This window comes from Dromiciops gliroides, chromosome 6 (assembly GCF_019393635.1).
Source record: "Dromiciops gliroides isolate mDroGli1 chromosome 6, mDroGli1.pri, whole genome shotgun sequence".
NCBI classification, from domain to species: Eukaryota; Metazoa; Chordata; class Mammalia; order Microbiotheria; family Microbiotheriidae; genus Dromiciops; species Dromiciops gliroides.
Genome location: NC_057866.1, coordinates 99,352,137 through 99,496,315, shown reverse-complemented (window position 1 = coordinate 99,496,315; position 144,179 = coordinate 99,352,137). Strand labels below are relative to the sequence as shown.

The 144,179-nt window shown below is 39.9% G+C and overlaps 3 protein-coding genes across 3 annotated transcripts in view; all 3 read right to left on the bottom strand.

The window, feature by feature from the left end:
- Window positions 1-66,310: 66,310 nt before the first annotated feature.
- On the bottom strand, window positions 66,311-103,719 carry RNF212 (ring finger protein 212). Its single transcript, XM_043969510.1, has 12 exons — window positions 103,586-103,719; window positions 99,862-99,925; window positions 97,923-97,997; window positions 88,241-88,297; window positions 80,945-81,003; window positions 78,577-78,641; window positions 78,410-78,479; window positions 77,450-77,495; window positions 73,991-74,054; window positions 69,416-69,479; window positions 67,091-67,272; window positions 66,311-66,348 (listed from the first exon to the last, which is right to left on the bottom strand). Exons 1-12 carry the CDS (start codon window positions 103,717-103,719, stop codon window positions 66,311-66,313), a joined length of 918 nt encoding a protein of 305 aa, XP_043825445.1.
- Window positions 103,720-110,505: 6,786 nt separating this feature from the next.
- LOC122732737 (transmembrane emp24 domain-containing protein 11-like) lies at window positions 110,506-136,418 on the bottom strand. The gene is made up of 5 exons (XM_043973098.1): window positions 136,270-136,418; window positions 118,087-118,187; window positions 113,962-114,087; window positions 111,816-111,962; window positions 110,506-110,678 (listed from the first exon to the last, which is right to left on the bottom strand). Exons 1-5 carry the CDS (start codon window positions 136,397-136,399, stop codon window positions 110,529-110,531), a joined length of 654 nt encoding a protein of 217 aa, XP_043829033.1. The 5' UTR covers window positions 136,400-136,418; the 3' UTR covers window positions 110,506-110,528.
- Window positions 136,419-138,763: 2,345 nt separating this feature from the next.
- SPON2 (spondin 2) overlaps window positions 138,764-144,179 on the bottom strand; it is a 12,100-nt gene continuing 6,684 nt past the window's right edge. The window contains exon 6 of the mRNA XM_043971618.1: window positions 138,764-140,420. Coding sequence (XP_043827553.1) covers window positions 140,242-140,420 — 179 coding nt within the window. The 3' untranslated portion in view covers window positions 138,764-140,241. The remainder of the gene's footprint in view (window positions 140,421-144,179) is intronic.

The following is a 144,179-nucleotide window of genomic DNA, read 5'->3' as shown; positions in this document are numbered from 1 at the left end:
TAAGTTAAAACCTCATGCGGGTAGGGCAGTCCATACAGTAATTACTGGATTTGGAATCAGGAAGATTTGAGTTTGAATCCTATCTCAGACCCACAATGCCCAGGCCTGGAGTCAAGAAGACTCATCTTCCTGAGTTCAAAACTGGCCTCAAACATTTCCTAGCTGTGTGACCCTGGGAAAGTCACTTAACCCTGTTTGCCTCAGTTTCCTCATCTGTAAAATGAGCTGGAGAAAGAAATGGCAAACCACTCCAGGATCTTTGCCAAGAAAACCCTAAATGGGATCACAGAGAGTTGGACACGACTGAAAAACAAAAATCGTTTGCAAACTGCTTTGTGTATACATTATCTAGTTTGACCCTCTCAACAAACCTCAACCCCATACTCTAGCATTCAGTTCTACACAATCATAGAAGGCCAGAGATAGAAGAGACCTTTGAAATCAAGCCCAATCCTTTCTCTTTACATATGGAGAAACTGAGGCCTGGAGAGGCAATAATGATTTAACCAAAGAATGAAAGTTCCAGGTCTGCTTTAACATTTGGTTCAAAGTTATCTATCAAAGCCCGGGGATAAAGGTAGACAATGGCTTTAATGAAAATCTCTACCACCTTAAGGCAAAAGTAATAACCCACAATGTGGAAAACACCATCCTAAGAAAGTAAAAGTAGGTAAAAGCCACTGGCAAGGAAACTGAGAGATTCCCTGAGGCCTCGCAAACACCTCCCCCAAGTCCTAAAATGGTTTTTACATCCTCCTTATCCAAAGGGCTCCCACTTGATTCCTAAATTAATTCCCCTAGGGGCAAAATTAACTCAAACTACCTCAGGTCTTCAAAGTATCTCGGCTCACAAGAGCCCTGGTCCGTGTTGTGGGAAGATTGGAGCTAACTCAATCCACTTTGGCCCCTCTAGTGTCCTGGCCCACAACACAGAGGCACAGCTAGAATCCAGGTCCCCTTCCTGCAGTCCCATGCTTTCTCTAATGTTATCATTTGCTTGCTCCTCACTCGTTTGGAATAATTGGTGACGCTGAGCAAAACGTGTGCCTTAGGAAGATTATTTTGGTGGCTGTGAGGAGGATGGATTGGAATGGAGCAAGAATAGAAAATGAGAGACCAGTTAAGAAGTTACTGCAGCAGACCAGGAAAGTGGTCAACTCCTTGAGATGGGGTAGTGGCTATGAGTAGAGAGAAGGGGATGTAGGTGAGATGCTGGGCATCTAATATCAAAGAACCTGACCACTGGTTGAACATGGTGGGGATGGGGAAGGAGAATGAAGAACCCAGATGTCTCTCAGGTTACAAATCGGACTGCCTGGGAGGATGGTAATGCACTCAACAGAACTCAGGAAGTTCGGCAGAGAAATGGGTTTAGGTTTAAGAAGAACTCTGCTCTGGATAATTTGAGTTTGAGGTGCCAGTGGAGCATCCAGGGGATGTCTAGCAAGACTAAAGATCAGGTCAGGAAGGAGGGCGGATGATGTAGATTAAGAGTCACCTACTTTGGAACATAAAGTTGTTTTTTTTTAAAGTGATGTCAAAATTTGCTTGTACATGTAATTTGGAAAATAAAAGTCTAAGATAAAAAATTAAAATAATAAAAGAATGAAGGACCAAAAAAAGTCACGTACTTAGAGATGATCATCAAACCCATGAGAGCTGATGAGATCAACCAAGGAAGAGAGTATAGAGTAGCGGTTCTTAACCTTTTTTTAAGTCATGAATCCCTCTGCCAATCTGCAGGGAAAGACAGTTCCTACCCTCAAGGAGCTTACATACTAATGGGGGGGGGGTGTTGAGAGAGACAATACATAAAAGGAAACTTGAAAGCAGGAAAGAGGAGAAAGGACTCACTTGTCCAAATAATTAGATAATGAAATTCAGTTAAATTAAATCAGAATAATTTAAATAATTGGAAGAAATGTTAACTTTCATTCAGAGGTAAGTAAAAATAAAGGTGTATTTTTTCCCATTCAAATCCACAGACACCTCCCTTCCCCCAGGTTAATAACCCCTGGTACTGAGGGAGAAGAGAATAGTTCTGACCTGAGGTGACTGAGCAAAGGCATCTGAAAAGGAAAAGGCAGCTATGTAGGAAGAGAATCAGAAGAGAGCAAAGTCGGTACCTCTGCCCAGGGCTGTGCCTCTCCCAACAGGAATGCACTCACTCCCTCCTCCCCTCCCCCTGTCAGAATCCCCACAGAATCCTTCAAAGATCAGTTTTTCATTGACACCTCCTTCATGAAGCTAGTCCTGTCAACGGTGTTAAAACTTTGCAGAAAGGTCAAACAGGATGAGGACTGAGGCAAGGGCATTGAATTTAGTAGCTAAGATACTGTTGGCAACCTTGGAGAGAGCGGTTGAAGTGGTCGGAGGGGAATGTCAGAAACCCAGTGGTGGGGTAGGGAGAGAAGTGAGTGAATGGCGAAGGTCAAGACAGCAAGAGGAGAAAGCTCTTCCTAAGAACAAGGTAGTCAAAGGGAGAAGCGACCCAAGACACCAGCTTGAGAGGTTATCACAGACAAGTGAAGGGTGTTTGCTTGTTCATTTTTTTAAGACAGGGAGACCAGCACAGACTTGCAGGCTTCATTTCTCTCTGGTTTCCATTCCTGGCTCTCCAGATTTACCCCTCTTGCTTTTCAACTTCCTTTATGCCCCCCCCCCCCTTTAGAATACAAACTCCTTGGGGGCAGGGACCATTGTTTTCTGCTTGTGTTTGTTTTCCCAGTAAACACTTTATAAATATTTGTTGACTTTGTAGTCAACAGGGAAGGAGCCATATAAAAGGAGGGACTGAACCTGAGAGAGTGATCAAGAATGACCAAGGCAGGTTCCCAGAGGAGTTCAGAGAGGATGGGATCAAAGGCACAAGTGGAGGGTTTATTCCTGAAGAAGAGGAGAGGGACACTTCTTCCTCTTGGTCTAAAGCAAAAGAAAAGAGAAAGGTGAAGATGTCTGAGTCACAGAGTAGGGGAGATGAGGGAACTCATGTCAGATGACTTCATAAAATAAGTAAGATCAGCATTGGCTGAATCGGGGAAAAGATGGAGAAGATCTGGGGGCTTCAGGAAAGAAGGAAGGTTTGGAAAAGAGGCTTTGGGGAATATAAAAGATTCAATCAAGGGTCAGAGTATAGAATCATCAGCTGAGAGTCTTCTGGCAAGACGGCAGTTTCAATGGTCAGAACTAAGTCCAGCTACTCTGTGCCACTTCAAAACAATGACAAATGTACCAGAGAAAGCAAGAGAAAGGGGGAAAATCCCTCAAATGAAAAGCCTTTCAGGAAAACTAATGGAAAACCCAAATAAAATAGCAAGCAAAAATACAATAAACAATACAACAAAAATACTCATTCTTTCAAGGAGCATCTATTTCATGTCTACCATATGTCCTCCCCCTGATAATTCAAATGCCATTGGGGTAAAATTAAGAAGAAATCTTTAGAAGGAAAAAACAAGACCACCACAAAAACAATTCTTATAGAAGAGAGAATGGACATATTGCACAAACCTCCAGAGTGGCTTAGAATCACAGAGAGAGCCTGCTTGCTCTCTCCAAAGTCAACAGTGATGTCTTAAGTGCCACATCAAATGGCTTTTTCTCAAGTATTATACTTCTGACCCCTTTGCAGCACCTGCCACTGGTAGGCACCCTCTCCTCCTGGACATTTTCTCCTCTCTGGGTTTTCTCTCTTGGTAATCCTCCTATCTGCCTGACCCCTCGTCCTCGGTCTTCTTTTTTGGATCATCTATCATCCCCATTCAAACATTCTTCCTTTCCAGGAAGGGAATAAAATTTGGCCAGCCTGGGCCCTTCCACAATAGAGATCCCACAAGAGGAATTCACCCATAGAAGGGAGCCAGCCTGGCGGAAGGATATCCTGGGGTAAGAAGACTGAAGAGATGATTGTATGTTCCAGGATGAAGCCCCAGGTGCTGTTCTAGGATGAAACAGCAGGTAAGGCATGTTTTGAACTCCAGAAAGTCAGACGCAGAGCTGGGAGAAAAATCTCATCCCCCTTACTCCACCTGTCTTCCCAGATGGAATAAAAAAAATGTAGAGATGCACAATAAACAAAAACAAATTAACAAGAACAAAAAATATCTATAAAACTAGAAGACTTCTGATTTCTACAAACCAAAGCAACAGAAATAGAAGACAGAGCTTGGTGATCCCTCAGAAACAAGGAGTCTAAACGCCATATTCTGGGAAAACATATAAGAAACCTGCACACACATATTAGAAGCAGAGGACAGATAGAAATTGGAGCACATTGACTGAGAGCATCAGGTTATCAGTCAAGGTGCTGAACCCAAATACCAAAAATATCACTAAGTCCCAAAGCTTCAAGAGGAAAGCTTGGCAGCCAAAAGAGGGTAATGATAGATCCATAGATGATAGATAGATAGATAGATAGATAGATAGATAGATAGATAGATAGATAGATGATAGGTAAGTGGGTAGATGATCGATAGGTAGGTAGATAGATAGATAATAGGTAGGTAGATGATAGATAGATAATAGATGGATGGATGGATAGATAGATAGATAGATAGATAGATAGATAGATAGATAGATAGATAGATAGATAGATAGACAGGCAGACATTTATTAAGCATCTGTTATGTGCCATGCACAGGATTGGGTGTTAGGAATGCAAATGTAAAGATGATATGGTCTCGGGGCGGCTAGGTGGCGCAGTGGATAAAGCACTGGCCTTGGATTCAGGAGGACCTGAGTTCAAATCCAGCCTCAGACACTTGACACTTACTAGCTGTGTGACCTTGGGCAAGTCACTTAACCCTCATTGCCCTACAAAAAAAAAAAAAAAAGATGATATGGTCTCTGCCCTCAAGGAGCTTAAATTCTGACGGGGAAGACAACATACATAGGGGACTGGACACCAGGCAAGGGTATTTGGATTTGGGAAGCTAACGGTGTATGGAGCTATAGAAGAGTTGATTGACATGCCCTTTCTGGTAACAATGACAGTACTCATGTTATTATGCTACCCAAAAAAAGGAGTGTCAAGAATAGCAGGGATGGGGAGTGGGACAATTGGTGTGTGTCCACATGACCACATGAGTGTGTGTTCGTGTACTCACCAATCAGGACAGCTTAAATCACAGAGAATCTCCAGAGCTGAGTAAATTAAGTCCCTCCAGGGGATTTTGAACTCAACATGAACTCAACCACATTATATAGACAAAAACAATCATCAAATCATTGGCTAAATCCTGTGGATTTGTTTATAGAAACAGATGTGTTTATGATAGAAGTAGAAGACCAAGTCATTACTACCAAAAATTACAGAAAGGTCATCCTTCAGAAGCACAGACTTATCAATCAATGCCAATTTAACAAGGAAATGTAGAAACTGTATCACCGCAAACTGCCATCATTTAGCACCCGCTGAACACCTAGAAAGACATGAGTATGCACCAGAAACTCACTATCCTTCATAAATCAATACAAATACAAAGCCAAAGCATCTTTGTGAGTTTAATTAATCATAATAGAATGGGAGCATCAACATAGACAAACTGTTAGTCACAGTTGCCTGGATGTGAATCTAGCTCATTAAAATGTAATAGATTTTTAAATAATGGATATCACAATCTGCAAAATTTAGTGCGTCTAGTCTACGTAGAACGAACAGTTCTCAAAACAGAGTGAGGTATATATTATCTCTTGCCCTGTGTGCTTTCAGAAAGCCTATGGAAGATAAACTGCTCCAGGCTAGGCCTAATTTAGGATATTCCAAAGCTTCAGGTTTGGGATTGGAAGGAGATGTAATACTAGTAGACCATTCAACAATTAATAAAAGAAGGTTAACTTAGCAATGGTGCGCAAAGGATACTCAAAAGCCTATAGGACCAGTTCAGGTAGATGTAGTCCTTGCCCCCTCTCCTTTCTTCAAGCAGAAACACATCTGATCAGAAAAGATGTGTTCATTCACATGGCTGTGGGACATCTATCAAGTTTGATGGGTATTAATTCCTTGTAGGCTGGCTTTTTTTTTTGGTCTTAGGTGACTAGGAAGCTTACGAGTCAGGATACTAAATTCTCTTACCCACATAAATCAGTACCCATAACGGGAACAGAGGGAGAGAGGCCATGAAGACCTTAAATAAAATGACAGGCTATAGAAATTCAGACTAGAAATAAATGATAAATGAAGATGTTTTAAAATTAAGTACGGGAATCAGAAAGAGACAGGCGTGGAAAAGGCCAAATTTGTCCCCAGATTCACGTTATGATGTGTAAACCCCCAAAACACACTTCCACTGAAAAAGGTAGCCACCTCAGGGGTTGGTTTAGGACCCCAAGAACTCCAAATTAGGATAAACTCTCCCCTGTACCTCCCTAAGGTGGAGATTATTATAATGAGACTGATAATCAATTTATCCATACTATAAATATAATTGTCTTTTCTTTCCCTATTTGAGAGTTACCTTTACACTGTTCTGGTTCTCTCCCCATGGTCACCCACAGTATTGCAATAAAACTTGGGAAACTGAGTCACTAAGTCTTGTAATTCTTTTGGGACAACTCTCAATCAATTTGACCCTTCATTCCAGCCCACATCACATATACATATACATATACATATACATATACATATACATGTATATGTTATGTTATGTTATGTTATGTTATGTTATGTTATGTTATGTTATGTTATGTTATGTTATATGATCCTTACAGCAACCCTGTCAGATAGGTGCTATGATTTTCTCTATTTTATACATGAGGAAGCTGAGTCTAAGGAAGGTCTAGTGATTTTTGCAGGGTCACACACAACTATGAAGTGTGTGAGACTATAGTTCAGGGGTAGTTAGGTGGCGCAGTGGATAAAGCACAGGAAGACCTGAGTTCAAATCCAGCCTCAGACACTTGACACTTACTAGCTGTGTAATTTAAGATTCTAAATGTGGATTCTAATGTGTTCCCCCAGTTTGGGGGAAACTGACTAAAAATCACTGATAAAACAAGTTTAGGTTTTTAAGGGTTTATTGGAAAATAGAAAGAAAAAGATTGAGAACAGAATTCTAACAGCCTGGCATTCCTATCTTTCCTCAAATTTCCTGTGAAGTCCTCTCCCGCCACCACCATCAAGTCTGGAAGCCAAAAAGGCCAGCCCTCTCTGCGCAGGCTCCCTTTCCTCCTTCCTGTCTCCTCCCAGACCATAGGAGGCTCCTCCAGTTGATTGGCTGGTAGACTTGATAGACAGCACCCATGAGCAAATGTCATTTCCTGATGCCAAGGAAAAGCCACAATGCCTCTGAGGCATTTTCCTCATGGTGGAGCTCTCCACAGCAAGTCTCCAGTAGGTGGCGTCATTCCAATCATTACAGTCCCCCCTGTTGTTCCTCAAGAAACAAAATGTTTCCTTGACGGAACAGTAAAAAGAATATAATAACTATTGCTAACTAATAATATGTGAACAATAATATAGAAAAGGAAGAGAGGAAAGTTTTGTCCAGAGGGGCGATTTTTTTTTTTTTTTTGTCCTCATGAACCGACGCTTTGACATTAGTCTTGCAAAGGGAGGGCCTCTGCAGAGGGTACATGTTACAAATGATGTATATTATAACAGAAAGGAGATAGTAAAAACTAACAAAGCAAAACAGTTCATATAAAGTCTCTGAGTTCTCTTGTCTTCTTGAAGTGGTAAGATGTCATCAGGAGGAAACTGGATTCTGGTCTGGAAAACTGGATTCTGGACTCTGGTCTGGAAAGCTGGATTCTCTTCTTGAACTGTTTGAATTGCTGTATTTTTACTAAACCTTAGCATAGCATTGTCAATGATCAAATTAATAAATTCCATTACATTCCTTCCTTTATATGGTTAGACTTGTAATAGAGGGTTGAGGTAGTTATGCAATGTGTAACACTTTTTACCACCATGTGTCTGGATCAAAGCCAAATTTAGTATGTGTTCATGACACCTGAAAATGTTATGGAAAGGTTATCATACCATATCTCATGGTTCCGAGACAGCCAGTGATTGTGCTAGACCACAGGTGAGTTCAACTGAGTGAGATAAAAAGATAATTAAGTTCAGTTAAATTAGGAGGGAGAGAGGATGAATACTGGACTGTGCCTAGTAATTGTGCTCTACATAGTCACCATCATAAGCAAACCATGGACTTACATATACCTGTCTCTCCTTTTGTTGCACATATATTCTCTCCAGGGCCTGCATCAGAGTTCACAGCAAATTAGTCTCTGAAATGATAAGTTTCCATACTTCCAAAATCTCATTAATTTCACCAAAGACAGTATGATGGTAAAAATGCGTGCTATGCTGCATAACTGAGAATATATTAGTGATATATACAATAATTCCAAACCATACCCAGAGTATAATGACATATAAATAATAAACGAATGTAAATAGCTGATTACATTAGACATTATCACATAATCTTCTTTTAGCAAGTAAACCACATCATCTTATACATGAATTCTCTAGTATAACAGTAGCAGATACTTAAAGTGGTGATTAATTTTTCAAAAAGAAATAAGATTTCAATATTCAGTGTTTTCAGTGAGGTATCAAGCAATAGGGTTCAATAACCCTTTCTGGTCTTTTTTAGTTAAACAGAACAACATAAAAGAGAAAGGAGAAAAAATAAATAAATAAAACAAAACTCATTAGAACTCATGGTTCTCTCAAAAAGAAAGAGTAAAAAAAAAAGAATTCTGGTAGCTTCTGAGGCCCGATAGCCTCACCCACAGCATATACTTAAAATGTCTTTGAATAATCACTTAGTTTATAAAATTTAGTTTTAAAGAAAAGCAAAAGAAACAAAAGTCAAGAAACAAAGCAAAACCAAAAATAAAAATAAAAAACAAAAGATTCGCTAAGCACCCTTTTGTGCTCTTAAAGAACTTAAAGGTGTGGTGAATTCCAGGTTTTTTTAGTGCCTTTCAAAAGTCAAAACAAAAGAATTTTTAAAAAAATAGTTGAGGTGGGCCAGAAAACTAGGCCATGTGCTTCAGTGCTTTTGCCTGTAGAAGGAAATGCTTGTTAAATTATAAGGTATTTAAGCTGCTAGAGTTTGGGGTATGCCACATTGTTTTAACTGGTTCCCCAATTCTCTGCAAGCCAAAGTGGCAGGGGTTTCTGAATTGTCATTGATCTTTCTAATGCTGTCATAATGTTCTTTATGGTAGAAAATGTGGAGTTCTCTAGCATCAGTTTTTTAGCTTTTTAGCGTCTACCTCAGGTCTATCTGAAATCTCTTCACCTATGAATGGTGCAGGCTTTACATGAGAGCAATGAATCCATGAGTCTTTTTCACCAACTTTAATGGCAGTAGGAGTTGTCAATAATACCTGAAAAGGTCCTTCCCAGGCAGGTTGGGTTCCACTGGTTCTCTGAAAATTCTTTACATATATTTTATCTCCTGGGTTGAAGTTATGCAATGAAAAGTCTAATGGGCCTGCCTGGACCACAACTCCTGCCTCATGGAGTTCATGTAGCCTGGTCTGTAATTCCTGTATATAGGAGGCAACAGAAGTATCACCTCCCACCAGTGATGTATAAACTGGGGAAAAAGTTTTAGCTTGGATAGGAGGGTGACCAAAAAGCATTTCATAAGGAGATATATGAAGTTCTCCCCTTGGTCTACTTCGTAGATAGAATAATGCCAATGGTAGAACATCAGGCCATTTCAAATGGGTTTCAGTACATAATTTGCCAATCATGCTCTTAAGCTCTTTATTCATACGTTCAACTTGGCCTGAACTTTGTGGATGGTAGGGCGTGTGGAATTTTGGAGTCACTCCCAAGAAAGAGTAGATTTGGGATAAAATCGAATCAGTGAAATGTGTGCCTTTGTCAGAATCAATGCGGGCTGGTGGGCCAAAATGAGGTACTATCTCTTTAAGAAGAATTTTGGCAACAAAGGCAGCTGTGGCTCGGGGGCTGGGAAAGGCCTCCACCCACTGAGTGAGCTGATCAACTATAACAAGGCAAAATTTATAATGTCCTGCTTTTGGCATAGTAATATAATCAATTTGTAAGTGCTCAAAAGGTGTATATGCTAGGGGACGCCCTCCATAAGCTTTGGCCTTAAAAGCATACTGATTATAAGACTGACATGTGGAACAGCCCGAGCAGATTCGAGATGCTGTATTAGTCACACCTGGTGCTATCCAGGTTCTCTTAATAGAGTCTACAATGCCTTGTGTACCAAAATGGACTTTTCTGTGAATAGAGAGGCATACCTGGTGGTAGAATTTCCGGGGAAGAAATGGCTTACCTTCCGGAGACACCCAGATGCCATTGATCTGTTTCGCCTTAAATTTCTTTTTCCACTTTTCTACTTCAGAATCGTCATAGGTTAGGTTGGAAGGAATATCCTCAGAAGGTGAAAGGTTAAATACATGTTCAGGAGCTTCTAATGCAGCAAGCTTGGCTGCAGAATCGGCTCGTGCATTTCCCTTTGAAACAGGATCACTATTCTCTGTGTGGGCAGGGCAATGTACAACAGCTAGGGAAGAAGGCAGTTTCAGGGCATCTAAGAGGTCCTTGATAAGGTCCCCATTGGCAATAGCCTTGCCCGAGGATGTTAGAAAGCCTCGTTGACGCCAAATCATACCAATAAAGTGGCATATGCCAAAGCCATATTTCGAGTCAGTAAAAATAGTGGCACTCTTACCTTTGGCTATATTACAGGCCTGTGTAAGAGCCACAAGTTCAGCAGCCTGTGCACTAAAATGGCAAGGCAGAGAAGCTGCCCAGAGGGTGTCATAATCAGAAACTACAGCAGCTCCAGTAAAACGGGTTCCCTCTCTCATAAATGAGGAACCATCTGTATAGAGGACAAGATCAGGATTTTCTAAAGGTGTATCAAAAAGATCATCACGGGGTTTTTCAGCCATATCAACTAAAGAAGCACAGTCATGCAACGGTTCCCCCGAGAATGGTAAATTAGGGAGTAGTGTTGCTGGATTAAGAACTGTGCAGCGTTTTAAAGTGATATTCTCATTACCTAACAGGGTTATTTCATACTTAGCCAGCCTTTGATCTGAAAAGGCTTGTGTCCTGTGATGTAGTAAGAGAGCCTCCACTTCGTGAGGGCATTGCACAGTTAGAGGGTTACCTAGGACCAAATCAGAGGCTTTTTCTACCAAAAGGGCTGTGGCCGCCACTGCTCTAAGGCAAGGTGGCGCTCCAGCCGCTACAGGGTCCAGCTGAATTGAATAGTAGGCTATAGGGCGTTGGTTAGGCCCCAGTGACTGAGTCAGGACTCCAGAAGCCACCCCCCTTTGTTCATACACAAAGAGAGTGAAAGGCTTACTATAATCTGGTAGTCCTAGGGCAGGTGCTGATAACAAGGCCCGTTTTAATTCTTTTATGGCTGAGAGATGCTGGGGATCCAACTGTAAAATGTCTGGAACAGAACTTTTTGTAAGAGCTATGAGAGGTTTAGTAATTTCACCAAAAGAGGGTATCCATTGTCTACAGTACCCAGCTGTTCCCAGAATGGCTCTTAATTGCTTCTTAGTAGAGGGGGCAGAAAGTTGTTGAATGGCCTGGACTCTCTTAGAAGAGACAGAGCGAGTTCCAGCAGCCAAAATAAATCCTAAATATTCTACCTGGGGCAAACACCATTGTACCTTTGTCTTGGAAACCTTGTGTCCTCTCTTGTGCAGCTCCAGCAGTAAGTGACGGCTATCTTCCTGACAAATTTCAGCATTAGGAGAGGCCAAAAGTAAGTCATCTACATATTGTACTAGTGTGGAGCCTTTAAAGGTAATAGAGGCCAGATCCTGCTGTAAAATTTGGGAAAATAATGTGGGACTGTCTACAAATCCCTGTGGGAGTCTAGTCCAGGTCCACTGTCTATTTTTCCAAGTAAAAGCAAATAAATATCGGAAGTCCTCATGTACTGGTATGGAGAAAAAGGCAGAGCAGAGGTCTACCACTATGAAACATGTAGATTCATAGGGAATTGATGAAATTATCGTAGCCGGGTTTGGAACTATAGAATGTCTAGGAATAACATAATTATTAATCGCTCTAAGATCTTGCACAAAGCGATAAACAGGTTTACCATCTGGCCCAGGCTTGGGTTTTTTAACTGGCAAAATGGGAGTATTGCATGGAGAGTGATGACATGGAATAATAATACCCTGGCTTTTCAAAGCCTCAATTATAGGGGTGATCCCTTCTATTGCTTCCCTAGACAATGGATACTGTGGAATGGAGGGGGGTGGTCCCCCCTTAACTTTAAAGGTAACAGGTATGGCAGACTTAAGGAGCCCCACCTCATTAGGGGATGAGGCCCATAAAGACTCAGGAATGTCAGAGGGGATTTTGGATACCTCCCCTGCTGTTCCTTGAGCTTCTGTAAGTAAAATTGGTAATAAATGAACAGTATCCTCTGGCAATTGTAGGGAGACAGCCCCATCTGGAGCACAAGATATGGTTGCTCTAAGCTTACAAAGGAGATCACGACCTAATAAATTTACAGGGGCATCAGGCATGAGTAAAAATGAATGTTCTACTGTTAAGGGCCCCATAGATACCATGCGAGGATTCAATTTTGCCACTCTCTGGCTCTTTCCTGAGACTCCTACTGCATTCAAAAATCCTACAGGTCTACACCCAGCATCTGGTTTGCTTATTAATACTGATTTAGAAGCTCCTGTGTCTAGTAAACAGTCATAATACGTGTCCCCTACTTTGAGGGTCACATGAGGTTCATTACTCTGGGGAGGTGAATGAACTGGCACAAGTGCATTCAAAAAATCCAGATCTGGGAATATGTTGCTTTCATTATCTTTGTTCCATTCCTCCCCTTCCTCTTGTCAATCCTGTGCCCCCCTTTGAGGGAGTCCATGGTTACCCTGATTCTGGTTCTGTCCTTCTGTTCCTCCCTGATAGGGTCTACGGTTATCCTGATACTCTCTCTTTGTATCCCCCTGAAAAGATTTATATCCATTTTGATTCTGCCTGTAATAAGGGTTATAATTACTCCGGTTGTTTCCTTTCTGATAAAAGTTTCCAAAATTATTTCGATTTCCCCCAAAGAATTCCTCAAGGCTCTCGGTCATTGTCCTCTTAAGGTCTTGTTTTCTAGTTCTACATTCCCTCAAGAAGTGTCCTTGTTTTTTGCAGTACTCACAAAATTTAGGGGGTTGATAACGATTTTCAATTCTCCAGTTTCTCTGCCCTGTTGTTTCCTGTACTGGAGCTAAAACGTCCTGTCTGTTCCTTTCTTCTCTCTCATTTCCTTCGTAAATATATGTTGCTATTTCTTTAAGTCTGTCAGGACTCAAACTATTCCACCCAGGACATTGCTTTTTAAAATATTTCCGAATTTCTGGTAATGACTGGTTTACAAAATGAGAGCAGATAATATGGGCGTCTCTACTGTCTAATGGGTCTAGTCTAGCATATTGCCTGGCATACTTACACAGCCTGTCATAAAATCTATTAGGTCTCTCATCAGGTCCCTGAACTATATCTATAAATTTTTGCCAGTTATCAGTCTTTCTAATACAGGATTCCATTGCCTTCAGCAATGTTTCCCTTGCATCTTTCAACATATCAAAATGCTCAGGGTTATTGGGGTCCCAGTCAGGGTCTTGAATATGCCACCCAATATCAACCTTTCCCGTGGCTTCCAGGCTGTTTGCTGCAGCTACTATATCTGCTCTTTCTCCTGGGGACAATATTATTTCCATAAGGTCAGTAACATCATTCCAAGTGGGCTGATATGCTCTAAAAATTGCTCTAAACTGCCTGATAACTGCTGTGGGATCTTCATCAAATTTAGGAGTGCTTTGTCCCCATAAAGCCAAATCCTTGGGTGTAAAAGGTGTGTATTGTCTGAGCTTACGTATAGTACCTTTTTTACCATGGGCGAGGATCTCTTGAAGGGGGAAAATTTTTTCTTTCTCTGTCTCCTCTACAGGGGAATCATTTCTTTCTTTCTTTCTTTCTTTGTTTGGCATGGAGGAAGTAGAGGGTGAGGGAATAAGAGTTGGGTCATTTGGAATTTCAGTCTGAATGGCCTTGGATTTAGTTGTTCTATTGGGCGTTTCGGTTTGGCAGGCCATGTCTGTCTGCCAGTCTATCGTTTCAGTTTGGGTGGCAGACTCAGATGTAAACTGGGGCCTGGATTTTCCTCGTTTTATATTTTTAGTATGATAATTTTCACTTGCTCTGGCCCAGATTTTCCAATAATGTAAATGTTCAGGTGGACATCTACTTAGGGTTCTTTGCAAATGCCTCAATGTTTGGGGATCAAATGACCCATATTTGGGCCATTCTTCCTGTAATTCCTCATGCCACATAAAACACAGTCTGATAAGCTCTCCTCTGGTCATGGTTGTATTTAGTCTAAGTTTTCCCTCATTCTAATTCATAAGTAGCTTTCCTAATGGGGAATCCCAGGGAATCATCTTTATTCTAACATTATCTAGGGCATGCCAAATTCTCCATACCACACCACAAAGCCCCACAAAACCACAAAGAGTAATAAAAATATATTCAAATTCAAGCTGGCCAACATCTTTGATTAGTGAAGGTAAAGGGTACTTAGGGTGTTTAAAAGATCCATTTGAAATTTAAAATAGCCTATACTTGGTAGTTCTTTCCAATTTAAGGGGACAAGGGAGGGGAAATCTTACCCAATCAGAAGATCAGAAGATGAACGTTCAGTTTTCCTCTTCGTGGTCAGCCAAACTGTGTAATTTAAGATTCTAAATGTGGATTCTAATGTGTTCCCCCAGTTTGGGGGAAACTGACTAAAAATCACTGATAAAACGAGTTTAGGTTTTTAAGGGTTTATTGGAAAATAGAAAGAAAAAGATTGAGAACAGAATTCTAACAGCCTGGCATTCCTATCTTTCCTCAAATTTCCTGTGAAGTCCTCTCCCACCACCACCATCAAGTCTGGAAGCCAAAAAGGCCAGCCCTCTCTGCGCAGGCTCCCTTTCCTCCTTCCTGTCTCCTCCCAGACCATAGGAGGCTCCTCCAGTTGATTGGCTGGTAGACTTGATAGACAGCACCCATGAGCAAATGTCATTTCCTGACGCCAAGGAAAAGCCACAATGCCTCTGAGGCATTTTCCTCATGGTGGAGCTCTCCACAGCAAGTCTCCAGTAGGTGGCGTCATTCCAATCATTACATAGCTGTGTGACCCTGCACAAGTCACTTAACCCTCATTGTCCTGCCCAAGAGAGAGAGAGAGAGAGAGAGAGAGAGAGAGAGAGAGAGAGTATAGTTCAATCTAGTGCTCTAGCCAAGAAGATTATTCGAGAACAACAGAAACAAAAACAAAGACTAGACTGACAGGGATAGAGACACAGAAAGAGACGTGAGAGACAGAGAGATCTCCAAAGTGGCCCATCCCACAATACCATTCCATCATGAAGAAATATGGTTCTTCATTAAGGTCAAGAAAGTTTAATTCTTTCTTAATGAGAATTCCAAAACAGGGCAGGACTTTCACATACACATTAACCAAGCTGCTGAAACTTAAACAACTGAATCTAGAATTGAGCAAATAAGAAGTAAAGAATGACTCAGTAACACTGAGGTGATTAGTCCATTGAGTTTTAAGGTCACAGCTAGATAAACATTATTTAAAAAACAAAAGTATGGGGACACATAAAATTAGATTCTCTCAAGGACCAAAAAGGGAATGGGTTGGGTTGGCAGGGAGAGAAATTAAATTAAACACTATTTCTTGAAATATTGGTATTGCGGGGTGAAATCTGGTATTTCAGAGGAAGACTAACTGAGCAAAGAAGTGGAGGATTCGAGAGAATAATTCCTAATTCATATGCTTATTTAGGAAAGAGTTTTTAAAAGGGGAGGTGGTATATCAGTAAAAGTGGAATCTTCTGATATGACTTGTAGCCAGGAAGAGTGTGTGTAATTAAAATCAGATTTGTCCAAAGGGAGATAAGCTTTATCTATGTTTGTTGTTGCAGGAGGTGGTTATGGTTGTGTGTTAGTATTGAGAGCTTTGGTTCAGTGGATAGAGTGATGGACCAGGCTGGAGCCCAGAAGACCTGGGATTCAATCCTGCCTCAGACACTTTTAAGCTATGTGATGCTGGGAAAATCCCTTAACCTCAATAGGCTTCATTTCATTATGTATAAAATTAGGAGGCTGGGCTTGATGAACTCTTAAAGTCTCTTCCACTTCAAAAAGGAAGCAAATTATAGGATGGATTTAAAAAACTTGTTGTTTGGGGCAGCTAGGTGGTGCAGTGGATAGAGCACCGGCCCTGGAGTCAGGAGTACCTGAGTTCAAATCCGGCCTCAGACACTTAACACTAGCTGTGTGACCCTGGGCAAGTCACTTAACCCCAATTGCCTCACTAAAAAAAAAAACAAAAACAAAAAACAAACAAACAAAAAACTTGTTGTTTAAAAGTAACACATACAACATAGAAGGATTTAAATAAATAGATTTAAAGTGAAGAGCCTGAATAAAAATCTGTTATCGAAGCATAATTCCAAAAAACAGAAGCTGCATCCATGATTTCAGATTTAAAAGAGACTAGGGGCAGCTAAGTGGTGCAGTGGATAAAGCACCGGCCCTGGATTCAGGAGTACCTGAGTTCAAATCCAGCCTCAGACACTTGACACTTACTAGCTGTGTGACCCAGGGCAAGTCACTTAACCCTCATTGCCCCAAAAAGAGAGAGAGAGAGAGAGAGAACCAGGAAATGATAGTATGATCAAAGTCACCTTAGATAATGAAACAATATCAACATATGTGTTAAATGAAATAGCAACCAATTTCTTAAAGAAAATTTAAAAGGCTTAGATAGCAATACAATTCAAAAATCCGAAAATGAACAAAATATGAAATAGAAAACCAAAACAAACAATTTGATCTCCAAAAACAAAACTGAGCAAGCCTTAAATGAACTCTCTTAGAAAAACTCCAGATCCGGATAAATTTAAATGTGAGTTCTATTAAATATTTAAAGAACAAATAATTCCTATGCATATAAACTGTTTTCCAAAATAGAAAAAGAAAACACTCTGCTAAATTGTTTATATGAAACAAACTTGATCCTGATTCCCAACCTATGGAGAGATAAAGTAGAGAAAGAGAAGTATAGACCAGTATCATAAATGAACATTGATGCAGAAATGTTAAATAACATACTGTCAAAAGGATTATAGAACTATATTTTAAAATTAATTGACCACATCATATTTATTAATAATATAATAATGCTTCACCATTAGGAAAATAATTAGCATGATAAATGATATTCATAACAAAAACCACATGATTGTATCAATAGATTTAGACAAAACTTCAATAAGATGTAACATTTATTTTAGGAAAAAAAAACATGAATAAACATAGGAATAAGAAGGAAAACTTTGTAACATAATTAAAAACATTTATCCAAAACCAAGCAATAGCATTATATATAATGGAGAAATATGAAGTTTTCAAAATAAAATTAGAAGTTAAAGCACACCCAATGTCACCATTACTACCTGACACCTTTAGAAGTACAAGCCAGATAGTATGGCAGAAATTAGGCATAGACCAACATCTTACACCTTATACTAAAATAAGGTCAAAATGGATACATGATTTAGACATAAGAGGTGATACCACAGGTAAATTAGGAGAGAAAGGAATAGTATACCTTTCAGATCTCTGGAAAAGAAAACAGTTTATGACCAAACAAGAGATAGAGTATATTATAAAATGTAAAATGGATTATTTTGATTACATTAAATTAAAACATTTTTGTACAAACAAAAGCAATGCATCCAAAATTAGAAGGGAGGCAGAAAGCTGGGAAACAATTTTTGAGGCCAGTACTTCTGATAAAGGCCTCATCTCTAAAATATATAGGGAACTAAATCAAATTTATAAGAACCCAAGTCATTCCCCAATTGATAAATGGTCAAAGGATATGAACAGGCAGTTTTCTGATGAAGAAACCAAAGCTATCTATTCCCATATGAAAAAAATGCTCTAAATCACTATTGATTAGAGAGATGCAAATTAAAACAACTCTGAGGTACCACCTGACACCTATCAGATTGGCTAAAATGACAAAAAAGAAAAATAATAAATGTTGGAGAAGCTGTGGAAAAATTGGAACACTAATGCATTGTTGGTGGAGCTGTGAACTGACCCAACCATTCTGGAGAGCATTTTGGAATTATGCCCAAAGGGCTATAAAGCTGTGCATACCCTTTAACCCAGCAATACTACTTTTGGGTCTTTTGCCCAAAGAAATCATGGAAAGGGGAAAGGGACCCACACGTACAAAAATATTTATAGCTGCTCTTTATGTGGTGGCAAGGAATTGGAAGTTGAGGGCATGCCCATCAATTGGGGGAATGGCTGGACAAGTTGTGGTATATGAATACAATGGAATACTATTGTGCTATAAGAAACGATGAGCAGGAAGAGTTCAGAGAAACCTGGAGGGTCTTGTGTGGACTGATGATGAGTGAGATGAGCAGAACCAGAAGAACATTGTACACAGTATTATCAACATTGAGTATTGATCTACTGTGATGGACTATATTCTTCTCACCAATGCAATGGTACAGAAGAGTTCCAGGGAACTCATGATAGAAGAGGATCTCCAAATCCAGGAAAAAAAAAAAAAGAACTGTGGAGTAGATGCTGAATGAACCATACTATTTCTTTTGGTTTTGGTGCTGATGTTTTTCTATTTTGAGGTTTTTCGTCATTGCTCTGATTTTTCTCTTAAAACATGACTAATGCAGAAATATGTTTAATGTTATTATGTGTGTATATATATATATATATATATATATATATATATATATAAAACCTATATCAGATTACCTGCTGTCTAGGTGAGGGGGGAGGGAGGGGAGGGAAGGAGGGAGAAAAATCTGAAATTGGAAAGCTTGTATAAACAAAAGTTGAGAACTATCTTTACATGTAACGGGAAAAAAATAAAATACTTTATTAATTAAAAAAAATAAAGAGAAGTAAAGAAATACAAGCCAGAACAGTAAAAGTAACCTGCCCTGCCCCCATGCAAACAAAATAAGGATATAAATATTTGGTAAATAAAAAAACAAAATTGTGCTTATATTTGGGTGATATGTTTTATTAGGAAACCCTAGAAAATCAATAAAAATTGTTTCAGAAATAAGAAGCATGATACAAAATTATCAACATTTCTCTACATTACTAAAAAGAGCAGGAAGAAGGGCTAGGAAGAGAAATTCTACATACAATAGAATTGTTAGGTGTGTAGGAGTTCATTTATCTAGACATTCATATATAAATAAAATAATTTTCACAGAAATAAAATCAGACATAAATAAGTGGAGAGATAGTCAATAGCCATGAATAGGCCACATCAATATAGTAAAAAATTGATTCTATGCAACTTAATATCATGCCAATCAAAATGATTCCTTGTAGTATTTGACAATATAAAATTCCTAAGGTGGGGGGGAGAGTCAAGAATACCTAGGAAAATAATTTTTTAAATGATTGGAATGAAAGGAGTTTGGCATCATCAGATCACAAATTATACTATAAAGCAATAATTACCCAGACTACCCAAGAATGGACATTCCAATTCAGCAAGCATTTTTTAAGCACCTGCTGTGAAAGAGGCTCATCTAAGTGCTGGGTATTCAAAGACAGGGCCGATAAGTGTCATAGTGGATAGAGTGCCAGGCCTAGAGGCAGGAAGTTCAAATCTAGCCTCAGACACTTCCTAGCTGTGTGACCCTAGGCAAGTCACTTAGCCCTCTTTGCCTCAGTTTCCTCATCTGTAAAGCGGGCTGGAGAAGGAAATGGCAAACCACTCCAAATATCTTTGCCAAGAAAACCCCAAATGGGGTCAGAAGAGTCAGACTTGACTAAAGCAATAAACAACAACAGCAAAAATACAGACAAAAGCAGAATAGTCCCTGCTTTCAAGGAGCTTATATAATTCATTCTGCTTGTGGGAAACATATAAGCAGATTATTAAATATATTCTTTTTTAAAAATCAAATCAACCAATCCTTTATCTATTTTATTGTGTGTGTGTTTTTTTTCATAAAACCAGCTCCTAGTCTTATTTATTAGTTCAATTTCAATTTTTAAAATCTCTCCTTTGAATTTCAGGATTTCCAATTTAGTATTTAATTGGGCATTTAAAATGTGTTCTTTTTCTAGTTTTTTTACTTGCATGACCAATTCATTGATCTGTGCTTTCTATATTTTATCGATGTATTTAAAGATATGAATTTGCCCCTAAATACTGCTTTGACTGGATCCCATAAATTTTGGTATATTGTCTCATTGTTGTCATTCTCTTTAATGAAATTAATGATTCTTTCTATGATTTGTTCTTTGACCCACTCATTCTTCAGGACTAGATTATTTAGTTTCCAATTAATTTTTAATCTATCTTTCCATAGCCCTTTATTAAATGTAATTTTTATTGCATCATGATCTAAAAATGATGCACTTAATATTTCTGCCTTTCTGTATTTGATTGTGACATTTTATGCCCTAACATATGGTCAGTTTATGTGTAGGTGCCATGTACTGCTGAGAAAAAGGTATATTCATTTCTATCACCAATCAATTGTCTCCACGGGTCTATCATAGCTAACTTTTTTACTATTCTGTTCACCTCCTTACCTTCTTCCTTGTTTATTTTGTGGTTAGAGTTATCTATTTTGACAGAAGAAATCTGAGGTCCCTCACTAGTATACTTTTACTATTTCCTCTCATAACTCATTTACCTTCTTTAAAAATTTGGATATAGTACCATTTGGTACATATATGTTTAGTATTGATATTACTTCATTGTCTATGTACATTTTAGCAAGATGTAGTTTCCTTCCTTGTCTCTTTTAATAGATCTAATCTTGCTTTTGCTTTGTCTGAGATTATGATTGCTAACCATGGGTTTTTGTTTTTGCTTTTTTTTTTTTACATCAGCTGAAGCATTTTACCTTTACTCTGTGTGTCTTTCTGCTTCAAACATTTCTGGTTTTTAATCTACTCTATCTGCCTCCATTTTATCCTTGAGCTCATCCCATTCACTTTCACAGTTATAATTACTGTATATTTCTCTCCATCTTGTTTTTCCACTCTTTATCCTTCTCTTTCTTTTTCCTTTCACCCCTTTCCTCCTTACTCGTGTTTTGGTCACACATAATTAGATATACAAAATCCACCTCATCACCTAGCTATCCCTCCATAGGTTTAGGTGTTACTAAAAGGACCAGTGTAGACTTAGCTACCCTTTCAGCATTGCATTTACATATATATCTCAGCTGGGGTGTTAGGTGAGAAGATGGTAAAAAAAAGCTTCTATTTTGAGTTCCTGGATTTGGATAAATTCTATCTCAGGATATTGAAAGAACTGGTGAGTGTGACTCTTGAATGACTTTCTCTGATCTTTGAAGTATGGGGAACTGATATATACATAGATACACATATATATTCAATCTATAACCATGTTATAGATACATATTATAGTCTATATTGCACATATATGCACAATGTACATTTTCTTTTTTGGATTAGACCCATAATTTCATTGGTATGGGTAGTTACCAGTGATGAAACTCCCTCATCAATGCAAAACCAGCTCTGTTAGTGTTAATCTTAGGGAGTTGGCTAGGGACACTGAGATATTAAGCAACTTATCCAAGGTCATGTAGCCAGTACTGTGTCAGTGACAAAGCTTGGACCAAGAGACCTCATTCAGAAACCTGGAAGCAAGTGACCTTGGACTTTTGCAAGCTAAATCAATGGAAGACCATTTCTGGCAGAGTCCTAACAAACTGGGACAACTGGGCCCAGCCATGGATCAGGCACCTGTCATCAAGGGATGCTAGCCCAGAAAATGTGGAGACACTCATCAGCACAAAGTGGGCCCCATGGGGGCCTCAGCTGAAACCACCACAGTTCATGATTAAGCCATTGAAAATCTGCCATCTTCCCAGTGGAGGGAAGAAGTGCCCACACCAGTGGTGGCAGGGATCCTTAAAGTATACAAATACACATATTCACACATGCAGTTGTGCAATGCATGAATCTGCTGGGTGGCACAGAAGATAGAAGACCCAAGCTTGAATCTTTCTTCGGATACTTAGCCATGTCACTCTGAGCAGTCACTTAAACCCTCTCAATATCATTTTCCTCTCCTGTAAAATGGGGACAATGATACCTTACAAGACTGTCTGAGGATCAAATAAAATAATTTGCAAAGCACTTTGCAAACCATAAGTGCATGTTATTATTATAAGAGGCTAAAATCCAAGCTACAACCTCCCTCTCCTGTCAACTAGAGCCTCAGGCTCTGGTTAATGATAATCTCTGTCTCTGGAGCAAGACTTTAGCAGTTTGGGAAAAGTTAGTACTTTGGTGAGTTTAGGCTGAATGAGGTGTGGGAGGCAACTTGGTAACAGATATGCTCTTCACTGTGGTCACATCTGCTTCCAACTTCAGGCTAAGAGTTAAAAGTTAGCAGCGTGCACGGAGCCCAGAATTCAGGTAGATTTGGGCAGTCGGTTTCAATTTTCAAGGGAAGTCTTGGATGCAACAAGTGAATTGAGCTTCTGGGGCTCACAAGCAATAGTATTTTGGAGGCAAATACACTCGCTTTCCTGGCGTGAGTAAGACAGAGGTCAAGGCCCTCAAAGTATCTCTTTGTGTTTTAGCGAGTGCCATCTATTTTTAAATCATCATAATCTTTATTTGAAAAATGCTTTCAAAAAGAGAGGCCGGTCTGTTCCTCATTAATGCAGTGCAATCCTGATGCAAAGTGACAGGATTATTTGTTTAGCAGATACTCGGTCTGTTTGTAGTTTTTGGCAAATGTATTTGGACTTAACAATGTTGAATTCAGACATTGCATGTAGCTTTCATGTTAAATTAGGCAGGGCTAACACGGTGCCAAGATGAAGCCGAAACAGAGTGTTCTTTTTTGTGAAGCAGGCACCTGGGACCAATTGCAATTCAGTAGTCTCGGACAGCCTTGTGGTGGGTTCCACGTTTCCTGTAATCACAGTCGCATGCTAGCGGGTTTTGGAGTGGTACTGACAAAATGAACGGTGGAAGATCAACCGTAAGGCAGGTGCTTGGGAACTATAGGAAAAGATTTCCACTTCTGGTGGGGTGTAGGAGAGAGCGCTTTCATCAGGCTCAGGAATCAGGTTGTAGAAAGCGAGCTATTGTCTCTAGGTCGTGTCGGCACTTGATAACAACCCTAGATTCTGAAATCAAAACACACGACAAGGTTTTGAAATGTCTGTGACTGCAGCCGTTTTCGTCTTACTGCTAGGTTTCTACCAGCCTGTCTTCATCTATTCTAAACATTGTGACTTTGTCCCCATGCAGTGTGGCCTGGATTTGCAGTCCGGGGACCCTGGTTCAGTTCCTGACTCTACCACTTACTAGATGTGGGACCTTGGGCAAGCCCCTTCCTTTTGGTTTCCTCATTTAAATAGATTAACTGTCCTTAACCCGGAGGCACATGAACTTAAAAAAAAATTTTTTGTTGTTGTTCAATCAGCAAAAATCTGCCCTTCCCACCCCCCACTCCACTTCCTCCCTCTAATTAAGAAAGAAAGAAAACAAAACCCATTGCAAACATGATAGTCAAGCAAAATAGATTTCTGCCTTGGCCATGTCCAAAAAAACCATGTCTCACTCTGCATTCTGAGTCCTTCACCTTTCTAGGATGAGTGGGTAGCATGTTTCATCATGAGTCCTCTGAAATTGTGGTCGTTCAATCCCCTAATCGGAGTTCTAAGTATTTTGAAGTTGTCTTTACACATATTGTCATGGTAAAACTTGCTTTCCTTGTCTTCTTCCCTTCTGCATTAGTTCATACAAATCTTTCCAGGTTTTTCTGAAACTACCCCCTATCATCATTTCTTATGGAACAATAGTTTTCCATTCCATTTCCATTTCCATTCCATTCCATTCCCATAACTTGTTCACCTTTTCCCCAGTTGATGGACACCCTGTTCAGTTACCAATTTTTTGCCATAGCAAAAAGAAGTGTTATAAATGTTTTTGTACATATTCAGAGTTTGTTTTGCTTAGAACTAATGTCTCCTTAATCTAATCTTCCTCTTATTCCCTTCTCCTTTCTCTCCTTTTCCTCCTGTTTCCCTGTTTAGTGAAGTATATTTCTGTGCCCAACTGTGTGTATTCTTCCCTTTTTTGACCAGTTCTGATGAGTCTGAGATTCAAGTATCACCTGCTCCCATCACCTGTTCCTCCTTGTTTGTCCAAGTCACATAGCTGCTGTTTGTTTCTGAACTTGTTCTTTGCTCAGTATACAGCCTAGAGCTTATAACTGCAGATACTCTTCACCTCAGAATGCCAGGACCCCTCCTCAGTCTGTCCTGAATTTCGGATCTTCAGCTGGGTAGAGAGCAACAGCACCTGTTCCTGTACCCAATACAAGTACCCCTCTATGCTGGATCTGGGACCACTTCTTTTCCTGGTACGTAGCCTCTCCTAGGGTTGGAATTTGGGCATGTCCCTGGCCAGACCTCCAACCCTAATATATGCAGACCTCTTTCTCTTTTCCTATGCTGACCTGGAGTGGAAAAACACTGTCCTTTGAAAATTTCCTGATCAAGATTTGATCTGTTGCATTTTCTAGATCTGTAAGGGTGAGGGGATCTCACTGAATTTCTGCCTGCTACTCTGCCATCTTGGTACCCAAACTTATACATATACATATAGATGTGTTTATATATGTATGTTTGTGAGTTTTCACGTATGTGCATGTGTATATGTATATAGAAATATACATGTATACATACCAATTATGTTGAAGTAACAAACATATGTGTACAAATGTTTCTATATACATGTACGTGTGTATATACAATCATATTGAAGTAACACATTTTAAAAATAAATACAATATATAGTTGCTACTTCGATGTAATTTGTTTCTTTCATAATTCTATGTATTTAAGTGCATTATTCGAAGAAGGAGTTCACAGGCTCCCCCAGACTGATTGTCCGAGGACGCCGGGACACAGAAAACCTTTAGATTTCCTCTACGAGATGGCCTCTAAGCTCCTTTCCAACTCTATTAATAAATATTCTAGAACTTAGTCCATTCTTTCCCAATGTTCCCTACATCATGTGACTAAAGAAGTATAAGCATTTGCCTATAGATGGTTTATTTGTAATTCTTCTATAAACATGGGTTCCCATTAAAACCAAGTGAAAAAAGGAGAGTAGATTCCTATTTGTCAATGTTTTCAAACAAGCTACCAGGGTCTGGCCTCAGGCACCCTTAGCTTCCCCAGGCAGTCAAGAGGTGGCCCTACCATGGAAACCAGTGGAAATTTGTTACCAGTTCAAGCCCGAGTTGGGTACCACGCCAATGGCCAATGGGGGAAAGTAGCAGCTTAACATATTTATTCAACTGAACTGAATTGGACAAAACAGGCCACACCATGTTCAGGTCATGGGGTAGGAAGGCAAGAAAGACAAGATGTGTCCTCTTTGTGCTTGCTCCTTTGAGTTCCAGAGACAAGGTCTGGGCTAGAGTGAAAGCCCCCAGCCCTGAACCACATCTTGGTGAACTGCATATTCTCTTACTCTCTCCTGATTTATCTTGGATATGAACCCTTTCTAGTGATACTTGCTTCTTTCAATGGCAGCTAGGTGATGCAGTAGATAAAACACCAGCCCTGGATTAAGGAGGACCTGAGTCCAAATCCCACCTCAGACACTTGATACTTACTAGCTGTGTGACCCTAGGCAAGTCACTTAACCCTCATTGCCCTGCAAAAACAAAACAAAACAAAACAAACAAACAAAAAAAGAATACCAAAAAAAGGGCAATGATCCTTCTCCTTAGTAGAGAAAACAGATGCAAAATAAGATATCTTTTCTATTCAATCATCACTTCCTAAGTGCCTGCTGTGAACTGTGTTAGACAGTAGGAAGAAAAAGAAAAAATGGAAAAAAAATCACCACCCTCAAGATGTTTATCATCTGGGGTGAGAGGATGAGGAGAACATGGGCTAAGAGAAATCTGTTCCTTAAAGTAGAAGGGGAACTACAGTCACAGATAAGTATATACAAAACACACAGAGAGTAAGTACAAAGTAATTTGAGGGTGCTGGGGGCAAGATGCCAATGACGTCTTCCTCTGTTTGCCTCATCATGGCATGGTGGTGACCGTGGGCTCTCAAAGGCCATACATGCCAAATTATAAAGGCTTTGGACTGTGTATCTCTCATCTGAGCACCAGCCTACAAGAAACTGAATAAATGGGAGTCCATTGCCCATTCATGAAGTACCCATTATGTTGCTCATAAGGTCATGGATTTAGAGCTAGAAAAGACTTTAGAAGCCATAGTTTATGGATGCGGAAACTGAGGCACAGAGAGGTCAATTGACTTGCCCAGGATCATAGCTACTAAGTATCTGAGGTAAGATCTGAACTCAGGTTTTCCTGACTCCAAGACCAGAGCTCTATCTACTGAACCACCTAGCTGCCACTTCATGGTAGTGGGCTAGATTTCTTCTCACCCCTATACTTCCAAAGATCTGTGTTTTAATTGGTCCTCCTTTTTGGTGAAACAGAACAGTTTGTAGCCCCGAACTGGTTTAGTAGATCAGTGGTCTTCATAAATTGTACTGGTAAAAAATAAAATGAAAAAAAAAACCCATCCCCTCTGTCATCTAATCCCACAACAATGAGCATCTGAGAACTCAGGTAGGCTGGTGCCTTAGGGAGTTTACATTCTAAAGGTCAGTCAGTCAATAAGTATTTATTAAGCCCCTACTCCTTTTTAAAAATAATAATAATAAACATTTTCATTTAAATTTTTGAGTTACAAATTCTATCCCTCCTTCCCTCCTTCCCCTCTCCCCTCCCTGAGGTGGTAAGCAGATATAGGTTATACACGTGCAGTTATGTAAAACATGACCATATTAGTCATTTTGTACAAGAAAACTTGAATAAAATTTAAAAATGAAAGAAAGTGAAAAATAGCATGTTTCAATCTATGTTTGATCAACATCAGTTCTTTCTTTGGAGGTGAATAGTATGCTTCATGGTTAGTCCTTTGGAATTGTCTTGGATCCTTATATTGTTGAGAATAGTTGTCATTCACAGTTCTTCATCAAACAATATTGCTGTCTCTGTGCACAAGGTTCTCTTGGTTCTGCTCACTTCACTATACATCAGTTCATACAAGTCTTTCCAGGCCTTTCTGAAATCATCCTGCTTGTCATTTCTTATAGCACAATAATATTCCATCACCATCATATACCACAGCTTGTTTAGCCATTTCCTAATGGATGGGCATCCCTTTGATCTCCAATTCTTAGCGACCACAAAAAGAGCTGCTAGAAATAGTTTTGTACAAATAGGTCTTTAAAAAAAAAAAACCCAAACCTAAAACAAATAGGTATTTTTCTCCTTTTGGGCATGTCTTTGATAAGTCCCTATTTTTAAGGAGCTCACAGTTCCATAGGAGAGACACCATGAAAACATCTAGGCACAAACAAGATATAAACAGCATGACTTGGGGGTAATTGCAGGGGGAAGGCACTAAGCTGAAAGGGAATTGGGTAAGGCTTCTTGTAAAAGGTGAAGTAGTTGGGACTCAAACCCAGATTTTCTGGTAACTGGTCTCTGCTGCCCCTCACAACTTTCTTCATATCATGATGCTAAAGAAGACTGGACCTTCACCAGATTTTGCCTTGGTTACTTTGGAAAGTTTTCCCATCAGTATTCTAAAAATCATACCTCTTGTGCCTCAATTGTAATTTATAGTTGCAATGTGGCCCTGCCTTTATTTGTTGAGTAAAAGGTCAGCGGAGGTTTGAGTTCAGGGCAGATGGAAAGAAAGATGAATTGGGAGGCTGATGACCTGGGTTCTAATTGTGCTCTACCTACACGACATTAGGTAGGACATTTCCCCTGCTTCCCATCTCTCGACCTCAGTTGGACTCTGACCTCTGAGATCCTTGCCCATCTCTCTTCCTGTGATCTTGTTGCCTCATGATGAAGTACCACACACTTGGTGATACTCCCATTAACTCCAAATGACAAGAAAGACACACCCTGAATGAGATGCGCCCTGGAAGGCTCTTCTCAGTGGGTCTGCTAAGGCCAAGGGGAGGAGTGAGGGCTTTCATTGGGCTCTTTGTTACATGACCTTCCAAAGATCCAGGGATGTCTGTGGGTGTCCTGGGAAGAGACCCGAGGCTTCCAGCCACTGCCTCCCCCTGGCTCGGGAGGAGTTTAAATCTAGGTCTGTGTAACACCAAACCCCAAGACAGAAAATGAAAATTCCAGCCAAACTGGAGGATGTCTCCTAATAGACATATGTTTGGCATTGTGTGGACAGAACATCTGGGTGATTAACTGAGTTTTTTACTTTCCATCTGGATCTTTTGGCATTGTTCATACAGAGCCCAAAACAAACTGTTGTGTTTTTTTTCTTGGTTGTAAGTCCTCGCCCCTCACAGTTACAGAAATGGGCTTATCAAAATGAGAGACAGAGTGGTAGAGTGGAAAGAACACTCAGCCTCCTTGGGCCTCAGTTTCCTCAACTGTAAATGAAAGGAGTTGGACTATATAGCCTCTGATACCTCCTTTTCTCCCCTGACACTGCCACCATCTTCATGCAAGCCCTCATTGACTCACACTTGGATTACTGCAGTAGCCTGATGGTTGGTCTCCTTACCCCAAATCTCTCCCCCCTCTCTAGTCCTATTCTCTATTCAGGTGTCAACGTGATCTTCCTAAATTTCTTTCCTCATTTCCCACTAGATGCACTGCTTTTGGACTTCTCCATCAGATGCCTCACCCCTACCCTGCCCCTTTTCAGCTTCCTCTTGTATATGATCTTCCCCCCTTTAGATTGTAAGTCCCTCGAGGGCAGGGACTATGTTTCTTTTTATTTTTATCCCCAGGTCTCACACATGTTATTGTTCAGTTGTTTCTGTCATGTCTGACTCTTTGTGACCCCATTTGGGGTTTTCTTGGCAAAGATACTGGAGTGGTTTGCCATTTCCGTCTCCAGCTCATTTTACAGATTGGTAAACTGAGGCAAACAGAGGGTCACACATCTGCTAAGTGTCTGGGGTGGGATTTGAACTCATGGAGATGAGTTCCTGACTCCAGGCCTGGTGCTCTATAAATATTTATTGACTGACCAACTACAGGTCTGATGAAGTCATGTGCCTCTTTAATCATCTCTAGTGGCTCCCTGTTATTTCTAGGATCAAATATAAAATTCTCTGTTTTGCTTTTAAAGTCCTGCATAATTGAGTGCTGTCCCACCTTTCCAGTGTTCTCATACCTTCCTCCCTCTCTCACCCTCCTGCAGCACTCTGTGACTCAGCGCCCCTCGCCTGCCTCCTCCTGTTTCTTACAGAAGACCTTCTATCTCTGGACTCCAGGTGCTGTCATTGGCTGTCCCCACCCATGCCTGGAATACTCTCCCTCCTTATCTCCAGACCTCCTGGCTTCCTTCAAGTCTCAGCTAATATTCCACCTTCTACAAAAAACCTTTCCAGATCCCCCTTAATGCTAGTGAGACGATTCCCAGATTACCTTGTCTATATCTTTGTACATAGTTGTTTGCCTTGCGTCTATACCCATATAAGGGAAAGGCTTCGGGAGTTAACCCTGAGGAAAAATCAGGAGTCAGAGTCCCTTAGGCAGTTGGATGTTGGGCATCACATCCCTCTGGCAACTCCTGCGGTGGCACTGGTGCCAAACTGCATTGGCTCTGCCTCTCCTTTGGATCCACCAAAGTTTCAGAGAGGGAAAACCTGCTGCATGGGCAACAGCTTGTTTTCCATATTGATCCGCCCAGGCCAGCTCCCTGGAGAGGATACTCCAGCTACTCCTTATGGGGTAGATAACAACAGGCAGTTACCGGTTATAAGTCACTCAGGAGCTGCAGCTCCCACATCGGACTGCACAGCCACACTGTGGCCTGTGGCTCTTCAAGGTGATGATCCATGGTCGTCAGAGACTGGTGGAGGCATACTACTACTAGTTGTTTGCCTACTGTCTCCCCCATTAGACTGTAAGCTTCTTGAGGGCAGGAAATGGTTTTTGCCTTTCTGCATATTTCCAGTGCTTGGCACACAGCAGGTGCTTAATAAATACTTCTTGATTGACTTGACTCTGAGGCTTTTTCTACCTCTAGATTTATAATCCTGTGACCTTCCTGGATGTCTATGGAAGCCAGTAGCTAAGTAAAGGTAGGGGTTTAACCTCTCAAAGGCAGGAGCTTTACAACTATAATTTTTGGATAAGGGGATACATCTAGCCCGCAGTTCTGTGTCCGCTGTGCCGGAATGGAGAAGAGTCCTAAAGATGGGCCATTTCAATTCTGCTACTAAATATGTATAAATACCCCAAATGCAATCATCATTCAAAACATATCTTTAAAAATTTAGCATAATGATTTTTATTAATCCTTGACATTCCGGCAGCTAGGTGATGCAATAGATAAAGCACCAGTCCTGGATTCAGGAGGACCTGAGTTCAAATCCAGCCTCAGATACTTAACACTTATTAGCTGTGTGACCCTGGGCAAGTCACTTAATCCTCATTGCCCAGAAAAACAAAACAAAATCCTCAACATGCTACCTCTTGGTCTAACAAGGAAGCCACAGGTAGAGGGACTTTCGGAGATTTGGAAAGAAGGTAGGACCAAGGAGATTAACTCCAAGCATGATTCAGATAATTCTCAGTTCAAGACTCTGTTTGACTCTGTTTTATCTCACCCATATTGATGATGAAGATGATGACGATGATAGCTCCCACTCCATAGCACTTTGTCCATACAGCTCCTTGCCCAAGTCACATGAGGTAGGTGATGGATGTTTCATGATCCCCATTTTGTAAAGGAAGACACTGAAGCTCAGTGAGACTAAGTGACTTGCCAGAATAATAGCCACAAACACCAAGGGTCTCTGAGTCACAGCTTGGGGTGAGAAACCAAAGGTCACAGCTAAGACTTAGTGTCAAGGATTTATCCTAAGCACATACAGATCTTACAACTCATCAGGGGGCATAGAGCTAGTAAGTGTCAGAGTCAGGACTTGAATCAAAATCTTCCTAACTCTAAGTCCTGCGCTCCATTCACTAGGACAAGCTTGTACAGGATAACAGTGAGCCAATATATGCTGAAATGAGAAAAATAATAACAACTAACATTTATATTGCACCTACTAGGGACTAGGTGGCACAGGGGATATAGTGTCAGACCTGGAGTCAGAAAAACTTATCTTCATGAGTTCAAATCTGGCCTCAGACACTTACTAGTTGTGTGACCTTGGGCAAGTCATTTCATACTGTTTGCCTCAGTTTCCTCCTTCATAAAAGGAGCTGGAGAAGGAAGGAAATGTCAACCCACTCCAGTTTCTCTGGATATCACCGCGCTAAGAACTTTACATATATTTGCATTTGATCCTCACAACAACCCTAGGATATGGATGCTATTATTATCCTTACTTCATAGATGAGGAAACTGAGGTAAACAGAGTCTAAAGTCAATTTTTCCTGACTCCTGGCCAGGCACTCTTTCCCCTGTACCACCTTTGGATCTCTAAAAAAGAATTCTAAAGCTCTGTCAAAGCAATTAACAAAGTCTCATGCTGTTATTTGGAAAGGAAGAGAAAAAGGGATAAGATGATGGTAGAATTATGTGCATTTGGAACTGGGTCAATGGCTAGAACCAAAGAGTTTGATGTCAGCTTGGAAGAAAGTCTCCAGTGGAATGCCCTGAGGATCTGAACTCTTTAATATTTTTATCAATGACTTGGAAAAAGGCATAATTAGCATGTTGATATTTGTTGATGACACAAAGATGGGTGGGATAGAGAACACATTGGATAATGAGTTAGGATTCAGAAAAGATCCCAAGAGGCTAGAACATTGGGACACTTCAGATAAGATTATTCAATACACATTTGTTAGGGGCCGACTCTGTGTATAATTCTGTGCAAAATAAAAAGATGAGTAAGATATGATCTCTGCCCTTAGCTTAGACGGCAGAAGGAGAGAGAAGATAGATACAAAGCTAACAATGGCAGAAAAAAGTGATAAGCCTTAGAATTAAGTCCCTTTTTTGGGGGGTGGAGGAGGAGCTCTGGAGCAGACTTTGAAGGAAACAAGGTCTCTAAGAGTCAGGAATGTATTGCAGGCTCCCTGGAGAAAGGAACATGTATGCGCATTGCATTTTAAGGCTGGGTGGGAATTCAACATGAAGAAGGAAGACAGTTCAATTCGGAACATGTTGAATTTTAAATGGCGGTGAGGAATCCTGGTTGGACAGAGATTCCTGTGGACAGTTAGGGGGCACAGTGGATAGAGTTCTAGTGCTGGAGTCAGGAAGACTCATCTTCCTGAGTTCAAATCCAGCCTCATACACTTCCTAACTGTATGATCCTGGGCAAGTCATTTCACCCTGTTTGCCTCTGTTTCTTCATCTGTAAAATGAACTAGAGGTGGAAATGGCAAACCACTCCAGGATCTCTGCCAAGAAAACCCCAAATGAGGTCACAAAAAGTCAGACACAACTGAAACAAATAAACAACAAAAAATATTTGTTTATATGAGCCAAGAACCTAGAAGGGATCAGGACTCAGGTTAGAGATGTAAGTGTCAGCTGCCTACGAACAGTAGTTGAAGCTGTGGACGTCTATGAGATTGCCAAGAGACAGAATGTAGAGAGAGAAGAGGGCTACTCACTCACTTTTAGGAGTTGGACAGAAGATTAAGCCAAGGAGACAAAAGGAGTGGTCAGAGAGGTAGGAAAAGAACCAAGGGAATATAACATCTTTCACTGAAGTCAAAGAAGGAGATGGATTCAAGAGAAGAATTTCAGAGCTCTGCATCTTGTAAGTAGAACGAGGGTCAGGTGATGATGAGGTCTGAGCTGTGTGACCTTAGTTCTCATGTGTGACTGAGGTACAGCAGGGGTAGAGGTGATTGATGGGGTGTCAACGAATTGAGAAACCAGTATGTAAAAAGAGTCATCAATATGAATATTGGAACATTGAGTATGACAGAAGCAGCCGAACTAGAAAAGAAGCGGTGTCCCATGTGCCAAAGGCATGAGAACAGTGAAAGAGTGTCCCAGGATCTGATAGATGGTAGGGAAGGGTGACATAATTGGATTGAGTGATCTTCAAAGGAGAAGGGATTATTGAGTGATGGCAGCAGTGCCTGTGTCTGACTGGGGATTGCTCCCCCATCCCTCCTGGCAATGGAGAAGATTCACAAGGGCGGCTACATAGCAAACGAAAGCCAAGGACAGAATTTTGGAGAATGCTTTCATTTAAGGGGTGGGAGAAAGAAGAGAAACCAGCAAGAAAAACAATGACCTCCAAAAACTCCTCCCAACCCTTCAAGTCTATGATTATATGTTACAAAGGACTGATGTACAAATGTCTTAATGAAACCGACTTCAATGAATCCATTTTTGTCTTTTGCCATTGCTCCATTCCTTTCCTTGTATGCCAAGAGGCTTCTTAAAAATAAAATGTTCTTGAATGTGCGTGTGGTTAGAAAACAAATTGGATAAAGAAACAAACATGAAAAAAATCTGATGTTATGGAATTGCATTGTTGTCTGACATGTGAGGAAAAAAACAGATCCTGTTTGACTGATTTTTCTAAACAAAAGAACGAGTGGGGCAGATGTCCCCATTTTAGTTCAGGGCCAGTACTTCACCAAGAGGTTGTTCCCTCGGTACTTTTCCAAATTAGCAGCATGCTGCAAAGCTTATGTGGTAGTAGGGATTGTTTGAGCACCCAATCAATGACTAATGCTACACCTGAGAAATTTAGCAACAAGGAATAGAAATCCTAAGAGATTAACATGAGAAATTAAATTCCAATGCTGACTTAAAAAAATACTGCATGCATTTCCCCCAGAGGGAAAGAGTGTCTATTATCTGCAGAAACACAGGAGGGGATGGAAAAAATTCAGTTGTTAGAATCAGTAAGTCATTAAAAGTCTCAAATAAATCCATTTGTAGGATGTATGTTTTCTCACCTCATATGAGAAATTGGAAATCTGGCTCTGGGACTGATTAATGAGGAGTAGGAACAATATCTTTGGAAAATAAATTCTCAAGACCTCTACTAGAGTTTGCTTTGATTTCTCATTGATGTACCCAGGTAAACGGTTTTGTTTGTTTTTCTTTTAAAGACTGGGTCTACTTTTCTACCCTGGCTGGAAGTTCAGTGGCCACTTATACTTGACTCCACTACTGACTGGTGAAAGAACTTTGACTCATTCTCTTTCTTTCCTTCTTTCCTTCTTTCCTTCCTTCCTTCCTTCCTTCCTTCCTTCCTTCCTTCCTTCCTTCCTTCCTTCCTTTCTTCCTTCCTTTCTTCCTTCCTTCCTTCCTTCCTTCCTTCCTTCCTTCCTTCCTTCCTTCCTTCCTTCCTTCCTTCCTTCCTTCCTTCCTTCCTTCCTTCCTTCCTTCCTTCCTTCTTTCTTTCTTTCTTTCTTTCTTTCTTTCTTTCTTTCTTTCTTTCTTTCTTTCTTGGTGAGGCAATTGGGGTTAAGTGACTTGCCCAGGGTCACACAGCTAGTAAGTGTCAAGTGTCTGAGGCCAGATTTGAACTCAGGTCCTCCTGACTCCATGGCTGGTGCTCTATCCACTGCTCCACCTAGCTGTCCCTTACCCCTGACCCATTCTGTTTCCAACCTGTTACCCCCTTCCCCCCCCCCACACCCCTCCACCAACAGCCTTCTAAGTTCAAAGGATGTCTGGATTTGTCTGTCTGTCCCTCTCCCACTCTCTCTGTTTGTCTTTCTCTGTATCTCTCTGTCAATGTTTCAGACTCAGTTTCCCTCCTTCCGTCCCTTTCTCCCTCCCCCCTCCCTTTCACATCATACCATTATCAGATAATGGGCATGGTCTTCTCAATGGAAATACATAAAAGATGCTACATTACTATGTGCTTTGTTGTTGCACCTTAAGGACCATGAGCTCTTTCTAACTGACTTACACCTAAAAATTCCTAGATGTGTTGTCTCCCCCATTAGATTCCATCACATCTCTTTCTGGAGGTGAAAAGCATTTTTATTATAAGTCCTTCAGAATTTTCTTGGATCATTTTATTGATCCAAATAGCTAAGTCAACCACAGTTGATCATTGTACAATACTGCTATTGTGTATAAAGTTCTCCTGGTTCCGCTCACTTCATTTTGCATCAATTCATGTAAGTTTCCCCAGGTTTTTCAGAAACCATCCTGTTTGTCATTTCTTACAGCACAATAGTATTTCACCACAATCATATCCCATAATTTGTTCAGCCATTTCCCAGCTAGCAGGTATCCCCCCAATTTCCAATTCTTGCCACCACAAAAAGAGCTGCTATAAACATTCTGTTTGTTTGTTTTTGTTTTTTTGTTACACATAGGTCCTTTTCCTTTTTCTCTGATTTCTTTGAGGTACAGACATAGTTGCTGGGCCAAAGGGTATGCAAAGTTTTATACCCCTTTGGGCAGAGTTCCAAATTGTTCTCCAGAATGGTTGGACCAGTTCATAACTCCACCAACAGTGCATTAGTGTCCTAATTTTTCCATGTCCCCTCCAACATTTGTCATTTTTTTTTCTGTCATGTTAGCCAATCTGATGGGTATGAGGTGGTACCTCAGAATCATTTTAATTTGCAATTCTCTAATCAATAATGATTTAGAACATTTTGTAGGATTATATATGTGTGTGTGTGTGTGTGTGTGTGTGTGTATTTTTTATTTCTTCTGAAAATCTCCTGGTCATATCCTCTGAACATTTATAAATTGGGGAATAAATTGTATTTTTATAAATTTGACTCAGTTCCCTAAATATTTGAGAAATGTGGCCTTTATAAGAGATATTTGCTATACCCCCGCCCCAAGTTTCCTGCTTTGCTTTTAATCTTGGCCACATTAGTTGTATTTGAGCAAAACTTTTAAAATTTAATGTAATCAAAATTATCCATTTTGCTTTGTGGAGGGCTTTAGATGCCAAACTAAGGAGTTGTATTTTATGTCGGAGATAATAGGGAATCGTGGAATATTTTTGAGCTGGGGAAGAAACCTGGTCAAATCTGTGTCTTAGGGAGATTGTCTTAGCATCTGTGTGAAGGATGGACTGGAGACAAAAGGAACTAAAAGCAAGAAGATGAATTAGGATCCTGTTGCATTAAAACAAGAGCCCGAACAATGTAGAGGATGTTGTGGATAGAGACAAAGGGATGGATGTGGAGGTTGGGAGATAATGTAGAGCTAGAATCAGTAAGACTTGAAAATTGTTTGAATTAAGGACATTGAAGAAGAGGAATGTGTCAAAGATGGTAATGAGGAAGTAAACTAGGGTGATTAGGAATCTGGTGAGCTTCCTCCTTTCTTGTAGGGGCAAGAAAGATTATATGTAACAAACCAATCCCTTTGTAGTTGCTTAGGATTGAATGTATTACCCTTCCCGGGGCCATGTATAAGAGAGGACATCTAAGAGAAGATGATTCTTAATTCCAAAGGATGCCACAGATTCTCAAATTGAAAGGGACGGGAAGATCCAGTTGAGGTCACCTATATGAGAACAAGAATCCCACTCCACAATATCCCTAACGGGGGTTGGACTTGATATTCTCAAAGGTCTTTTCCAGGTTTAAATATCTAGGATTGTATGATCCTGAGTGGTCATTCAACTCTTGCTCAAAGATCTTTTATGAGAAGGAGGTTGCTACTTCCTGAAAATCAAAGGAGTGAATCACGCTTAGTAGAACTTCAGGCATCAGTGAAAATGATCTTTTGGGTTAATCATGGAAAATATATGACTGCTTGCCTCTTAGCCTGAGCTGATACCCTTTTCAGCTCTTTAATGCTTCTGAGATTGTCTTGCTGTTTCATTTTAAAGATGGCTCCAAGGAGACATTGCTGGCAATTTTCAGAAGATGGAAGAAATGTTAAGAAACATGGCAGAGGAGTTTTAGGGGGTTTTTTTTGTTTAATTTTGTCTCTAATTATATTAGACCTTTTTAATAGGACTAAATTAGCATCGATATAAGTGAGCTCCTACGAGTTACACGTCATAGCATGACTCAGTATCTAATTTGTGTCTTTCTATTATCACAAGAGAATAAACTTCCATATACCCACTTCCCCTCTCCCACACACCAATCCAAAACTAGGGACCCAGGTAACCCTCACACCCCAGCTGTGAAATGTTTCATTCTCGGGTTTTCATTCTGCCTTTGCTACGCACCCCATCAACACACTCCCCGTTGGGGGGCGGGGAAGAAAGAAAGAAATTTTAGCGAAAGAATTTATGCAAAACAGGACCCAAATTAGCATTTTCCAGAAGAGCCTTAAAGCATGTTATTGAAACTTAGCTTTATTCATGATCTAAATTAAACTTTTTGGAACTGGGTTGTTCCTATGAATTTGGAAGCCTAAATGAAACTCAGCAGGGACTCCAGTTTATTGCCTAGCCAAAACTATGACTCTTGAAACACTTCTGACAGGCCCTACAATAAGTCTTGTAAAAGCTATTTCCTCTCTCCACTCCCCCCTCCCCCACCGCTCTCACATTCAGTTGCCATTTTAATAACCAATTTAGAAATCTTGGCGCTACCTCAACAGCATATTTTAAAGCTGATTTATTTTTAACTACGGGATTTTTCTTGGGCTCACTTTCAAGACAATGTTTGCTATGTAAGAGATCATTTCAGTGGGCTGCAACTTTCCATCGAAATCTAATTTCCCCAGATAGAGAGTCCTGTAACTCCCATTGACATCAGTGGGATTTGGACCAGAGTGACTGAGAGGAGAATGTAACTCTAATTAGTTTTGATACTGTAATTTATAAGAATTCAGGGACAGCATTTAAAGAAGTCTTTAAATACACTATCTTTTGCTTTGGTAGTATTTTGAAAGCAAGGTGTTTTAGAAAAGAAAATTGAAACTAATAAAAGGTGGCTGGGTTATAATTAATTTTGAGTTCGGAAATCATCCGATGGTTTGGATTTGGGGGGAGAAATGGAGGGGCATAATCTAGGCTGTGTTATTCCTTTGGTCTAGTAGCTCTTTTAGTTTGAACTTAATATCCTGGCTGATGACAAGCTACTTTTTAAAGTCTGTGCCATGCAGATGAAACATCTTTTGTCTCTGGCCTATTTCATTTTGTATGGAAAATTGCTCCCATCACTTCACCTCATGCAGAGCTTATTATAAGAATTCATATTCCTATTTCTCAATAGCTTTTATTTTTAAAATTATAATTGCTACTGAGATGCAATATCAAGGGGTGTGTATGTGTTTAGTTGAAGATAATCTCCTTTTTGGAAGCCATTCCAAAAAAAAAAAAAGCATTTAAAATGAGAGAATCCTCTTTACCAATGAAATGCCAGCAATTACAGATGATGTCACATACATGTCGAGAGGGGCCTGAAGAGGGACCAGTGGAATTCTGATAGCATGAAATTCTCCAGTGTTGATATTTGGCACAGCATTTAGCATCCCTCCATCTTCTAGCTGAGGCTGATGCTGGGAGCTTCGTGTAACCTCTATTTATCAAATGAGATAACATATAGAAAACATTTTGCAAACTTTAAGGTACTATAGAAATATTAACTCTTAATATTATGCATATATTATTATCAACAAGAGCTAACGCTCACCCCCAAAAAGATGAGTCAGGTCCTTTTCTATATTAGTCTTTCTCAGGTAATGAATAAAATAGTTCACAGTTATATAATATCGAAGGGTCATAAAGCATATTATACACATTATTTCATTTGCTTCTGTCAACAACCCTGAGAAGTAAGTAGCATTTGCTGATCAGTTGTCTCAGTTGTGTCTGATTCTCTGTGACCCCATTTGGGCTTTTCTTGGCAAAGATACTGGAGTGCTTTGCCATTTCCTTCTCCAGCTTATTTTACAGATGAGGAAACTGAGGGTTAAGTGACTCGCCCCTGGTCATACAGCTAGTAAATGTTTGAGGTTGGATTTGAACTCAGGTCTTCCTGATGCCAACTCTAGGGCTCTATCCACTCACTGTACTTCCTACTTGCCCCAAGGATTTTAGTGGACCATAATCTCATTAGGAAGAAACAGTATGATAATAGCAGCTTAGAGAGCTCATACAATCTTGGGTTGCATTAGGAGGCATAGTGTCCAGGAATAAGGAGATAATAATACCATTTTCCTCTGCCCTGGCCCGACCACCAGCGTCACACTTTAGGAAGGGCACAAATAAGCTAGAGAGTGTCCAAGAAGGCAGTTAGGAAGATGAAAGACTTTGAGTTTGTGCCATGGATGAGGATCAGTGGAAAGAACTGGAAATACTCAGCTTAGAGAACAGAAGATGTGGGGGGAACATGATGGAGCTATCTTCACATATTGGAAGGCCTGTCACCTGGAAGAAGGATTAGATTTATTCTGCTTGGCCCCAGAGAGGAGAACTAGGAACAATTAAGGATAAGTCACAAGGAATTGAGGGAAGGAAAAAAAAAATCTCCCAACAATTAGAGCTATTCAAAAAATGGAATAGAATGACTCTGGGGGTAATGGGTTCCTTCTCATTCGAGAGTCCTTAATAGACATGTAGCAATTGGTGGGGACTGCAGGAGTATTAGCAACCTCACCTGTCTTGTTGCCCTGCTTTCTGCAACCTGCAGAAAAGCAGGCTATTGTATAATCAATTATTTAGCTAACTAGGGGAGTATAATATATCATTTGATCACGGGGCGGTACTACTCTAAAGTTCACCAGTTAAGGGACTTTGTCAGAGAGCACCTTGTACATCTTTAGGCTTTCTCAAAGGTGGCCTACAAACTCTTGCCCTATTCAGCCTCCCATCGCCCTGAGTCCTTTGTAAGCCCATGATGTAGTGCTGTCCCCAGGTTCGATATAGGTCTAGGGGTATGATATAGACTACACAAAAATTATTATTGTTCTCAGATTCCGATCTGTAATTCAAGGGTCTCCCCTTTCTCATTCAAAAACAGGCACTCCATACCATAGGCACATCTAATCACACACACACACACACACACACACACGAATAGGATTTGTAAAAGCTACTCTGTGCTCAGTTTGACAGATTCTTCTGAGACTCATGACCTTCTTCATGACCAGCTTCTAGGGGTACGAGGAGAAGTTCCAAACACTCTCCGCACCTTAAGGTCATGGGAAGATTAAAAAGAGAAGTTATGCCTCTAGGCCCCATGTAGTAGAACTTCCCCCAACCCACCTCCCCAAGGGAAAATGCAGGAGAGAAAATAGCTCTCTCTGTCTTAGCCTCCACTGAGATGTTTGCAAATTGCCAGTTAAGTTCACTCTCCATCACATCTTTGCCCCTGATGGTGAATCCATCTTTATCCTCAAAACCTTGGATCCTTCTCTGCTAAGTATCTCTGCCAAAGTCTCTGCAACTCTTCAAGACTTATCTCAGCTCACCCAACATTCAGGCTGCATCCATAGCAAGTGCCCTGCAGTATGCCCGTCACACCAGGAGCAAGACAAGGACAGTGGACCAGCTGTCTGAATAAGAAGCATGGCCCAGAAGTCTTTTTCAAGAGCAAAACCAGTTTCAGGCCAAAAGCTAGAGGGGTAAGCTTGCTTTTCTCATGCAAAATATCATCCCCCTCCTTGCCTTCTGCATGAGCTCCCCTGAGCTCAGGCTTGGGTGATTGTTATAGATTCTGCCACACACTAGATGATCATATTTCAGGTAAGTTGTAGAGGGAAGTTTTGTTCAGTTAGCAATTGGATTGGATGACCACTGAAGTCCCTCTGAAATTCTGATTCTTCAGTAGACAAAACACTTGAAGGGAAGAGGACCTGGGTTTAAATTCTGGGTCTGCAACTTGATACCAATGTTTCCTTGGGCTAGTCATTCAACCTAATTTGTAAAATGGAGATTTGCTACATGATCTCCAAGTTTTCTTCTGGCTTTATATCCCATGATCCCACAACTATACTATATTGTTAAGAATGTACATTTTTAGGGGCAGGAGATGGCGCAGTAGATAAAGCACTGGCCCTGGATTCAGGAGTACCTGAGTTCAAATCTGGCCTCAGGCACTTGACATTTACTAGCTGTGTGACCCTGGGCTAGTCACTTAACCCCCATTGCCCCGCAAGAGAGAGAGAGAGAGAGAGGGAGAGAGAGAGAAAGAGAATGTACATTTTTACCATTTAGAGATTTTTAGTGACCAGTTGACTTAAATTGGTAAGAGGTTGTCAGTGAAGCTAAATTCAATGGTTTTTTTCTCAAGGTTCGACCTCTGCTATGTTTAAAATTGTTGACTAACCCACCTACCCCTACTACCTACTCCTCACTTTGCTTCCATGATTTTTCTCTCTCTTCATTCTCCTAATTATCTGGCCATTCCTTCTCATTTATCTTTGTTTCCCTCACACCCTAAATGCTTAAATCCACTAAGTGGATTAACTTTTATCTTTTCTCCTTTGGTTTTCTCATCATTTCCCTTTCAGTTCAATTTTTACCTCTATGCAAATAGATTCAAAATTTATGTCTTGAACAGCACTCTCCCTGGAGTTCTGGACCCATATCTTCAACTGTCTGCTGGGGAACCACAACTAGATATCCCACAATCATCTCAAATTAACATGTCCTGAATTTAATTTATCATCTTCTCCACTTCCCCTCCCCTCTTCCCTATTCTTATTGCTTGTTGTAACATCTGTTTATTTCTATAGAAAGTACAGACATGATAAATGTACTGTTGACTCAAAAGTATCCGGACGTACAAGAGCAATGGTAAAGGTAAAGGTTCTAGGTTCGGAGGAATGTGGCAATCTTGTTCCTCCTGGTCTTTGTGACAAGATTTGCAAGAAAAAGGTAAAAAGGAAGTACATTTCCTTATTGGAAGGTGTTTGAATATTTATGAATTAAGGATACTAACCTATTTTAGCCACATTCCCATATTTTCATAGCCTATGGACATCATGGATTCCTATTAATGGGCTGTTTTGTGGCAAAATCCCACATTCAACCTTAAAAATGAGGTGAGGCCCGCGGGGCTGGAAAGTTTTCCCAGGCAATCCTGAGGTGACGCCATTACTAAATCTGTTGATTAATGTTTATGAGCAAACTAGCCACTAAACCACATTTTCCCCCCTTTTTCCCCCCCTCAGCAAAATGGTGAGACCAATTTCTACCATATGGAAACATTTCAAGGCTGCAAGTTATTCTCAAAGAAAAAAAAACACCCACTCATGATTTTCCAATGTTATCAAATGGAATATGCAATTCCAAAAGCTATTGCGATGACCAAAAACATCCTTTGATGTTAGAGATTCCTTGTAAACATTTAAAAAAATCTTTCATGAGCTTGAGTGAAAAAAGGACCCTGAAGAGGAAAATGCAAATAGCTCTTCCCCCCACCAAAGGGGGCTTGATTGTTGTCTTTGATTATGCAAAGGACTGTCACTAAGAAGAAGAGGAAGGAGACCCTCTGAGCTCAACCCCAGAGAGCAGAACTAGAAACAATAAGGGGAAATTGCCTTAAAAGAATTCAGCTCCTTGTAAGAAGAAGAACAAAACGTAACAATTAAAGCAACCTCCAAGCGGTGGTATGGTTTGAAAGAAGTGGCGATGTTTAGTCTGAAAAAGAGACAACTTTGAAGGGAGCCTTGTCACTGTTTTCTGGAGACTATGTGGTCCAGAGGACAGGCACTGGATTTAACATCAGAGAAAGTGCATTCAGATCCTGATTTTGCCTCGTGCTGTTTGTGTGACCTTGGGCAACTGACTTAACCTCTCTGGCCCTCAGTTTGATAATAATGTCCTCCCTGCCCCTAAATTTTTGAATCCTATAACAAAATCTTTTAAGGCTTGTTGTGAGAAAGATGGGAGAGGCTTGTTTTGCTTGGATGCAAAGGAAAGGACCAGGGAGCAATGGGAAGATGTTAGAGATAGGGGGCTATCCAAAAGTGGGGTGGCTTTATTGTCACTGAAGGTTTTCAAGCCAAGGCAGGTTGACCATCTATTAGGAATGGTGTAAAGGGGATTCCTGCTCATGTACAACTTGACTTACATGCCCCTTGAGGTCTTCTCTAATGTTGAGATTCTTTGAGTCTATGATCTTGCCTTTGTTGGGCAGTTACTCTTGTAAGAGGAGTCAAATGAGAAGTTCCCTGTTGCCTAAAGTGCCACACGACAAATACATGATCACCTGATCAAGAACTACTTTTCCCGTGACTCCCCAGCCCCAAGAGTCAAGAACAAAGACTTCAGATTCCCATGGGATGATGTACCCCCAGTAAGGGAATGGTGGTTGTTACAGTAAGTAGACAGAAGGAGCAGGAAGTAGAATTGAGCAGACCTGGGGCTGAAGAATAAAAGGGCAAGAAGGCTGCTGGCTGAGTTATGAGGTGGTGAGCTGGCTAAGCCTCAAAAGCATTTAGGGTCTGCCTGGGGTGTGCAGATACTAGGAAGAGTGGCAGGCTAAGAGCTAAGAGCAGCAGGTGCTTGAGTTTGCCAGGATGTTATATGGTTTTTCCCAGTTGTCGGGCAGCATGCTGGGATAGGGTGTGGGGAGGGGGAAGCTTCTTCAGATTACATCGACATTTGGAGAATGGTTACAGAGAGTACTTCTCATGCTATTTGTTAAAAATTCCTTTTCTGTTACAATGAAATGCATGGTTGCCATTTCTAGCCTGTTGTTTGCTTAGGGGTCTGTAAGTACACCCATAACTGAATATCTAGAACTCAGTTTTGGGATCCCCAATTTCTTACTAAACTGGGAGCTCAAGCTATATTTGGTAAACTTCCCAAGAACATGAACCGAAGTCCACAACTGCGTGGTATTAGCTGGCAAATTGGTGATGTTGCCCTGGATCTTTATAAATTAATTATGGACTATTAATTGATCATTTATGGATGTGTATAGAATACCAGATCAACCTAAGACTCACTTCTCCAGTATTGCAGGGTTCTACTTGTTTTATTTTTTATTGTCATTTTAAAAGCCTTGGTACATTAACATTTGGAACTTACACTATGGTAATTGAAAGAAAAACAAACATGGGTCTAGGCTGCTAGTTTTGGAAGCAGCTTACTCCATGAAACCCTTGATGATGATCCAGGCAAGTTTGAGTCTTCTTCATGTTACACATACCGATAAAGATTAAACTCTTATTGCACAATCTCAGTCCCTTGTTACATATGCTATATGCGCAGAAGTGTGTGTTGAAGCACCATTGGACACTTATGTTCTGGGATGAAAAGACACCATGATCACCGAAGTATTGGGAGAACTGGTGCTTAAGGGTGGAACAAGAGCTTCATTAGGAAGTACTGATATTGGGTGAGGCTAACAAAAGGATCTAAAGCCCCATTTTGGAGTCTTTGAGGGCAGGTAAAACAGAAAACCATGCTAGACGTAAGATAATGTTATCACTGCACTGTGTGAACTGTCTCAAAATCACAAAGAGAAAACTTGGGGGTTGGGAAGACTTGGAAATTCATTACTAACCTCTCCACTCTTGACCAAGAGGTGGAGAGAAACCTTGAAGCCCTCCTGGTGAGAACAGGGTGGACTAAGGGTAAAGTAAAAGACCTTCCCAGTAGAGTCCAATTTCCAACAGCCCATGATCCAGCATCATCACCTCCCTCTTTAAGAAGTCATTCACTACTAGGGGCAGCTAGGTGGAGCAGTGGATAGAGCACTAGCCCTGGAGTCAGGAGGACCTGAGTTCAAATCCAGCCTCAGACACTTGACACTTACTAGCTGTGTGACCTTGGGCAAGTCACTTAACCCCAATTGCCTCACACACACACACACACACACACACACACACACACACACACACAAAGAAGAAGTCATTCACTAGCAATATGGGCTTTGGCTCAGACCATGGGACTTCAAGAAGTATAGCTAGGAGAGTTGGCAAGGGGATTCTCAAGTCTATCTGATCCTTGGTTATAAAAGAATTCCACGATTATATTGGATACTTAGACCAAGAGAAAATTCTGGAGGTAGAGCTGAACATGTTCTACCCAAGTAAGATGGCAGTAGATGGGTTAGAGAGTTCCCACATTGACTCAATGAGCTTACAAGTAGGGATCCTTCGTATGGGGTTTTTTAAAACATCTTCCTGTGGATGATGCAGACATGTCCAAGACGTGTCCAACAGTACCTTGTTGAGAGGACTAAAGGCATCCCTTGATTAAATATCAGTGACTGAGGCTGATCCCAAAGATAAATTCGTTATATTGGAACTGCCCTATGGTGCCTCCTGGTTTAATTGATGGGGTACCCATAAAATGAATTGATTGGCTATCATAGTTGTGGGATGCATTATTTGGGGAAGGGTAAGAGCTTTGCACTAGCCTATAAAACAGAGAATATAGACACCATTTGGCATCTCTTTCCTCCCCTTTCCCTGACCTCCATGGAGAGCCTGGTAGTATAGTATGAATACCACTTGTCCCACTCCCCTGGGAGCCATTAACTGCAGCTTTGGGAAAAGGCATATGGTAAGTTGTATGACTTGAGAGTAGAAGTTTTGTATCTTAAATTCCTGGCTTTTTTGCCTTTTTTTTTTTTCTCTTTCTGAAAATGTTGGGTTGAGAGTTTACTAAATCAGCTCAAAGGGATAGCAGAAGCTAGGGTAGAAACAGACCATCAAGAGACTCTGAAGAGACATATGGCAGGGATGCATATTTCTCATCCATGTGGCCCAAGAGGAGGATTCCTGGACCCTAATTCCTCACTTGCTTTTTGCCTTCTCTTTTTTGCTGCACAGTCCAGAGCCCAGAAACTTGAGCAGAGTTCTGTGGTTCAAGAGCTGGCAACAGCCAGGACAGTGGTAGATTTCCCAAAGGTACCTAAGGGTTGCTTCTTTAGAAGCCCCAGGTTCAAGAGTCCAGAATCTACACTTCTTGTGAGGGATGGGAAATTTCCTAGACAACACGATCCTGGAATCCAGATTCCTAACCAAAGAGGGGAATGTCTTTGTAGGTCTCAGGATTTGCCTTATGTCTTAGCCCCAAGTTCGAGATTTCATGGATCCAACTTTACATTGTGAGAGAACTTCCCGGATGCTGTGCTTCTAGAGGCCAGAAGAGGATAACACAAGTGACTCTTTGTGCTGGGAGGAGCATCAACAAGGGACTAAAGCCATGACATGGAAGAGCAAGGAATTTGTACCTTGCTGTCTGCTACTACTCTTAGTCATTTGGGTAGTTTTTTGTTTTGTTTTGTTTTGTTTTGTTTTGTTTTTTTGGTGAGGCAATTGGGGTTAAGTGATTTGCCCAGGGTCACACAGATAGTAATTGTTAAGTGTCTGAGGCTGGATTTGAACTCAGGTCCTCCTGAATCCAGGGCCAGTGCTGTATCCACTGCGCCACCTAACTGCCCCCATTTGGGTAGTTTTAATCCAATTGCCAATGGAATTGCTTATCCTGAAGCCCCAAGTGCCAGGTTGGGTAAAGTTTTCAAAGCTATATAGAGGAATTCACATCTTATCCTATATATAATAGGAAGCCACTGGAATTGGTTGAACAGGGAAGTCAGGTCTGTACTTAAGGAAAATACTTTGGTAGCAATATATAGGATGGATGGGAGCGAGGAAAAAGACTTAAGGAAGGGAGATCAATTGGAAGGGTGTTGCAATTATCTAGGCAAGAGGAAATAATGATCTGAACCACTCACATAGTGGGGAGAAGGGGTTGGATAACAGAGATGTGGCTATTTTGAGAGCAAGCTTCTCAAAGCACTGCTAGTCTTTCCAGGAATCAAGAAATCTTAGCATTTTCAAGGAGCCCAACTGATTGAACATTTTAGCTATGCGTTGATGAATATGCTAGGGCCCCTGAAGCATGAGCAGTAGGCTCAACGGAGTCCACATATGGCCTGCCCAGGCCATTCATGTCATGCCACCAGGTATGATGGCACAGGCTTTGTCCCATGCCTGGTTGAGAGTTAGACAAGAGTCAAGGCTACCTGTTGATCTGGGCTTTGCAGTCTTGGAAGATGGAGATGTAGAAATGCCAGACTAGTGTATAGTTTAATTTGAAAGATAAGTTAGGGGGCAGCTAGGTAGCACAGTGGATAAAGCACTGGCCCTGGATTCAGGAGGACCTGAGTTCAAATCCAGCCTCAGACACTTGACACTAACTGAGTGACCCTGGGCAAGTCACTTAACCCTCATTGCAAACAACAAAACAAAACAAAAAAAGAAAAGAAATATAAATTAAAGGAGACCTACCATCTAATCGTAACATTAGCTTAGAAGAGTTCAGAAAGAAGAGTGTAATAGAAGGTTTGTTTTCAAGAACTCCAGCCAGGGGTTAGAGTCCTGTGAAAAAATCTTGATATCCAGGGAAAACATTCGAGTTGTAGATAGACAGTTGGCGCCAGATGATGGCCCACATGGAGCTTGGGTTGGTACCCTCTTAAGGATTGTGTAAGTCTTCCAAGATAGCCCCAACCTAAGAGGGAGCATGGCCTAGGCAGGGTGAGGCCTGGATCTCTGCTGCTTCATTCCCCAACCCCTTCCCCAGAGACCACCTATACTGCTTGACTCATTGGGAGCTGGAGACAAGGTCAGTTGGCCTGGGACATCTATAGGTCAAAATTGGAATTCTTGGTATCTGAGAATAATGACCCAACCCCAAATGAGGATGAAGAAATGACAAGGAAACCACAGAAATGACAAGACTCTCAGGCTAGTGCCCGAGTAGACAAGGGATGCCCCCGTTCCCCATAATGGGGGCCTGAGATTAACTGTGCCCAAGAGGACAAAATCAAAGGCCTGCTGGCAGGCTTGTGCTGCGGAGGGAGGTGGGGCTGAATTTTAAAATAAACTGATAATAGGAGCATAGGTTCCCCTGTCCCTAGCTCAAGCATCCCAGGAAATCAGGAAGGAAAAAAATCCCAAGAAACCAATGTAGGGGAGAGAGTACTCCCTTCTGATCCACACCCTAGTCACTCTAAATGAGAGATTTTTAACTATGACTCCACAGACCTCCAAGAGATCAGCAGATAGACTCTAGGGGGTCCTTTAACTCGGATGGGAAGGAAAATCCAGTCTTTGTTTTTATTAACGTTTAGCTGAAATTTAGCATTTCCTTCGATTATGAATGCAGGTCACAAACATTACTCTGGGAAGGGGTCCCTAGACCTCCCCACATGGACAAAGGGAGCTGGAATTCAAAATTAAGTCCAGAACTCTTGCTGAAAAGGACTTTATCTGTTTTATCTTCTGGGTTAATTTAAGTCTGGGGTGTTATCAGAGCCTTCCTCATCCCCCACCTGGGGGTGGGGTGGGGTGGGGTGGGGTAGGGGAGAAATCTCTCCACCTGCTAGACCAAGTGCCTGAATTACCATAAGTAAGGGAAAGTGCTCATTCCACAATTAGGGAGGAAAGTTTTAAAATGTAAATACCAGACCCAGGTAACACTTAAGTGAGAATGAGCTTCAATCAGGCCTAAGAAAAACAACAATGGTCAATCAATGGATGCAAATAACCAGGGTGGGGGAGGTTAAACTGACGAGACAGCTCAGGGGAATGAGAAGTGACTACACATTCAAGTCTTCCTTTCTTACTCTATGGTTTGGAGACTGTCACAGAATCTTGGATTTAGAAGGGCCCTCCGAGGCTATCCAGGCCAACCCCTGTCCAAGATCCCTCTATGGCGTCTCCATCAAGTACTCATCTGGATTTTGCTTGAAGGGAGGGAGAACCCACTCCCTTTCGAGAAAGCCTATTCTGTCTTGAACTGAAGAAATGAGGAGATACATCCTTATCTCAAGCTTTGGCAACCTCTGCCCAGCACACAATGTTAGTCCTTCTTCCACAAGCTAGCCCTTTCGTTATTCGAGGATAGCTGTTGCCTCAGCTCTATCCTTATTAGCTGAGTGGTCCTGGGCAAGTCACTACTCTTTTCTGATTTTCCACTTCTGAATCTGTCAAATGAGGCAAACGTGGTCTTGGAGTCACTGAGTTGCAGTTTACTATCTGTGAATTCCAGCACTTGGCACGGTACCAGGCACATAGTAGGCAGCTAATCAATGTTTATTGATTGATTAATCTATTTAACCTCAGATAAGTCCCACTGCATTTTCCCTCCCAAAAGTGGAAATGCCATGTCTCTGAGAAAACTGTTCCTTGGCTACAGATCATCCTCCTAAACTTGGATGGTAATTCTGAAAGATTCACATCTTGGGTCACAGTCACAATCATAATTTATTAAGCCCCTATTAGGATGCAGCTAACCGGACAGATAGGTGGCCCAATGGATAGAGCACTGAGCCTAGAGTCAGGAAGACTCATCACCCTGAGTTCAAATCTGGCTTCAGAAACTTAGTTGTGTGACCCCAGGCAAGTCACTTAACCCCGTTTGCCTCAGTTTCCTCATCTGTCAAATGAGCTGGAGAAGGAAGGAGCAAACCACTCCAGTAACAGCCAAGAAAACCCCAAATGGGGTCATGAAGAATTGGACACGACTGAAAAACGACTCAACACCACTATGATGCCAGGCACTGTACTAAGTGCTACCGATGCAAAGAAAGGATTCAGAAAACAATTCCCCACCCTTGAGGAGCTAATGGTCTAATGGGGGAGACAACTCAAAAGCAATGATCTACAGGACAGGGGGATAATTCAAAGAGAGAAGGCACTAGAATTAAAAGAGATTGGGAAAGGCTTCCTGGAGAAGTGGGACTTTGGTTGGGACCTGAAGGGGGCTGGGGAAGCCTAGAGGCAGAGATGAGCGGGACAGTCCGAGGAAATGCCAGGAGCCAAGAGGTGGAGAATCTTGTTTGTGAAACAAAGCAGGGAGTCAAGGGGAAGAAGACTGGAAAGGTAGGAGGGGGGTGGCTTACGATGAGGTTGGCGTGCCACACGGGATTTTGTATTTGATCCTAGAGGAGTTTATTGAGTAGAAGGTGGACACAGACCTGCATTTTAGGAAAATCACTTTGACGGCTGAATGGAGAATGGTTTGGAGAGGTGAGAGAATTGAGAGAGGCAGACCTTCCCGCAAACTATTGCAGGAGTCCAGGCATGAACTGATGAGGGAATGGACCATAGTGGTGGCACTAGTGATCAGAGGAGAGAAGGGAGAATATGTGAGAGACGTTGCAATGGTGAAGTTGGCAACAGATTGATTGGGGAGTTGGAGCTGGGGATGGGAGGGGAAATAGTGGGGAGTCCGGGATGACTACTAGACTGTGAGCCTGGGGGAATGGGAGGCTGGTGGTGCCCTCCGCAATGATATGGAAGTTTGGAAAGAGGGAGGGTTTGGGAGGAAAGATAATGAGTTCAGTTTGGATATGTTGAGTTCAAATGGCTACCGCATAACTGGTTGGAGATGTCTGAAAGGCAGTTGGAGATGTGAGACTGGAGAGCAGCAGTTTGGGGAAGGATAGGTAGATTTGAGCAACATCAGCACAGACATCACAAAGAATGATCATACATCATTCATTCACACACACACACACACACACAATCCCATTGATTATGAATCAGTAAAGCCACCTTTGTGTATAGACTTCTTGTTGGTTTTTTTAAACCTGTACAGTCCCCTACTGGCCCGAGTGAATTAATGCACCTTCTCAAACACCTTCCCTACTGAGAAAGGACTACAATCCTGAGGAAAGGAACATTCTTTTGCAGGACTAGCACAATGCCTTGCAGACAGCAGGTGCTTAATGGGTGTTTGCTGAATTTAATTGAAAACGTATGGCTTTTTAAAGTTCACAAAAGACTTTTCACACACTCTCATCTGTGCCTTACAACAACCCTAGGACACAGATGGTTCAAATATTTACTCCATTTTACAGATGATGAAACAAAGGCTTGGCATTTAGCACAGCGTAGCATAGGGCAGATTTTTTAAAAATGCTTTTACGGCCATATATTTAGCAGGACCAGAAAGCTGATCCTTTGCCACAGGAGAGTCAATAAGAATAGCAATAATAGCAAGCGAGGTATAAGGAGGAGACTGATCATAGCATAAACTCAGCTTTGGGAGGGGAAGCTTAATACAATCCTTCTATTTAACAGACGACACCGAGTGAGGCCCAAAGAGATGAAAGGATTTGCCCAAAGTTACAGAGGTCTTCTGACTGAATCTAGTGCTATTTCCATGATGCCAAACTGCCTCCCTAAGCACCTTTCCATGAGCTGGCATGCTTAGAGGAAGATGTGCCTGAATGAATGAATGAGTTAGTGAATGAATGAAAAAACATTTATTATTTACTATATGCAGAGCACTTTGATACACACTGTAAATACCAATAGAAAGTGAGATGGTCTGTGTTTTCAAGGAGCTCAGATTCCCATTGAAGTCAACAGAAATAGGGTTAAGCTATAGGGTGTACAGAAAAGCCCAATAGTTCTCAGGGTTTGGTGGCATGTCACGTGATAGCTAGGGGTCCAGAGGACACAGTGCCACAGGCCTGGTGGTCTTCCATCTTATTAGAAAAGTAAGAGTTGGTGACATATTGCTTATCCAAGCTGTGAGTGGCCATGTCTCCACTTTCCCAACCCCCACCACCCAAGACCTGAAAGATGAGAAATAGGGAAGGTGTCTGAGGGTCTGAGGAAAGTAGGGGATTCTGGGTCCCCTCCTTGTGGGTGAAGAAAGGTCACTTCCGCATCCAGAGACAATGACATGCTAACATCAGGGAAACCTAAGGATCCCAAATAATGCAATCACCCCCTTCTTAAGCATCTGGCATCTAAAGTTTTCTCTATAAAAAAGCAACAAACTGCACCAAAGGTTCCATGTTGTGCTCAGTCCAATTGACTATGGGTAATGGGCACCAGCCTAGTGGGGGCTGGCTCTGCTGCTTTCCCTAGACAAGCTCCTAACCCAAACTATCAGCTTCACTGCCTCCTCCAGCCACAGTACTATGGTTAAAAAAAACCATGTGCTTTCACTGAACAGCTCATTCTCTATCTTGCCTGTAAATTTACATTCTACAGTCTCACTGACTGTGCATGTGTTGGATGGCTTATTGTTACTGATTGTCCTACATTCTCGAAGAGGATCATAACATCTGGGTGATGCCATGACTGGTACTGAATTGGATTTAAGTGAGGGAAGGCTGTGCAAGGTCATTAACCTCACTCTCTTCTCCAAAGCCATCTGCATCCAGTGGCAAGATATATATCAGGACCACTGGAGATGTCCCCGGATGTTTGAGGCAATTGGGGTTAAGTGACTTTCCCAGGGTCACACAGTAAATGTCTGAGGTGAGATTTTAACTCAGGTCCTCCCAACTTCAGGGCCAGTGTTCTATCCATTGTGCCACTTAGCTTCCTAGCTGTTGGAACTTTTTTGATACACAGTCTGACCATTTTTTTTTAAATGCCCATATTAACCCTAATGTGAAAGGGGAAAAAAGCAAGCAAGAAAAATAAAGTGGAAAAAATATGCATCAATCTGTACTCAGAGTTCATCAGTTCTCTCTCCAGGCGGAGTGCATTTTTCATCATGAATCTTTTGGAACTGTCATGGATTATTGTCTAGATCAGAGTAGCTAAGTCTACAGTAGCTTAATGTTACAATATTGTTACTATATAAACAGTTTTCCTGGTTCTACTCATTTAACTCTACATCAGTTCAAATAAGTCTTCCCAGATTTTTCTGAAAGTATCTTGCTAGTCATTTCTCATAGCACAATACTATTCCATCATAATCATATATCACAACCTGTTTAGTCATTCTCTAGTTGATGGGAAACCCCTCAGTTTCCAATTCTTTGTCACCACAAAAAACAATTCATAACTTGATGGTTATAAAAATTAATTTTGAATTTAGTTGCATTTTGAATTTTTGCATTTATAACTTCTGAATAACATGCTTCTTTCTGGATCTTTTTGGAAGCAGTACTGACCCTTGGAAAGACAGAAGTGAGGGGTACTCCTTGAGGACAAAGACTAAAGAGTGGCCACAGTCCTATAAGAATAATGTTGTGAAACCTAGGTGAAAACCTGAGCCTTGCAGATTAAAAGGCAGGAAGACATATCTTCCTAAATTCAAATCCAGCCCCAGACAATTACAAGCTGGGCAAGTCACTTACCCCTGTTTGCCTCAATTTCCTCATCTGTAAAATGACCTGGAGAAGGCAATGGCAAGCCACTCTAGTATCTCTGCCAAGAAAACTCCAAACGGGGTCACGAAGAGTCAGACATGATTGAAATAACTCAACAACAACAAAAGAGATCAGAAACCAACTTTTAAATAATCCATTCTAGGTATTTTGCTGTTGTTACTTTTAAATGGATGTCAACTCCACCAGCCTCCATGTTGTATCCAGTCTAATTGACTACTGGTAATGGGCACCAGTTGATTTAAAAAATAAACAAACAAGGGACGGCTAGGTGGTGCAGTGGATAAAGCACCGGCCCTGGATTCAGGAGTATCTGAGTTCAAATTCGGCCTCAGACACTTGACACTTACTAGCTGTGTGACCCTGGACAAGTCACTTAACCCCCATTGCCCTGCAAAAAAAATAAAATAAAATAAAATAAAAAACAAACAAACAAAAACTAAATTAGGAACAAAAAAGGCACAACAGAACCATTCTTAAGGATAATAGCAGTTGTAAATAACCACTCAACAATTTTGCTTCAGTCTTATTTATCAGAAATGATCCTCAGACAGCAAAGGATGAAACAAAACGAGTTTAAAGCAATAGTTCTTGACCTGCCTGCCATCCATGGATAGATTGGGGGCGGGGGCGGGAGGGTCCATAAACTTGGATGGGAAAAATTACATATTTATTTCAATGTAATTGGTTTCCTTTGTAATCCTATGTACTTAATAATAATAATTAGCATTTATATAGTACCTACTATGCGCCAGACACTATGCTAAGCACTTTACAGATATTATATCATTTGATTCTCACAACAATACTGGGAGGTAGGTGCTATTTTTATCCCCATTTTACAGATAAAGAAACTGAGGCAAACGGAGAATAAGTGATTTACCCAGGGTCACACAGCTAGTAAGTGTCTGAGGCTGGACTTGAACTCAGGTCTTCCTTACTCCAGGCACAGGATTCTATCCACAGTACCACCCAGCTGTCTTTTTATTTTATGCATTGAAAAACATTATTCTGAGAAGGGGACCCACTTCGCTTTACCAGACTTCCAAAGTTGTCCATGACATACACACAAAAATTATGAAGTTTTAGTTTAAAGGAAAGTGAAGCCTAAAATAAGTAAAAAGATGGGAAGAAAAGATCCCAAGGTAGGGAGCTGGAAAGCACTTTAGGGATTGGCTAATCCAATTACTTTACATAAGAAGAAAAAGAAGCTATAACAAGTTAAGTGATTTGCTTAAGGTCATACAGCAAATGGCTGAGCCATAATTCAGTAGCACTCTCCTATAATTACCAATTCAGTCAATGTTCTTTCCACTAAACAATATGCCTTCTACCTGCCCTCAATGAGTCCAAGCCCACTGACTCACACATTACATTCTAGGATACTGAATAAATGTCTAGGTCTGACTGCTGAATTATTGTCCAAGATCTTTAAGGAACTCTGGGAACAGGTGAAGTGTCCTAGGCCAGAAGATAAGCAAAAAGGGTCAATACTTCAAACCAAAGGCTGGTGGAGTTGACTTCCATTTAAAAAGCAACAAGAACAGCAAAACACCTAGAACGGATTATTTAAAAGTGGGCTTCTGAGTATCTAAAAAAGAGGCGATCACTTTTGTTGTTGCTGAGTCATTTCAATTACATCCGACTCTTCATGACCCCATTTGGAGTTTTCTTGGCAGAGATACTAGAGTGGCTTGCCTTTGCCTTCTCCGGGTCATTTTACAGATGAAGAAACTGAGGCAAACAAGGGTAAGTGACTTGCCCAGCTAGTAATTGTCTGGGGCTAGATTTGAATTTAGGAAAGTGAGTCAGGGGCAGCTAGGTGGCACAGTGGATAAAGCACCAGCACTGGATTCAGGAGGACCTGAGTTCAAATCCTGCTCAGACACTTGACACTAGTTGTGTGACCCGGAGCAAGTCACTTAACCCTCATTGCCCTGAAAAAAAAAAGAATAAAAGGAAAGTGAGTCTTCCTGACTCCAGGTCTGGCACTCTATCTACTGCGCTACCGACCTTCCCTTTTAGTGATCAATAAAAGCCAATATAAATTCATTAAGAATATCGGGTCTCAATGTGAATGGCTCTTTCCAGGGCCACCACAAAATAATCAAAAGTGAGTGTTGGAAAATCACATAGAAAGAACAACACTCCCAACACTATGACTTTGTAGAAGGTATACAAGTGTGGTACATTGCAAATATTTTCTGACTTTTTTGATTCATTGATCAGTTTTGCTGATTTCTTTTCTTTTTTTCTTTAAAATATTGTTATATAGGATGGCTGTCTGGGAGAGGGGACACTAAGAAAAATTTGATGAAATAAAAAACCAAAAGACACAAATAAAATTGATTTTTTAAAATAATGTGCAACAACAACAACAAAAAAAATGTGCTTTACTGACTTCATTTCCATATCTGACTGTGTTAATAGACTTGTCCATCAGGGAAATACAGAAGCATGGAAAGATTTACATGAACTGATGCAGAGTGAAGTAGACAGAGCCAAGAAAACAATATGCACAATGTTTAAAACAAGATAAACAGAAAAAATGTATGACAACCAAAAGTAAATATTACAAAATTACAAAAAAAAAAAAAAAAGCAGGTCTTCAAGAATAAATATGAGAAGAATCCCTTCCATTCCACTCCTTTGGGAGGTCCACCAGTGTGGAACATTGATAGCATATATTTTTCAGACTTTTCCAAAGTATTGATTGGTTTGGATGATTTCTTTTTCTTTAAGAATATTATCTATTTTTCAACTTAAACCTCTTTTTTATTTAATGCTCTTAGCACAAAGCCCTGCATATAATAAGTGCTAGGTATTATTATTATATGGGATGGCTCTCTGGGAGGGTTGAGAGGAAGGATACTGAGAAAAGTTTTTTGACTGTAAGAAAAAAATCAGCATATTTTTAAAAAACCCTTCAAAACAAGACTAGAGGAATGATGTCAGCAGAATATACATAGATTTTTATTGAGTCATCTAACAGAATCTCTCATTATAAAGACAAGGTAGAGAGATGTGGGCTAGATGGGAGTACAGTCACACAGGTTCAGAACTATTTTTTGTTTGTTTGTTTGGTTTTGGTGGGGCAATGGGGGTTAAGTGTCTTGCCCAGGGTCACACGGCTGGTAAGTGTTGAGTGTCTGAGGTCAAATTTGAACTCAGGTCCTCCTGAATTCAGGGCTGGTGCTTTATTCACTGCGACACCTAGCTGCCCCAGTTCAGAACTATTTGAACTACCTGAGCCAAAGAATAATGATTAATGGATCGATGTCAACCATAGGAAGGTCTCAAGCGAAGTTGCCAATCAACATTTTCTTCTGTGACTTAGATGAATGGGTGAATTCTATGCATGCTCGCCAAATCTGCAGATGATGGGGACTGAAAATAGTTAATATGTTGATTGTCAGAAGAGAAATCAAAGGGATCCAGAAATGGAAAAAGAGGTCATATGGAATAAGATGGCATTAAATACAGAGAAATTTGGTCCAAAAACAATTGTTCAAATGCAAGATGAAGGAAATATGGTTAGAAAGTTAAGGAGGTGGGTAGCTAGGTGTCACATTGGATAAAGCACCAGTTCTGGATTCAGGAGGACCTGAGTTCAAATCTAGTCTCAGACACTTGACACTTACCAGCTTTGTGACCCTGGGCAAGTCACTTAACCCTCATTGTCCTGCCCCCCCACCACCAAAAAGAAAAAAGAAAAGAGAAAGTTAAAGAGAGGAAAAGATCTGAAGATTTTGAGGGACTGACTGCAAGTTTAATTCAGGGGTGACAGTCACCAAAACCAAGCAAACAAACCAAGCCTAATTTGATCTTGGCTTGCCTTAATACAAAATGTCTAGAAGAAGGAGAATTAGTCTTATTAAATACATATGCAGGATTTATTCAGTTCTGATCACTGCATTTAGAAGGACATTGAGAAGCATTCAGAATGGTAAGAGGATTCCAATCTTTGTCATGGGAAAGAACTGTGGACGTTCAGGCTGGTTAAGAGAAGACATTATAATGCTGTCTCAAAAATCAAATGGGCCGTAAGCACCATCTTTAAACATTTGAAAAACTGTCTTATAGAAGAGGGATTAGACTTGCTCTGCATGGCCACTGTTGGCAGAATATGGACTCACAGATGGAAGTTGCAGGGAAACAGATTTTGGCTTGAAAAATGAAAGGACTCTCTTATCAGTTATGACCTAAAGTGCAAGGGGGCTGCCCTGGAAGGTATTGAGATCCCCAGGACAGAGACCTTCAGGTAGAGAGTGAACAACTGCATGTGGGGATGTCCTGTATGGGATTCATGCTTAAAGTACTGGTGGCACTATATCAACCAGGTCTTTTTCAGATCTAAGATTCTATAATTGGAAAAAAAAATTCCCAAGTTAATAACCACAGACAAAAACAAACTTTCACATCAACCAAATAAAAATGCTAAGACATAAAGCCATAACTTCCAAATTATTTGTAATTTGCTTTTAACTGTGTAACAAAAACATCCAATTTCTTCTATGTCCCCTTCTGGTCTCTCCTTTTTATGTATTTTTAATGATTTTGTTGCTATTAATTTTACGTAGTCATAGTTGATGGGTATATTATTGGTCTGATTCTACTTTGTTCATGCAGTAGCATTTCATATGTCTTCCTTTTTTTAGGGCACTCATGGCACTCTTTATGGGGCAATATTCTATTATGTTAATGTACAACACTTTATGCATATATTTCTCAATCGCTCTACATATGGGTTGCTTCCAGTGTTTTGCTATTATGAGAAGAGTTGCTATGAATATTTTTGTTAGCTAGGCCTTTTTTCCCTTTTCAATAACACCCTCAGGGCATAATTTTAGTAGTTGTGAGCTCCCTAGGTCAAAAGGTATGAAAAGCTTTTTAGCACTTGGGTATCATCCCGCTGCTTTACAAGAAGGTTGCCTACACACAAGGGAGGCCTTTTATTTTGAGATAGGAAAGAATCGTGGAGTGAGGATGAGTGAACAGGGACAGTGATGAAAAAAAAAAAAGAGGATCAATGAAACACTTTAAAAATACACAGAAAGAATAGAAAGGAGATTTTAAAAGGGACGCAGACAAGCAGGGCAGTTTTATAATTATGGTATTAGATTTAATATATACTTTTTTAAAAAACCCAGTATGTCACTGTTTTACAGTCATCTTTCTTCTGCTTTTATTTGTTTGTTTGTTTTTGTGGAACAATGAGGGTTAAGTGACTTACTTAGGGTCACACAGCTAGTAAGTATCAAGTGTCTGAGGTCACATTTGAACTCAGGTCTTCCTGAATCCAGGGCCAGTGATTTATCCACTGCGCCAACTAGCTGCTGTCAAAGGAAATTAATTTAGCCTGATATGACTTGTTCTTTTTTTAATCAATCAATCAATCAATTAATCCCCTTTGTTGATATTTTGATTAACTGTAAAATAAATTGAAAAAATTATACCGATTCATAGCTTTATCAATCTTATCCTATCATCTCCAAAGCTAAATGTTATTTCTAATCTACTTTTGCCAAATTAGTAAGTGGCATATAATATACTATCTCACACTTGTTTTCATTTGAATTTCTGTGATTAGAGTTACAACTAAATTAATAATCTGTTTCTCCTTTTGAGGACTGCTTATTCAGGTTCTTTAACCATTTAAGATTTTGGATTTTGCTCTTATAAATAGATGTAAATGCCTTATAGATTATAGATACCACATTTGTATCATAACTACACACATATATGAAAAATGTCATCAGAAATAATTTTTCAATCTGTTTCTTTTATATTTTGGATGAATTGCTGTTTTGACTCCAATGTTTTTTCTATTTGTTCAGCAGATAAGAATTACCCCTCCTCAAGATGCCCATCAATTGGGGAATAGCTAAACAAGTTGTGGTATATTAATGTGATGGAATACTATTGTGCTGTAAGAAATGATCAGCAGATGGATTTCAGAAAAACCTGGACTTACATGAATTGATGCTGAGTGAAATGAGCAGAACCAAAAGAACATTGTACATAGTATCAACAACATTGTGTGATAATTAACTGTGATAGACTTAACTCTTCTTAGCAATACAATGATCCAAGACAATGCCAAAAGACTTACAGTGGAATGGATGTAGATATGGATGGAAGCACACTATTTTCATTTTTGTTGTAGTTTATTCTTTCTTGTGTTTTTTTCCTTTTGTTCTGATTCTTTGCTTACAACATAACTAATGTGGAAATATGTTTAACATGATTGTAATGTATAATATATATCAGATCGCTTGCTGGTTTAGGGAGGGGAAAGGGAAGAGAGGAGAGGAGAAAAACAGGAACTCAAAAATATCTTTATATGTAATTGGGAAAATTTTTTTTAATAAAATCAAATTAAAAACTAAAAAAAAGAATTTCCCCATCTCAATTACAATAAACCATTCCATCTTCTAATTTTTTGAAATTATTTTAAAATATTTAGATAATTGATCTACCTGGAATCAATTCTGTATCAATATTAGAATAATCTCATTTTTCATCATAAATTTTACTAAGATTCTCATTTTTTCTCATCATAGATTTCATTAAGATTCTATAATTTATAAGACATATAATTTCAACAAGGTCTAAGTATTCAATGTTACATGAAAATTTAAGTTTATACACAAACAGCCACTGCTAACCAATGTTTCCTATCTTGAAACCACAGTTTGGAGAAAGCTTCTGACTAACATGGCCTTTAAGTGACAAGTTAGGAACAAATATATTAAAATATGATTAAATCATATCTAAATACTGAATTAAATATAATTAAATCCAACAAAGAATAGGAGTAAAGAATGACAGAAAGAGAAGATGGGCTAGACAATGTGTAAAGGGGACAACACCATATAAATGGAGAGAATGCTGCAGCGGTACTTTCCAAGGTTGGGAGAAAACAAAGACCTCTGACGTGTTGAGTGGATCTACTGTGATGTGACCTAGGACAGTACCTGCAAGTTACAAAATGCCAGGAAGCAAAACCATATCCTTATTCACTTAATAGCCAAGGAGTATGGCTCTAAAGAGACCAGAAATTATGGAAAACATTGCAGCAGTTAAAAAGTTTTGTTGGCCCTGCCCCACAAGCACTGTAAGAAATGAGTGAAATGTCCTGGAATACCACTATCATGTCCTCCAGAGGAGGACATAGAGAGTTGCACAAGACAGGCAACTCTCCTGGAGAGTCACAACTCTGGATGGGTTGCAGTATGAATCACTGGAGGCAACATCTGAATATTAGAGATTACAGATCCGTTTGAGTAAATTATCTGATGGTAATTTATGTACTAGAATCTTTTGTTAATAAAATACTTCACTTAGCATTGGCAAAATAGTGCTAGTTAAATAACCTCGCACTTTGAAGAAGCAAAGAGTATGGAGTTTCCAATAAATCCTGGGCCAAGGAAGGACTGATAAGGAGAAATATTTCCCTCCCCCTCACTGTCCTTGACTGATCTTCCTTTTATCCACAGTGGTTCTAAGATTGAAACTGTATTCTGCCAAATGGCAGGACCTATTGAGTCTCACATTGCTTTGAAGTGACAAATGAGGAGCAAGAATGTTGGAACATAGATTGCTGCATTATATCTAAATGCCTTCCTGAAGGTATGCGTGATGAGTGTCCTACATCAGCCTCAGAACTCAAGTGCAGAAATGAACAAGTAGCAATTGGCAGCTTAATTATTTTGAATGCAAAGAATGCTATTTGGCAAGTGATGATTTAAATACTGTAGCTAAGAGACTAAACAAGTTAACAGCTGACTTCTTACATGTACTCTTCCAAATACCATACATGGTCAATGCATCTTTTAAGAAAAGAAAAATCAGGGCAAACTTTAAATGACAACGGCAATCTAGCAAATAAATGAACTCGAAGATGTTTTCATATGTTGTTATGTAAAAAAAAAAACTTTACATATTATAGTCCAAGGCACATATTTGATATTATTAAATAAGCATATCCTTTCTAAAAAGATTTGTAAGAAAACATTATCTTATGTTGAACTACTGTTAAGTCACTGAAAGTAGACAGAGGATAGTTTAATTTCCATAGTAACCTAAACCAACTTGCAATCACCTTCCAAAGAAAGGTCTGTTTCAAGAATATAACATTCATTTTTGTTGACCCTCTCAACATTTGAAAGGGAAGAGCTCTACCATAAGGAGATTAATTCCCTATAGGACCGTCCACAATCTTCTCAATGGGTACTCTCCTCCTCTGTTATACATCGCAAACCATCCACTCCTTCTCATCCTGAGTAATTCTTGTCTATTTCCTCCTGTCCATAAATTTCCCATAGAGTATCCCCCCATTGCAGTGGAGGCCTTTTTTCCTGGTTCTTTTGCTATTTGACGGATATCAGCAGCACTCCCAATGCCCATATATTCTGGTCACTCCAGCTACATAACCAGCCCCCATCCCTTTTTGGTTCTAGATGTCATTAACAATGTTTTTTCTAACACTTGTCACAAAGAGTGATTGTTTGCAATATGCTACAGCCACGAATTTTTCCTCTGTCTTCTTTTGGGTCCCCTGTAATTTCTGTTTTTGTGAGATCATTGTGATGGATGATTTGCAGCCATATATCACTAGAATACCAGTGCTAAAAAAGATAACTTCCCTTCAAATAGGAACATTTTGGCACAATTACATCGAAGGAGTTTCTAGAAACCTTAGTGAGTCCCAAATGTTGACCAAATTATGATGAAAAAAGTTTTAAAATAACATCTGCTCTAATTATATTTTTGAAATAGAAGCATTTTAACCATGAAAAATAACTTTCATTTTCAGAAATCTCTGATGTATAATTGAGCCATTAACTAATGTTTATGAAACTCTCTCCATATGAGCTCAGAGAGCTGCTTAAGTGAGTTCTTGATACATCTTCTAAGTGCTAATATTTGCAAATATTTAAAAAGAACAAGTCAATGTGGAAGATTACTTTATGACAAGCAGATATATGCTAGTTAGAATTATTTACCTCTTATTTTCAGGATCTAGTCCTTCACTCCAGTCACCTTAAATAAAGTCTTCATTTGATGATGTTGTCAATATTATTTTTGGATGAAATGGCAAATAACTTTTTTTTAAAGGAATGGCTTCTAATATACCCCTGCTTTAGATAGATAATAAGCATATCTTCACGTTACATGTTCCTGACTTATTTGAGGCTAACAAGGGGGCTATGGAGGACCTTATCTATGATTCCAGGTTCTATGGGGTCATCAGGACCCAGCTGGACACTTTATGAAATTACTAGGGAGGGGGGTGGAGGGATTTCAGAGGGTTTTAGTGGAGGGGAGGGTGAGAGCAAGGACTGAGTAATACTGACAGAATACATGCCAATTGTCTAGCAAGTGCCAAGAGAATGGCCTTTGGTTGCATTTTCAAGTGAGGAATCAAAGGTCACCTAGAAGAAGTTAAGGTTTTTTTCCCTTGGGATTGCACATATGATATGCTAACTCAGCTTCCATAAGGGAGAAGGGATAAACTTCCAATACTCAAAAGTCCTACCATGGGAGAAAAGCCTTCAATATAAATGCTGCTCTGCATAAATGTGTGCGTGTAGGTATATATCCAATAGCGAGCAACAGTGATTCCTTTACAGTATTTACAGTGAAAAAGGAGAATAATAGCTAGCAAATACGATCCCTTTTGATCCTCACAACAGCCCTGAGAGGTATGTGCTATTATTACCCCCCACTCATTTTACAGTTGAGGAAACTGAGGCAGAGGTGAAGTGACTTGCCAAGGTCACAGAGCTATTAAGTGTCTGAGGGAGAATTTGAAGTCTGGTCTTCTAGGCTCCAGACCCAACCCTCTATCCAATGTGCCACTTAGCTGCCTCTATGATATATGTGTATGTGTGTACGGGCTGACTATGGATTGGTCAGGTTTTTTTACTCAGTTTCCTTTCTCGGTCTCACAGTTGCCCAAGACAACAATATTTCATCTTCTTAGTACTTAATATGCATTTTTGCTATCTATTCCTGTGAGAAAATAATTATTAATAATGGACTTCTTTCTTTCTTTTTTGCAGGGCAATAAGGGTCAAGTGACTTGTCCAGGGTCACACAGCTAATAAGTGTCAAGTGTCTGAAGTCAAATTTGAACTCAGGTCCTCCTGAATCCAGGGCCAGTACTTTATCCACTGCGCCACCTAGCTACCCCCAATAATGGATTTCTGTGAGAAACCCAGACATTAATTTTAGCTGCTTTCTCCCCACCTCACCCCAGAAAGTTAAATTCTTGGGAGGAAGTTTTAAACCCTGCCAGGGATGAACCCAAGTGAACAAAAGGAATGCAGATCGATTCTTTTGTTTAGCTTGGAGAAGAAGCATGCCTAGATGGTTGGAATTTGAGCCTTAGACCACCCCCATCCCAAGTCATGTCAATCAGTGGAGCTGAATGATGCTAACCAATTAGCTTAGACCAACGTATGGTGGTGACCAGCCTCTATCTAAGGGGGATAAAACTCCTGGCTACACTAGGGTCAGTGTCTCCTTTACTTCCCACACTAGTGCCTGCGCTCTCTGTCTCTGTCTGTCTGTCCCTCCTCACCCTCTTGGCTCAGAAGGCTGTTTCTTAGGGTATGTAATTGTTTAGACCTGTAAGTCTGTGGTTGGTGGGGAAGTCAAGGAGACACATGGTCAATACTTTAATAATATGTAATATTAATTAATAATAAATACTTACTGCCCAAACAGGTGCAATAGCCATTAATTTATAAGTAGCAAATAATTTTAGAAAGCACAGCCTAGCCACAAATAATTTTTTCAAATAATTTAGCCAACACATTCCCTTTATAAACCGTGACAAAAGCAATCAAGGATAGCTTTTTATTGTTGTAGAAGAAAATTCAACTTTTACTACAGGGAGTTTATTGGGGACAGAGCACCCTCTAGTGTACCAAGGATATACTGTAAATTTTCTTTTAGAGAAAAAGGAAGAATGAGCTTGCCTATAGAACAGTTAATATAACTAGGCTTCAGTTCTGCTTTATGTGGTATAATTGCTAAAACGTTTAAGGTGCACTAAGACTTTCAGGATACCCTGTATTTCAGTATCTCCATTATTACCTTTTCATGGGCTGCCTTATAAAGATTTTATCTGGTTTTTAACAGATAAGCAAAATAACATATTTGGAGCTTTAAAATCATCACAATGCAGTTGTTGTTTTTTTTAGTTTTTTTTTTTAATGTTTTTGGTGAGGCAATTGGGGTTAAGTGACTTGCCCAGGATCACACAGCTAGTAAGTGTTAAGTGTCTGAGGCTGGATTTAAACTCAGGTACTCCTGAATCCAGGGCCAGTGCTTTATCCACTGTACCATCTAGCTGCCCCCACACAATGCAGTTTTAATACAAATTTCACTTAAATAATGAAACTTTAAAAATTCATTCATATCTTTTATTTTACATCTCCCTTTTTATGACAGAGGTGAAACAGCTCAATAAAACTAACTGCTGGGGGGGGGCAGCTAGGTGGCACAGTGGATAAAGCACTGGCCCTGGATTCAGGAGGATCTGAGTTCAAATGTGGTCTCAGACACTTGACACTTAATAGCTGTGTAACCCTGGGCAAGTCACTTAACCCTCATTGCCCTGAAAAAAACAAGCAACAGCAACAAAACAAAGAAAACTGCTACATCTTCCAAATCGGTGTTTCACACCTATCCTCTAAGTCCACTTCTGTAAAGAAGGGAGGGAGCTGCATTCTCCTAATTCTTCCTTGGGACCAAGCTTGTTTTCCATAATTTCTCAAGATTAAGTTTCTGTGTTGTTGTTGCTTGAATTTATATTGTTATAGTCCCTGAATAGATGCTTTTCCAGGTTTGCCTCAGTTCACACAAGTCTTCATATGCTCCTCTACACTGATCTTTTCTTATTGAGCAGGAGTAAGACTCCATTATGTTCCAAATCACAACTGGTTTGGCTGTTCCCAAATCAACGGCATCGATTTTGTTTCTAGTTCTTGGACTCTACAAACATTTTGGCACACATGGAACCTTTCTTTTTATCACTGAGGTCCTTAGGGTATATTCCCAGAAGTGAAATCTCTGAGTCAAACACTATGAGCATTTTAGTCAATTTCCTAGCAAAATTCCAAACTTTATTCCAGAAGAGCAGGACTAATTCATGCTTGCACACAGGCTCCTTGAGAGGAGAGAGTGTTTCATTCTTTATATTTCTATCCCCAAGGTCTAGCATCATGCCTGGCATGTAGGCACTTAACTATTATTTCCACTTTTATCATCTTTGTTGTCAATTTGCTGGTTATACTATGGAACCTCAAGCCTATGTTGATTTGTATCCCTCTTATTAGTGATTTAGAGTTTTATTTCATAAGGTTTTAAGTAGTTTACAATTATTTTGAGAACTATTCGTTCATGACCACTTATCTATTGGGGAATGACTTCTGGCTATATATTATCAATATGATATTAACAGCATACACATAAAAAGTGAAAAATATAGTCAATTTGGACAAAAAATTGGGTTGCCTTTACAAATGCATAAAATCATCTATTTGCTTTTTAGTATCCTTTCCAAATAGATTCAACCAACCAAACTTAATACTTTTTCATTTCCAGCTGATTTAGAAACTGACAGGATTTTGGATTTGCAAGTAACCTCACAGATCATCTAGTCTCTTACACTACAAAATGAGTAAACAAATGCCTGGAGAAGTCAGATGATCTGCCCCAGAATGCAGAAGTAGCAAATAAGAGAGCTAGCAATAGAATCCAACTCTTCTGACAATAATTCTGTGTTCTTTTTTTTTTCTAGAGTCCAAGTCAAGTGCCTATCATGTGTCATATTATAACCAGCAAATTAGCAAAGATGACCAAAAATGGGAATAGTCATTTTTGACTGGTTTGAAGGAAGACTGATCAAATCATGTTCCCTCAAAATGAAAAAACACACAGAAAAGTCTATACAATATATGTACAGATTATAATGTATGTACTAAACTGTTAAACCTGTTCCCCAAGACTAATATTTTAAAGGGGTATAGTTTTACTATGGAAAAAGGTTTTTTTAAAGTTTGTTCCTCCAAGACATAAGAAAAATATTCTTTATTCAATATTATACACTTAATTATAGCATCAAGAAAAATGAGTACAACATTCAACAGCTGATAGACAAATGTTGATAGAGGGATCCATCTGAAAATTAATGGAAAGCAATCATCACAAAACCACAATCATCTTCCTAGTGTGTTTCCTCCAAGAAGAGTAGACCCTACAATAAAGAATGAGTATATATGAAATATATCCATCGGCCTGTATTGATATGTATTATAGATAACAAAGTACATATAAAACATGGAGTTACTTAAAACAAGTTTGGAATTTTGAGTATTTGAGAAGAATGGAAATAAAATCAGTCTCTGTAAATTCAAATAAACACATCTTCTAGGGAAGTAGAGGAAACACATACTGGAACACACATTTTTAAAATTCAGACTTCCCATTCCTCAAGTATACTAGAGAACCAGAGTACTTGAAAAAAGTCTTTCATAAAGAAATATATGCACGAAACACTAGAAACAGAATTCTGATAAATATTTATGATTTTCTCAACCAGTAGCTTATCTTTCTTTTTTTTCCGTGTGTGCACGCGCGCGCGCATGTGTGTGTGTGTGTGTGTGTGTGTGTGTGTGTGTGTGAGAGAGAGAGAGAGAGAGAGAGAGAGAGAGAGAGAGAGAGAGAGAGAGTGTGTGTGAGGCAACTGGGATTAAGTGACTTGCCCAGGGTCACACAGCTAGTTAAGTGTTAAGTGTCTGAGGCCAGATTTGAACTCAGGTCCTCCTGAATCCAGGGCCAGTGCTCTATCCACTGTGCCATCTAGCTGCCCCAGCTTTCTTTAAAATAAATTCTCTCATAAATACAACTCTTGAATACAAGTGAATTAATACTCTATCTTACAAGAACTAAATTACTTTTCTAGTTAATTAATTTTAAAAATTAGATCATTCACTTGCCTAAACATTGCCTCTGTAGAAGATTGGATATGCTAATCGGCTGTCTTGGCACTGAAGACTGAGATGGAGGTGTAAATTGAGGAATTCTGAAGCCAGAAGTATCCCACATTCCTACTCTACTTTGCAAGGAGGATGGCAGAACATGTGAAGGTCCATTATGAGGAAATTGTGATGGTGGCGTCCTATTAACACAACCAATGTAATCATTAACACATTTCTTTTAACAACATGATTTTCCACTATTTATTATGCATATTAAAAAATGAAATAAATTGTAGATAACCTAAGTCTTTTAAAATCTGGTTTTAATTACCTTTGGCAGCAAGCAGATATACCCTCCTCACATTTTTCTTAGTTTAATATAATATTAATTACTTATCAAAGTGCATAATTTAGGGGCAGCTAGCTGGTGCAGTGGATAGAGTACTGGCCTAGAGTCAGGAGGACCTGAGTTCAAATCCGGCCTCAGACACTTAACACTTACTAGCTGTGTGACCCTGGGCAAGTCACTTAACCCCAGTTGCCTCACCAAAAAGAAACAAAACCAAAAAAGCCCAAAGTACATAATTTACATACAGATAATTTTTGAACACATACGATTACTATTAATATATATATTAATACATGATTAAATATACAATCAATATTTTACTTAAGGTTCACAAAACTAGGAAGCATATTACCCAAAAATGTGAGGCACAGTGTATGCTAAAAGTTATCTTCTAGATATTAGACTCATGTGACTTCTTTTTTTTTTTTTTTTTGGTGAGGCAATTGGGGTTAAGTGACTTGCCTAGGGTCACACAGCTAGTAATTGTTAAGTGTCTGAGGCCGCATTTGAACTCAGGTCCTCCTGAATCCAGGGCCGGTGCTCTATCCACTGCGCCACCTAGCTGCCCCCGTGACTTCTTTTTTAATACAGAACAAGAACTAGAAGTATGATTTCAGTGACAGAAAATTCCCTGATGAGGAAACTCCCTTTATTAATGCAAGTCTATATCTTCTCTGCAACTTAAATCCTTGAGTGGTTAAGTGACTTGCTGCCTAGGGTCTTGTCTATCAGACAACTTAAAAATCAATCAGCTCTATCATTTTCATCTGATTCTCAAATAACTGTATAACATATTACCATACCAATCAAAACAAACTTTTAAAGATTAGAGTAAATGAGAATATGAAACTTCTATATCTCTGCAAAGTGATATCACTGAATTCTGAGAGCTTATTCATACGCTGATAAGCAAATAACCAAAACAAAAAAGAAAAAGAAAAAAGGAAGCAGATGTGTCCTTTGGGGAGCTAGGTGTACTATATAAGAGTAAAGATCAGAGAATCACAGAATCTCAATTTTAAATTCAACCTATACCTGAAATCCCCTTTACAACATCTTCAACACGAGGACAGTGAATGAGTTTTTGTTTAAACTACTCAAATGAAGGGGAATCCGTTACCCCTGCAGACTATTCCACTTTTAGGCAGGTCTAATTGTAAGGAGATTTTCCCTTACATCAGCCTAAAACCGATTCCCTGAAATTTCTATTGGCCCTAGTTGTTCCCTCTAAGAACAAACAGAACAAATTGAATCCCCTTTCCTTCAGGCATCTTGGAGAGCTATCACGTGCACGCCCCTTACATTTTCTGTTTTCCAAGTCATGTGTGGCCAAATCCTTGTATGTCAGTTTCAGGATCATTCACTGGGCTCTATGCTTTCCTTTGGAGGTCCTCCAGCTTATCAAAGCCAAAGCTGAAATATGCCACCCAGAATATAAGATGACATCTGGGCTATGAGATGGTCATAGCAGAATAAAGAGGAGCAATCACTTTCCAAGGCCTGGACACCATAGCCTTCATTCCATATGGCTTTTTTGGCCCCTGTTTTGCACTCTTATCTCCTAATGGGCTTAGAGTTTACCAAGATCTTTTTCATACAAACTGCTCTCTGGTTATTCCTATCCAATTTTGTCCTCATGAAGTTAATTTTTGAGAACACAAGTGTAGGATATTCCACTTCTTCTTATTAAATTTCATATTAGGTTTCAGTGCAACCTTCTCATCTGTTGAGTTCTTTTGGGTTCTGACCATCACCCACAGTGCCAGCTGTCTCTCTCAGCTTCAAATCATCTGCAAACACCACAAGATCCTGAAAGTGACTCAATATTTCCTAACATAAAAATCACTAAATAAAACTAAATACACAAAATATTCAATAAGGAAAAATACAAAGTAAACAATTTCCTAACCATGAAACTATTACAAGATAACATTAAATATATAACCTATTCCTCTCCTTAGAATCATGCTGTACACATAAATCACCATACAGACCTTGATATGCTATTCTGAGTTGAGGGAAGTCCAACCAGCTGGGACCCTCTATAAGAAATGCTTCCTGTGAAATAATGTTTTAAAATATTACACTTTTTGCTTCATTATGACGCTTTTTAGAAAAATAAATAATTTGCTCTGATTCTACTTAATTTTTTTTTTTTTTTAGTGAGGCAATTGGAGTTAAGTGACTTGCCCAGGGTCACACAGCTAGTAAGTGTTAAGTGTCGGAGGCTGGATTTGAACTCAGGTCCTCCTGACTCCAGGGCCGGTGCTCTATCCACTGCGCCACCTAGCTGTCCCTCTACTTAATTTTTTATTATTTTTTCCTCAAATAAATGGTGCTTGATATATTAATGTTTAGGACACAATTTTCTTGCCCCACAATGCACAAGCATCCAACACAGGAATACATATTTATATCAGTTGTATTGGCAAAGAGTTAATATAGATTTAATAAGTTATTGAATACAAAAATGAAATTTTTGTAAAAATATTTTATTTTTAAAATTATAACAGTCCCAATTGATCATTGAATAGAGATTAGAAGTATATGAAAAAAAGAATGCTGAAAGATGCTTTAATGAGGAATCTCAAAATATTCATTCAGATTCAACATACTGAAATCTGAAAATTAGTAAAAGTCAATAGGTCATAGCTGAAATAATGCAAAAATGTTTGAGATGCCTGAATTACAACAAGAATGATAAAGAGGAAATACAATGAAGAATACATTAAATCTGGTTCCTTATTTGTTGGATATAATGAATAATATCCATGATCACAGTGTATATTCTCTGGAGAAATTCTTGTGTATAACAGCTTAAAACCTTCCATTCTCTCTTGACATTTACAATCAAAACATGAAAGCAATGTTGATAAGCCTGTGGATTTTTTTTAAGTAGAAAGACTCAGATTGGAAAACATGCAATATTGATTCATCTTTTTTCTGTGACTAAACAAGTGGAAAAGGTAATTTAAACTTCCTATTTAGTAAAGTTATAAAACTGCAGAAATAAATAAATAAATGAGGAAGCTCGTACCATTACAGAAAAGTTTAGTTCTGACATGCGCCAAAGCAATTACCAAGTTTATCTTTGGATACTCTTGAATTAAAAAGTTAGAGATGCTATCCATTTCTAACAGTACAGTATTTTATAGGATACATGATATATCCAATGATGTTGAAGCAGTTATTGGAAAAAGACCTACAAAAGTGATTCCGATCTGTATGCTCTTTAATGAGATGAGAAGCTGATGTTTGTAACTGAGCAATTTTAGTTATATTTGTAAGATATAATATACCAAATGGTAAAGTAGAGGAGAATATGCTATTTGCCATCAGTTAAGAGAAGAAGACATTTTAACCTAATTCATACTTTTAAGGAAAAAAATCAGTTGGTGGTCTTGTTGTGGAATGTGTACAGACAGAGCACAATTGATGACTTAGCAATTTAGGGGTGCTGCTTCATGTATTAAAAAAATTAATGCAAATATAGTATGGATATACTGCCGCATACACAAACAATTGCTGGCACGAAAGAGATTGCCACAATAAATAGGAGTATTAGTAGATGCTGCCAAAATAACTGATTTTATGAAATCAAAACCCACTCTTGATTATTTGTCATTCTGTGTAAACACATGGGTAGCAAGCATGTTACACTTCTAAGAGACAGATGTTAGGTGGCTTTCCCATAGTCAGATTATCAATCTATTAAATTTGAAAGATGAGTTAGTTGCCACCTTCACATCCTTTTCACCTGAGTGTAAAAGTAATATGATATGACTATGAAGATTATAATATTTAGCAGATATATTTTTTTTAATTAATGAATTCAACATTTCATTATAGGGTCCAAATATAAACTTTCAATGTTCAAGGTAAAAAGTATGATTAAGAACTAAAACTTTTGGGGCGGCTAGGTGGTGCAGTGGATAATGCACCGGCCCTGGAGTCAGGAGTATCTGAGTTCAAATCCAGCCTCAGACACTTGACACTTACTAGCTGTGTGACCCTGGGCAAGTCACTTAACCCCCATTGCCCCGCCAAAAAAAAAAAAAAAAAAGAACTAAAACTTTGAAACTGCTCAATTGGGAACAGTACTGTGTGTTTTGTGACATTATATAATCTATTATCACAAAATAAACTATCCTTGGATCTTTAGATCTATCCTTGGAACTATCTTTGAACTATCTTTGGATCTGGCTGTCAAAAAAACCCACAACTGTGATCATCTGAAATTTTTAGAAGTGACTTTATTTTATTTTATTTTTTTAGTGAGGCAATTGGGGTTAAGTGACTTGCCCAGGGTCACATAGCTAGTAAGTGTCAAGTGTCTGAGGCCGGATTTGAGCTCAGGTACTCCTGAATCCAGGGCCGGTGCTTTATCCATTGCGCCACCTAGCTGCCCCTTAGAAGTGACTTTCAATGAATATTTTCCAGAAATGTCTAATAAATTAAATTGGAAACACAAGCCAATTGACATGTCTTTTACAACTTGGGCTGATAAACTGGCAATGAAGAAAAAGAAAACTGATATCAATGGATTCTGGACTATGAACATCACTCAAAATTGACAGCCTAATATATTTTTAGCTAAAAAAAAAACCCTTACTTTCCATTACTCAGCAAGAGGACTTGTAAAATTTTCATACTACTTCCCCGACATACTTGGGTAAATAAGCATTTTCATTTTATTCTTGTTTTAAATAAAAATACAGAATTAAATTCAATGAAAAACTAGATTTAAGATTGTCTATTATTAAACCAAATATTGCAAACTTTTGTTCAAACAAAAAAAGCTATCAAAACTAAGTTTACATATGATTATTCTTCTAGTATGTTAAGCATCTTCTAAGAAACCATTTTTTGCATTAAAATGTTATTTATATTTAAGAAAATTTGTTAAAGAAATTCAATATGAAGTGTTATAGCTAATTATAATAAAGATATGAGATCTGGCTATATTACTTCTTTTGTTTCTTATGGAATGTACCTCATAAAGTATTCATGATTATTTTATAATTTGAGTTTTATAATTTAATATTTAGTTTTATATTTTAGGCAGAAAAATATATTTTATTATCATAATTACTTAATACAAATTTTAATTTGTAGCTTTTGGGGCAAAAGTTATCTCTGTAGTTATCAAGCACTTAATGAATAAATCTAAAAATACCGTGAGTAGAATACTAAATTACTCTGGGGGTTTATGACACTTTTTTTGTTGCTGTTGTTGAAAGGGGTTCCTGGAAGCAAAAGAACATTGAGAACTACAACTACAAGTAAAACAAAAATGAGAAACTTTTACACCTGGGATATGCATCATGAAAACCCTGGGAAAGCATTAGAAGAGAAGGGTGTCAGGCAGGACCAAGGAGGAGTTGACTTGGGAGATGTTAAGCAAAAGCATGGAGCTACGCTAGCAGAGTCCTATTCTAACTGATTATTCCAACCAAAAGTTCAGTTGTTTCTAAGATGCTAAATGGCTGCAAGTGTTCTATGTGTCCTTTCATTTTTGCCACATTAGTGTAGAGCCCGAGTCATTATTGCTGACCATCTTCTTCCAGGTACAGCTCTGGCTATGGGGTATGGTTAATGATGCAAAATAGTGGGAGGAGAAGGCAAAAAGTGGGGTCTAGGTTGTAGAGGGCTCTGAATATGAGGCTTTAGGTTAGGTAATTCATTTGTAAGGCAATGGGGAGCCATTAAATGTTTCTGAGGAGTGTGTTACCACATGTGGACTTTAGGAAGGCAAGAGATATCAATAACGTGCAGGATTGTTTCGTAGGATTAGAAGGGATTTTCAGGATCATCTTGTTCAACTGCTTCTTTTAAGAGATGAAGACACTAAAGCCCAGAGAGGAGAAATCTCTTGGCCACAGTCACACATCTAATTAGCAGCAAAGTTAGGCTTAAATCCAGATCCTCTGACACCAAAGCCCAGCGTTCTTTCTACTGTCCAGGGCTCCAGAAGAGAGGGAGCCAATAAAGACCTTGAATGAGGGCAGCAATGCCCCACATTCATGGGCAGCTAGCCCCACTTTTGGATAGCTTTTGATGATGAAAGTTTCTTCTTATATCAAGCCTAAAGCTGTTTCTTTGCAACTTCCACCCATAGTTCCAAATTCACCCCTTCAGAGCAGGCCAAACAAATCTATTCTCTCTTCTATGTAACAGCTTTTCAAATACTAGAGGGCAATTATTCTTTTTTTGTAAAGTCTTCAAGTTCTCATCACCCTCTAGAGAACTGCCATGCCTTGGTTCATGCTATTCCTTTAACACTATCAAAATCCTATACAATGAGGTGATGTAACGATGGCAAAGATATGGAGCCAATTTCTAGAAACCATCATTTGGAACCATGTATGCTGAATAAAGTGAGGATATAAGCTAAATAAGAGAAGTGTTTGGTCAAAACTAATTTTAATATATAGACATGAGTCTGATTTTGTTGTGAGACTTGTTAACTGGCTCTGAAGTAAAATCCAAAAGAGGAGTTCCAAAATTATTAACAATGGCTACAGATTAGAATCACACTTCATATATATACATGAAAAAAATTTACGTACCCATACGTCCATCTTGAGGTGGACTGATCAATGAGAGCCTTGCAGGGCCTGCTGCTGTCTCAGGCTAAGTTAAATATGAACAAAATAATTTGAAGTATTATAAAATTAGTACTTTCCATTAAAATATTTTAGCAAGGTCAACAGAATAATTAATATATAATATTTTACTTAAGCTAATTGACAATTTTTAAGAGATTGGGTAAAAATAATTTCAGAATCAAATTCTCTGTTTCAACTCCAGAAATATTTATTAGGTACTTGCTATGTTCACAACCCTGTGCTAGGAACTAAGGATGCAAAATTGAAAAATAACACAGTAATTGCCCTCAAGAATCTTTTAATCTAAATTATTTCAAAATAAATAAAAATTTCTATGATGCAAAACGGAATGGGATCAAAACAAAAGTGATATTAAGATTTAATTTTTTAAATACATTGAAAATCTCTGAGAAAAGATACTATGATCTTGCATTAAATTAACATCCCAGGAATAATGACCAGAGGATTGGGCTATGAATCAAGACACCAGGATTCTCTTCTTTCCAGTTTTCTTCCACTTCTTTTCTAAGTAGACATCTCCAACACCTTTCCTAGCTATTTTTTCATTTCTATTATTGGCGTCACTCCCCTGCTTCATACTCTCATCACCTCACACTGAAGTACTACCACAACCTCCTCATTTTCTTGTCTCATTACATTCTACTCTAATCATGTTACTTCCCTGCTCAAAAATCTTTAGTGGCTCCTTACTGTTCAAATTTCCTGGCCTGGACTTAACTTCCTTTTCAGGGAAACATAAAGGAGTTAACTATAATTACTTCATAAGGTAAGCTCATATAGAAGATAAAGAGCTGGCTTGGAAACCAGGAAGATCTGAGTTTAAGTCCTGCCTCTAACACACGCTGCCTGTGACCCTGGGCAGTTCACTTGCCCTTTCAATGCCCTAGGCAACTCTCTGCAGCTATAAGTTTCAGAGAAGATGCATTAATAGGAGCTTGCTCACCCAGAAGTTCCTAACACCAATGAAACCACAGGTCCCATCCCTTTCCCTGTAGAATTAAACAAAATCCCGAGGACCCTTTCCCACTCTAAAGTTCCATTCTCTTGAGCATTACTTTTCATAGAATATACCCTAACTCAGCATAATGGGTAGAGTGTGTTTGGTGACCACTCTGATCCATAAAGGCTAGGAACCTGTGTGAGTTCCTTACCTTCTAAGCAGAGGACCTCCTCAGAGTTTCCCTCACAGATAGAATCACAGGGCCAGTTTAAAAAAAAGGTCTGCCTCAAGGATGGTTCAAACAGATGCTTATTACAAGGGAAATACAACTTCAAGTAAGACCTGCTACCTTCGCTGGGTCATCAACACAAATAGCTACCACATAATGACATATGTGAAGAGTTTTAGAGGAACACAAAGAAAGTATTGATGTAAGGTCCTTAGTTAGTGACCAGGGAATCAGGGAAGGCTTCATGGAAGGGATGAAATCTGAACTGAATTTTAAAGGATAAGTAGGAAAGGAATAAGTAAGGAGAGGGAGGGAGAAGGAGGACACATTCTAGAACTAGAGAGCATGCTAGTAATTTGCAGGATTGTTTCAGAAGGCAAAATTGTGGAGGCACAGGAGTGCAACACATGTTTGGGAAGGGGGCGTTTAAAATAGACTGTGTAGAGAGGAGTATTCTGAGATAAGTCAGGAAAGTCAGATTGTGCCAAATTAGAGAGGACTTTGTCAGGCAAAGGAATTTGAATCAAATGAATATATCCAGAAGAAATATTAAACATCCATACCTGAGTCCATGGAGCAATCTATTCTAAGATACAGATATTTAGTCTCATTGGAAGAGTTTAAATAATCTACAGCCATACTTTACAACCACTGAACTGCTTGCATTCATATCCTGAAGTATTTTGGCAACCTCACATAGCTGAATCTTGGACCTCTACGTTGGCTATGAACACTAGTTCTGACATTCTCAGAGGCAGACAATTTAGACCAACATTAGACCAAGGGTTATACTCTTTTTTTAAAAATTTTTTAAAATAGATTTTATTTATTTTATTAAATATTTCCCAATTACATAAAAAAATTAACATTCATCTTTAAAATTTTGAGTTCCATGCCCAAAGAGCTATAAAACTGTGCATACCAGGGGCAGCTGGTGGGGCAGTGGATAAAGCACCAGCCCTGGATTCAGGAGGACCCGAGCTCAAATCCAGCCTCAGACACCCGACACCCACCAGCTGTGTGACCCTGGGCAAGTCACCCAACCCTCATCGCCCCACCAAAAAAAACCCACCCCAAAACAAAAAACAAAACAAAACAAACAAAAAACTGTGATACCCTTAGACCCAGCAATGCCACTACTAGGTTTATTTCCCAAAGAAATCCAAAAAAGGGGGGGAGGGGAAGGCCTATGTGTGCAAAAATGTTTATGGTAGCTTTTTTTTTTTTTAGAATAGAATTTTATTTTCCAAAATATATGTAAAAACAAATTTTAACATCAATTTAAAAAAAAATTGTTCCAACTTCTCTTCCTCCTCTATTCCCACCCCCACCCACTAGAACTCAAGCATTTCAAAATAAATTATACATGAGTAGTCATGGAAAACATTCCCACATTAGCTAGGTTGTGAGGAAAAAACAGTCAAAAAACTCCCAAAACTTCAGACTGAGGAATTGTCAAAGAGAAAAAACATTTTTTTAAAAAATGTGTTTCCAGGGGTGGTGCAGCGGACAGAGCACCGGCCCTGGAACCAGGAGCACCCGAGCCCAAATCCAGCCCCACACACCCAACACCCACCAGCCACATGACCCCAGGCAAGCCACCCAACCCCAATTGCCTCACCAAAAAAGAAAAAAAAGAGAGAAAAGAAAAAAAAATGTGTTTCCAACTATTTCAGATACTATCACTTCTTTCTCTGTAGATGGGTTGCCATTTTCATAGTCCTCCAGGGTTATATTGGACCATTGCCTTGCTGAAAATAACCACATGCTTCCCAGCAGATCATTTTACACTATTGCTGTTATTTTGTATAAAGTGCATTTCACTCTGCTTCAGTTCATGTAGGTCTTTCCAGGTTTTTCTAATAGTATCCTGTTCATCATACTAAGGGTTATACTCTTAATACAGTTCTATAACATCCCATTCCCTCTCCTCCCCAAATGGCTGAACACTCCTAAACATAAACCTGGGGTTCTTGGGACCATTATTTGATGACTTTATCAACTCAGCTCAGCACTTGGTAAAGTTGAAAGGGGAAGATGTCTAGAGGAGAGAAAGTATTTTGTGAACCTGCCACCAAATCCCTCAGACATGGCCTAACACAAAGTAAAAATGTTGTTGATTACAAGGTTGGAAGAATTTATGGACCACATATAATAATTCGTTTTCATGGAACTTATTAAGGTACAAGTAACTGTATGAAGATAAAGGATGTCAAATAAATTAACTTACTTTTCTCACTGGGGAAGGTGAAAGATCAACATCCATTGACTCCACTCTAATAAATACACAGCACATGAATTAATCCCAGCACTGAATTACACTCAACTAATAAATGCCAATATTTCAAGGACCCATGATTTTAGCTGTTTTGGTACTCCCTTTATTAATATACAAAGCAACCCTTTCAGCACTGGCATGGCCTCTGAGTCTCACCTCCATGCTACAAGGAGGGATTAGACTAAGCCTCTATTAAAAATTTCCAAAACAATATATTTATAATTACATTTTAAAAATCTGAATTAATTAGCCTAGGTATTGCATAGATTGCCTAAGGAAAAATTAGAAAGGGAGGAAAAAAAGAACAAAAAAAGAAGAAAGAAAGCAAGCACAGAAAAAGGGAGTGGGGGAGAAGAGCAACCAATCTCTCAACCAAATATTTATAAAAGACCTACTATGGAACCAGAAGCACTGTATACAGTAACTGAAAGAGAAAAATAAAAGGCTGCATACGGTGGAGAGTGGTGTCAACAAATACTTATGTGCCAACCAATGGCACCTTTATCAAGAGTTGCTAACCCTGGAATTAGTGGGCCTTTTATCTAAGGATTTTTTGAGACTAAACCCAAAGTATCCACAAAAGTCCTCCTTTGAAGCTTCATTCTGGTATAGAAATGACCACACAATATACTAAGGCTCTACCAAACTGGAAAGGAAGGGTTCAAATATGGCACCAGCAGCAGATGTGAAGTCCTAGGAAAGGGAAGATAGTGAAATAGTTGTTATATCCAAGTGTGTATATGGTATGCAGTCTTTCTGGCAGGGCAAAAGAAGAAAAAGAGAAAGAAAGGGCTTCTACAAATTTCGCAGGTCAAATTAAACTTTCCCCAAATTCTTTGTAAGGCTAAATTAAATCACCACCAACTTTGTGGGAGAAATACTCATTTTCTGTCTTAGTAGATACATACATACATTTGGGAGGTCAACGAGTAAGCTGGCAAGAATGAATATGATGAATATCCAACTGGTTTTGGTGAAGGAGCTATGATAAACAGGAAATTTAATGTTAAAATATCGTTTAGTGTACTTCTGGGACATATATTTTTAAGTTATGCATCTTTATTAATGATTAAACTTACTTGAAATTGAGGTTTTTACTGGCTTAGAAACAGATAACTGCACAGTTTGTTGAGATGGCCTCTTACTAAGTAGAGGTAAGAAAAGAAACCAAATTAAAACATTAAAAACAGTATAAATGGATTCATTTAAATTACTACAAAATACCACACAATTAAAAAATAGTAATACTTCTGAAAATAAGTTCTAGTTATAGCAGTCATGCCTATTTCAAAACACTTTTCTGCCTCTCTGCCTGGCTGGTTATTTAGAAAACTGAGGGGAAACAATGAAATCACCATTAGTGATTTCACTCATTTACCAAACTGTTACTGCTTCTGAGTTTGGCAAGTCACTTCATGTCTCTGGACCTAAGTTTCTCATGTGTAAAATGAGGATAATACCTGTACAACTGAGCTCACAGGAGTCTGAGGATAGTAAATACTCTGCAAACTTTAAAGTTTGCAAAAAGTACATAAATATGAATAATAATAAGTATTGCTATTATCATGACTGATAAATGCTTTTAAGTGATACACATAAAATAAAAAGTGACAGTATCAGTTACTTAATACATCATACTATATTTTTAAGTGTCATCAAAAGAACTGTCATTGTGAACATTTTATTCCTGTTGAAACTGAAAGTTCCAGGACTTGTTTTCAAAACCACAGGATCACAGATATAGAGCTTAAACAGGATGACAGAAACCATCTAGTCCAACCTTCTTATTTTACAAATGAGGAAAGTGAGACCCAGGAAAATTAAATGTACCGAATGTGTACCCAGTGCTACACTAGTCACAAGTATCAAAGGCAAGATTTGAACTCAGGTGCTCTTACTCCAAAGTCAGTGCTCTTTCCATTGTACCAGGATAAGCTAACATAATCACATATTTACATGCATAAATTAAATCTTTCAGGATAGCGGGGGTCCATTTTATATAAGAGCTGAGGGCACTTAAAAATTTAGTTTAATCTAATTCAACTTACTTCAACAACTTAATTCAACAACATTCAACAATTCAATAATTTAATTAAAAAATAATTTTTAAGGGCCTACTACATGAAAAAGACTATACTAAGCTCTGGGTGGGATCGATGTTTAGATAAGGCATATTGTCTGCCAGATAGTCCTATGGGTAGAAGGGATGACACGTATACAAATGACTATGGAAGAAAATAAAACGTATGAAGTGCCATCAGAGATGTACAACAAAGTGCTACCTGAGATCCAAAGGGGAAAAATCACTGCCAACTGGGAGAATTCAAGGAAGGTTTCTTGGAAGAAAAAGCATTTGGATCAGGATTTTCCCAGGGGTTCTTAATCTGGGGTCTCTGAACTTGGGTTTTTGTGTAATTGGGTTTTTTGATACTTGTATTTTAATATAATTGGTTTCCTATGTAATCTTATGTATTTTATTTTATGCGTTTAAAAACATTATTCCAAGAATGGGTTCATAGGCTTCACCAGACTACCAAAGGTCCATGACACACACAGGATGAATAACCTCTGTCTTAAAGGATAGGCAAACTTAATGGGCGGTCTAGTATGGGTCTAGACAGGGAAGAATATCAAAGGAGGTACTGTGCTAAGTACCGTATGAGCAAGGGAATTATAGGAACAAGGGCAGGGTATGCGTAGGGGACAGCAAATAGCTCAGTTTGGATAGAATATACAATGTGTACAAGGAACTAGGATGAAATAAGACTAGAAAGGTAGGATAGCTCTAGACAATGGAAGGATGTCAGGCAAAGAAGCTGAACTTTACTAGGTATGCAATAGGGAAATCTTAAAGGGATTTGAACAGAAACATGCCATCAGTAGATTAAAAAAGAAGGTAAGTCTAGTGGTGGTGTGAAGAATGGTTTGGAAGAGGAAGAAAGTAGCAGGGGAAGACCCAAGAGGAGGCTACTGCCATAGTCCATGTGGATGGGAAAGAGGGTCTTCACCAGAATGATGGCAGTAAGAAAAGGGAGGATGCTAGAGGCGTAGTGGCAATAGACTGGGCTCAATAAAACTCAAATTAATTTGACATGAGAATTGAGAGGAAGAGTTAAAAGTGACATCAAGATAATAAATATGAGAGCCTTGGCTGGTGAATGATTACTAGTTCAACAAAAGAAATACTTGTTGCAGTTATCACAGAGTTTATATACCAAATTCACAGTAAAGGGCACTAGATTTGCAATCAAGAACCTGTGTTCAAACTCTTGCTCAGACATGGGCTGTATAATTTGAGCCTCAGCTTATTCATCTTAATAATCCTTGCCCTGAGTATCTCACAGAATGGTTGTAAGAAAAATGTTCTGTAAACTACAAAGTGTTACATAACTACAATTTTTTCTTATTTAATTGTGAATATTTACTAAAAGCTTAATTTCATCTTACCTTTGAATCTGCTGTATCTGCTGTGTTAATGTTTTAAGAGATTCTTCTAATTTTGAAATCTAAATATAATCAAATGATTCCCATGTATCAGAATATGCTAGCTACACCAATATTTAAGATATAATTTGACAGTTATAATTTGTTACTACATAACAAAACCAGTTACATAAAATTAGCACTTATTATGCTACATATTAGCATATTTAATAAGTGAGATAAATTTACATATTTATTTAGAAAACATTTGTTTTAAAGACTAGGAATTGAAAAAATATTATATTCTATGGACAGTGGTTTAAATAATATAAAGTCTACATCTTTTTGCCATTTTAACTTTGAATCAGTTATCCCAAGGGAAAAAAAAAATTGGTCAGACTCCAGATAATGTGTGCTCAAAATAAAATTAACCACATCAGACTCATTAGAATTCACATTTCCAAAAAAAAAAAAGAAAAAAGAAAAGAAAAAAGAATTCACATTTGAAAATTTTAGTCTAAAAGAATTGGCGCTACCCAACTATCAAAGAGAGACAGTCTCTAGCTGCCTTAAAGTGACAAATAATTCTTTCAGAAATAGCACTAGGTTAACCCAGAACAAGGTTTCTATTCTTTTTCTATTGTGAGGATCACTTCTTAACATCAACAAATTTCAGTGACCTCCCACATAACAGTGGTGCTATTAGTAATGATGAGAAACTACATGATGAAAAAAGCTACAATGAATTTGATAGCAATTTAAACAAATGCATATTTTATTAATCATATGAGCATCTGCACACTTTGGTACATCTATGACCTCTTCAATACAGGTACTCCCTCTTTGGTACAGATTTCAACCTACTTGCCACTTTTCATGGAAGATTCTTATCTATGGTTTCTTATAAATTTTCCAACACAGAATCTACCCCAGGTCCTGGAGGCCTTCCTCAAGGTTAACCTTTTGTGAATACCAGTGCAACATTCAAGGTGTCCGCTTGTTATTCCTTGCTCTCACTACCTAACTAGACTGTTTTTTCAATAATGCTTTTCTATGCTGATATCCTCTATGTTTCTTTTTGCACAGAGGTCATCATTGCAACCTTCTTACTTACTCCCATCATGAATCTGTCTATGGCTCCTGGCTTACTTTTGTTTCTTTGGAGATTGTGGCATTACAGAATTCAGAACCATAAAGTATTATCAAGAGAGTACTACTGTTGAGTTTTCTCATCAGAAAGCAGTTTAGGATTGTTAAAATCAACGTTCTATTTCTCAGATTGAATCTGACCCCTTTTTTCTTCCTATTCCAACTGAATGTTCTATAGGCATCACAAACTCAACATGTTCAAAAGAGAACTCACTATTTAAACTTCTTCTCCCTAATTTCCCTATTTCTGTCTAATATACTACCACTCTTCTTCCAGTCACCAAGTCCACAACTTTGGAATCATCCTCATCTTTCTACTCACCTTGACTTCATTCATCCAATGACTTGCCAAGTCCTGGCAATTTTACCTCCACAGGATTTCTCACAACCATCTCCTTCTCTCCATTCACATGGTCACTGCCCTATATAGGCCCTCATAACTTCTCACCAGGACCACTGCAGCAGCCTTTGAGTGAGTATCTCTGCCTTGTCTGTCTCCTCTGTCCAATCCAGCCACAAATGCTTCTAAAGCATGGGTCTGACCATGGCACTTCCCTGCTCAGGAAGCTCCAATGGTTTCCTGTAACCTCTAGGATCAAACACAGATTCCTCAGCTTGGCTTTCAAGTCCTTTTTACAATGTGGCTCCAGGCAACCTTTCCAGGCTTGCTACCCACCATGGCCCTTCCCACACAACATTTCAATGGCCTGTCTGCTATTCCTTGTATAAGACATTCCATCTCCTCGTTTCATGCCTTTGTTCCGGCTGTCTCCCAGTATTTGGAATGCTCTCCCTCCTTACCTTTCTGCTTCCTTCAAAGGTCAGCTCAATGTCTCCCTCCTTTAGGTGGCCTCTCCCATCTGCTGGTCTCTCCCCCTGTCCCTGCACCGCTCCCCCATTACTTATCTACTCTGCATTTCTTTGGATTTTCTTGTGTGTGTGTGTGTGTGTGTGTGTGTGTGTGTGTGTGTGTGTGCGTGTGCGTGTGTGCATGTGTGTCTATGTGCTTTTCCTCAATAACATGGAAGCTCCTTAAGATCAGGGACTGTTTTATTTGAGCCTTTGTCTAGCTACCAGCTAGTACAGTCCCTGGCACATGGTAGGTGTATATTAAGTTGATGAAATTTGAATTCTGGGCCCAAATAATTTTCCAAACACAATGCCTGTCCAAGTGTACTGATGGACTAACTCAAGACAGTCTAGAAAATGGTGTAATACAATGAATGATACTATGATGTAAAGGGAAGAAATTTAAAAATGCCTAGAGAGAAAAAAAAGAAGGAAGGAAATAAGTTCTTTGGGACTTGAAGAAATAATAATGGAACAAGAAGCAAGAAAATCCAAAATGGATCAGAATGAAAACAAGAGAATTAAAAGAAGTCTTAAAAGAAGAGATAAGGAAGGAAATTGGGGCAGAACTAGAGGTCTCAAAGTAGAACTCAATAAGACAAATAAGAGATTAAACAATTTTGAATACACAATGGAAAATCCAGAAAAACAGAGGTTCTGAATGGCAGATTTGGAACTCAAAAATAAAAGAACATCTGATGGACAGACTCCAAAGATAAAGAATTATGGAAGGGCCTATGAGTTCTACCCAAGCAATAGCAAATCCTTTCATGTATGGATGGGTTGGACTAGATAATCTCTGAGGTCCCTTCCAACTCTCAAATTGTGAATATTTCTGAGACTAAAAACAAAGTCACATTAGTAGATTGATATTTCAGCAAGTGAGAAATCACAAAAGGGAAACCACTTAGGTAAGAAGAGGAGGGAAGCCCAGCAGGGAGCAGGAGATACATTTCTACCTGGCCTGGGCTCAAGAGGACAAGGGGCTGAAGACTTTCAATGAGAAGAAACTTTCTAGCTCCTGAAGAAGCTCATCCCATTTTTTGGAGAGACCTAATTATAAAGTTTTTCCTTACCTCAAGATTTACATTTTTGTATCTTCTACCCACTACCCCTAGTACTACACATTGGAGTCAAACAGAACAAGTATGCTCTGTCTTTCACATGACAATCCCCCAAATGCTTTTATGTAGCCCTCTTCTCTTCCCGATTCAACGCCAGGAGGATTCTCCTACAACACAAAGGCACTAAAAGTTTTTAGACAGGGCAATGACTTGTCTAGAAGATAGAGGAGTTGGCTAAATGAGTTCTAAATCAAAAGGTCATGGTGAAAAGAATGTTAGACATGGAGTCAGATGATCTTCAAGTCCTAGGTCATAGTCAATCAACAAGGATTTGGGGGCTTGTTGTTGCTGCAGAAAGCCCCTATTAGTTTGGCAGGCACTATACTGGGAGTAGCCAGGTAGTGTCATAGTAGATATTAGGAGTCTGGAAGACTCATCTTCCTAAGTTCAAATCTGGCCTCATACACACTTACTAGCTATATGACCCTGGGTAAGTCACTTAATGCTGTTTGTTTCAGTTTCCTCATATATAAAATAAACTGCAGAAGGAAATGGCAAACTATTCTAGTATCTTTGCCAAGAAGACCTGAAATGGGGTCACAAAGAGTCAGACAGGACTGAAAATGACTAAAAACCAGACACCGTACTAGCTGCTGGGGATACAATGGATCAAACAATCTCTACCTTTAAGGAACTTAAATTGTGTCATGGGAAACAAAATGTACATATACAGTTATCTCTTCCACATTGTGATTTTCTCCATCATGGTTTTGCCATATCACAGGTTGGCATAAGAAATTAAATGGGAATTTCAGGGGAGTTTTGTGGAAGCCACAAATGACATACAAAGGCCAGCAGATGACATAGAAAAAGTTTAGAAACTCAGAAATGCATGATATACACACATTTGTGTGTGTACATATATGTATATATATATGTATATATAGAGAGAGTATTGTATAATACAGCCTATGGCCAAATAATTAACCCAAATTTTACAATAAGGTACTATAAACATCCCATAAAAGAAAAAAAATTCAAACTTTCCTGGTATAGAGAGTCAAAAAATTTACACAAATTTTCCAGATCACTAAGGCACTGTGCCTCAATCCCTGCATTGTGGAAGGGATAACTGTATATGTAAAAATAGCCCAATTACTAAGAGAATTGTCCCCAAACCCAAGTCTAATGTGGGTAAGGCTTCCTCTTAGGACACTGACTTCTGCTTTGAATACCATTAAAACTATTTTCCTTTCCTCTGTTCTAGCAGTCCAGCACAAAAAAAATAAAGCTTTTTTTTTAATGGAAAAATCTCAATAAAACCATCAGAGGCCAGTAACAAGCTATAATAGAGGTTCAATTCTCATCTTCAACTAACTACCCTTCCCTAATCAGCTAGCTAGGAAATGGGATAGACACAAATCAGGTGTGAAAATGTATTGTTCTTATAAAAGAGACTTTCAGGGGCAGCTAGGTGGCGCAGTGTATAAAGCACCTGCCCTGGATTCAGGAGTACCTGAGTTCAAATCCGGCTTCAGACACTTGACACTTGCTAGCTGTGTGACCCTGGGCAAGTCACTTGACCCCCCACTGTCCCGCCAAAAAAAAAAAAGTTCAAAAGAGACTTTCATATAAAAAAACAAACCCCCAAAACAAAAAATCTTACTCCCAACCTCCAGGACCAAGAGGGCACGATTCCCAAAATAACTTCAAAGGTTTCAGTATTAATACTCTATTCTTTCCAAGATACCTCAGCCAGAAAGTGCCATAAAAACCAGGGGTCTGGAATCCAGGGAAGGGAAGCTGAGGGCTTAGGGCAGAAATCGAGGGCCTCATCCTCTCAGATGCCCCTGGCTCCCCACACCACCCAGCTTCCACTGCAACTACCCTGCTCCAGCCCCTAGGGAAGTCACAAACCCCTGAAGGTTGGTTCTGTCTGCTTTTTCTCCCAGAACCTAAGGCTGAGTGACCTTAAGGGTCATGCATGGTCACTGACTTCTGCTGGGGAGGGCACAGGCTGGCCTAAACCAAATGAAATAAAACCTCCTATGGGTAATGAAGGTGAAGGACCATGTGAAGTAGGGCCCTGAGTTATTCTCATCACAGGTGAGATCACCAACGCAATGTCTCTGAGCTCTCCCTTCTAGAAGCTGTCTTCTTTTTTCTTCCCAGGTCCATCCCTGCCCCCACCCCTCTTTCTTTGTCTCAAGCACCAGAATTTCTGGTCACCCTAATTCCACCAACCCGGTAAGAACCTAATGGAGACTACTCTTTAATGTAACACTCAGGCACTATCTGAATGAGGCAGCCTAATTTCCTCAAAGAAGGAAAAAACAAAGATGTGGTAGTTTCTGTCCTGTCAAGGGGATCTTCAGGCTGATAGCTATGTAAATTGACTATAGAGTTCTAAGGTTCCAAAATAAATTTCTTAAACCCAAGTCATTCTTTCTTTTATATATATGTATATATATATGTGTGTGTATATATATGTGTGTATATATATATATGTGTGTGTGTGTGTGTATATGTATACATATATACATATACACATACACACATATATATAGTAAAAACTTTAGAAAACTATGAAAAAAGAGCTTTATTTTAAAACAAGCTTTGATGTCTAAAAAGAAAAGCATTAAAAGAGGTTTTGCAGGACTTCAAAGTGATAACTCCTGGTAATTAACTCTGACATCCACAGCCAGGTGAACAGCAGAGTATGACAAGAACAGTTTAACACTGACACATCCCACTCACACGTCTGACACAGCTCTTTTCTCCTTTCTCCCTCTCTAAGTACCTTAGCTTCCTGTTCTCTCTCCCTGGGCCTGTTTGGCTCTCACCCCATCTCCCCACACCTCCTTTTCTTCTCCCCTCAACCTTCTTGACAATGATCCCTTTCCCACTTCCCCTCTTGGCTGGAGACTTACAGCACCACCCCCCACTCCCCATTCTGCCAGAAGGAACCCAGAATGTCTTCTACTCTATCCTTTCAGCCCACTCCCCTTCTCTTATAGATGCTGGTTAATCCCTTTCATGCTTCAGGTCACACTCCTGGGTCTTGCCATCCACACTGCCACTGAGCCCTCAGGACCCTCAGCCTAAAGCTGCATGCTCCTACATGTGTTCTCTCCCCTAATTAGAGTGTAAGCCATTTAAGAACAAAAACTCTCTGTTTCTATCTGTATCCCCAATACTTAGCATAGCACTTGACTGACAGTAAGTCCACTTTTTAAAACTGTTCTTCAATCACTCATTATCCATACAAGTCCTTCTGTTCCCTACCTGCCCTAACTTAATACATAGAGAATAACTTTTACTTAAAACCAAGAAGCTGGTGTCATAGGTATGTGCCAAGATAATGGAATGTGGTAGATAAGGGGCTTTAGCAGACACTCAGAGGCCCACCTGGAGATTAATCTAAACTGACTGAATTAAGTGAGAGTGACTGACTGCTGAGTAGCCTCCTTCCAGTTAACTAGACTGTAAGCACACCTGGCCGGCCCTTAAGAGGGTATTGTTCTCAGAAGCTGGGGACTCTGAACTTCACCTTCGGGTCCAGTGAACCGATGGACGTGAATGGTGCCAGCCAATCAGCTTTCTGGGAGGAGAACATGAAGGAGGAAGCTGACACTGGTGGAGGACTGCTTGCTCCTTTGGTTGGAGACAGTGACTTGGTGGCAGGATGTCAAGTGGGAGGGTTAGGAAGGCTAGGATTCCCATGCTGTAAGAAATCTGTTCTCAATCTTTCTCTCTCTTTACTATCTTATATCTTTTAATAAACCCTTAAAAATCTAAACTCACTTATCAGTGATTTTAGCCAGTTTCCCCAAAAAACTGGGGGTACAGATTAGAACCCACATTTAGAATTTTAAATTACACAGGTACTAAGTGACATCACAGTGTCTAGTTATTCCACGTTTGCAATACAACACTATAGGTGAGAATCTTCTTCAGCACTTCAGTAACTATAAACATTTGGTCCACTTTGGTTATATCTTACTGAGTCTCTAGAAAACAAATCCCAATGTGAAACCACATCCCGGCTCCAGCTAGATGTCTTATAAATGTGTGCCAGTGCATACAGGGGGAGCTATGTAACAGACCCTATGGAACAGAGCAAGCCCATCCTCGATACTGAAAAAGCAACCCCAAAGTTCTGTCTTATTGACCATTATTCTACCATCAGCGTCAAAATCTTAGGGAGCCCACAACCTTAAAAGGCAACTCTAGCATTCAGAGCCAACATCAGACTTACCTTTTCTCTATAGAATGTTAGCAACCTCCTTCTATGTTTTTCTTGAAATTCTAAAATCTAAAAAGAAAATATTTTATATTAAATAATAAAAAGTTCAGCCGCTGACATTTATTCCTATCCCAAATCCCCATTTTACTTTATTCACATTATTACTTTATTAGTAGTAATTAAATGGTCTGAAGAAAAGTATTTATGAATGTTGGAAACATTTTTACAAATATTTTTAAATGAGATGTAATCAAATGCTGATAAACACTGCCCCATTGCTTCAGGATAGGAGGCTCATAGAGAACAATTTTAGTCTGGCTATGACTAGAATGTAATGAGATTTTTACTGAATACAGTAATGTCTCATTAATCTGGTATTCTATGAGCAGCTAACAGATGCTCTGCACAGAATGCTGGATTTGAAGGCAGAAAGACCCAGTTCAAATCCTGCCCTAGGCACTTACTAGCTGTGTGACCCTGGACAAGCCACTTACCCTCTCTGAGCCTGTTTCCTCATCTGTTAAAATGGGAATGATAATAGTACCTTCCTCCCAGAGTTGTTGCATCAAATGAGATAATAACTGTAAAGTGCCCAGCACAGTGACCTGCACATAATAAGCACTATATGAATGTTAGCTATTGTTATTACTATTATCATTGTTCATAAGTAAAGCACTCTGCAAACCTTAAAAAACTATATACATGTTAGCTAGCATTAACTTCAACTAGGTAAAGAACCATTACTTCAATTTTCTAAATAAGTGAAATTTAACTTTGTAAAAACCAAAATGAATGGAGGTGGTACAGAGTCGGAGGACCTGGCTTTGAGTGCTGGCTCTCCTACAGACTCCCATAGCCTGACCTCGGACCCTTTCTAGGTCTGAAAAGTTTCCTCCTCTATAAAATGGCTTCAGAGGTCCCTTTCCAACTCTAAATCTATTATACTACAAATTCTATGACCTTTAAACAATTGAGCCATTTGGGATGAAAATCTGTCTAAAATATGACTCGCTTTTCTGTTTTCTTAAGAAAACACAACTGATCTTTTTTTGAGGCATCAGGGTGTGGTTGGAATAACACCAACAAGGGTCCCAGCCATGTGTGGGGAGCTTTCTCTTAAAAGCCATGGAAGCAATCCCAGAGACGTGAGTGGTCCCAGGTATTAGAAAAAGAGCTGCTGGCTTTTCCCGGTGGCCTAAGACCTAAGGCTAGCTTACAAAGAGTCAGTGACCCTCCAACCTGAAGATGTCCCACTTGGAGAAAAGGCGGACTCTGCATGCCTTAACCAGTGCTATCTACTTGCTCATTATCCTTTCCATGCTACTGTTATGTAAATTTAGTTTTTGTTAGTGTTGGATTGTCTCAGGCCAGGCCAGGCCAAGAGCATCAATGATTATATATCAATGATATAGTATCTTACAAGGAAACTTTGGGAGCTCCCGTCATGCTGAAGGCTGCTTGTTTCCAACCAAATGACTCCAGGCTGGTTTGCTATGTTAATTCTTGTCTTTTTTTGGTTTAATAGTTGTTCCCAGCTTTTCTCCCGGTATAGGCTATCTTGATATCTAGTAGACTTTTACTTATCGATTTGCTGTGGGCTAAAAAAGTAGATAACCAAGTTTCGTGACAATAGTGTCTAACAAGAATAAGGCTGAAAGGCTCCTCATAAGCAAAACCCACTGGCTAATGCATGGACTTCATGACACACCTATTGAGGGAGGACAGGCTTTTTCTTCTTTTTTCTTTCTGGCCTCAGTTCTGATTCTTGAATGGGGCAATAGCAGGATAAATGACCTCTGGATAAGTGAGATATTACTGCACAATGAAAAACAACTAAATTTGATGAAGAAAATAAGTCCCCAAAGCAACAAAGACAAAGGATAAATTGGTTTAAGAAACCCCCATCATTAGACAGGCTGTAAAAGCCATCTGCCTGACAAAGTCATCACCATATAGTCCATCAGGTGATGCAGCCCTTCACAAAGGCAGTGTGGCACAGGGGAAAGAGCCCTGGCTTGAGAATAAAAGGACTTGGGTTCATATCCTGCCTTGGTCACTTATTCACTTTACTCTCCTTGGGCTTCACTTTCCTCGTGTATACAATGGTGGAAATGGCTCAGATGGTCTCTAGGGTCCCTTCTATCTCTAACTCCATGACCCTATGTAGGTAAACTAGCTCTCTAGAGGCTGTTGCTGGGCCCATGCTCAAGTCTTCCTAGCCTGATAGGGCCTGACAGAGTCTGGGTTCCACTGGTACAACCTTCAAGAACTCAGGATCATCTTCAAGCCAAAAGGAGCTCAGAGAAGAGTCTCTGGAGAAGCCTTACGATGCATAATGCATAAATGGAAGAATGACTGCCCAAAGTCTTTTTTTCCTTCTGATCTTCACTTTGAAGACATGAAAATTCAGGGGAAGGCTTTTTTCTTGAAGCCTGTAATGTCCCTACAGTTGGTAGTCCCTTCCTCCTCAAATTATTTTACATTTAGTTATCTCTATACATGACAGCTCCCTCCCAAGAGAATAGAAAGCTCTCACAAACAGGAAGTGTTCCATTTTTGTCTTTACATTCTCAGTATCTAGCATAGTGCCTAGTACACAGTAGGTGCTTAATAAACATTTGTTGAATTTAATTAAAATCAGAAATTCAACTGTCATTCTGAATCTAACCCCAAAAATCCCATTCACAAATCATACTTTAAGTTAAGGTCAGCCTCTCTGGGGATTTGGCAGGAAATTATCTATACATTTAAACATATCTATTTTTTAGACATATCTATTAATAAGAAAAACGGCATATTTTCTTCCAATTTCAAGAGAGAGAAAGGGGAATCATTTCTCAAATTCATGTAAACAATCTTAAAAAGAGACACTTCTGTTAAGGAAAGACAGGGATAAGGAATACATGATTAAGATAGACTATGACTCACTTTGAATTTTTAAGGGAAAATGTTTAAAGGGAAATGTAATGCAGAGAGATAACTAGTAACTGGAAAAGAACATCCTATTAAGAAGGTAACATGAAGTAGATCAGATGAGATAATATAGGTAAAGTGCTTTGTAAAACTTAAAGCATTATAGAAATGTGAGCAGACAAAATAGTAGTAGTGGTACTATTACTGTAGTAGTAGTAGTAGTAGTAGTATAGTAGTATTGTTACTGTTGTTATTAGTGGAAAGAACATTGGACTGAGAATTGGAAAAAACAGGTTGTAGTTCTGGCTCCTATATTTAACCTCTGACAAGACAAAAAACCTAAGACCATCTCCTCACCAGAAAAAAAATGATATAATAATCTCTGCCTTTTACACTGGGCTGTTCTAAGGAAAAAATGAAACCATTCCTGTTGAGGGAAATTAATATTATATTACTATATTAATAGCCAATTATTAATTTGTGATCCATCCTTTTTCCTCCTATTTTTGTCAAGACCCCATTCCTGAGAAAGCCAGTCAGTCTCTAAAGGGCATGACTGAGTAATGTGATCACTCATAGCCCCCAAGGCATCTGCTCCTTAACAATTTTGAGCTGAGCCCCACCCAAATAGGACCCCTGCTTTTGATTGCTTTGTAAACAGATACCAAACTGAGAGGGTCTATAGCTCCCCAGACAGACTAATGTGTCCTTGGTCCCTTTATTAGAGTTTGGGGCAGCCTGGCTCATGAAAGAGAAACCAAATCAAAGTGGGCCTGATCAGACCACCCAGATTGCTAGAGGGGCCTTGAGCCTCAAACCCAGGCCAAGTTCTCAGCTGACCTCATCATCTCAATGATGAAGTAATCCGGAGGGGCTGAAGACTCTTGCCCCACCTCCTCATTAAGTGTCTACCAATGAGGATTGCCTTTTTCTTGTCAGGGGAGGCCCCAATAATGTGCTGTCTGGAAGACGGGTGGGCATTTAAGATGGCCCAAGACCCTGCCTTTTTGTCTTTGGTTAAGGAGAGAGACCACTGACCATCAATTGAGTGTTAGCAAGCCTAAATAATAGATTGATTTTTTAATACCCAGAACTATATCTTGGAAATTTTATTTACAACAATGTGACAGTGCTTTATAAAACTACAAAGTATAAGAAAAATGTGAAGTATTGCCCAAACATCTGTAGTGATCCAGAAGCTATAGAAAATTCATATAGAAATCAGTACACCTGCTTACACACCTGCATTACACAGTCAAAAACCCTTAATTTAATATAGTTCTGCTCACTTTCTCATAGTACAATCTTCATTATCAAAATCACTTCAGTTTTAGCTATAGTTTAGTTAACACCAGCTGGATTTTACCAGAAGTTTATTTTCTCAAAGACGATTATGGACTTTTTAATCATTCTTTAAAAAGCATCAGGTTAACCTTTCATTTTTGGAGTAGTCTGAAAAGCATTTGCCCTGTGAACAGTAACCATGCCTGAAGAAAACAGGAGACTAATAACCCAAAAAGCAATATAGATAATACCAGACATACCATCTAAACCCTTACTCCTGGCGAAATTTACTACAGTCCAAAGCCCTAAGAATTCTGCATTTCTGTAACAGTAACTAAATTCAACAATTCATCAAAAGCTTCTAAGTACAAGGTACCATAGGAAGCATTAGGGATATAAAGATAATAATCAACCCTATCTTCAAGAAGCCTGCATTCTATTCTACGGGAAGAATAAAACGTGTAACAGATAAGGAAATACAATAAAATTTCAAGATGCAGAAAGCATTAACTACTGAGAGTATTACATAATAACATTAATAGTAAATATTAACAATACGTAGCACCAACTATGTACCAGGCACTGTGCTAAGCACTTTACCAATGTTACCTCATTTGATTCTCACAACCTTGGGAGGTTGATGCTGTTACTACCCCTATTTCACAGTTAAGGAAGCTAGGGGTCACAGAGCTAGTGAGTATCTGAGGCTGAATTTTAATTCAGGTCTTCATGGCTCCAGGCCCAGGGCTCTATCCAGTGCACCACCTAAAGCCCTCAGGGTACATAGAGGACAAATTTTAGAGCTATGGTCTAAAGAAAGCTGAAGGATTCTTGAGGCAGAGCTCAGTACATTATAAAAGTTACTTATTGTTACATAATCAAATTAATCATTAAAATGATCAACTCTGCCTCTTACAGAGGGTTTTTTAAGCATAAAATTAATCCATTCACATGAAAGTGCTTTGTAAACTATAAAGTGTTATAGAAATGTGAGGAATTACTGCCCAAATACCTGCGGTGATCCAGAAATTATAGAGAATTCAGAAGTAATACAGGAATCAGTGTACCTCCTTAGAACACCAGCATGTTTTTAATAATTTTCTTTAATCTATGATACCTCTGACTTGCCTGGAAAGATGTTGGACAGTAGGGTAAGAATAGTTAAGGAGCTAAGAATGACATGTTGAAAAAGTTCAGGGGATACTCAAGTGCACTTACACAGTGAGCAGAGGGGGAGCAACAGGGACCTAATAATAGGTATTATTAGAGGGGACTGGATAACTCAAGAGACACTCTTCCCCCTTCTCCAAGCAAAAGTAAAGCTTCCCAGAATTATGTCCCAAAGCAGGAAAGGTACATGTCCAGAGGGTACCATCATCTAATGTAAACATGTTCAGAGGTAGCATATCCTTATGACAGGCAAACAATAACCATAGGGGAATGAAATAGGACCAGGAAATAAGCTGTGTCCTACCACATTGTTTTTCATGAATTAAGGTATTAGAAAGTAAGGCTCATTAAAAATGTCTTCAAAAACACACAAACATAATTAAATTTTTAAAAGATAGTGAAAAGAAGTGCAGGCATGATCTTGAATTTCACTGGGAAAATGGGATCAAGGAGAGAATAATGCTTTTGTCCCGCTCTCCCAAAAAAGCCTATCCTATATTGTATAAGCTCCATAGAGAGGACAAAAATGTTCAAGACTAAGAACTATTCCCTATTAAATAAGTGGTCAAACAATATGAACAAGCTTTTTAAAAAGAGAATTATAAACCTTCACCTACCATAGGAAACTCTGCTCCAAAACACCATTCAGAAGAGAAATGTATATAAAAACTCAGATTTCATTTCATACCATGCAAAGTTGGAAGGATGATTTTTAAAATGGAATAATTCAACAGTGTCAGATGCAAGATAAGAAGGATTATGACTGAGAAAAAAGCCACAGATTTGGTGATTAAAAGATCACCGTTAACTTGGAGAGAGTAGTTTTAGTTGAATGATGAACTCAAAAGGCCATTTCCAAAGGACTCAGGAGTAAATGAGGAGACAGAAGTAGAGGTATCATGTGTAGACATTTTTTTTCAAGGAGCCTGGATGAGAAAAGGAGAAGAATTTATAGAGGAAAGTAGAATTTAGTGAACATTTTTTAAGGGTAGTGGAGGGTTAGGCATAAACATGGCAAAAAGGAAGAAACAAGTTGGTAGGAAGAGGCTGAAGACTGGAAAGAGGGGATGACTGAGGATGAAGAGAGAGGGTGGTGAGATATAGTACACATGGCCTTGACAAGAAGAAAGGCCAACTCTTTGTCAAAGGGGGAAAAGGAGAAAAGAGGGGGAGATGATGCCAAACAGGGAAGCTCATAATGAAAAGTCTCAATTTTTTTTCACTAAGGTAAAGAAGCAAGGTTGAAAGTGAGGAGAGAGGAGGAAGTATGGGTGTTGAGGAGGAAAACAAAGGTTTGAAATAGCTTCTGTGGGGAGTGATAGAATATCTGTGAGGGTAGAATAAAAAGCATGTCTTCCTGTAATGAGAACCAGTTGAGAGGTTGCAGAGCATGGATTTGTAATGAACCTAATCAATGTGGTTGAGACTTCCTAAGGCAGATGGTAAGAGTAAAAGAAGGCTGAGGTTTGGCAAAACAAGAGGAACAATAGGACAAGGGATTGAACTCTGTCACTGGAGTTCCAGAGAACTTGTGATGACACACTCTACTCCTCTCAAGTGAAAGGTGGGAGATAATGAGTGTGGAAAATGACTTGGCAGAGATGGTCACTATGCTTAAATGTTTTTGTTACTAGGAAGGGTCTAATGCATGTGAGGCGGGGAAGAATTAAGAGGAAGTGACTGGTGTCAAAACAAAAAAATTTTTTTTTAATTTTTAACATCTCCTTTGCCCCATCACATTTCAATTTATAACTGTAGATAATAACTGTAGATGTCTTATCTACTCTCCTCCCACCCCAGACCCCAATCTTTCTGAAGGAAAAGATTTTCACTTTTGAAGCATTTTCCCCCAACCCCAACACAATGTTGTTCTGCACATAGTAGACACTTAATAAATGTGTGTTGTGAGGCAGCTAGGTGATGAAGTGGACAAAGCACTGGAGTTCAAATCCAGCCTCAGACACTTGACACTTACTAGCTGTGTGACCCTGGGCAAGTCAACCCCAACTGTCTCACCAAAAAAAAATGTGTATTGAATTGTTAAATGAAATTTTACTGTGGTCTAAAACAATTTTCCTAGGACACTTATTTAAGGTTTGCCTGTAAGAGTGAAGGAATTTTTGAACTGTTAAATCCTTGACTATTTTTAAAGAAATGTATTGGGGCCGCTAGGTGGCACAGTAGATAGAGCACCGGCCCTGGAGTCAGGAGTACCTGAGTTCAAATCCGGCCTCAGACACATAACACTTACTAGCTGTGTGACCCTAGGCAAGTCACTTAACCCCAATTGCCTCACTTAAAAAAAAAAAGAAAGAAAGAAAGAAAAAGAAATGTATTTCACATAATCCAGTAACAAGTTTCTAGGGGAAAACAGTTCAATGAATCATAAAATTCCAGAAACAAAACTCCTAAGTCATATAGTACATCCTATATTTAAGGCAGAAATTCCCTCTACCATATCTCTAAAAAGTAGCCATCTCATACCAAGAAGACCATATCCAATTCAAGCCGCCACATCTTAGGAAGGAGATGACAAGCTGAAAAGTGAGGAGGATGAAAGGCACTAAAATCATACCACAGTCGGATAGGTTGAAGGACTGTGGCTGCTTAGCATAGAGAACACAAGACACAACCACAGTCTTCACATGTTTGAAGAAGGATCATTAGGAAAGGTACTAAACTGATTAGAGTTGTCTTCAGAGTTGTACTCATGTACAAGCTGCAAAGACAGGTTTCAATGCAATGAAGAAAGACTCACAAATATTCGAAACTAAAATTGTTCTGCCTCATCAGGTAGTGACTTGCTATCATTGGAAGTCTATTCTGGCGATGGCTGGGTGACCACTTGTCAGATATATTTTGGAGTGATACTGTAGAGAAGATTGATGAGTCAAGTACAAGCTGAATTTTTTTATTTTTTAAGATTCCTTCTTATTTATTGCTTGGTGATGACAAATAAAAATTTAATTTGGTAAAGCAAAATGCATTTTCAAGGGCTCTCTTTTTCTTTTTTTTCACTTGGTAAACTTTTCTTAAAAATTTTTTTTGACAGTTGACTTATGTTATCTAAAGATTTGAATTACAAATTCTATCCCTCCTTCTCTCCCTCCCCTCCCCACTCCTTGAAGAGGTAAGCAATCAGATATAGGTTATACATGTGCAATTATGTAAAACATGACCGTATTAGTCATTTTGTATAAGGAAACCTAAATAAAAGAAAACATGAAAGGTGAAAAATAGCATGCTTCAGTCTGTGTTTAGTTCTTTCTTTGTAGATGGATAGAATGCTTTATCATTAGTCCTTTTGGATTGTCTTGGATCATTATATTGCTGAGAATAGTAAAGTCATTAACAGTTCTTCACTGAACAATATTGCCATCACTGTGCACAACTTTCTCCTGGTTCTGATTACTTCACTATCCTTCAGTTCACACAGTTTTTTCCAGGCCTTTCTGAAATCACCCTGCCTGTCATTTCTTATAGCACAATAGTATTCCTTACAGTTATTTACCACAACTTGTTTAGCCATTCCCCAATGAATGGGCATCCCTTTGATTTCCAATTCTTAGCCACTATAAAGAGAACTGCTATAAACATTTTTGTATAAATAACTTTTTTTTCTCTTTTTTGGGATGTGTTTGGGATATAAACCTAGCAATGGTATTGTTGGATCACAGTTGTATAGCCCTTTGGGCATGGTAAATTGAATTTCTTAACCAGCAGTTTCTTCCAAGTCTAAATTTTACAATTCAGAAGTTTCTGAAGCAAACAAAGTAAACTAAAGAATAATTATTATAGGTTTCTGATGAAACAACAATCATAGAAAACAAACAATTACAGTTTGTAAAAATATCTGAAATCTAGATTTCTATTACCATATCAGCAGAGCTACAACTGATATAAAAATATTCAGTCTAAAACTGTATCACTCTATATCTATAAGTAGAGCAAAGTAAAACAGCAAGAAAGCTCCATAAAATTAATTTTTCAGCCTTATTTATTTATTTATTTGTTTGTTTGTTTGTTTGTTTATTTATTAGTGAGGCAATTGGGGTTAAGTGACTTGCCCAGGGTCACACAGCTAGTAAGTGTTAAGTGTCTGAGGTCAAATTTGAACTCAGGTCCTCCTGACTCCAGGGCCGGTGTTCTATCCACTGCGCCACCTAGCTGTCCCAATTTTTCAGCCTTTTAATTAGATTTTTCTCTTTAGAGATAATCAGCAATATCTTGGGGCATCTCAAAGCCAAAGTCATGAGTCATTCCAAAAGGTCTGTCAAATCTTACATTCTGATAGGCAGTCTTAGAAAATACTTCATATATAACTCACCTGTGATGTTTCTTTTGAATATTTCTTGCATAATCCATCTATTTCCATAAAGAATGCCTGAATATTAAAATCAGTCTGAAAAGGGAAACAAAGGGGTTATCTACATGTTACTAATTCTAATGCAGGATTTGGGTGGCATTAAAATTCTATTTCAAAGTGTTAGAAAAATATGTAGACCTTGAATTTAAAACCAAAAGTATTTCATATATTAATGTTACTGTTGCATGGCCTTAGTCTAGTCACTTCAATCCCCTTGGCCTCAGTTTCTCAACTAGAAAATTAGAAGGTTCTACTAGACCAGGGATTTCAAACCTCCTTTCCCCTACTCATTAGATGCTTTTAGATCTAACAATATATATTATGCAACTCTTCATTTCTCAGATTAACCTATCTTTGGGGAAAACAAAAATAAAACCTGAATTTAAGAGCACAGAAAATCTCTAAAGCCCCTTCTGCTTTAAAAACTCTATGATTCTATTTTATAAAATAGAAAAGAAGCATAAATGATACAAAATGTGAAGTATAGTCTATTTGCAAAAATCATTACCTGTATACATAATAGGGTTGTTCAAGATGTAAGTTTGCAAACTTAAAAAAAAAAAACTGATTTTGTTGCAAGGTAGAAAATTAACATTATTTGAAAACAAAAGTTCTTAACTGATTTGTGGATAAATTTCGGGTATTCTATAAAAGTGGATGGGATAAAAATTACATCTTTATTTTTCACGAACCTCTAAATGAAATTAGGCATTTCTTTCAATTATGAATGTAGGCAACAAACCACAGTAGTATTAAGCTTTCCCAGACTGTCAAAGGGGCCTTTCACACACACACACACACACACACACACACACACACACACACACACACACACACACACACACACACACGGTTAAGAATCCTTGATTTAAAAAATGACTTGATTTTTTTCTACATAGTCCTGAGAGATTCAAATGCTTATTACAGTACAGGGTTGTTTTTCAAGGCTGGCTGCGCAGAATGTAAGGTCCTCAGTTTTTATACTCGTTGCATATGGCTACAGGCAAATCAAACATATTCTGAAATTGTGTGCTCCCCACTTAAAAAAGTCATCAACTGAAAAGACTCTCTTTGATAAGACGTTGTTTCCTGAAAACACTCTCTTCTTAATTTCAACATGCTAACAATAAATATCTGTATTAGATATATTTAAAACTCAAGTTACTGCACAAGCTTTCTCTGGGGAGGATTCTGTGTTGAGGAGAGTAACTATTTTTAAGTAAGGGCACAAAAAGTCACTGTTATAACCAAGCTACTTTCCAGTGCATATTAACTTTATATCTAACAAAATAACATAAACCTAACAAAATTATTGTACTAGGTATAATTTACTGATAATTAGCTTCATATTTAGGTAGTTTTAAAAATACTTCTGGGGGCAGCTAGGTGGCACAGTGGATAAAGCACTGGTCTTGGACTCAGGAGTACCTGAGTTCAAATCCAGCCTCAGACACTTGACACTTACTAGCTGTGTTACCCTGGGCAAGTCACTTAACCCTCATTGCCCCACCCCAAAAAATAAAAATAAAAATACTTCTAATTTTATATGATATTAGGAAGTAGCCTAAATGTCTGTAATGTCTTAAATAACCATTTCTGAAGAAAAGTATTTAAAAAAAACTGAACTGTCATAAATCTCAGAAGTCCCTTAAAGAACTGTTTTCTAAAGGAAATTATTTAAATAACTAATTTTCAGTACCTTGGAGACCAACTAAATCATAAATCAACAAATTCTAATAATGCAATTATCCCACAGTTTTTAAATGTATATACTTTAGATGCTCAGAATTTTAATAAAATCTTTTAGTACAATTGATAGAATAAATGTTAGTTTCTAATATACAAGCCACTAAGAATCTTCATATTTAAAAGCAAACATTATTTCAAACTAATAACTTACTTGTTTTGAAAGTAAAATCATGCGGCAAGGAGTGCTACAAATCAAACATTCATCCTTTTTACCTATATAAAAAAGGTAAATTTATAGTATGTATAAAATTGGCTAGTAATTTAAAGTACACATGACTATAAAAAATTAGATTTAAGATTGCAAATGTCTTCATAAATGAATATGGCATGTAAAACTATTCTCCACATTTGAACTGTGGATAGGAATATGAGTGTAACAGTATGGTGTCAAAGGATCTGAGTTCAAGCCCCAATTCTGATGAGCATTACCTATGTGACCTCAAACAAATCATTTACCCTCCCAGGACCTCAGTCTCCTCATACGTAAAATTAAGGGGTTGGCCTAGTTAATTTCTGAGTTCTCTTCTACCTCTAAATCTATGATACTATGCATAGGGATAAAAAGAACACAACATTTTCCATGCTGCATGAGTGCTAAAAATAATACAAAGTCATTCATATAACTCTGAATTCAACTAAGGCAGCAATATTGACAGTGTTCCTTATCATTTGTTTTTTAATTAGATATATAAGGTAGGCAGGTATCCTACAATCGTTTTGTGCACATCTCTTCCACTAAGAAGTATGAGCAAGTGCTCTGGCATTTCTTGAGAGGACAACACCTGATAAGGGGGGAGGAAGAGACTAAACACAAGCAAAGCATCCATTGTGCCTTGTCAGCAGCATCTCCATGGCCAATGCCACTGTAGGAAGGGCCAAGCCTGAATTACTTACCTGTGCACAGGTGGTTTACCCCTGACAGACGCTAACCTCCCTGAGGTCAGGGACTACATTTTGTCTGTATGTCTCCAGTGACCAGTACAATTCCTGTCCCAGAGAAGACACATAAATGCTTGCTGACTTGAATGGTGTGAATAGTTTTCTAAAGAAGACTTGCCAATCATCAGCAACCACATAAATGATTATTCCAATCATTAATTACTATAGCTTTGGGCAGCTAGGTGGCACAGTGGATACAGCACCGGCCCTGGATTCAGGAGGACCTGAGTTCAAATTCAGACTCAGACACTTGACACTTACTAGCTGTGTGACCCTAATTAGCCCTCACTGCCCCACCAAAAAGAAAATTACTATAGCTCTGAAAGCCCTTTAAAACCTGGCCCCTTCCTCCCTCTCCTCACCTCACCTCTTGTTCCCTTTCACATACTCTACAATCCAGTGACATGGGCCTCCAGGTCACTTCTTCAATAGGACATCCCATCCCCCAACCCCTAGCATTTTTTCTGGCTGTCCCCCATGGCGGGGATGCTCTCCCATGCTCATTTCTTACTCCCGGCTCCCCTGCCTTCCTTCAAGTCTCAACTAAAATCCCACTTTCTACATTGTTCCCTCATTCTTTTGTTAATACTGTTCTGTTCCCTTCTCCCTTGAAGCCTAACCCTCACTCCTTTCCACCTAATTCTTTGTTCAAATCAGTCCTAGCTCAAAGTCCTATTTTTAAGAAGCCTTCTCCTATTTTTATTGTTCACTCATTTCAGTCGAGTCTTTGTGACTCCATTTGGGATTTTCTTGGCAAAGATACTGAAATGGTTTGTCATTTCCTTCTCCAGGTCATTTTAGAGATGATGACACTGAGGCAAACAGGGTGAAGTGATTTGCCCAGGGTAACACAGCTAGTAAGTGTCTGAGGCCAGATTTGAAATCGGAAAAAGGAGTCTTTCTGACTTTCAGGTCTTTCACTCTACCCACTGGGTCATCTAGCTTCCCCTAATGTGACCTCTCCCTTCTCTAAATTCCAAAAGAATGTATTCTGTCAATGACCATAAAAGCACATTCCAGCTCCTTATCCCCACCCTCCTCCCAAATACTTATTTGGCACCAATTTGTGAAATGTGTCTCCTTCCGATGCTGTATACATGTAAATAACTGTAGTATTTATTGATAGGTTTCACTATCCTTCCAACTCTTTGATTTCCAAGAATATGAAACCATCCCTGCACTTTTTCATGCTCCTAGAAACATTCTGTAAATTAATTGACATAGAATTTGGCTCATGTTTGTTTCTCATGAAGGAATCATCTACTTTGAAATTTAACAATAAAAGTACTCTTCCTTCTCAGGCTTCTGACACTTTTTTAATTGAGTGAAAGGATACTTGATGTCTATGGCTCCATGGGGAATTCATTTTACATCTCCTATGGAAGAGACACTATGGTGTGGTAGAAAGAAATTGGACTTGGAGTCAGTCAGAAGCTACCCATCTTGAGTGTGACCCTGAGCAAGTCATAACCACTCTGAGTCTTAATTTCCTTATCTGTAAAATAACTCTTGCCTTCTCACCACCAATCAAAGATTGGTTATGACACTCAAGTAAAAGAATGTACGTGAAATTATTTTATGAACTTTAAAATAATACCCAATTGGATCAAAGTATAATGCCAAGAAGCTGCCCATATAGACAAGTAAGACAATACTGAGCAGACCATGCCCATGGGAGCTAGCCACAAGATTATACCGGGAAAAATAAATCCCTTCCATTCTCTGCATTTCAGTTTCCTATCTACAAGATAAAGGACAGGGAAGACTGGAGGAAGGAATTAGGAAGGTTACTGGAATTCTCTAAGAAGGCAGTAAATAGGGCCTGGAATTATGGGAGAGATTGGTGATAGTAGGGGAAGAGGCAAGAAATATTGTAGAAGCAGAATCCATCGAAGTTGATGATTAAGATGTGAGAGGTAAGAAAGAAAAGAATTTGTCAGGTAATTCCAAAGGTGCAAAAATGGATGAGTGGCTGAATGTTACAGTCATTGACAGAAAAAAGAAAATGAGAAATGGGGAAATTGTGGTGAATGAATGATAAGTTCAGTTTTGGACATGATGAGTTTGAGGTGTTTGTGGGAAATCCAGATAGAGGTTACTTATGGGTAGTTTGAGACTGAAGTCTGGACCTCCAGGCAAAGATCAGGGCTGCACTGTATATTTGCTTGTCAATTAAGTACAAGTGTTAATTGTAGTCATGTGACTGAAATACATTGATCGAAAAATGTACAAGGCCAGAACCTTGGGGAATACCACTATTAAAGAATGAATGAGCCTGTGAATTATACTGAGAAGAAACTACTGAGAGGAATAGGAAGAAAGCCAAGAGAAAGTGGTACTTTAGAAATCAAAGAAGAATGTTTGAAGAGAGAAGGAAAGAAGTCAATAGAAGGAAAGACTGAAGATAAAGGGAGGACAGGGAGAAAAGTCTTGAAGGAGACTGGAGGGGGTAAAAGCAAGGGTATCAGGCAAAAACACTCCTAGTTCCTAGGAGTGAACCTCATCTGACAGGGTCTACATTTTCTTTCTTTCTTTCTTTTTAGTGAGGCAATTGGGGTTAAGTGACTTGCCCAGGTACTCTATCCACTGCATCACCTAGCTGCCCCTACATTTTCTTCATCTCACTCACCCTCCCCCGGATGTAGTCCTATTTGCTCCTGGCCAACAGGGCGAAGATCATAAAAACCGGCCGGCCAGTGCAGTAATCCGGGGCAGGTACCAAGATGGGGCGTAGTCAAGGGAAGACAAGATTGAAGTCGACAAGCCTTGGCGGGTGAGAGATAGCGCGGAATCCAGGAGTCTAAGGGCCTGGAGGATGACAGTGCTTCCAACAATATTGGGGGCGGGGAGCCCCCATCACTGGAGGGCTCTGGTCGGAAAGCTGTTGGGGCTCCGTGGGCCTCTGACGTCACTTCCGGCACCCCTGGCTTACCCTCTCCCTCTTCTCCCCTGCTTTACCTAGCTGGAGGCAGCGATGGCAGAACACGTGGCCACAGCTCGTTAGGCTAAACTCCGAGGAGGACCTGCCAGGAGGCTGGAAGCAGCGGTTGCAGAACACCCGGACAGCCATGCCTGAAGGCCGCGGTCTGAGGCCTAGGCAATAACACCGCCGCTGCTAATGGCGCCCCGCTCTGGACACAGGGAGAGAAAGAGGCGCGAGCTCCTGCGGCGCCTGCGCACTACTGGCCTTCCCTCTTCCGCTTCACCCCCAATGGGGGGGGCAGGGGGGGAGAGAGAGAGACAGAGAGACAGAGAGACAGAGACAGACACAGAGAGACAGAGACAGAGGGAGGTTAGGACGAGTCCACTGGAGAACGAAGTGGGTGGATGTTGAACTGGGGAGGGTTGACAGTAATAGTCCTCCCCCTCTGGCCCCGTTTGGGGGAAAGAGATATTAAACAGCTCCTCTGTATTATTCTGTCGCCCCAACTTCAGGAGCAGATGTATAGAAGGGGGTCGTAGGGAAGTGATCTCATCACAGCATCACACACTCCATCCCCCACACCCCCAGTCACCTCAATTGATGGCACCTCCCGGAGACGAGTAGCCTTTTAAGAGGACTGGCTGAACAACCCTTATTCCTTACACCAACAAGGTTTAACCTTATGGGTGGGGAGCTGAAGTCAAAACAAAACATGTTAAGAAACATCACGGACGATATATGTGTACTCTGCTGTTTTATTAGTTCAAAGATTTTTTTTTAATTAGATTCCCTGCCCTCAGGGAGCTTCTAATCTACTAGATGACATTTTTTGAAAAAATGAATCCGGACCTGTGATTTCTTAGGTGTAGGCAACTCCCACTAACAAAACTGTCAGTTCAAGAGCCTAAAACTACAGTTTTCTGAGTCACTTTATTGTGCACCAGATGATACAGAGAAAGGCAAAAATAGCGCCTGTCCTCCAATAGATCACAGTCTATTTGGGGAGACAACATGCAAATAAACTGTACAAACAACTCTATATAGGATGAATGGGAAATAAGGAAGGCACTAGAATTCAGAGGGATTGTAGAAGGTGGGATTTTACATCTTACTACTCCCATTTTCTAGATGAGGAAACTGGGGCATAAAGATTAAGTGACTTGCCCATAGTCGCACAACTAGTAGGTGTCTGGGGCAGCAATTGACACCGGGCTTCTGAACCCATTCTCAAGACAGCATAGTAAAAGAGGAGTCCAAGTTTCCTTGAAAGCTAAGCAACAAAGTTACCTTTGCCATGAGACCTTTGTGTATCCCCTAGCACTTAGCACCTCCCTTCTTCAAATAAATAAAATTCCAGTAACCTTTCCATTATACCACAATGCCCCGTGAGTTTGGGGGAAGAGGATCATTCCGTCTTCTCAACTGACCTCAAAGTCATTTGGAGGTTTCTGCCTCGGGCATTCAGAAATCACCACCTTCTTTAGCAGGCTCTATTGCTTTCCCTCTGAAATCATCTTCCATTTGCACTAAATACATTGTGTATGACCATAGTTTTTTGCTTAGTTGGGCAAATGAAACGGGATATAATAATCACCATTGGGTATGATGTGGGTGTTGAACTCCGGGACAGGTGAGCAGGAGCTGCAACTGAGTGGGGCCCACCACACCTGTGTCTGGGGTAACCTCCTTCCCCTCTGCTGGGACTACTGCTGGGTTAATTAGGAGTGACACTAGTACTCTCTTTCCGATGGGTCAGGGGAGGGATGGTGGAAGTTTGGGATTGAGTGCCAGCAGGATCTAATACCCTGTTTAATTTCATATTATTACCTGTTATTCTCTTTCATTAAATGCCTTTACTTTGAATTTTCTGTCTTTATATTTGGTTTAGGAAAGAGCTTGTGAATAGGTGTGGAGTGAGGCTGAGAGCAATGGATTTAAATAGATCACTACCCGAGCAACACCAGAGGAGTAGTTGAAAAAGGGGTATATGAATACAGAGTACACATTTTAGATCTAACTCTGGGTATGTGGGTGAAAGTAGTGTTACTATATAATGTTTGTTCAGTTGCATTTGTGGAACTTAGTAGATCATAGATTTAGGGCTGAAAAAAAATTCACAGGCCATCTACTCTAACCCCCCTTATTTTTCAGATTAATAATAATAATAATAATAATAATAATAATAATAATAATAATAATAATAATAATAATGTAGCAACCTAGTAGGCCTGGGTCCAGTTAGGGATGCTCTGGCCCTGAGGGGGGGCACTCTGACTATGGAGAAATGGTGGATCAACTTGCTGGGGTTAGTTAAAGATGACTCTTTCCTTGGAGAAGCAAAGTAGTTAATTTAACCAGATAGTGGTTAGTCAAACAGATAACAAAGCAGCCACCCAGAAAGCTGGGCACCTTGAATCTACAGCATGAGCTTAGTTGGGAGCAAGTCATGTTTGCTATATGATTAGGACCAGGTAGTGACAATAATCTCAAGTTAGAAATGTGGAATTTTTAGTATTCATATGTCCAAATAGCTAGCATCATCATTTTCCAAACTGCTATAATTTTTCAGTCTAAAGTCTCTCCCCCCACCTCCTACTCTCTTGTATAAATTGCCATCATCTCCTTTGTTCCAGAGTTGAAGATTAGACTTCTCCTGGCCATACCTCTGTGCGCCAAACAACAAAAACTTTTACTTAAATTCTGATTGGAACATGTGTGTGAGTAATTTTAGGCTAATGGGTGCATTGCAGTTCATTGTGTTTGCTCAGAAAGGTCTGGGAAACTATTGATTCTCCCTTTTGTCAGACAAGTGATATGGAAATCGATGTCTCTTTGACCATGATTTGGATTGCCCAAGTCATTACTCCAAGACCCTCATTGTAACTGCCCTCTGCCTTGCTTTGCATCTAGAATTGATTATGTTGTATTCTTCTCTGGATGCCATAGGAAGGCCTTTTATAAGCTGGAGAGAGTCCAGAGGATGTCCAGGATGTCCAGGATGTCCTGAATTCTTGAGTTCAGATTTTGCCTGAGACATTCACTAGCTGTGCAGCCTTAATCTCCCTTGGCCAAAGTTTATTAGACTGTTTGTTGATTGTCCTTTGTTCTTTTTTTTGGTGAGGCAATTGGGGTTAAGTGACTTCCCCAAGGTCACACAGCCAGTATGTGTTCAGTGTCTGAGGCCTGATTTGAACTCAGGTACTCCTGAATCCAGGGCAAGTGTGCTATCCACTACACCACCTAGCTGCCCGCGCCCCTTTGTTCTTGAAAAAGACCAATGTCAGGAGGAGGATGTCTCTTTTTTAAATAAAATTATTTTATTATTTTCCAGTTACATGTAAGGATAGTTTTCAACATTTGTTTTCATAGGATTTTTAGTTCCAAATTTTTCTCCCACCCTCCCTTTCCTCCCTCCTCCCCAAGACAAAAAGCAATCTGATATAGGTTATATATGTGCAATCACATTAAACATATTTCTGCATTAGTCATATTGTGAAAGAAGAATCAGAACAAAAGGCAAAAAACTCAAAAAAGAAGGAAAAAAGCAGCCCAAAAGTAGAAACAGTATGGTTCAATCTGCATTCATAATTCACAGTTCTTTTTTCTGGATCTTGAAAACATTTTCTATCATGAGTTTTTGAAATTATTTTGGATCATTGCACTGCTGAGAAGAGCCAAGTCTATCACCATTGTTCATCATACAATGTTGCTATTACTGTGTACAATGTTCTCCTGGTTCTGCTCCTCTCAGTCAGCATCAGTTCATGTAAGTCCTTCCAGGTTTCTCTGAACTCCTCCTGCTCATCGTTTCTTACAGCACAATAGTATTCCATTACATTCATATGCCACAACTTGTTTAGCCATTCCCCAATTGATGGGTATTCCCTCAATTTCCAATTCTTTGCCACCGCAAAGAGAGCTGCTATAATTATTTTTGTACATGTGGGTCCTTTTCCCTCTTCTATGATCTCTTTGGGATACAGACCTAGCAGTGGTACCACTGGGTCACCCCATAGTCCTTCGGGCATAGTTCCAAATTGTTTGAGGAGGAAGATGTCTTTACTTGCAAATGAATTGGATTTAAGTGAGAGAGAGCTGTGCAGGCATCAGCCTCATTATCTCCTGCAGAGTCATCAGAGTCCAGTGGCAAGACAGAGGTCAAAATGACTGGTGATGGTTCCAGATGCAGTGGGAGACCTTGGTCTTTTTGAGCTAAGGTCATTCCCAGGTCTCAGTTTGTCTGAGGCAATGCCCATTTAGTGATTAAAGGCTAGGTGAGAACTGAGGCAAAAGATGGCCTAGTTTGTCTTCACAAAAGCATTAATCTGGAAGGGAAAGACACTCAGAGTTTCTGGCCAGAACAGAAACAATTGCTATTTCCACTCACTCTGACCCATCAAAACCCAAACAATGAGCAAGAGAGAAAAACTGGATTAAGAACCCCTGATCCCACATCTCCCTTTCTGTCTTTGTCTTTGTGTCTCTTTCTTTCAAGATTCCTCTTCTTCCTTCTTCTCCTCTCCCCATGTAGCTAAAACAAATTCTTAGTAATAATGCTCATGATTGATCAAAGAAAATGGGAAAAGATCTACTTGTACAAATAATATCAAAGAATTGGAAATTGAGGAGATGCCCATCAATTGGGGAATAGCTGAACAAGTTGTGGTATATGATTGTGATGGAATCTTATTGTGCTATAAGAAATGACAAGCAGTATGATTTCTGAAAAATATGGAAAGACATATAAACTAATGCAAAATGAAGTAAGCAGAACCAAGAGAATGTTGTACACTGTAACAACAATATTGTACAATGAAAAACTTTGAATGACAATTATTCTCAGCAATACAATGATCCAAGACAACACCAAAAGACCCACAGTGAAAAATGCTATTGGCTCCAGAGAAAAACAATTGATGTTGCCTGAATACAGACTGAAACATACTATGTTTTACTTTTCTTTTTGTTCAAGTCTTATTGTACAAAATGACTACTATGGAAATGGTTTACATGATTGCACATACATAACCTATATCAGATTGTTTGCTGTCTCAGGGAAGGGAGAGAAGAAGAAAGGAGGGAGGGATCGAATTTGGTACTCAAAACTTAAAAAAAAGAAACTGTTAAAATTGTTTTAACAGGTAATGAGGGAAAATAAAATATTATTTTCAAAAAAAGACAGAAATAATGTTCATGATTTTTACTACATGGGCAAAGAAGAAAAAAAGGATAGCAAAATATCTATTCATCAGTTGACTGGACAGAAATTTGTTGCCCCTCTCCTCCGTGGCCACTACTAGGAGACTGCACATCTTCTGTATCTAGGATTGTAGAGGAAGTCAGATAGAGAGAGGAAGAGAGACAGAGATAGAGAGAAAGCTCTGCTGCTGCCATGCCTCTTAGCTTCTTCCCATTTCTCTGAAGAACCTTCCAGCTCTAAGACTGACTCATCTTGGTTGTCATTTACCCTTGTTGTGCAGTCATTAACATTCATCAGCACAGTCCTTGCCCCATCTTTTAGTCCTGATTTTTTACTTCCTCTTCCCACAATCTGATTGTAAGAAAATTTTCTCATTCTCATTATCTGTTCTTTCCCATGGAATTCTTCTCAAGGCTAGGCCTATTCTTCCCAACAGGGGTAAACACGAAACACACCTAAGAAGAATCTGAATCAGGTGTCAAAGTCCAAACTTTTCTGGGGTTCATTTGGTAGATGTGAAAGTTGAAACATGGCCATGTGTGACATTACTGAATCAAACCTAAATTTCCAACCAAATTGTGATTGGGGATTGAGGATAGTGTCAGGGAACCAAAGGAGCTATACCTCTACTATACTATACCACAGTAAGGAAACCTGAGAAGTAAGAGCAATGGCAGAGTTTATTGTTTCCTTAAGGACTACTGGGAAAACACCTTCTTTTCAATTTCATCTCATCCACCCAGGCCTGATGAGTCTCAGCTGGCATTCATAATACAGCACATGGGAATGGGTAGGAGGGAGGCAGAAATGAGGTACCAAAGATGACTTTGAGCTCAAGTGATTGGGACAATGGCAGCACTATATCACATTCTACAAGGATCAGAAGGACATATTTGCTTCTAGAAAACAAATTTCTCTAAAGGTTAGATGACATTATTTTTAATGATGGGGGAAATGGATTTTCCACAAAATTATCCCCTTTTCTGCATTTGTAGAGCATCTACTGATATCACACAAGGGGCTCTATTTCACCCTCTCATTTTGCCCAAAAATATATGAATGATTCCTCCCCTTCCATACCCCCCAAATGTAGATGGGAAACCAAAAGTCCTGTTCTCTCAATGGTGGCAGCTGAGGTGTAGTCTTTCTTTCTTTCTTTCTTTCTTTCTTTCTTTCTTTCTTTCTTTCTTTCTTTCTTTCTTTCTTTCTTTCGGGAGGCAATTGAGGTTAAGTGACTTGCCCAGGGTCACACAGCTAGTAAGTGTCAAGTGTCTGAGGCCAGATTTGAACTCAGGTCCTCCTGAATCCAGGACTGATGCTCTATCCACTGCACCACCTAGCTGCCCTGAGGTGTAGTCTTTCTGAAACAAACTTTTGAATCTAATTGGAATAAAGGTGGGGCAGTATTATAGAAAAACATTAAAAGAAAGCAGAGATTCTAGTAAAGTGCACTAGGAAAGTTATATAGTTGACCCATATCAAGGTTAAGATGAGAACTGGATCCTGTCCTACTCCACATCTTTCCCACCCCACTAGCAAATAAAATCCAGGAGTTCAGTTACTGGCTAAACGTTGCTTTTGTAGTCATCGTTTATTTGCCAGAGGGCGTTATGATGCTGATCAAACAGAGATTTAATTTCAACTTTTGATCTCTTTGAAATTACCCACAAAGTAATACATATTTATGTATTTTGTTTTATTAACTTAGACATTATGCAAATCATTGTACAGTTTATTTGCCTCTTTTAACTGCATTTCAAACCAGCTTTTTAGCTATAAAGAAATCTTTAAGGGACTTCATTTGGAAAATTCCAACCGAGATAAGGATTAACAGTTGAGCAAGAGCCCACCATAAAACGTTGCTGTTTGTATCTTCACTGGTCATTCGGAAATTTTCTTCACGTTCCTATGCAGGAGAAGGAAAAAAAAGAGCAGATTTAGTTTCATAAAGGTACATAAAAAGCATGCTCTTTGGAGGAAAGGTTCTGTATAAATTCAAGGTAGTTTTATTATCAGGCAATGATCCATATGTATGCACAAGAACCCTATCTGATATTACAGGCTGGAGTGTGCTGTCTACCCAAGCATCAAAAAGCGAGGTCCAACATTACAAAATAATATAGTATTTTCCATGTGGAATATCAAGAAAGTAATACATGCTTTATATAATTTATGTTACTAGTAACCAACAAATATTACATATACTTGTTAATCAACTGGATTCTCTCTTTTCTAGCAGAGAGAGCATCTGCACCTGTTGAGTTTCATGCAGTGGTAGGGCCAATACATATATTTTAGTGGATGATAATAATAATAATAACAATAATAAACCCCTAGCATTTATAGAATAATCTTAAGATTTGCAGTGTGTTTTACAAATATTACCTCATTTTCTTCTAACAGCAATTTTGGAGGTAGATGCTATTATTATCATCCACATTTTACAGATGAGAAAACTGAGGCAGATAGAGGCTAAGTGATTTGCCCAAGGTCATACAACTAACTAGTATCTGAATGGAGGTGAGGTCTTCTTGACTCCAATTCCCATTTTCTAACCACCGTACCACCTAGCTGCCTCTATAGTAGAGGAAAGTATATATCAGACCCCCAACAGATCTCTCTCTCCCTATCCTCCCCTCACCCAGGTACAGTGGGCTGCACATTCCAGAATGGATGTGGCTGCAAGCAGGATAGACACAGAGAGAAGGAAAACATGAGCTGTCTCCATATTCCCTGAGTTAGTCTGCTTATTCATAGGACTGTCCTCATGCAAAAAAATGCTTGCCCAGTTACAAGATTGATCACTGGTAGGTTTCTTATAGCTCATCAAGCCCAGTCCCCTTATTTGGTGAGAAGAGCCAAGAGCTAAGCCAAGGGGACCCAGCTAGTAAAGCACAGCAGTTGAGTCTGGATAGAACCACTCAGTCAAGAAAGGAACTACTGGGAACAGTGGGTTTCTCCTGGTCTCATTCAGCTTCTCCCAAGAAGTCTACATGGCCTGGTATAGACAGGAGAAAGCCACAGTGCCAGCAGCCATACTCACCCTTTGAAAGTTCTGCTCTTTGATGATTTGCTCAATTTGCTCTGTCAGATATTCCAGTTTGTAGCTAACTTCATTAACTTTGTCCTTTGCTTGAGCAATTACTGCAGCAAGGTCATGTTCTCCAACTCGAATATCCAAGTGGATCCGCTAAACAAGCAATAAAAAGGAAGCAAGTTTTCCAGATTTTTGCAAACCACAGCTGACATTCAATCCTCAGAAGCTGGCCTCAGTGGAAATTCTTTCCTCTTTTTCTCCTTTTTCATTTCCTTATTTGCCCTCTGTCTTCCAAGAAGCTTCTTTGGTCTTTCTCTCCTCCTCCCCAAGTACACAATCCTTACTCACATTTTCCTAGAACACTTAGTCTGGATGTCTCCTTTGCTCCCATCAGATACAATTTTATCTAGGTCACGTCCCCCTATTATACTGTGAACTCCCTGAAGGAAGAGACTGTCATTACATTTTTTAAAATCTCTCCAGCCATAGACCCAAGCCCATAGCGGATGCTTAATCAGTGCCTGTTAAATGAATATTTTTCTTCATTGGATGATAGATGGATGGAGAGCTGGAAGGAGCTTTTAGTGGTCAGCTAGTACAACTCCATCATGTTACAGATGAGGAAACCAAGATCCTTCCCTTTTCCCACTGAACACACGTTTGTTAAGCACCTACTATATAGAGTGAGTACCGATGCCAGACCCTGGAAATACTTCCAAAAATTAACTGATCTCTGATCTAAGCTATACAGGTAATCCCTTCAATAGTACAGATCAAAATCTATCCATGCCTTCTCTTTGTTAGTCAGGAAGCATTTATTAAGCACTTTCTGTTTGCCAGGAACTTTCCTAAGTGCTAGAATTACAATGAATGGTAAAAAAGTATCCCCTACTCTCCAGGACCTCACAACGTGCAAAAGACTATGGATAAACAAGCTATAGACATGGAAATACTCAACAGACAGAAAGTACTAGCGTTAGGGGGGATTGGAAAAGACTTCTAGAAGGCTTATATATTTTCCCCTGCAAGTCCTCCACAAGGGGCCAAATCTTTCCCAAGGTTGTCCATTCTTCATAGCCCATTGATCATTTCATGAAAGGCTCTTGTAATGCTCATTTCACTCCTATTCCACTCACTCTTCAGGTTTCTTATCCCTAAACAGGTATCCCCCTCCATTTTCCAGTTCCTCATTATCTGTTTTCTTCCCCCATTAAAGTGTAAGATTCCTGAGAAATAGACTGCCTTATTTGCTTATACTTAAATCCAAGACATCACCCTCACGATGCCATTGATCCTCTTCAAAAATGAAGGACAAACAACAACAACAACAACAATCCTCAGTGATTAGCACAATGTCTACACATGGGCATTCTCTCTCTCTCTCTCTCTCTCTCTCTCTCTCTCTCTCTCTCTCTCTCTCTCTCTCTCTCTCTCTCTCTCTCTTCCCCCCCGCCCTTTCTTTAGACTTCTTGATGAGACTCTGGGTACCAATAGCACTCATGGGCTGTCTAACCACCATCCTTCATTACCTTCATTATTACTATAAGATCATCCTTTTCTCTGTGGTAAGACATTCTTATTCAGTCTCTTTTTTCTCCAACCCCCACCATGCAGAAGTTCCTCATTATAGAAGCAATGTGTCAAATGCTCATCCGTTAACCAGAAAGATTTTGTAAACCACCTTCAGTGCCTTTTTTCTGCCTGCTTGGGAATGACTCTGACCCTAATGGCTATCACCGTCATGGCCTCCTTCATAGAGGTAATACAAGTCTCACCCAGCAAGTCAAATACTCTTGGATTCTTAGCAGAAACAAAGAACAGGCCACCATCCCTTCTGTAAGAGTATGAGTTTATTTGAATACCATTATGAATTCACCATTCAGTTTTCCCTTTTTTTCTTTTTTCAGGCCTGAGTAATCACAGTTCTTTCAGCCATTCCTTAGAGTTATTTTCCAACCCTTTAATCAACTTTGTGGCTCTCCTTTGAATTCTTTCCAAGCTCCCCGGCTTCCTCTTTAGTTACTAAGCCCAGATCTGGATGCAATACTGGAAGAAATGTCTAACCAGCCCTGAGTATAACCACCCCAGCGTCATGCCTGAACGTTGCTGTCAGGGGTTCCATTAACAAAGACATTAAAGGAATACAACTTACCAGCTTACTACCGCCAAAGGAGATGAGCTTGGTAGAGTTAGACTCTAAGCAAATGATGTGCTCTCCAGGCGAGTGTGATGTGAATGTGAATGCCCCCTGTGATCCATACAGCCTTGACAATAATACCTACAATTGGAGCGTTTCAATGGTATGTGAGCACAGTTATAGAAGTGATCCTTTCCAGTATTGTCACATACTGTATTAGTCTGAATATAGGCCCTTGAGGCATTTAGACTGTACAACCAAAAGGAGGTCCCTTTGAAAGAAAATACACACACACACACACACACACACACACACACATATGCTTTATCATAGGGTACTGGATAAAAAGCCAGCCTCAGGAAAACCTGGATTCAAGTGGACCATGGACACCCCAGGAAACCTCTCAACACCCCAGGAAACTCTTAAAGACTGAAAATGACAGGGGGCAGCTAGGTGACACAGTAGATAAAGCGCCAGCCCTGGATTCAGGAGGACCTGAGTTCAAATCCAACCTCAGACACTTGATACTAGCTGTGTAACCCTAGGCAAGTCACTTAACCCTCACTGACCCGCAAAAAAAACCCCAAGCAAACAAACAAAAAAATGAAAATGACAGATTGGCTGCCAAGATGCAGCAGGGGAAGGAGTTTCCATACCAGGAATTCCCCATTTGTTCAGTCAGTTACAGTCGTATCTGACTCTTTTTGACCGCATTTGGGGGTTTTCTTGCCAATGATATTTGAGTGGAATACCATTTCCTTCTCCAACTCATTTTATAGATGAGGGACTGAGGCAAACAGGGTTAAGTGATTTGTCCAGGATCACATGGCTAGCAAGTGTCTGAGGTCAGATGTGAATTCAGGTCTTTCTGACTCCAAGTCTGATACTCTATCCACTGTGCCATCCAGCTCCATACAGGGTCAAATGAAAACAAAATATATATATATACACACACACGTACATACATGTATGTAGGTATGTGTGTACATATATGTGTATATATACATATACAGAGTAATATAATATATACATGTATATGTAATATCATAAAACATTGTATACACATATAAATATATGTATCATCTGTGTGTATTTATATCAGGAAGTGGAATTTTTCCTTTTCCCAATAATTTCTTATCCATACTGATGCTAGGAGAGTATTTAATTTCCCTGATCAACAGCTTCCCCAAAAGTAATTTGAATAGCACCCCCACTCATGGAAATTCAAGAACTGATTATTGAGGACAGACTGGGGTGTTTCGTTTAGCTTCTGCAATACTAAGGGATGGGGGCAGCTAGGTGGCACAGTGGATAGAGCACCAGCCCTGGATTCAGGAGTATCTGAGTTCAAATCCGGCCTCAGACATTTGATACTTACTAACTGTGTGACCTTGGGCAAGTCACTTAACCCCAATTGCCCTGGTTCCCCCCCCCCCCCCGCCAAATACTAAGGGATGCCCATTCAGGTAGAAGCCACATTGCCCAAGTTCCTAGGAAAAAGAAGACCTCAGGCTTTGTAGTTGCCATATCTGAACTTGGTATCAGTGATAGACTTGCTCAGAGATCAAAGGGTCAGGATGCTTCTTACTCCTGGACAAGCTTTTATGTGGCTCGAAGTCCGCAGGAAATGTGTCCAAGGAAAGATGTCGTAGCAGAGATCTCCCTTGTTGGACTCCATATTTGAACTATGAACAGGGTGGGTGATGGCTCCTTCATGGAAAGTCTGAAATATTTCTTTGTGCCATGCCCACATGGAACCAGCACAGAGACATATTGTTCTCTGGAAATGGGCTAGTAAAAATAGGGAAATGTGGAGAGGTGCAGAAGGGGTGACAAGACAAGAATTGTTCTATTGCCTACTCTTGTGAGCTGTGCAATACTGCAGGAAGACACGGGAGCTGAAGAACTCCGGGAGATGACTCCCACCAGAAACCCCAATGTGGTGAGTGACTCTAAGTGACTAAGGCTGTCTACACATGCCTCTGGAGAAGGTTGCTATCTATCCTTGGTAGGTGTCATTATTTTCTCATGAACTATGTTGTACTTTGTTTTACTTGGTATGAAAGTAAATCTTTTCTTCCTTGAGTTTTTGTGAATTGAAAGCTTGTATGGGGAGGTTTTGGGGCAGAGTTTGGGGATAGGCAATGAGCCAGCATGCACTAGAGATCTTCATGTCCTGTGAAACTGATTGACAGGAGAGTCAAATAAAGATGTTTTATTCATTTTTACCCTCATTGTTTGTAAACTCTATCACTTTTTGTTTGTTTTGTTTTGTTTTGTTTTTTTTGTTTTTGCAAGGCAATGAGGGTTAAATGACTTGCCCAGGGTCACACAGCTAGTAAGTGTCAAGTGTCTGAGGTAAGATTTAAACTCAGGTCCTCCTGAATCCAGGGTCAGTGCTTTATCCACTGAGCCACCTAGCTGCCTGGACTCTATCACTTTTGCTGATATTTTTTCACACAGTTCAAACATAAGCAGCACTTAGTTTTTGTTTTTGTTTTTTTGCAGGGCAATGAGGGTTAAGTGACTTGCCCAGGGTCACACAACTAGTAAGTGTCACGTGTCTGAGGCCAGCTTTGAACTCAGGTCCTCTTGAATCCAGGGCTGGTGCTTTATCCACTGCACCACCTAGCTGCCCCCTCAGCACTTAGGGTTTGAGCAAGCCAGATTTAAGACAAAAAGCATGGTGTCTATTTGAATCAATAGTCCTTTTCTACTTTTCACTTGTAAAAAGGCATCTCTGAAATTTGATATAGGATATCCTAGAGAATTTTGGCAATATTTTCCTCACTTGCAGTAAAACTTTTCCAAACAAAACTTAGTTAGTTAAAACTGTATATTCGGGGGGGGGGGGGACAGCTAGGTGGTGCAGTTGATAAAGCACCAGGCCTGGATTCAGGAAGATCTGAGTTCAAATCTGGCCTCAGACACTTGACACTTACTAACTGTATGACCCTGAGCAAGTCACTTAACCCTCATTGCCCTGCAAAAACAACAACAACAAACAAACAAAAAACCCTGCATATTCTGGTACCTGTTTCCACATACAACAAGAAAACCTGTTGTTTGTCATAGGTGCTTACGAAGACTGAGAGGCCAAGAAGACCATGAGAACTTTTTTTCTTAAAGGACCCTAAAGAGAGAAGTAAGGAAGAACTTGACCCCTCTGACCATTGTGCATATATGGGGCCATCCAACCTGGATGAAGAGCACTCATGCTTTATAAAGCTAGTTGTCTAGGCTCTTTGAACGAGATTAGAGAGAGAAGCCCTGGGCTAGAAAGGTTCCTTTGTATATCAATGATCCTGCACCCAACCACAAAATAGCAAATGTGTGTATACACGGATATGCATACACACATATGTATATATAAAGTACAAAAATTTGTACTTTAAAATATTTACTATATAATTATATAAATATATTTAAACTTGTACGTTAATATTTAATATATACATATATTTAAATATTCATTTAATATATATATTTAGGGCAGCTGGGTGGCACAGTGGATAAAGCACCAGCCCTGGATTCAGGAGGACCTGAGTTCAAATCCAGACTCAGACACTTGACACTTACTAGCTGTGTGACCCTGGGCAGGTCACTTAACCCCTATTGCCCCACCAAAAACCAAATATATATTTATATATATACACACACACACATACATACACATTTAAATATAGCATTTTAATGTTTACAAAGCACTTTACATATATCTTCTTACCTGATCCTCACCATAGCCCCATGAGGTAATGTTATTGTGATCCCCATTTTACTGATGAGAAAACTGAGGCTGAAACAGAAGTGATTTTCTCAGCTACACAGCTAGTAAGTGTCTGAGGTAGGATTTGAACTCGGGTTTTCCTCACTCCATGTCTAGAACTCCATCTACTCCACCACCTAGATGACCAGTAGTTTTTGTTGAATAGATTCTGGTTCTGTGAGTTGTTAGGTATCATAGAGAGTATGGACTGTGGACTACATATATAAATTTTATATCTCCACCAGCTCTAAACAGAGTTCTCTATCTAGAGTAAACACTTAACAATTGCTTGTTGAATGAGTGCATATAAAATATTTAAGGTCTTAAGGGATTTAGAAAAAAACCTTATTGATGAAATGCAGAAAATGTTTTACCTCATCATTATAAGTTGTAACAGTCACAAACATCCCTAAACCAGGAGCAGAGTCAAGGAAATCTTGACGTTGTACGTCCCATTGCTGTACCTTGTAATTTCCTATTTAGAAAATACAAAAGATGTTTATTATAAAATAGATGCAAGCAACAGTAAATAGATCCATCGTTGTCATTTCTTCCAAATCACAAAACACAGTAGCAGTTTTTACAAGTCTCTTGGTGCCCCATGTTATGTTGTATAATGAAAAAAAAGGGGCAGCTAGGTGGTGCAGTGGATAAAGCACCGGCCCTGGAGTCAGGAGGACCTGAGTTCAAATCTGGCCTCAGACACTTTACTAGTTGTGTGACCCTGGGCAAGTCACTTAACCCCAACTGCCTCACTTAAATAAATAAATAAATAAACAAACAAACAATCAAATAAATAAAGAAATAAATAGATAAATAAATAAATAAATGATAGGGAAAAAAAGTCCCTGGGCTAGAAGTCAGAAAGCCTGAGTTCCAGTTCTGGCTCCGTGTTCTCCTTCCTCTGAATTCTCATTGTCTGTAGCTTTCTTATGTACTTGTTATTTTTGTAATTGTCTCAGGTTCATCCTGCAGGAAGAAGCTACACTTTCCACCAGTTTTCCTGGAGTGCATGGTCTGAATCTGCCTTTTGCCCCTCTCACAGCCTAACTTGAGCATCCTTTTTTTCCCCCCTCTACTTGTCATATTCCACCCCTGACCTCCCATTAGACTGTAAGATCTTTGAGGGCAGGGACTGTGTCATTTTTTTCACCTTTTTCCCATCGCAAGCTCAGAATCCTGCACGAAATGTTTGCTGAATTATATTGGGATTATTAAATGTCTTTCCTCCTCACATCTAAGCTAAAGGTAGTATGGTGTAGTGGAAAGCACCTTGGCCCAGGGGAAGAAGGGTTTGTGTCTCAATACTCAGATCTGACTCCTGCCTCTGACACTGGGTGAGTGTACAAGCCATTTCAACTCTCTGAACTTTAGTTTATTCATCTGTAAAATGGGGGTAATAAACTTCCAAGGGCTTTTGTAAGTTAATGTAAGCTTAAATCTGTGTCTTATTTAGCTTAGAAGTCTGGTATTCTAAAGGGCATTTAACAAACACCTATTCAATCTAGTTCATTATACATCACTGTTTTCCCACTCCTTCCCTCCCTAGGCAGAGAGTAGATACTCAATAAATATTTGTTGAGTCTCAGATTCAGAGCTGAAAGGGACCTCAGAGATCACTTAGGTTAGTGGTGTTAAACTCAAATAGAAACAAGAGCCACTAATCCATCCATTAGGATCTCCAAGGGCTATATATTGACCTAGTTTTAAATATTACCTGTGTTTTACTGTATTTTTATGTATCTTGTTAAATATTTCCCAATTACATTTTAATCTGCTTCTGCCACACTTGGCTTTGACACCTCTGTTCTAGGTTATTCAACCTTCTAACTCCCACCCATTGTGCCCAGTTATGCCCCTGGGTAACAGTGGAACGACTCTAAATCTTCTTCTACTTGGCAGGAATGAAGATATTGAATCACAGATAGCTATGAAGTTTCAGCTAAGTCTCGTCCATTCCAGGATTAGCATCCCCATTTCCTTCAGCCAATCAGTCCTCATCTGACATTGTAGTTAATCTCACTGCTGCCCTGGTCTCCCCATGCTGGACATGTTCTAGCTTGTCAATGGTTCTCTTACAATGTGGTGCTGAGAACTAAACTCCAGAGGGCCTCTGACTGGGGTAGAAGACAGCAAGATTATCTATCACTTGCCTTGCTCTAGATCCCAGGCCCCTCAATAGGACTTTGGGGCATATTAGCTTTTTTTTTTTAAGCTACCATGTCACCTTGTCGATTTATGTTGGAATTGTAGCCATGAGCCTCAGATCATTTGGGGGTCAAGACCTAGAACCAACCCCTTCAAAATTAATCTGATTATGCTATCACCTAGCCTATGTTTTCTTATCTTGTCCACAGAGATGCCAAGACATGAAATGCCCTCCAGAATGGGAGGTGTTGCTATTGTTATATCAATCTATTAACCAGGCAATATTTTCTGTATGTCCATCTGCTGTGATGTTTTGAAGGTCAAAGGGTGCCACCTAAAAAATGTCTGCCTCAAGCCAACATGCTATAAAATGCTGTCCAATCTATGTCTAAGCCAACTCCATTCCAAATCCTTTCTCAATATTCCATCTCCCTTAGCACCTGCTAAACTTGTTGCATCCTGATGTTGGCACTGTTTATTGAAACCACTCTAATGAGGATGAATTAAAGGGCCTGAGGACAATCAGATTTGTAGGAGATATGATCACACTGTCATAGGGAAGAGGGATTAGACTTGTTTTGTTTGGCCCCAGAGGCTAAAACCAGAAGTAGTGAGTGGAAGATGCAGGGAAATATGTTACAGCTCAATATAAGGAGGGATTTAATAGTCAACGTGATCCAAAGTGAAATAAGTTGACTTAAGATGGCGGTGAGTGCCCTGTTCACAGGGGATGAGGGCTGGATGACCCTTGGCTGCTTATAATAATGTCCCATTACATTCTTATACCATCATTCTTTTCAACCACTCCTTTATTGATGGGTACCCACTTTGCTTCCAGTTCTTTGTTATCAAAAAGAAGTCTGATATTAATACTATGGAGGGGATCCCTATTCAGATATAGTCCAGACCAGACTCACCTCTGAGGACCTTTGTAACTCATTTTCTGCAAAATTTTCCCAAAGGCTGTTTTATGGCAAGGAAATCTTTTCACCAACTATTAATGCCTCTTCACCAAAATGTCTTTTATTTATTTTCTATATATTTCATATACATACATATTTTATACATACATGCTATGTCCTCTGATGGAATAGATACATATACGTATATATCTGTGTGAGCATACATATATGTGTATGTGTGTGTACACACACACACACACACACACACACACACAAATATATAAATGCTTTCTTAAAAACAACCTATTTTCCAGATAAAGAAACTGAGGCTCATTTGAAGTGACTTATTACTGTCACAGAGTTAAGTAAATTAACTCAAACTCAAGTATTCTGGTTTAAAGTTCAGGATTCTTCCCACTAACCAGGCATTCAAAGTAGCAGGGAATTTAGATAATTTGGGAATATTTTTAAATGATAGAAGGCATGGCAGTCAAGGAAAAAAATGTTATCTTATGGTCTATAATTCATTAAAACATCAAGTCAGATTAAACCTCAAATGGGCAACAGTCCAGGTGAGAGTACCTCAATGAATTGTGGCTGATGACCACTTTGGGCTAGCTGAAAGGAATTTTCTTGTGAGGGAAGGTATGGAAGAGACTTTCTGTAACATGCTCAAGGGAAAGATGGTCGTAAGGGAAAAGTGGGTCTGACTTTGTTGAGTCATACATTCCTTTTCACTTCTTGATCAATTTCAACCTTTATGCCTGTTCATTCAAAAAAAATATTTCACAATAGTTTTCAGGAGGCTGTGCTAAGAGCTAGAGATACAAACCAATTATTCAATCAAGAAACATTAATTGGGTTTACTTTGTACCAGGCACTATGCTAAGAGTCTGAGATACAAAGGGAAAGCAAAAACAGTCCCTTGCCCTCAATGGGTTTTCATCCTTGTGGTGGAGGCCACATGTAGAGAAATAGTTATATCCAAGATAGAGATGCTAAGTGTCATCATACAAATACTATTGATTTGATTCCCAAGACAACCCTGAGAAGTGGTAGTTGTTATTAACCTCATTTTACAGTTGAGGAAACTGAAGCAAATGGAGGGTAAGTCACTTGCCCAGGGTCACACAGACAGTATCTGAGGGTAGATTTTCTCTAGCCTTCCAGGCCCAAGACTCTTAGAGAAGGTACTATTAGCCAGGGGCAGAAGGAATTTTATAATGACCCACTGAAGAAGGAACCTGAGTCTTAAAAGAAGCCAGAGATTTCAAGGGGTAGTAGAGGAGGAGGAGAATATTCCAGGCTCCATATAGACACAAAATGGGAGAACAGCAAGTAGGCTGGTAAGGCTGCATTGCAGAGTGTGGATGGGATTAATGTCTAAGAAAACCGAAAAGATAGGAAGGAGCTGGGTGGTAAAGGGCTTTAAATGCCCAACAAGGGAATCTATACTTGATCTTAGAGGTATCAGGGAGCTACTAGAGTTTACAGAGTGAGAGAATGACAGTCAGACTTAAGATATAGGAGAATTACTTTGGCAGTTGTGTACAAAGATCAAAAGGGCTCAGACTTTGCTCTCAAGGAATTTACAATCCAATAAAGGGCATCTAGGTGGTGCCATAGTGCATAGAGCATTGGGCCTGGAGTCAGGAAGACCCATCTTGAGTTCAAATCTGGCCTCTGACACTTACTAGCTGTGTGATCCTGGGCAAGTCACTTCACCCTGTCTGCCTCAGTTTCTGCATCTGTAAAATGAGCTGGAGAAGAAAATGGCAAAACATTCTAGTATCTCTGCCAAGAAAGCTCCAAATGGCATCGTGAAGTGTCGGACATGACTGAACAACAACAACAAAAGGGAGATGATAATTACTACATAGTTTTCTACAGGTGCTTCCCCTTCCCTCTCCCAAATTATCTTCTAATTTATATATACTGCATATGTATAGTTATCTCTAGACTGCAAAGTCCTTGAGGGAAGGGATTATATGTCTTCTGTCTTTTCCTGAAGTGTCTGGCACATTGTAGTCAATTGATTGAAACAGTATGGCTAAGTGGAAAAAGGAGTCAAGAGATACGGGTTCAAGTACTGCCTGAATGGTCCAGTCAACTCTAAGACTCTTGTTGCCCATTTGCATTGGTGTAGGGAATTTCCACACCTGGAGTTCCCTATGCAGATGAGATGACAGAGGATCTGGGGGTGGGGGGGCATAAGGCAGTGGCTCATCTATATCTGGTGCTTTCTGGACTTTACATCACATTTTCACCTTTCATCTCCTCTTCTGTTCCACCTCCAGAAGACATAAATCTGTATCCTTGAGCCTTGCCCCTTCTTGTCTCCTCAGAAGCTTTCCTTGCTTGTTCTTCTTCATCATCATCATCATCTCTATTTATACTGTTTCCTTTGTGACTACCTCAAAATAAGAAAGCTTCCCCTCCTTAAAAAAACCAAACAAACAAACAAAACCCCAACCTTTCCTTTGTCCCTGCCATCCCCTCAGGTGAGCCTCCTTATCCCTTCTCCCTTTCACTGCTCAACTTCAAGAAAGAGTAATCTGTACATACCCCCTTGCTTTCACTTCCCTGAAGCTGCCCTCTAAAGCTATAGACAACTGGTATTTCTGACTCCGATGGTCTTTTTCACAGTTCTCATCCTCCTAATCTTCCTGCCAATTGCAACACTGCTGACCAGCCCTTTCTGGATTCTCTCTCCTCTCTTGGCTTTTATAGCATGATTCTCTCCTGAGTCTCCTACAGGACTACTTTTTGGGGACCTCTCTCTTATTGGATCAAAGATTAGTATAAAAGGATGAAGAGTGAAGCAAGTGAAAGAACAGCATACATATAAACGAACAACCATATGTAAATGTACAACCATATAGATGAAAAGATGACTAAATGGAATTTGAATTTTGAGTAACTAAAAAAAAACCCACCCATAATGCTCCTGGAGAACAGATCATAAACATACCTTCATTCTTTTGGCAGAAAGGCAGAAGACCACTGGACAGAAAATTATATACATTGTCAGACATAATCACTGTATCAATTGTTTTTTACTGAACTGTTTTTCTTTGATTCAAAAGAGGTTTCAATTCAGTGATGGGGGAGTGGGGGGTGGAGGTAGGGGAGGTGGCAACATAGGGAGAATAGTGTATGCAGAAATGACAGTATTGTAAAGACAACAAAAAGCATTAATAAAACTTTTTTTAAAGGCCATAAGTATTATTTATTTTCATGGGTATTATTTATCTATAAATCTCCACCCCAAAAATATCTAAGTAAAGCCTGTGACAAAAACATAAAGCTAGGCCATGCTGCAGGAGTTGATACCAGGAGACCCATAAAGGAGACCCATTTTATAGCTTCTCATGTCTTTGTGACTCTCCCCTCTTTATGGCCCATCAGAGCATACTTAATGCAGTAAATAAAACAAATGGTAGCAGCTAGAAATTCACAAAACATCAACCCAAATAAATAGCCTCTACATTAGCCTCTGAAACTCACCAAATTTGGGTTTTTAAGGGAATGATTTATGGAGAGAACAGTTCTGAGGTCAAGGGCCCTCCCCTTAGAAAACTGGGTAATTGCAGGTGCAGGAACCAATAGATTTACCCCACAAGAATCGAGGTGAGACTTGGGAGGTAAGTCATTTTGTCTATACTAAATCCTACGGGAGAATTCTCTTGAATACCAAGGGTAATAATAATAATGACTTGTGTTTAAATTGCAACAAAGAGCTTTACACACATCACCTCCATAACTAAGCCTTATGAAACCTCAAGAGGTGGATAGTATAAGTATAATGATCCCATGTTACCTCCCACATGAGGATTTTCCTGCTTCTCTTCTCCTTAAGTGTTTTTCCCCAAATTATTTTGTATATATGTGTGTACACACACACACACACACACACACACACACACACACACACATATCTTCTATTTATTTACATATCTTGTTTTTTCCAATCCAGCAGGTTAAATTCAGCCTCAGACACTGACCAGCTAAGTGACCCTGGGCAAATCACTTAACTTCTGTCTGTCTCATTTATAAAATAGGCATAATAATACCACTTACCTCCCAGGGTTGTTAATAAAGGAAGGTAAAATTCGGAAGTGCTTTTGCCAACCATAAAGGGCCATGTATATTGTTACCATTGTAGTGTCTCGCACACATCAAGCATTTAATAACTTTGCTGCATGGGTATGAGTGATTGGCAGCTGTACTGACAGCTGCCTTCTAAAGAAATCATTTCTTAGGAAGTTCCTCTCCAAGAAACACAGCTGTCAATCATTAATTCATCTGTTCATTCATTCGTTCATTCATTCATTCAGGTCATCCTTTAGCTCTAGAAGCATTCTCTATTAAAATGGAAATACCCCTGGGAGGGGAACTATTAATAGTTTCCTAAAGTCTAATAGCCGGCTGAGAGCACACACAGTATGAAAGTGGTTTTCAAAGAATGTGGGCCAAGTGTGCCACAAAACGTAAGGAATTTATACTCACACACTCGTGTGTGTCCCCACCTTTCACCCAATGCACTGATTCCTCAAGGCTGCGAACAAATTGAGTTTGAGAATCAGTGTAGTGTGAGATGGGGGAAGGTGCCTGCGGTAGAGGAAGGAAAGGGGCGCAGAAAAGAAAAAAGAGACTGATCTTGATTTCACAGTGTTGTTGAGGACTGAGCAGCTCCCAAAAGCACCATTGAAAAGAGGTGGCCCAGAGTGTCTACTTGGCTTCCTAAGTGTCTTTTTGCAGAAGCACAGGGAATCTGGCTATCATCGACCCTTCCCCCTGCTAAACCTCAGACTAATCAGCAACTCTCTAGGGCAAATGACCCACCCGCCGCTTCCTGAAATGGTGACTTCTGATGAGGGGTCGGTAGGACTATAGCTTCCCCACCTCCAACCCCAAGCAGATTCTCTGTGATCCAGATGTGGGATTTCAGCACCATCCGGGAGGCAAGGTACTCAGAAAGAGGAAATGGAAATAGTAACTGCTGCCAGTGACTCTGTGGCTGCCTGGAAATTTTGGTTAACTAGATTTTCCCCTTGAGTCTGAGACTCATTTCGCTCAATCTGTAAAAAGGGACGATGTTACTTTTGTATGGGGGGGGGTGTTGACCTTTGCCTATACCACCTAATATGTCATCATCCACATGAAGAAGACACTGGGGGACCTGCTTCTGGGAGATAGAAAAACTGGTACATTCTACAATGACCTGTTGTCCCCCTCAGATGCAAACACAGGGAGAAACAAAGACTATGCCTCAGCAAGGCAGTTTTAAAGACAGATTGCTCCCAACCACAAGGTAGTCCAACACAGAATGTCCAGGCAGATGCCAGCTTTCCTTTCTCCCAGAAGAAGGTCTCCCACAATCTTCTATGTATGTGGGTAACTGTCTTAGGTGATCTAGGCATGAACCTAACCTGTATTATACTTGCAGTGACCACACTTGCTGTTGTAAGAAAAGAACTCTGACAACCTTTGAGTGCTGTTTACATGGAAAGTATTATCAGAGACCGTCAGAACCAGCATGATCCTTAGAACACAGAATGCACGAGCTGAAATGGACCTTAGGAACCATCTAACCCAAACCCTTCATTTTACACATGTAGGAACTAAGGTTTAGCACAGTGCCTGGCCCATAGATTGTGCTTAATGAAGGCTTGTTTTCTTCCTCCCTCCTTCATAGAGGAAGGGTCACAAAATGAGTCAGTGGCAGTGCAGACACTTGAGCTTGGGTCTTGAACCAGTGTACCACACTGCTCTTGCTGCATGGCTTTTTTCTCCAGTTTTCTGAAAATGGACATCTATCTCATCCCCTATGCCAGCCTGGAGGGAAGATAAAATACAAGAGAAGGTCCAAGAGGTGGGGGGGGAGGGGCATCTCTACTGCCTTCCACATGAAATGAGGAATCACAATATTACACATGTGGGGCCAAGAAGTTACCAGCCTAGCATGAGGTTTGTAAACTTGACTTTCCCTACCTTTCCAGCCTGCAATACTGAAAGCTGCCACCAGGTGGTGATATGTAAACACACCTGATCCCACTTCAGGCACAAGTTAAGCTACGAAATTAACAAAAATAGTTTTTCCTTTGAGTAACTTTTATAAACCTGAGTATTCAAAAAAGAGCCCAGAATAGCAAAGCGCAGAGTAAAGGAGAAGAAAAATACCAATTCCTATTTCTACAGCATTTTCCATCTGATCTCCACAGAACCTCTGTAGGCTAGGTAACACAAGTAAATATTACTATTCCCATTTTATAGATCAAGAAACCGAGACTCTGAGAGGTTCAAGGGTTTCCTAGAGTTCACATAGGTAGTCACTCACAGAGTCAAAACTCCAATATTCCTGCTCCAAATCCATTGTTTTTATTTGGAGGAAGTGTCCAGACCAGCCTTCCTTTGAATTTTTCCTCTCTAGACTTCATTACCATATTCCCATACCTGCTCCCTTTTCAGTACCCCCACCCATCAGTTCCTTTTATGTGTTGTCTTCCTCCATTAGAAAGTGAGCTTTTCGAGGGCAGAGACTGACTTTCTTTTTGCTTGTATTACATCACTAATACTTGACACAGGATTTGACACATGGTCAGTGCTTAAAAAATAAATGTTTGTTGACTTGACTTGTTACTATACCATACTTCTCCAGGGCAGCTAGGTGACACAGTGGAATGGACAGAGTGCCAGGCCTGGAGTCAGGTAGACTCCTCTTCCTGAGTTCAAATCTGGACTCAGACACTTACTTGCTGTGTAACTCTGGGAAGTCACTCGATCCTGTTTGCCTTATTTTCCTCATCTGTAAAATGAGCTGGAGAAGGAAATGGCAAACCACCTCAGGATCTTTGCCAAGAATATCCCAAATGTGGTCATGAAGAGTTAGACACAGTTGAAAAACAACTGAACAACAACATACACTATCTCCTAAAAGTCAAACAGAAACATTCATAATATAATTCATTTCATTAAATAATTATAATAACTAGCATTTATATAGTGCTTTAAGGTTTATAAAGTGTAAATCACAACAACCCTTTGGGGTAGGTGCTAGCTATTATTGTCTCCACTTTACAGAAGAAGAAGCTGAGGCAGAGAGAGGTTAAGTGACTTGCCCATGGTCACACTGTTAGTAAGTCTCTGAGGCTGGATTTTAATTCAGGTCTTCTTGACTTCAGATCCAGAGTTCCATTCACTACACCATCAAGAGTACCTACTGTGTTTAAGGCTCTATGGGGAAGGGTGAGAAGAGACTAGGATAAATAAGACACTCTTGGAGGTCACAGTTTAAAAGGGAAGATGAGACATATACATATATAATGGTGTTTGGAGGGAACAAAGGGAAGTGAGGATATGCCTCATCTCCTATAGAAGCTCTACTCCTTGGGTTAGTCCCCCCCCCACACTCATAAAACTAAGTATAAAGGACAGTAGGAGACATGACATACCTCTTAGCCACAGAAAACTTGAACTAGATGGCCAGATACAAGAGGGTTGAATGGTGGTGGCCAGCATTCTTTACCCTAGCCTGCCTATGTTCCATTAGACTACAAGCTTCCTGAGGGCAAGATTGCTCCATTTTAGTATTTGTATCCTCCGCTCCTAGGACAGCATTTGGCACATAAGAAACACTTTAAAAATGCTTGTAGACTGACTAATCATCTCCTAGCACATTCTTCTTCCTCCATGACCTATGAGCTAACCTAGGTTAGAATTACTTGAAGGTCCTTACTGGGGAATAGGTCACAGACAAAAAAACTACCAACACTAGTCCCTCATGGGAAATTTTGTTTAAATGGGCTTATCTTCCAAGTCCTACTGAGCTAACACTAAATTAGGGCCAATTTATATAAATGAGGAATTAATTAAGCAGAGTATGGTAACAGGATAAGGGCAATACATTATTTTTTAAAAATCATCCCTTTGGGGCAGCTAGGTGGCACAGTGGATAGAGCACCAGCCCTGGATTCAGGAGTACCTGAGTTCAAATCTGACCGCAGACACTTAACACTTACTAGCTGTGTGACCCTGGGCAAGTCACTTAACCCCAATTGCCTTACTAAAAAAAAAAATCATCCCTTTAACACCATTATTATCTTAATGATAATAGATGTCTGCAAATCATGCAACACCCTGTTTTCCAAAGAATCACAACTGCAGTAGACCCACAAGCAGTGGAAAGATATATAGGGGGTGGGGGAATGAATAAGTAGCATTTGGCATATCAGCTACCACCTAGGCAGCACAAGGAGCATTAAAGAGATTTTAGGGATCATGTAGTCTAACCTTGCCATTTTACAGAGGAGGAAACAGGCCCAGAGAGGTTAGATAACTCAACCAAGATCTTGTAGCAAGTAAGACGTAGAGTTGGTCATAAAGACCAAGGAAAGAGGGTGAGTTAGTCACCTAATGGGAGGTTGGGAAGGAGAAATTATAGAATTTTTGATGCAAGGGTTTGCTCAGGTCGGAGGCAGTGCTGCACAGTGCAAAGACTGGCACTGGAGTAAGGACTTGAGTTCAAATCCTACCTCAACACCCAACCTGTGTGACTGTGGTTCAAGTCACTTACCCTTCTTAGTCTTCAGTTCCTTCTTCTAGAAAATGAGGAGGGTTGGACTAAGTAGCCTCGGAGATCCCTTCCAGCTCAAAGACCATGATCCTCTGCAAGCTCAATATCTGATGTTCCTGTGTATTCTGCCTTCGATAAGTTTCTATCGAGGTGATTTTATTTGTCCAGAGTCAGACACCCAACAAATGGTGGAAATGGGCTTAGAACCCAGGTCCAGCCTCTTTCTCTTACCCTACATTGCTTCTTCCTTTGGGAGAAAAGTAATTCTGGTCACATGGAAAATTGCCTTGGAGATTAGCTACCTGGCTCGCACGAGCATTATGAAGCCATTAAAATACCCTGCATTCTCTATCAAGCCCACATTTCCCTGCAAACCGTGACTCATTTGAGACACTGTGGCAGAGCGAGACTGAGAACGATCAAGCAAATGAGTCGCCAGTCATCTGAGTGATTACCTTTGGATCAAAGAAAAACATCAAAAAACATCCTTTTCTCTGAAGCCTCAAAGCCTTTCATCACCAAGTTGTCTGGCTGAAAGAGCAGAGTCTGTCTTTCGGTCTGGAGAAGAAGAAGACTGGAAATTGGGGAGGAGGGTGGGAGGTTAGTAGAGCTTCTGGGGCAAAGGTTTCTTTGGGTGACTGGGGTCAGGAAAACTAGCCAGGCAGGAGGTCAGAACCAAAAAGATGGAGCCAGGCTCACCTCTCTATGAAGAGAGAATATGAATGAGCCCCTCCTTAGGAAAGGGGTCCTTTCTGATATTCAATCAATTGACAAGCAATTATTAAGTACCTACTGTGTGCCAGGCTCTGTATAGGCATTGGGGATATGTTATATTGTATCATGTCATGTCCTGTCCTGTCATGTTATAACACATTGTGCTATATTACATTTAAAATTATCTATAATATACACATGTATGTCTAGCTATGTGTATATAAATGTACATGCATTTCTATATGTACACACAGATATGTATGTGCACAAATATGTATATATGGATACACATATGTATGTATATATAAAATTCCACTTCTGCCCCAAACCTGGACCAACCTGTTTTCTGAGGTTCAATCCTTATGGAAAAGGGACTTCTTGGGAGAGACTGCTGGCAGAAGTGGAGACAGAGTCTCAGAGAAAAGTAAGAACCAACTTTTGAATGGAGTCTGGGCATTCTCCCTGGAGCTGCAGGCGTATGGGAAAGCCCACTCCCCACATGTCCCTTGGCTTCTGGTGCTAGCAGCCCCAGAGATTGCTAGGAGTGTCTTCCCCCCATCCTGCTTGAGCTGAGATCTTATCTGTCTGCTGAAAGGCTCATTTACTCTTGTCTATTCATTCATCTAATCTGTCTACAGCAACATCTCTGATTTCTATTTGCTGATTAATTTGATGAAGAGCTTTACTAGCTCTCAGTGTGACTACTATTTCTGTAACCAGCATTTAGTGGGAGGAGAACTCAGCTGGTGAAAGGGAGTTAAATCTTGGCTTCCTTTTTAGAATGACCTGGGAAAGTACCCTTTATTCTGAACCCCTGAAAGAGAGGATCGCACCCCTAGACTACCAACACTTGCGGTGTGGGAGATGGATCTGGACATTCCTGTAGGAGATGGGAGCAGGAAGGAGTGGTCACCCAGACACGCTTGGGCATGCAGCAAGCAGGCCAACCACTTTATGTTGGCTTCATCCCCATCTCTAGGACATGGGGAGGCTGGGAGAGAGAATTCAGAGCATGGCAAATACTAAATCATTTGAAGAGGTAGAAGAGGAGCCATTTGAGAATCAGGTGAAGCCTTGAATCAGAGGTGGCTTTAAAGGAAGGTCGGGGTCTTCAGAGGTGGCAGTGAGAAGAGAATTGGCTCTAGACAAAGGGAGACAGGAGATGGATAGAATGGTGTGGACAGCAAATAGGAAGCTGGCCAGAGGGGATGGAGTCCAGATATTGGGCCAGAATCACAGAGCTGAGAAGGGGCGCCAGTGGTTGACTTGTTATAGGTTGAGAGATCTTGGGCCAGAGCTAGAAGAAGCCATCTAGTTCAACCCCCTTATTTAATAGATAGGGGATTGAGGTAGACAGAATTAAGTGACCTGTACGAGACCACACAAGGCAGCTAGGTGGCGCCATAGTGCATAGAGTGCTGTGCCTGGAATCAATCAGTAAGACTCATCTTCCTGAATTCAAATCTGGCTTCAGACACTTCCTAGCTGTGTGACCCTGGGCAAGTCACTTAACCCTGTTTGCCTCAGTTTCCTTATCTGTAAAATGAGCTGGAGAGGGAAATGAGAAACAACTCCAGTGTCTTTGCCAAGAAAACCCCAAATGGGGTCACAAAGAGTCAGACAGGACTGAAAAACAACTGAATAATCCAAGACTGCATAGCCATGAAGTGTTAAAGCAAGGACCTAAGCCCAGATCTCCTCCCTAAACCCAGAGTTGTTTGGTGCTTGATTATTGGGTAAATGGCCATGGCTTACAAAGATAAGATTTGGGGAAAATACTGGAAGGTAAGTTAAAGTGAGGTCTCTTATTGAGGGCACTTAATACATGTTTATTGATTGATTTATTGAGATTGTGTTGGCCTCCAATTCAAAGCAGACGAGTTTGAAGTTGGTGGGCAAAAAACGAGTCACTGGGAAAAGTCACTGGGAAAATTCCCAGATGTCTTGATAGGGAGGGGAAGAGGTAGGAGCTGGTGGAACTAGGGCAGGGAGAATAATTAAACTGAGCATTCAAGGTCACTTACTATGAGCTCCCTTCCTGAGGTGGGGTCAGGGGAGGAGTTTGTACTCAAGAATCTATTTAGTGATCATATTGATTAGAGAAATACAAATTAAAACAACTCTGAGGTACCACCTGACACCTATCAGATTGGCTAAAATGACAAAAAAGGAAAATAATAAATGTTGGAGAAGCTGTGGAAAAATTGGAACACTAATGCATTGTTGGTGGAGCTGTGAACTGATCCAACCATTCTGGAGAGCAATTTGGAATTATGCCCAAAGGGCTATAAAGCTGTGCATACCCTTTGACCCAGCAATACCACTATTAGGTCTTTTTCCCAAAGAGATAATAAAAAAGGGAAAAGGACCTATATGTACAAAAATATTTATAGATGCTCTTTTTGTGGTGGCAAGGAATTGGAAATTGAGGGCTTGCCCATTGGTTGAGGAATGGCTGAACAAGTTGTGGTATATGAATGGAATGGAATGGAATGGAATGGAATGGAATGGAGTTGTGCTGTGAGAAATGATGAGCAGGTGGATTTCAGAGAAATCTGGAAGGACTTGCATGAGCTGATGCTGAGTGAGATGAGTGGAACCAGGAGAACATTGTACACAGTATCATCAACATTATGTGTTGATCAACTGTGATAGACTTGATTCTTCTCAGCAATACAACAATACAAGATAGTTCCAAAGGACTCATGATGGAAAATGCTCTCCAAATCGAGAAAAAAAAAAGAACTGTGGAATATCGGTGGCAGATTGAACCATACTATTTCTTTTGGGTTTGGTGCTGTTGTTTTTTCATTTTTGAGGTTTTTCCTTCTTGCCCTGATTCTTATTTCACAGCATGACTAATGCAGAAATATGTTTAATGTGATTGTATATAACCTATATCAGATTACTTGCTGTCTTGAGGAGGGAAGAAGAAAAATTTGAAACTAGAAATCTTATAAAAACAAATGTTGAAAACGATCTCTACATGTAACTGGAAAATAATAAAGTACTTTTATAATTTAAAAAAAGAATCTATTTAGTGATCAGAACAAGGAACTAGAATGCTGTTATGAGACCTTCTAAGCAACCTCTCTCTCCCCCTTTCTTCACCATCCCCCAAAGGTCACCTGCATTTCTCCCTCCTTCTCCTCCATCTCAGAAGACCCAACAGCTCTCTGGTTATCTAAAGAATGGCTCCTGTGGCTCTGTATGCTAGAACTGTCCAATGTAACTGGAGAGATAAATCAAGAAGAGAATATGACGATATTCAATGGGAGATTGAGGAGAGAATAGAAAAATGTTATCAACATTTTTGAAAATACCACTAGACCTAGGGCATGTTTTATTTCATTGCACTAAAAAGCTGCAGATTCAATATAAATTCTGACTGGAATGTAAAACATTGTATTGGATTTTCCATAAACTTCCACTTGGGGCTATAGGAGTGTGATTCTTTCCTTGAAGGACACTTTAGTTCAGCTGGGTGGGATTGTGTTGGGCAAAGGCAGAGAGGTAACCAGAAAGTCTGGAGCCTGGGAAAAGTCTCTAAGGGACTCCGGATGGACTATGGGGCTGGCTGATATCGATTCAAGGAAACAGAATGGGGCCGATTAGGAAGAGGTCATTTGGCATTCAGGAAGACCCACTGACCTTGACCTTCATTTCAGGGGGATTTGGAAGGGAGATTTCTTGTAAGTCACTTGTGGTCAGATGAAGTCCCAAAGGAAAGAGGGGCATCCTCTGGCCTCTGAAGAGGTTGGCCTGCCTCAGTAGCACAGTCAATGAACTCATCACTCCCTCTATACTCTTGAAAGAAAGAAAGTGCCAGGCATGGGAGTGGGGGAGGGACAGCAATGTTGATTGTCTCCCTCAATGTTAGGATGTAGCAAGATACATTCAGAGTTCATAGTATAGGTTGGTAGAAGACCCCCAGTGGGAGAAAATCTAACTCCTCTAAATTTTGACACCTCAGAACAAAGCCCCTGTTGCCTCACCCTGGTTATTGACCCACCTCTGTGTCTGAACTTTGTGTGATAGTTCCAAGTGTGCACAAGTTATTCCCCCCCCCAACTCTTCTAACTGTGAGTTTCTTGAAGTTAGGGAGCCAGTCTTATTTATCTCTGTATCACCTATAGCCCCAAGCACTGGGCCCTACACAAAATAAGCATGCAATAAATGTTTCTCATATGAATGAATGAATGAATGAAAGAGTACTATCAAAAAGAACTGGGGAGCTTAGTGAACTTCAAGGCAAACAGGCTAGGAGGATTTTAGGCCATATTTAAGGAGGTTCGGTGTTTAAAATGAGGAGGAGGAGGAGTAGGGCCACTCTCTTTTGCCCTATTCAAGCCCCCTTTGGAATACTGTATTTGTCTTTGGCATCACATTTTTTATCTTTGGGGGGGGGGAGCAATGAGGGTTAAATGACTTGCCCAGGGTCACACAGCTAGTAAGTGTCAAGTGTCTGAGGCCGGATTTGAATTCAGGTCCTCCTGACTCCAGGCCTGCGCCACCTAGCTGTACCCGGTATCATATTTTAAGAACAGAAACAGACTGTAACCTGTTCAACTGTAACATAATCAGAATGGGTGGGGCATGGCCTATGAGGATCAACCTAAGGAGCTGGGGACGTTTAATCTAGAGTAGGGAAGGGTTAGGAGAACTGATCACTTCAAGAGAAGAACAGTCACCTTGGAGATGGGATTATGGTTGACTCCAGAGGGAACCTCAGAGCAAGAGCAGAAGTAGATTTCAGTCTGAGATAAAGAAAAGCCTCTAAAGGACTTTAGAGATGTCCAAAACTACATCCTTTGAAGTAATGAGTTCTCCATCCCTAGGTGTTTGAAGGGAGATGGATGATCAGTTATTAGGGAAGAGATAGAGAGACAAAGAGACCAAGACAGAAACACACACACACACACACACACAGAGAGAGAGAGAGAGAGAGAGAGAGAGAGAGAGAGAGAGAGAGAGAGAGAGAGAGAGAGAGAGATCGATTTCTCCTTAGGTAGAAGTTGGTCTCTTATCTTAGATGGCCAGCTTAGAGATTCTTGGAATCTGTCTTGGTCAAGTAAAAGTGGCAATGATGATCTTACTGACCTGGCCAATGTACCCCAAATTAATTAATCTGTGCTAACTTTCCCACTGATCTTCTCAACACCCAATGTACCACAAGCAAAACTAACAGCATCCAAATGTTCTTTGACTCCTCACTCCCACGTCATTTCCATCACCCTAGTTTCATCTCTCTTCACCTCTTGTCCCAACTACCTTAATATCTTCCCAACTGGTCTCTGGCTGGAGTCTTTCATTTCTCTAATCCATCTTCCACACAGCTAACAAAATTATCTTATAGGAGATAAAGTACAGGGACATTACAACTCTCTGTAATTTACAGCCTTAAAGAGTTTCCTGAAGGGCAGCTAGGTGGAACAGCCCTTTGAACCCCAGGTCTCCTGTCCCCAAGTCTAGTTCTCATGCCACTGGAGTTTGGGGTTGTTGTTTTTTTGTCTCTTTAGGATCTGAGAGTGTAAATGAACTATTCCTCAAAATTAACATGCCATCTCCCACCTCCCCGCCTTTGTACAGGCTATAACCCTTCTCCATCCCCTATCCTAGAATCCTTTCTCACCTCCACTTCTTAAAATCTTTAGCTTCCTTCAAGGCTCAGCTCAGGTGCCATTAGCTGAAACTTTTCCTCATCTCCCCCACCCTGACCTGCCTCATAGTTGTTATTGTTCTCTTTTTCTTCCAATTATTTTGCATTGTTTGTGTTTACTGAACTGTGTATACTCTTTGAATAATATAAGTACCCTGAGGGCTGAGAATTTTTCATATCCTTAGTGCTTACCACTGCACTTGGCACAGATGCTTAATAAATAAATGCTTTTTGAATGAACAAATAAATGACTAGAAAAATGTTTGGGTTCCCCCCATCATTTAAGTTATAATGAATGGCCCCAAACTATTCTTTATGCTCCTCTCTGATGTAGACCAATGTAGGTTATCCCTACTGAATATATCCCAAAGCTAATACAAACTACTTATGTTACTTTGGGAAAATCACTAAATTTCTCTGAGCCTTAGTTTACTCATCTGTAAAATAAGGAAATTAGGTGACCCCTAAGGTGTTTCCTTAATGCTCTAAATCCCATCATCCTCTGATTCATAAAGCTAAATATGATATTCCACTTTGAACAGGGGGGAATTTAGCTTACCTGTGATCCAGGTGTCACTGGGAATGTCCTCTATGATGCATTTCTCCTCTCTTTCTCCTGCATGGAAATAGAAAGCTGATGATATCGACAAACAGAAGCTTAACAGTGAAAGAACAATGAAAGCTCCCATTCCCTCAGCCTTCCCTCAGTGCTCCTCCTGCAACGGACCAGTTGTCGGTAAGGCTGGCCTTGTGCTAAATGCCCATTAGGTATTGGCATATCAGTGAATAAGCCAGAGAAATTGATTTCCGTGAGAAATAACATGTGGCGGTGGCACCCAGGCAGGTAATTCCATTTACACCCACCAAGTGAGATCAAAGGGCCTCTGGACCTGGATACCTTTCCAAACATGCAGACTCTAAACATGGTGTCAGAATACTGGGTTTGGAGTCAAAGCACCTGAATTCAAATCTTGCCTCTGCTGCTTCCTAATTTTGAGAACTTGGACTAATCAAATTTCTTCTCTGAGTCTCAATTTCCACATCTGTGAGATGAGGGCATTGGGCTGGATGACATCTGAGGTCCTTAGCAGCTCTGACATGCTGCACCCTTATTTTAAGACCCCCCTCTCAATCCGACATTTTAGAGCCTGTATTTTATGGTCTCTTCCAGCTCTGACATTCTTTGTTCTAAGGATGCTTCCAACTCTGACATCCTCAGGTTTTATTGGTCAATGAATACAAGTCATTTAATCTATTTCCCTACTCTTTTTTCCAGAACCAGGCATTTTTTATAATTGTAGATCTACAGTACATCTCAAGATAAGGTAGGACCGTGCTGCTCCCCCTTCGCTTGCCTGCTTTTGCATAATTTCTTATAATATTATCTGTCCATTTTTTTCATGAAAATTCTGACATGTCTTTATCCAGTTCTATGAAATATCCTGCTGTTCTTTTGATCAATACCACATTAAATCTGTTAGCTTGAGAACTATTGTCATTTTTATTCTATTTTTCTCATCCACACGAGCAGGCTCTCCATGTTCTCAGTTCTTCCTCTATTTCTATCTAAATCATTTTGAAATCATCTTTGTGCAGTTTCTTTGATGTCTTGATAAATAGGCACCCAAATACTGGGCATCATTATTGAAAAGGGCATTTCTTTTTGTCTCTGTTTCTCCCTCTTTGGGGTGGAGGAATCTAGCAATGCAGGTGATTTTTGTAGGGTGATGGAGTGTGGTGGATATTTGACTAAGGTCTTTCATTATTGTTTGCTGACCATCTTATTTTCCAGATAAACAATCACATCATCTGCAAATAGAGAGACTTGAAAGTCTTCGTTGCTAATGCCCATCTCTTCAATTTATTTTTCATGCTGTGTTGTTATGGCTACGGTTTCTAAAATGATGTTAAACAGCAGTGGGGAGAGTAGATGCCCCTGTTTAACACTGATTTTTTAAAGAGAATGCTCCCAGTGTTTTCTCCATTATATTCAACATTAGCTTACAGTTTCAAAGACATGTTTTCTGTTGTAGTATAGAAAAATTCTTGGACATAATTACTTGGACGATGCCAATTTATTCATTCGTGTTAGTCAGCAAATAATTAACACACAATTATACCTGTGGGCATTGCACTCCTGAAATAGATTATTAGGATCATAGAACCAGACCTAGGACAGCTAGGTGGTGCAATGGATAGACCTTGGGACCTGGAGTCAGGAAGACCTGAGTTCAAATTTAGCCTCAGATACTATATGACTCCGGGTGGGTCACTTAATCCTGTTTGCCTCAGTTTCCTTATCTGTGAGTTGGACTAGACAGCTGGCCCCTGAGGTCTCTTCCAGCCCTAGATCAATGTTCCTAGAATCCCAAGACTACTCTGTTCCTTGGAGTTATCTCAGTGAAAGGCATGTTGTATTTGAAGTCAGGGAATCTAGGATTCAAATCCTGCTTCTGCCATTGCCTGTATAGTCTTGGATGTCACTTTATTCCCCTGTTTCCTCCTCTGCCAAATGACAAGGTTACAGAGTCAGTGGGGAAATTTGTTTGCTTGACTACGTTACAGCAGTTTTTCTTTTTCTTTCTTTCTTCCTTCATTCCTTTCTTTTTGGTTGTTCAAATGGGGAGGGGGAGGGAGTAGAAGGGAAGAGAAAATGGATGGCTGTTAATTGAAAAATAATCAAATAAAATTTAAAAACAATAATAAAACAGAGGGGTTGGACAAGATAACCTTGGTGCTTCCTTTTTAGTTCTACATCCCATCAGAGGGGGCAGCTAGCTAGGTGGCACAGTAGATAAAGCACTGGTCCTGGATTCAGGAGGACCTGAGTTCAGATCTGACCTCAGATACTTGACACTTACTGTGTGACCCTGGGCAAGTCACTTAACCCCAATTGCCTCACAAAAAAATTTAAAAATAAAATAAATAAATTCCATGAGAGGACCCTTCTCCCAACTTGGTGACTTTTCTAGACATGAGCAAGGTTGATTCATGGAAATTTGTGAAGAAACATAGAAACTTTATTTATGTGCAAAGAGATCAGTAACATTTTTTAAAATGAGGTGAATCTTTCCAGATTGTCCATTCATATCATCCCTTGTTTCTACCCCTGTTCAGGTGACCATCTGACACAACCACAGGAACAGGCTGGATCAGAAGGGATCCCAGCCACAACCACATTTCAGGTGCTGGCGGCTGGATTACTCCAACCTGAGGACAAATGGGAATATTGCCTGGAGGGGCCTTCCCTTATTTCCACTCCTCTGAGGCCTAAAGGTTCCTGGGAAGTTGCATGGGAAGGCCATGTAAAGTTTGCTTAAAGCTAATAAATTAGTTTTTTTTAAAAAACCCTAATCCAGAACATCATTATCGCTAGCCTCAAATATATATCAGTAAACTTTCTGGAAGAACTGGTTCTAGTTCAGGCATGACCCAAGTAACATTGCCCTGGTCAACTTTGGGGAGACACTACCACTGTCAAGGCTAACCACTAAAGACTTCCTCCAAAGGTCCCACGGCTGGCAGAGGTAGCCCTGAGTCCTGAAAGGTCAGATCAGCCAAGCAAAAACTCCCAGTCTATCAAGCTAGAATGCATAACCTGGGGGAAAGTCTGGTAGCTGGTGCCTATAAACCAGAGTAGCCAAGTTGAGGAGACACGCATCTCTGTAGGGCTTACCAGTTTGGGGAGGGGGTGTCTTTTTTTTTTTACCACAGCAACATATAAAAATGTAGGGGAGACAGTGTGATGCAGTCAGTGGCAAGAGCACAGGATTTGGAATCAAAGGACTTAGGTTCAAATCCTGACCCTGTCACCTGTGTAACTTAGAGCAAGTCGCTTAATTTTTTTGTCCTCAGTTTCTTCATCTATAAAATGAGGGGGTTTGACTACATGACTTCTAAGTTTTCCCTCCGAGCTTTAAGTCTGTGTTCCTATGATCTATTAAGGTGTGTAGGAGGAGGGGTTGTGATCTGCCTCAGTGGAGGGATTGTCTTCGTTCAGGAAATCACGGATCCTTTAAGTACGTATGACATCATGCCACAGCCCCTTGTCACGTTGTTTCTCCAAATGTCATGTTTTTCCTAGGATCTCATTATTGATGTGGGATTGTGGGAGATGGAAGATGGATCAGGGAGTAGGCATGCCGGCACTGAAGGATATGAACGTACTGGGTCCCGTGTATATTAGAAAAGCCAGTTTTCAGAAGGGAATCCAACTCATGTAGGAAGAAATCTCCCATTCTGCCACTAGAGGGTACTGTGAGCACTCCTACAATTTTGGGAGAGATTATTCGGGCTATGGGCTCAACCCAAGTCAGAAAACTGCGTGAATGTTTAGGACTTTATCAGAAACATCTCCCACAATTGGTCACCCAGGCTGAACAGAGGGTCGCTCCATAGATAAGGCCCCGTGCCAAGCCAAGGCCACACCTGAATTCCCCAGGACTGACTCCGCAGCCAGTTTCTGCCTCCAGCCCAGCTAGATTAACCAAAAGTGATCCGGCCACTTGGCTGGCTGGGTCGGCCACACCCCTTAGATACAGTTGTCAGGTTCACATGCAGTCTCTTCTTCCAGGTCTGGGCAGGGTGTCCCATTGTTGGCTGGCTGCAGGTGGACGTAGCGGGTGCGGCTCTTGGCGCCTGTCTTTCCACAGGGGCCTGTGCATAGACCCCAGGAAGACCACAGGGAGACTTCACAGTCCAGAGGTGTTTCTGGAAATGGACAAAGCAGAGAAGAGATCCAGCAAGAGTTAAATCAAGCACTAATCGAGATGAGTTTCCGAAAAATTAGACTTTGCTCCTTTTGCCCCCCCATGTAAAACTTAAAAAAAAAAAGCCAAGACTGGTAACTTGTTTTTGTTGGTTTACTCATAGTTCTAATATTAAGAAATGGAGCACCGGGTAATGAGAAGAATCTTAGACCTGGAATCAGAGGACCTGGGTTCAAATCTCCGTTCAGCTACTTAGACCTTAAGCAAGTCTTCCCCGGGGTCTCAGTTTCCTCAGCTGTAAAAACAAGCATAATAATAGCACTTCCCTCCCAGAGTTGTGGTGAAGATCGAATGAGATAATAATTGTAAAGCACTTTGCAAGGCTTTACAACGCTGGATAAATGCTAGCTATTATTACGTAACTCGCCATGTTCGGGCACTTTTCAGCCTCAGGCTCCTCATTGGTAAAATGAAAGCTCTGGACTAGATAGAGCCTCCCAGGTCATTGCTGCCTCTCAGTAGATGACTGATTGGCGTTTTATAGTCAATGTTCTAAAGTCCCTTTCAGCTCTGATAGGGAGTAATTTTTCTATCCTCAAGCCAATCCATTTTGGATACTACATCTCCCATAGCTACTCAATCGGCCTGGGGACGTGGAATTCAAAGGGTTTGATTTTTACATTCCTATAATAAAGGCCATATGTTGCCTGGTAAATAAAAGCTTTTGTTTTCTGCTTTTGAAAATGAGCCGTCGTTCTGTGGCAGCCTGAAGGCTCCTGGCCCCCGCCCCCGCCGCCGCGTGCACTGTGTTTACTCCGCCAGAAAGTGCCAAGCTCTCCTATTGTGAGAAAACACTCAAAAAATGACAAACACTCTGACAACAGTTTTGACAAAACTGCAACATTTGATTTTCATCCCTAATGGATTCCAAAGGGAGCAGCCAGATCTCCAGATTATCATAAGCAGGCAGGCCCCTCCCACGGTTTGGCCTCCCATGGTGGGTACCATGGGCACCATGGGCTGCAGCAGCTCATCTCTGCCTTCTTGCATTTCACTATGTCTTGCTCATTTCCCCAAATTTAAAAAAAAAAAGAATCCATTGGGCTTTATGGCTGAACCACTTAACCACTTAATTTTTCTCAATGCCAAGCTTGGATAGACACTAGGCAGTAAGTGGGGGAGAGAAGGGGAAGAGCGGTCCATCTGGATCAGGTACCCAACTACGTAAAGCACACTATTGCCCTCCTGTGCACTTCAATTTCCCAGTGAGCAAATTGTAAGTCTCCATCTTATAGCCTCTCTTCCTGGGATATTGGGAAGACTGAATGGAAATCCTAGAAATTTAGAATCTTAGGGTCTTGCAGTTGGATGGGATCTCAAGATCAGGTCAACACCTAATTGCAGTATGTAATATCCCCCTCATGGGGAGGGGACCCAAGTCTTCCGACTCTGAGGGTTCAGGCTCAGATCTTGCTTCTTCTCCGTCTCCCTCAACAGCCTCCAGTGCAGGCCTAGGAAAGGAGGGAAAACCCAGCAAATGCTTGTTGAAAGCCTAATTGCTGTGGCCCAGAGATGCCATACCAAGGTCTTTCATCTTACTTCTGGAAACAATTTCAAATGCATATTAATTTAAGGTCTACAGAAGTTCCTTATTCATTAAGATAAAGATCTGTTTGTCCCAAAGCAATGGCCCCAAATCATACGGTCCTCACCATGTCCTTGCCTCCCCCTTTCTACTGTGTCTTTCAACAGGCTAGAAAGACTAATTTCAGAGTAACTATAAAGGATTAATAGTGCACAGCTAACTTGAAGGACTTGAAAGACTAAGTTTTGGGTGTTTGTTTCTCTTGGGGGGAGGAATGGTGGGGGAGGGCGAATGGGACTCTGATAGAACTGAATTATAGGTTCACAGAACTGGAAGAGGCCTGGAAGGGAGGTGGTTAGGTTCAGCCCCCTCCAATGGTAGACAACTCCTCCCTACCATCTTCAGCCAGCAATAACTCAGCCATTGCTTGAAGCTCTCCATCGACTGGGAACTGACCCTCTCCTTCTCAAGGCTACCCCCTTTCACTTGGAGGCATGCAAGACATCAACCAGGGAAGTCATTGGAACAACAACAAATGTTTCTCCTTACATTGTGTCCAAACCTGCCTCTCTGTGGCTTCCATCCATTGATCCTCCCTTATAGGAATTAGAGCTGAAAGGATCAATCCCCTCAGTTTACAGGGGAGAAAACTGAACCTCACGAAGATGAAGGATTTGCTCAGATTCTAACTCAGGTCTTCTGACTCCAAGTCCAATGTACTCTCTGCTACATTTCTGTGCTCTGGAGCTAAGCAAGGCCAAGGTCAGCCTTTCAGATATTATTGGTCAGGCAACAGTCCCTTTCCCTGCCCCCCCCCACACTTAAATTTTCTCTCCTCCAGGCCAGATGGTACAAAGGATAGAAAGAATTGCATGGAGCATCTCTATGAATGAAGGACCTGAATGGGTAGGAAAAGATTGCCCAATTCATTCTGATTAATTTGTATAATAAAGGAAGAGGTAGAACCCTAACAAAGAAGTTAGTTAATTGTCCTCCCCTGACATAACATGAATCAGTATGAATCTGTATTCCTAAAGCATAAATCACATTGTGTTGTGATTTTTCAATTCAATTAATCAAATGTTTAAGATCCGACTGTGTGCAGTGCCTTAGGCTAAGCACTGGACTGTTTTAAATGGAGGAGGGAAAATTCATTCAACTTCTTTATGTAGACATTTTATTTACTTTAAAAGCCATAATTACAGGATGAAAGTCTTGAAATGTTAAATGTTATGAAATAATCATGCCCTGTGTAATCACAAATTCCTTCCCCTCTCTGATCATCTATTTCCTCCTCTGGACGAGTTTGTCCTTAAGGCCCTTTCTAGTTCACAAGAAGACTTTATTCTACTTGTGAGAAAATAATTATTAATAATAGATTTCTAGGAAAGATTAAGACATCAATCTAGTTACTCTCTCCCCCTCACCCCAGAAAGTTTAGCTCAGTGCCTGGGATGAGCCCAGGTGAACAAAAGCAATGCTGATTGATTGCTTTGTTTAGCTCGGAGAAGAAACATGCATAGATGAAGGAATCTGCCATTTTTGTATACTCTCTAGACCACCCTCAAGTCATGTCAATCACTGGAACCAAATGATGCTATAACCAAGTAGCTTAGATCAAAATATGGTGATCCATCTCTACCAAAAAAGGATAAAAAGCCTTGACCAAGAGGCTGGCGCTGGCGCTGGCTCGCCCTCTCTCTCTCTCTCTCTCTCTCTCTCTCTCTCTCTCTCTCTCTCTCTCTCTCTCTCTCTCTCTCTTTTCTCCCTCCTTGCTTGGAATGCTGTTTCTTAGGGGTATGGAATTGTTTAGGCCTGTAGGCCTGAGGCTAGTGGTAAAGCTGGGGAAACATGCAGTAAATATTTTGCTAATATGTAATATTAATTAATAATAAATACTGCCCAAACGGGTGCAATAGCCATTAATATATAAGTAGCAAATAATTTTAGGAGGCACAGTTTAGTCACAAATAATTTTAAAAGTACATACTTAAAATTAATTCTTTTATTGGGTCCTATGTTTTCACTGATGTCAGGACATCCTGGTGTGGACACTCCCTCCACTAATACAGACTGGCAGCTCATCTATCACTTAGAGAATTGTTCTCAATCTCTTTTGTGTCATGGACCCCTGGAAAAGTCTGGGGAAGCCTATGGACCACTTCTCAGCATAAT

Bases quoted from the DNA above. Each gene is read 5' to 3' on its own strand.
- RNF212 (XM_043969510.1), bottom strand. From the start codon at position 103,719: ATGGCTGTCCGGGTGTTCTGCAACCGCTGCTTCCAGCCTCCTGGCAGG. The intron at 99,926-103,585 runs GAGGGTAAGCCA...CCTTTTTTATAT, and splicing joins AAAGCAGGGGAGAAGAGGGA to AGGTAAAAAGGATGAATGTT. The intron at 67,273-69,415 runs GTCTGTATGGTG...TTGTGTTAATAG, and splicing joins ACTCAGAATAGCATATCAAG to GACGCCACCATCACAATTTC.
- LOC122732737 (XM_043973098.1), bottom strand. From the start codon at position 136,399: ATGGGAGCTTTCATTGTTCTTTCACTGTTAAGCTTCTGTTTGTCGATA. The intron at 118,188-136,269 runs GTAAGCTAAATT...TTTTCTAAATAG, and splicing joins CAGTGACACCTGGATCACAG to GAAATTACAAGGTACAGCAA. The intron at 110,679-111,815 runs GTGAGTATGGCT...TCTCCTGCATAG, and splicing joins AAGAGCAGAACTTTCAAAGG to GAACGTGAAGAAAATTTCCG.